The following is a 135,866-nucleotide window of genomic DNA, read 5'->3' as shown; positions in this document are numbered from 1 at the left end:
ATAGAAAAAGATAGAGGGAAAAGGAGAGAAGAAAATGTATCAGTGGATATGGTAGAAAGAGATATCTATGTATAGATATGACGAGGCAGGAAGACATCGCCAGCCATTCCACGACCGTAGGTACAGAGGTATAGCAACATATTTCAGCGCCAGACGGAAACGAAAGCTATGGAAAATGATAAATGATAATGATGCAGAGAAGCCAACATAAACAACGCCAGGCCGTTTCCAAGTTTCCGGGCCGTTCAAGGGACAGATAAAACTGGAGTAAAACAAGTAGAAAGAAGAAGTGAAGAGTCCTGGCCTATATTTTTAGCCTTTGGTCTTTTGTTGGTTGAGTTCCCGGCCCGTTCCGGTTCCAAAAGGGAGAGAAAAAAAAAAAGGACGTCCATAAAGGGTCAAAAAAAAAAAAAAATAATAAAAAAAAGCGATAAGGGGTATTCGCAGACGGGGAATGAACAAGAAAAGGAGGGCGGACTGGAACGGATCGGGAAATGGTCGGTATGTGCAGACTGCGCTTGATGGAGATGCATTTTTTTTCCAATGAATAACTCGTTCATTTGCATTAGTCTGTTTTGCGTAAAGTCCTCGTAATCGTCGTTGTATCGCCATGCATGGTAGCCAGCGCTATGCTAACTCAAGCCCAAAAATTCCCAGTTCATCTGTTCTGGGTATGCTGATCCAAAGAACCTTTGCTGGCCATGCTTCATTTGATCGAATTCCTTCATGTACTGTCCGCCAGCTCCTCCTGCAACAACAGGGAGAACCTGGAAGCCTCCGTCTGCCTGATGCGGGATTGGTACAGGTTGCGGTGCTTGGATCCGCTGCTGCTGGGGCATAGATACCGAAACGGGATGGTTGTATGCGAGGTGATCCATAGATGTTGGTGTGGAGACGGATGCTGAGGTTGTGATTGGGATGTCATAACGGGGGATCTGGGATGGGATCATGCCCGTTGTGACGTAGTGTACCTGTGGGGGAAGGATGGATTGTTCTGCGGAGATAGGGATGGAATGGACAGTTGTTGGTTGGGCTTGGGCGTGGTGGAAGTAGTCCGCCACAGGCACGGCTATTATGGGGGAGTGTTGTTGTTGGTAAGGGGAATGTTGTTGTGGCCGCGGCTGAGATTGTAGATGTTGTGGTTGTGACTGGAGCTGCTGTTCCTGCGGCTGAGGCTGTTGCGATTGCAGTTGGTGCTGCGGTACCTGCGGCGACTGTGACATCATCGACATCGGGTGCTGCGCCTGTTGAGAATAGAGCTCTGATTCGCATGATTGCGCAGATGGCGAAACGGCTTCCGCTTGATGTGAGCGGCTTTGGTGTTTTGTGAGTGTTGTCTTGCGACAGAAGCTATACATCATACAGAGTCAATTTGCGCATTCTTTTCTCAACGGCCATCCTCCCCCCTGGCAGTATAGTAAACGAACCTTCGATCACAAGTTGGTTCCAGACACTTGTACGGCCGTCGACCAGTGTGTATCCTTCTATGTCTAGCAAGACTCGACGACTAGGCAGGACGTTAGATAAATTTGTTTTGTTCCTCCCTCAAAAAGTGAAGAGAGATGTACATCTGAGAATGCTTTGCTGCAGTTTGCAAAGTTGCAGACATGTGGTTTCTCTCCAGTATGTGTGCGAGAGTGGACCGTCAACGCCGAGCGCTGAATGAAGCTTTTGGTACAGTTCGGGAAGTTGCATCGATATGGCCGCTCATTCGTGTGAATCCGGTAGTGTCTGCAGAGATCTGATTTGCGATTGAACACCTGCAGTCCATCAATGTTAGCAGGTGTAAAAAGATGCATCTTCTAGTAGCATCAGAGAGGCATAGAGGCCGAGTCGTTGCATCTGCGGTCAGACATACCTTTTTGCATGAGACCCACGAACACGGGAAGCTACGTGTGCGAGGCATGGTAGCGGTGCGTGCGAAAGGAAGAGATGGGGAGGGAAGAGGAGGAGGCTGTCTGGTTGATTTTCTACGGGAGCATGCACCGCGGCACGGATGAAGGGAGGAGATGGAGACGTCGGAAGGAGGATGCGAATGCGCTGTCGAGTGTTAATGGGCCTTTTGATAGAGGTTATGGGGAGTGATGTGAGAGACTAGGTCGAGGCCGGAGGAGTGCGAGCAGCGATCTTAATATAATATTATAGTGATGAAGCATGAAACAAACGAGGGGAGCAAATGAAATAGCAGCGAGCCCAGCAGCCAGATAGCAACAGTAATCGGCAGCAAGCGATCTCACTGCTCTCCCTGTGAGTTCGTAGCGGCGGCAGGGCAAAAGAGAAGAAAGCAAAGCCAAAGTCAAAAGCAAAAAAAGCTTACAGTTAGAAAGCAAAGAAGAAAAGAAAAGAAAATGAGAAGGGCAAAAAAAAAGAGAAGAGGCAGAAGAAGCAGTGGCAGAGAAGGAGAAGAACGAGGGTGAAACCACAGTGGAAAAAGCAAGGCGGCCTTGTTCGAAGCAGACAGACCCAGCCCTGCGTCTGGCTTGACTTCGATATCCTCTCTTTTATTTTTTTTTTTTCTTGTACGGAGTATCAAAAAAGGAAACACCGCGCAGGAGAAGCACCACCGAGATTCTCGATGTGTATGTTTCTTTTGGAGGAGCCAAGTGGTTGACTAGCCTTCCAGGGCGCCGGTGTTTGCGGCGAGGGATGAGAGAGCAAAGGAAGACGGGGGGGGGAAGGAAAAAGCAAAGCAACAAGACTAAGAGACTAGCAGGTGGATATTCGTTCGTCTGGTGTGTGGGCGGCGGACGTGGAGAAGAGACGGATGGGGGTGGAGAGGAGGAGGAGGCAGAGAGACAGCAGGAGACGAAGAAGAACGAGACAGCGAGGAGGATGGCGAGGGCCTTTTTTTGTTTTTTTTCTTCTAGTGTTATTTTTCTTCTGATGTCCAAGAAGGAGAGAAAAAGAAGGTTAGGTTAGGAGCGAATAAGGTTTAAGTTAAGTGTGGGTCAAGCGTTTTTTAAGGTTAACACTTTTTCGGATGATCTCTTGGCGGAGCTAGACCTAAACGGGTGTATAAAACGAGTAACACTTTACATACCGGTACAGGCGTTACATACTCGTACCGCTGACTCAGCATGACTCCCGGATGGCGCTTGGCTGGACATCAACAATCACGCAGGCGACTCGAACAAGCCAGCGGACAGCGAGCGAGAGGCCGGAGTATAAGGGCGATATGGAGCCATATACTTACATACATTGCCAGCATATAGTGGAATCCTACGCTACCCGGCTCGATCGATCAGATCGATCGATAGACGGCTAACAGGGATACCTCGATTATCAATAATAATTGTCACAGAAACAACAGGACCTGATGGACAGAGACAAGAAGCACACAGCACAGGCAGAGCTTGTACACCTTGGCCTGACAGTTAATGCCGTTGGGATGCTGCATGTCTCCGCGGCCTCTGCCTTTTTGTCTATGCAACGGTGGCGTCGAACCCCATGTGTCTGGTACTACATATCATACACTTACTTAGCCCGTACACGGTCAAGAGACAAGAGACACTGACAGGACCAGCACCGATCCGCTGGTTAAAGGGTGACTTGCCCTGTGCAGACTCGGCTGGACCTTGCGGGCGGCCTGTAGGCTTGTTGGCTTGCTCTCTGGCTTGCTGGCCTGATGCTGGATTCAACGCTGCTTGGTGGAGGGGGTAACCGAAAAGGGAGAAGACGATATGCACGGAGTTCGTACATAGAAATCCTCCCTCAACGGGCAGAAAGCGGCACAGATTGAGGTTGAAGTTGCCTCTTTCTCTCATCGTGTGAGTGCATCAGCCAATCGAGGGATTCAGAATAAACTGATTCAAGAACAGCCAGAACAGGAGACAGGCATATTTTGTTTTTTGTGAGCTCGTTTTTCTTTTCTTTTCTTTTCTCTTCTGCCTTCCTGTGAACATTCGAAAAAAAAAAGGCACAGATGGAGCGGGGGGTTACGAGAGGAGGGAGTACATCGCTCTTTTTCGTCCTCGTCCTTGAACCAACAGGTCAAGTTGGTTTGCCTGACTTTTTGTCTCCGTCCATTATCGATTACATGATTTTGTTCTGTCATCGATTGAGCGAGTTTGTCCCTGGCCCTTGTCCCTGCCCCTGTGCTTCCTTGGCTCGTCGTACGTGCCCTTCACTCTGCTCTCTGTTCTGCCAGAAAGGTACGGGGTACTGTATGAAGATGTGCCCTTCGAGAAAGTACATTTCATCTCGCATACGTTACGGGCTGCGTGCATGGTATAGCTGCAGCCATCTTTGCCTTGCATCTGCATTGCCTCCCACCCAGCAAGCCTGTCTGCTACCTCATTGGCAGTCACCCCCACTGTCCCCAGTCGAGGCGAGAAGCAAAAAAGAATGACAAAAAGGGGGGAGTGGCCATGTGGCAGGCTGAAGCAAGCGGTGGGATGACAGATATGTGAAGCGAGTGAGAAAAAAAAACGCTGAGGGAGTGTACACATCGATATTCCACCAACAAGAACGGCGGTTTGAGGAGGCCGGCGAGCGCCAGGCGGGATATCAAGATCCACTAACGTCGTGGTGTGTGAATGTGTATGGACTCAGCTCAAGCACTTACGAAGTGTGTACATACGTCTGGCTCCAACTGGCTGGGCGTACTAACTACGTCTTATCCACCTGACGAGCCGGCCTGTTGGGAATGCTGTCTCTTGACCATGTCCTCACATCTATCTCGTCAAGGGTGGCCCGTCCATACGACGAATATCACTTACTTCCACCTAGGCTTGCTTTAACGGAGTACAGGCAAGTTTCTCCCACTGTGAGGTACAGTTACTAGCGTACGCCATCAGTGTAAGCTATCTATCGACTGACTATCGTGCCGCTGCGAAGAAGGATACGAGGATGGATGGACGCCTCCCCGCACCCTTCCAAGCAGCCAGACCAGACTGAACAGGGAGCAAGAGGCCGCAAAAAGACGAGGGAAAGAAGAAAAATCAATAAATGATATAGATGAATATCCATCTTCGATCAATAGCGGCCGAGAAATGCGGCGGGAAACGATAGAGAATGCGATGGCAAGGATTGTATTACTTAATGGTAAACTAGGGGAAAGGGGGAAAATGGAGGGAAAAGCAAAGAAATATGCCGTCGAAATGGAAATTATTATCACTGGCAAGGAGTTCTCAGTTCTTCCGTATCTAGGTACTTCTGTCACTGTTGGCCGGTATGTAGATGCATACTTACAAGATCTCAACGTGCAATAACAGAAATCTCCCATATAAAAGTAACCTGATACAGAGTACTAGCTCCCGTCTTCAGTGGGTCGATAGAAAGGGGAAGAGCTCCATCTGTAACTCCATCTTCTCCGCCCTGCCTAAATACTTACTTCTTACTCTTCTCCATCGGCGTCTACAATCTACCAAGAGAGTAATTGGACCATCAAATATATGGGTACAGCGTATACGAAGGTGCATGCATCGACACGCCAGAGCGCCACGACGGTGGCCATCCCAAACGCCCACAATCTACTCCGTACCAGACGATCCCGACAGCCAACTTGACACAGTCAATGTCAGGTCCCTTTTCTCCTGCGGCATAAAATTATATATAATACTTATCATCAACATATTGTTACTCCATTTGGAGTACTAGTGAGTGGATCACTTGTTTGTCTCCATTCCTCTCCATGTGGTTGAACACGCAACGAGGGCGACTTCCGTTGCATTATTGTTATTTATTTTTTTTTTTTCTAACAGCAAACAACAACAACGAGATATTCACAACAAGAAATACTAGGTTGGCTAGCAGATGGAGCTCTAGCTTTTGTCTTGACTGATATCGAGACTATAGAGCTTGCTGCTTGATAATCATCAGCTAAGCACGGCATTTCATTTCGATTCTTGAGACTTTGCTTCGGACCAGAGCTGATGGCGATGGCAATATGACCCGCGAGATGAGATGATACGAAAGGCTGGGCGAGATACCGTCAAAAGCTCGCAGTCAGTTGGAGCGGAAGAGTTGGCCGACGCTATATGGTGCTGTCCGTATAACCCATATCCTTGCTCCCGTTCAAATGCAAGTCATCTATTAAAATATATCATCATCTCAGAGCAATGATATGTAACTCTTCTGGACAGCAGCATCAGCCAAGCCGATACCAGAAACAGTAAGGGAGGGAGACAAAAAGCAAAGGCAAACTGGAAAAAGGAAAGAAAGCTGACCGGCGAATTCAAAGTTACCACTACCACCAAGGTACATGGACTTGCAGCCAGCCCCTGCAATCTCTTCGCGTCTGCTTGGTGGCCAGCGAAGGACGCTGCTTACGCAAGACGTACAGGCATCAAGGGGTCAACTGGTAAGTCGAGGGCAGATACAGAGAGACAAGCATCAGGCATCATGAGTATCAAGCATAAACACTACCCATGGTTGAGGTTGACTTGCAGCTCGAAGGCACGAACCACCCGCTCGCTCGTCCCAGGCACCCACCCGGCCCTGGCTCGACACTAAATTGACTAGCAAGTACTGTGTAGTTGCCATTCTGCGCCAGGCTGCATTTCTACAGCAGTAACAGTAACCGTCGCCTCCGGATCAGAAGACGGGACCAGGAGATGGCGATGCACAAGTCCAGAGCCATCGCTTCCAGGGATACGAACGACCTCCTCGCTCTATGGGATTTGAGAAAAGTTAAAGCCACGCAATTGATAGACGTGACAAATACACCTAATTATGTCCCTTACTCAGCTTGACGCTAGAGATTGATCAGAATCGCAAAAGCATCGTTATCTAGACCGAAGGAGGAGAATAATCGATGTTATGGGACTGCGCAAACACAATAGCGTGGGATCTCCGCGCTCATACCAAGTTCGCACCCTTATCCCGGGTCTAATGAAGATAGGACATGCAGAGCCACAATGATCCTGATTAGGCCAATGTGCGGAACAAGAGCTCGAAGGACTGAAACGGCGAAGAGACGGGAGCTAAAGATGTTTCTGTCTCGGTCCGTCGATATTGAGAAACGGGCGACCTCGGCTAGGAGATATGATAGTTGCGGAAGCTGTTTGGCAGCCTCTATGGCGTATGCCATCAAACAGCTAGATGACGATGGCAGGAGTAACGGCGGTAGGCTGGGTATCGTTCGCCGCTCGGAAAGTTGGGTGGTGTTCAATGGATGTACAGGGTACATAGTCGGAGTCGATACACATCGAACATCAACCTGCACAGTAGAAAGGTAACGAGGAACTATCAAAGATCTATCTTCGATCCCGTCTCCTCGTCTCTCCACAAGTACGTGCCTTATAGTTCTCGTTTCGAACTGCCATCCTCTGTTTCAACGGGCGGCGCAGATCGACATGGCTTGCCACTTGCGTCCACGCAATATTTTATCAACACAAACACAGGGCAAAAATACCAACTTTGCTTGCTTTTATCAGCCTTTGTTTCTTTTTCCCCACATCCTGCTGTCCGTCATTGCTGGCTCATGATTGATTGATATTTATATACTCCGTATCGCTTCCTTCGTCGTACCTACCCACAGGCTGGGGCGTGGGCGATTGATTGTCGGCGCATTTTGAAGAGAACAACAATGTGAATCTTTTGAGGCTCCAGAACCAAGACCTTGTCCGAAAGTGTCGGGACAAATTGTGGATGCAGACCATCGGCTGCCACACGATGTGCGGTTGATGCTCCGTACTCTTCAGACTGGGCTCAAACACTGCACGCGACAGCTCGATATGCACCCCGTACTTCATGACTTCGTCCGTGTATGTAGTCCGTACACTCCCGGAGGAGACACTCCATCTGCCCAAGTTAGGGAGCATTGCCCGGCAACCCGTATAGTTATTTAGACGCATCGTACTCATCTCGGAGCAATCAGCCGGACCCAATCCACAAGCTTCAACAGTGCCTGGTTCAGGTTCTCTCCCAGCCTGGCTTTCGGCTGGTTAACCCCAGATAGGTTGCTGTTCCATCCGAAACGAGCATCGAGAACAGTATCTCGACTCTGTCCCGAGCCATCTCTCCCCGACGATCAACTTCTATTCATAGTATCTTCGCCATCGAATGAGACTCGTCCATCGCCGTCCTCTCCTCACTCCTCAATTCCTCCCTGAGCCTTAGCATTGGCTGTCTATCTCCTGTCTCTCAAACCATACTCCATCGTTGGCGAGAAAACGCAGATTCATCGCCGAACCGAACCACAAGTTCAGGACGGGACAAGAAGAAAGCCAAAAAAAAAAAAAAAAAAAAAAGGAACAAGTCCCAACCCAAACAACGCCCACACTAGTCACAGGCCGTTACCTGGCTTATACGCCTAGTTTCGCAGTGCTCGCTTGTATCAACGGCAGGCGGTACCGTCGTTACCAATACTTACAAGGGCCATTACTAGACTGACCACCTTAAGCGCGACTTTCACATGTTCCTGATAGGAGTATTGCAAAAGCCATTAGAGAAATCGAAAAATTGATAGTGTGCATAAAAAGGGGCCGTCCCGAGCAACGGATTTGGCCCTTCCCATGTTTCCCATCCTCCCTTAGAGCTCCCAGGAGCGAGGCATCACTTAACTGATTCCAGTTTAGTTGCGGCGCTCAGCCTGTATCAGACCACATGCCATGCCATGCCAGCAAACTTCAACCCCAGAACACGGGGTTCGAAGAGGTGGACTAACGGCGACTCCGCCGCTAAAAGGCAACCACAATTCGTTTTTCGGTTCATCTCTTGGAGATAATGTCGGGAGCCCGGCATTCCCCAGTCTTTTTGAGGACTCCATTGCCTGGTACCCGTATGGAGCATAGCACACTTGGCCATCGTTCTCCGCGCGCTGACCGTCCCGAGAACACGGAGTTGAGGCCGCAGCCGTCTTGGTGGCTAGGAATCTAGATAATATAAGCTTGATACCCACATTTGTCAGAGGGAAATTGGAGAGGCCGCGCTATCGAGCGAACTAACACTAACGGACGGAGATGCGGACGGGACTGGGACAGGGGTGTTTCTTTCCCTCTCTGATCACTTTGGATAATATGGAGAATAACAGATCGAAGCCTTACTCCCGTATTGGCCTCAGCAAAACACCATACTTCAGTGTTGGCCGTGATTATAGTCTCATTTTCTTGCCTCTCTTCCTTGCCTTGTCCTTTTCCGCTCTCCCTCCCCTTTTCTCCCCCCTTCCGTTCATGCATGCAAGTTCGCTGTTGGTTTTATGGGAATTTTGTTGGTTGACACCGAGAGAATGGGCTAGCTTTCCCATCTAGCAGATGTGGGAAAAGGAGCTCAATCCAGACCGACCTGCATACCCCTTGTCCACTCTACAATAAGAGAAGGAATTTCCGCCGTCGTTGTTGAGATTGGCTAGCCTTGCTTTCCGCAGCCCTGCCTGCGGTCCACTCCCGCCGCCGTTGACCAGCTGCACAGCATCGATGACAACAAATATTTCCAGCACCATCCTGGAGTTATATCGCTACTCACATATACGTATGGAATCAAGACTCACAACGCACACAAGCATCGAACCTGGCTTCTGCCTCTCGAAAGTGACAAGTAGCGCAACCATAGTGTCTTGGTATCTTGGCTTTTCGGTTATTATCTCCAGTTGTGATGTTTTCTTGCAGGGATTCCGTACAGAATTATACACAGGCATGGAGAGGGGTGACCATGGTGTGTGTATCGTACTTTACCGACGATACTCAAGCTTGTTGACATGAGCTTCGTCGACTCATGTCAACGTCAACAAGTAAGGTCACGTTGGTTGAGTGTTGAAGGGCTGGTTTCTTTTATGTAATATCGTAGGCTGTGTCTGGTAGGCTTGGATCATCTCTCTTCATACTTCTCAATACTCGATCGATCGTTGCATGACATTATTTGACATCGAACTGGGATGATACAGAGACCTTTTCATTTTTGGCTTTTGCATTTGGCTCTGCCGCTGGCATGAGCGTGTCTATCCATCACGAGCAGACGATGTGACCTTAACCCGTTCTACCCCGAGTTTACGGAGTATTTTGCTATCAGGAGTACTCTGTAGCAGAGGTGAGACAAGGCAAAGCCAGGCGTACTGCGACCCCGGATTGACAATGGATTGAATCGAAACCATACTCGTATGGCATTTTAGATCGCCGATATGGGTGTTCTGGGCTTAATTCGACTTGGAAAGATTCCTAAGTCAAAGATATTTGGAACAGAGAAAGTTCATAGCCGACGATCATCGTCTTTGAATGAAGCCGAAGTTCATACAGAGGTTCACCAGTTGGCCAGGATGTGAGTAGTAAAGTGAGTAGATCTTCTCTTGGGTCCAGGATGGTTAATTTGCTCGCTAACACTCCAGGCCGAACAAACTACTTGTTTTCCCCTCCATCGTCCTTTTTACCTTTTGCATCGAGTATAATTTGCATTCTGTTCTTTTCGGCCTCTCCGCATCACTGCACACTTACTGAACAATGCATTGCGTGATCAAATGCTGTTTGTTTCGGAAGCGAGGTTATACCCATTCGGTATAGTCCATGCTGAAACGCAGTATCGCCCAGCCAGCCTGAGAATGTCAAGACGACACTGCCCATGCTCCTTTTCAACCTTTCTTCTCATCGCCACGGTACATCAAGAATATCCTCCTCGGTTTTTATGTTCCTAGCCATTGGATTCTCTGGGCCCTTTGCCACGGGCGCAGAAAAGCCAGATGCAGTCGAAACCTGAAATATCAAATTCAATGAATTGTCGAATTGAAAGGAGACGGGGGAAAGAAACGGAGAAAAAGGAATTTCTAGCGGTGAGAACATGAGAAATGTGTCCATTGCATGCGACATGCAAAGGCAGGGGGTAAAGAGGAGGTGAGAGGAGTAAAATCTTCAATTCCGCATCGTTATGCTGCTTCCACCTTTGAAGGCCATATCATGCTCGTTGAACGCTCGCCCGCATGTCGCCTGTTACACTTGGTCGTTTTACAGCACCCGTCGTTACCCCATTTCCCGTTTCTCGTTTCCGCATCCCGCTCAACCGAGATTAGTGTGCATGGATGAAGATGCCAGACACGACGTCGCACCCACGTGTATTTGCGAACAAGTGACTGTCGTTAATATTATAAGGGAACGGCGAAAAAAAAAGAAAGTAAGAAAGAAAGAAATAATGAAAGAAAGAAAAGAAAAGAAAACAGTCGAACAGTCCCTTAACCAGATAGAGAGAGAAGGGCGTTTAAAGATACCCCTCTCGACACTGTCAAGCCGCTTGCTATTGTTGGGCATTTTGAAAGTTGGGATAGATTGACAGCCCTCCTAATCCTTGGACGGCTGAAGGATGGCACACCCTGCCCCAACTTGCATAGCGCATACTTTTGTACATCACTTGAGCTCGTTGGCAGCTCTATAGATACGGCCGATAAAAGGTGAGAAGCCAAGAACCGTTATACTCAAATATATTGAGAACCTGGCTGAGATGGTGTGGCCATTCAATGTAAGTATATCTCGTTCTCGGCGGTGTGCTTGATAGACGTTGCTCCCGTCTCAACCCCTCGAGTATACGAGGAAAAAGACAACCGGCGAATATACGCATTCTCGCTCCCTAAGGGCAAGCTCACATTGTCACGGAAGCCTCGGTCTTCTGCTGCCTTTGTCCCTTTGGCCACTCTTCGTCTTCATCTTCGTCCTCGTCTTCGCTTGTGGTGATGTTTTTTCTTTGTCGACGTTGAAGTTCGTCAGGTTTGTTTGCGGAAGTTCAAGCGCGATATCTTACATAAGCCAACAATGGAGTCACGTGCCAGGAACATGACAAAGAAAGCTTTCTGTAGCGATAAAAGATGAAGATAAAGACGACGAGGAGGAAGCCGGAGGAGAAGAAGACAGTAAAGGGACAGCAAGGGAGAAAGGCTCTACACTTAAATATGGCAGAAGAAGAGACGTATATCTTAATTACAGGCACGAACAGGTAAGACATGGTGCCCTTCTCGAGAAAACGAGTGCAATGGCTAACGAGTCCGGGAGTTATCAGTGGCCTAGGCTTCTCGACATGCTGCCGATTGATGGATGAATTCCTTGTCTCACGGCCAGATAACCAATCTCTCACCCTGATATTTACCACCCGCAGCGAGAAAAAGAGCAACGAGACCCTTGCGCAACTGAAAAACCACCTGCGAGCTACGGCAAGGAAGCTATGGGGCCTCGAAGGAGCGGCCAAAGCGGAGTCGCGCATAACATTTAAGCCTGAACACGTTGACCTCTGTGATCTTCTCTCCGTTCGCGCCATGGCCAGACGAGTTGTTGCAGAAATACCCAAACTTGATATCCTCATACTCAATGCCGGGATCGCAGGTTTCACAGGGATCAATTGGCCGTTAGCTTTTTGGTGTGTTTTGACAGACACAATATATGCACTTACCTGGCCAGCCCGCTATACCTATAGTAACGTCGGGGTTATGAACAGAAAACAAACTTCTCAGCCTGACGAACCACCAATGGGCAAGATCTTTTGCGCTAATGTATTTGGACATTACATGTTGACGCATTATCTGCTCTCAGTGTTGGGCAAGTCCACGCTCAAGCCTGCACGAGTGATTTGGACTTCTAGTCTTGAATCAACAAGGGAGCTTTTCAGCGTTAATGATATGCAAGGTCTCAAGGTTGCGGAGTCGTACCAGTCTGTCAAGTACTTGACCGATCTCCTGATTCTAACCGAGCCGCTTTCTTCCTCAGCCCCTTGGGCAGATAAGTATCTCACCCCGTCGACATGCAGCGGTATGGATACCAACTCAGCCACCTATACAAGACCTAAGATGTACCTCAGCCATCCCGGAATTTGCTCTACCTCCATTGTTCCCCTTGCACTTCCCCTTGTCTGGAGCATGATGTTTGTAAGCTGGATAGCACGGCTTATGGGGTCACCATGGCATGTTATAGACCCATACTCTGGGGCTAATGCAACAGTCTGGCTGAGTCTTTCCCCTAAATCAACACTAGACGGTGCTGAGGCAGAATATGAGCGTTTAGGTGGGGGGAAACCAAAGTGGGGTTCAGCATGCGACAGACTTGGGAGACAGTGCGTTGCTTCTACAGAGGTTGAGGGCTGGGGATACGCCGGTGTAGTTGGCCCGGCGGTTCTGGAAGCTGATAAACTACGAAGACGGAAGCGTGGCGCTACAGACCTCACGGCGGAAGAAAAAACAGCATTTGTTGATGCCGGACGAGATTGCTGGAAACAGATGGAAACGTTGAGACTTAGGTGGGAGGATCTTCTTTCCAGAGAGGAGGCTAACAATGTTAAATCTTGATATTCAGCAATTTTTTGTCTACTATATTCTCATTTCTTACCGGTGGATATGTGTGTAATCCACGGTGATTCTTGCTACATACAACCTTTAATATTTATGACATATACAAATACTCATTCAAATTATGTTATGATGAGGTCATACGAGCGAAGTGTTGTTTAAAACTGCCGAATCTACGCTACCTTACCATCTCTGTGTATGATAAATTCGCCAACATACATGTTTTTAAGACTTTGGTAACTTAAAGGAAGGATAAACATCATCATCATCGTTATCCTCCTGAGACGAGGATATAGCCTTAGCACTACGAGTATGACTACTTCTATAGCTGTCATATTGTACCATTTGCCATTTAAGAGGCATAGCAACAGCCAGTAGAGAATCCAGGCGTCGCTTTGCAGTGTCGTGTGCCTGCGAGCCAATGTTAGAGAGAACTCCAGACCATAGATTATGGAGAGTGGGCTAGCTCCCATGTATTGTATCTAGGAATTGGCCTCATCCGGAATTTTGGTGATAGCAGTTGGTCTGAGGTACACAAAGATGATAGGACTGTACACTGACCCTAGTCAGTGTAGCAATATGACCCAAGGTCACGGCGGAACAAACGGGCATATCAAGACATATTTTCCATGCCGGATATGATACCCATCCTCCCCTAGAGGGAAAGGAAGTCAGAAGCCTATCATCGTTATCATCTCGTCATCATATTCTTAAGTGTTCAGTAAAGGGTATCACAGGGGCATCTTGTTTCGTATCTTGCTGGGCAGTCTATGCATCGTAGGCCATGGTGAATGGATGGAAGAAAGATGGGTGACGTTGAGACTTAAGCGCGCGGAATAGCCGCGCAAAGTCTAAATAGTTCCCTTGTCCTTGCGATTGTTTATCAAGACATCAAACAAGCATTTGAAGGAAGTAATTAAGCTAGTAACTAGTTAGTTTATCGCAAGTGAGGGTTCTTGCGAGGGACGAGAAGATTGACTCCGTGGTGTGGCATACGAGTGTAAACATACACAAGCAGATAGCCGTGGTTAACCTACATCCTGCATGTAACCCCCGTTAAATGGCAATTAATTATACAGTAATAACGTCATAAATAGAATATACGTCCATATTTAATGGGAATAAATGGTTAATTGATGAGTTCATATTACCTCTTGAAACGTCTGTTATAATTTGCTAAGGAGAAAGCGGATCATAATGAGGCGATTATTGACCCGGGAAAGTAGCTGATCAAGCATATAACCAATTTCTATTATTGACGAAGATGAGATCGAACGGCAACTATAATGCACTGCCCCAGAAATATTATTAAGCTTAAATATCTAGTTAACTAACTAGTGATCCGGTCTTCCTTGAGTCTATTTTTTGTGAATTCACATTTCACCGAATTCGGGTCGTAGACAGGTAAAAAGGGGGCAGGAATATGTCGAAAAAATGGCGTCTTCAAAGTTGGATATCATTCATTCCCAACCCCCTATCCGCATTTCACAAAGCTGAATGACGCAGCTGCAATATTTTCCCCCATTCCTCTACTGGATAAATCGCGCCAGAGCCAATTCGGAGCATTATAAGCTCAACCTTTGGACCGACCGGCCAGGTTTCACAAATATAAGAGCCCGATGCTTTCCTCTTAATAGTTTGGCATTGTTTCCTTATCGGCGTCGTATTCCAAATCGCCGGATCATGCGACGAGATCAAGTCATACGACCTTCCTGGACGCGTAATAATATTCCTGATCTTGCACTGTGAATCGATGAAGGCTGAATAAATATATGCCATTGTGGGATACAAGCTAACTACCATAGCCACCGCACCACACTCGAACGCTGCCTTTCGTGTTTTCCATCATAAAATGCTGCAGTAGGATGATTTTTTTGGGGGGAAGAGAGAATAAAAGGGGGATAAAAGGTGAAAGCATGAGCTTGAAGAAAGACCCTGGCGGTAAAAAGGGGGCGATTAAAAATGCAAGGCAAAGCAAGGTTGCAAAACAGGAATAAAAGGCAACTAAAGGAGTAAAAAAAAGCAGATAATAGAATAAACCCAGCCCAGCAGTGGAGAATGGAAGACGAAAGCGATAATAGATATAGGGGGGGAGTGGAGAGAGGAAAAGGGGTAAAATGTTCGCTATACATAAAGTGAGCAATGGTAAAAGGTGGGCGGAAGAGATGGATGGATGCAACATGCAGAGGATTAAGAGATTAAAAGAGCAAAGAAGGGTAGGTTAGCAAAAGAAGTGAGCCATCAAGGAGCAAGAAGAAAGAAGAAGAAGAAAGCAAGTGGAAGAGAAGACCGGAGGAGGAAGAAAAAGCACCCATCCATCCGATCTATGGTCATGGCCCCTGACTTCGTACCGCCCGAGTTGCAGATTATGGAGAGACGTTGATTTCTTTATTATCATATGTAGGTGCAGGATCAAGCCCGTTCATGTCGTTTGAGTAGGTGTGCATTTACATAATGATTGAAGGAGCTAGACAGGTTAGTTAGACATGTAAACAGAGCTATAAGGGGGTATATATAGAGAGAGAGAGAGCGTGTGTGTGTGTGACTTACAGTCGACGTTCTGCTTGATGCTCTTGTGAGGGAGGATAGAGCCACCGTTGACGTAGACCTCATCACCGATAGTCACGTCATCACCCAGGACCGAGACGTTCTCGAGACGAGCCCAGCGGCCGACGGAGCTGTTCCAGCCGATGATGCTGGACTTGACCCAGGCGTGGTCCTTGACCTTGCTGTTAGCGAGCAGGACGCATCTCTGGAGACGGACGCCATCGCCAATGACGACGTTGGGTCCGATAGTCACGTTGGGACCAATACGGCAGTTCTTGCCAATCTTCGCGGAGGGGTCGACGAGGACGTTTCCGCCGTGGACATAGGGCTCGCTGGGGGAGGCGAGCAGCTTGGAGCCCTGCTTGGTGAGAGAGGTGAGGTAGAGACAGGTTCCACTGAGGAAGTCCTTGGGCTGGCCGACGTCCATCCAGAAACCCTCAAGGTCAAAGGAGTGCAGCTGGCCGTCCTTGCATATGGCAGGGAAGGTCTCTTGTTCAATGGAGGTTGGGCGAAGCTCGATGCGCTTGAGAACGCTGGGGTTGAGGATGTAGATGCCGGCGTTGATGCGGTTGCCGACGAACTCGACTGGCTTCTCGACGAAGCGGTCGATGCGGGAAGGGTGGTTTGGCTTGTGAACTACGACACCGTACTTGGAGGGTTCCTCGACCTTGGTGACGACAATGGTGCCCTCGTCGCCGTGGGCCTTGTGGAAGTCTGCAAGGGCCTGGAAGGGGTATTCGCAGATGACGTCCGAGTTGAGGACGAAGAAGGGCGAGTCATCCTTGCCCAGGATCTTCTCGGCAAGCTTAAGGGGACCGGCGGTGCCTAGGGGCTCAGACTCGACGGAGAACTCGATCTTGACATTGTACATTTCCTCATACTGCGGTTCATGTTAGCCCCTTTTGCATCACCGTCAAGGAGAGAGAGAAATTGAGGGGAAGCTACCTTCTTGAGGGCCGAAACCATGACATCTGGGCGGTAGTTGACCGCGAGGACGATATCAGTGACACCAGCAGCAGCCAAGCTCTCGACCTGGTGGAGGATCATAGGACGGTTGGCAAACTCGACCAATGGCTTGGGGAGAGTGAGAGTCTGTCGTTCCAGGTCAGCTTCTGGTCGTGTTCTTCGCGGGCAATTGGAGGTGGGAGCCCGTTGTCTGTCTCAGTTTTCGATCGAGGGAGGGCCCTCTCTATATGCCACGTACCAATGGTCTGAGACGGGTTCCAAAGCCGCCGACGAGAATTAAAGCTATACAGACGTCAGCAGTGGCCCGAGACGCAGCCGACGAGAGAAGAAGAGGCCCAGCGTACCCTTCATGGTGGGCTGTTGGTGGTGTTCTGATAGCTCTTCTGAGAGGGAGAAGGAGGGCGGTGCAAGGAGCGCGGGACGAGCAGCCGAAACAGCCAGATATTAGATGGTGGTCAGGAGAGGGTCAGGAAGAGGAAACGAGAAGACTGAGATCTGCTCGACGTCGTGCTGCCTTTTCTTTATAGTCGCTGCCGGGGCGTTGGTGCTCAGGGGCTTGGGAGAGACGAAGGGAGTTGTCCTGTACGTGTGATTTGCCTGCTTGGGGGGGGATGTTTGGTGTTTGTTCGCTCGCTCGCTCGCTCTCTCTCTCCCGCCAGAGTGAAGTAAAGTCAGCTGGGCGAGGGCGACGGTGCAATAGGGCAAACCCGCGGCATGGCAAAGCCAAAATTTTCCAGTGCAAGTGGAGATGAAGCGCCCCTGAGGTACATCAGGATACCTGCTGGTGCATATAAAAATGCGCGGGTGGTAATGTACTCGCAGGTATCAGCTCACCCCCCTGGCCACTCCCCAGAGCGTCGCGGCCCTGAAACCGACCCAGGGATCCATACAACTGCTCTATCAATCGAATGAGCCGGCGCCAGGGCGGTCCACCGTATCTCGAGGATTCGCAAGCCTCTCCCCTGGGGCTCTGTCGTTGGTGGCGTGTCCTCACAGGGCAGAGTACGGACGAGCAGCTAATCGACAGGAGAGGCAGACTGGCCGACAGACAGGAGCGAGGAGGATGAATTGAAAGGACACGGTTGTAATAATTCGAACACGGGGTGAAACATGCATCGAGATGATAGGTTGCGTGATGTCCCACTTGATACTACTATTCAGAGATTCAAGATGCTACTAAGTAACTACGTGGGGTTTAACTCTGGGAACTTGGTAGGAATAAAGAGAGGGAATATATGGAGTACAAGAATTAGAGTAGAGAGTATACAAGGAAGGACAAGGTCAAGCTGATCCGTTGGAAAAAAAGCTTTCAATGATTGAGTCGATTATTATTATTCTTGAGTATCTGGAGGGAGCCGGTTAACCTGTTCACGGGCCGGTCCGATAAAGTCGAGCATCCAGGACCTGACTCTGGCGACTTTTGCCATCTGCGGGTCGTGGCTGTCTGTGGCAGGGCCATCTAGACGCCGTGCTGGGTAGGGACCCTCAGAGTCCATCTCATCGACAGGTCTCCGGTGCAGCAGGTCCAGGCTGGTCAAGTTGTTGCGCAGACTCTGCCCGTATACTTGGCCCCGGAAGGTTCCCAGCGCTACTGATCGGAGAAGGACGATGTCACATGGGCGGACTTCCTCCAGGGACTCCCAGCGGGCTCTGCTTTGGCTGCTGCTGCTGCTGCTGGAGCTGATGAAGATCATCTCGCGGCGGAAGCCAGCAGCTAATACGAAATCCTGATTTCGTTTCGTCGCCGACCAGCAGCTCGACCAGGTCCATGGCTCGTCCCCAGCGAGTGCGTACTCGACGACGCTGCTCGACTGAGATAACAGCCACTATCAGGTTGACTGTGACAACCCGTGGAGCCAGCCCATTGACATACACTGCCTTGGGGATGTCCTCAAGGTCGCTCAAATGGGGGCGGACGGTCGATCGAAGTTGGGAGCCCGTTGGCAGCAGGGATGAAGCGTCCCCTTCTGGACTGTCAATCAAGCCAGCAGTGGAGTCGTCGTCACCAAAGGACCTCGTATCATCATTGTCAAAGGAGCCAGATGAGATGCCTTCATGCAGTGCAAAGGACTGCTCATAAAACGCAGACAGGGCCGTCGTCTCGAGCCCGCTGACGGACTCGCCGCTGTATCTCTGCACGGCGCCCGCTGTAAAGAACCATTCGCCCTCGTCGATGGGCCCAGTCAACACCGTAGTCTCCCTGACCTTCTCCAGGCTCCTCCATCGAGCTTCGGCCGCTGCGTGGTGCGTCTTGCTGCCGGCCGTCTCCAGCTCGTCTTCCTCCCAGCACAGAGAGCTAGGCACTGGTGCGCCCGTCAGGACGATGTGTCTCCGGGACATGCTGAGCACGGCATCGCCAGCTTCCTGAGCTCCTCCGTACTGCTCCTCCAGCTATGTAGACGCCATCTCCATCTCCATCTCTATCTTCATCGTTTATCACCGTCGTCGTCGTCTCTTGTTGATGTCGCGATGTCTTCTTTTCGCTTCCTTTGACGTCCCTCGAAATAAATGTGCTCGCTTAGTCAGCATCCGGAAGTGGCAACTCCAACGGTTTTTCTTCAACTTCGAACATCGCGAAAGCCGCAGAAGAAAGAGAGAGAAAAAAAAAGACGAAGACCAGCAAGCAAAACAGCAAAACGAACCCCGAGATCAGCCGGCGACGGGCATGGCTGCTATCATCGCCCTCTACCTAGCCGTGTCTTGCAATCACATCTAGTCCTCTTCTGCCTCTTTTTCTGTGCGAAAATCGAGCGGTTGAGGCATGGCGTTCCACGCGCACCTCGGCCTCCCGGTAAGTCGAACATACGCCAGCTCTCCCAACGACGGACATGCAGGCTAACGATGGCTGTGTGCGGTAGAATATTGCGGCCGTGACCTCTGACCTGTGGCCGTCAGTGTCAAATGTGCTCTCGGCGCCGTGGGGAGGCCGCCAGGCAGCTGTCTCCGGCTCGCGTGCGTATCATGCGTCATCAGTGAGAAGGCCAGGGCAAACGGCACGGAACGACACACCTTGCTCGGTAGGTCTATATACAACTGCCTATATCTGGGATGAACGACGGCTCACACGTTGCGTTAGGCTCCGGTCACGCTGCCTGACGGACTTGGGGTAGATACGCTCAGAGCAGCCGCGGAACTGAACCTTTCCCTACGCCACCAGTCTTCTCCCCCAACAATGTTGCTACAGGGTACGCAGTGCACTTCTATTCGGGCTTAAAAAAAAACAATGTGTGACAACCTGACAATCATTCTAGGTAGCCGTGCAGCTAGCCTCAGCTCGCAGCTCTCTCGATTCGCAACAACACCAAGACGCCACCATTCAACTCTATCCTTTGCCCAACTCAACCGTCCGTCTCCCGTCCCCAAACCAACCGGTCTATCTCCGCTCCAATGTCAAAGGTTTCTCTTCGGAGGATCTTCACAGAATGTCCTCGCGCGTATGGAAAGATCTGCAAACAACAACCCCGGGAGTGCTGCCGCTCAAAACTCTTTCTACAATGCGCTGTTAAAAGCAAACATGCCCGGGATCATAATTGAACGGTACCGCAGCGGGAAATTCGCTAGTAACTCTCTGTCTGAAGCTGTCTACGCAAAGGCACTCCAGAAAGTTGGCAGCGGCAGCGAACAGGCCCTCGGTCAAGGCCAACAGCAGCAGCAACTCAACCCCGCAAATCAGAATTTGAGTGCTGATCAGCTCCAGGCCATCGGCCAGGCAGTGGCTGCTCGTTCATATGGAGGTCAAATCGGCATATCCAACAAGAACAGCGGCACGGGGGCCAAAGATACCCCCCTATATGTCGTTGTTGACGAGTCTCTCGGCAGCTCCATCTTCCGCTGGGTTAGGTTCTTCCTCTTTTTTGGATTCATCACATACTTTTCGCTTCTGCTTGTTACCGTCTTTGTCGAGACCACTGGTATCATGAAGAATGTCAGAGGCTCGCAGGCCAACGAAGCCAAGCCGGAACATCAAACCGTCAGATTCAGTGATGTTCACGGTTGTGACGAGGCAAAGGATGAACTGCAAGAGCTTGTTGAATTCTTGTCTAACCCTGAGCGATTCTCTTCCCTAGGCGGCAAACTCCCCAAAGGTATACTTCTTGTTGGCCCTCCCGGAACCGGTAAAACGCTCCTTGCCAGAGCTGTTGCTGGAGAAGCAGGCGTTCCTTTCTTCTACATGTCCGGCTCCGAGTTTGACGAGATATACGTTGGTGTTGGAGCTAAGCGTGTCCGTGAACTGTTTGCCCAGGCCCGGGCCAAAGCACCAGCTATCATCTTCATCGATGAGCTTGATGCCATTGGCGCCAAGCGAAACGAACGAGATGCAGCCTATGTCAAACAGACTCTCAACCAGCTTCTTACCGAACTCGACGGCTTCTCTCAGACAAGCGGTGTTATCATAATTGCGGCAACCAACTTCCCGGAACTCCTTGACAAAGCTTTAACCCGACCTGGCCGATTCGACAGAAAGGTCGATGTCAATCTTCCCGATGTTCGTGGCCGAGTTGACATTTTGAACCACCACATGAAGAACATTCAAGTCAGCACTGAAGTCGACGCTACTGTCATTGCTCGTGGAACTCCCGGATTCTCTGGTGCTGATCTCGAGAACCTCATCAACCAAGCTGCTATCCGCGCCAGCAGGGACAAGAAAGCCAAGGTTGGCCCCGAGGACTTTGACTACGCCAAGGATAAGATCTTGATGGGTGCAGAGGCCCGCAACCGCATGCTTAGAGACGAAGACAAGCTAAAGACCGCGTATCATGAAGCTGGGCATGCCCTTGTTGCTTATTTCTCGCCTGATGCCATGCCGCTTTACAAGATCACCATTGTCCCTAGAGGAGTGTCGTTGGGAACAACTCATTTCTTGCCGGAGATGGACATTGTTTCAAAGGATTATACAGAGTATATTTCCGACATCGATGTCTCCATGGGCGGCCGGGCGGCTGAAGAACTTATATATGGACCTGACAGAGTTTCCAGCGGTATCTCGGGTGTAAGTTTATTAAAACCTCTGTTTCTTTCGTTAATGTTTTACCGTTTATTAACCTTGTTACAATACAGGACATTCGAAGTGCAACGCAAACTGCTTTTACCTTGGTGACACAATATGGTTACTCTAAAAAGCTAGGCAACGTCGACTTGAACACCGGTTATGACATGCTCTCTGCGTCAACAAAGCAGGACATTGAGGATGAGGTACGCCGTCTAGTTGACGAAGCTAGCGCTCGCGCGTCGGCTATCTTGAAGGAGCATCGCCACGAACTCGAACTCCTAACTCGCGCCCTGCTCGAGTACGAGACCCTAACCAAAGAGGAGATGGAGAGGATAATAAAGGGTGAGAAGCTCGACAAGATATTAATGCCTTCGAAGACACCGATAAAGCTACCGGAAGCTCTGACTTCCGTCCATATAAATCCTGTCACTGGCAGCACCTCTACCTCAAAGTGAGCTACAATGCGCCATGGAGAGACAGACGACCGGCCGTGATTCATCAAAATCAGCGCTCGCATAGTGGAGAGAACTGGAGAGAGATAAATTGTGTTTCTCCAAGCATCAAAGCTATATATTTTGATATGTGTATTATTTCAACTCATGTTGAACTACTACTGCTACTACTAGTATGATTAGCAAGCACTTACTGATACATACTGCTACCTCTGCTGCGTGATCGAATGGCATCTTCTCTTGGATCCGCTTCAAATCGGGACGATCTCCTCTTACCTCCTCTTCAACCTTCTCTCTTCCCAAAAAAAATGAGTCCGGAAATCTTCCTCACAACCTCCATCCCTTTCTTATTTTCTTTTTTCTTTTCTTTTTGACCTCCCTCAAAACTTCAAACTTCCCGCACTCTTCTTTCCCCTCCTCATCTATTCGATATATACCTACGCGAGACGCCACACTCGGACTTCATTTTCGCATGTTTGCCCGAATTATCTGCTCCGTCCCTTTTGTTTTTCCCCATTTTGGCTTCCCCCATATGCAATGTGGGAAAAGGCTTTTCGAAACGACCGTCTGTACTCCGCGTATTCTTACTCTACTCGTGTATAATTGGAATAAATAGAATAAAATGCGAAAAAATCTCCTGCCGAAGCCCATCTCCATTAACGAACAGGCGAACAGCTGCTATAAACGTTGCTCTTGTCTTGCATCATCGCCTCGTGTACCCAGTCAGCTGGTGTTGGGTTGGATATAGTAGTAGGTAAAGGGGGAACTCCACCATCCCTCCGTCCGATAGTTACCTCTACAACAAGCAATATAGCTAAACGTGATTAATGACAGAAGGCAAAAGGAACGGCCCGTCCGACCCGGCCGATTCAACCTTCCTTTCCTCCTCAAGCTCCGGCACTCTCATGGTATCCGTTAAGTTATTGTTTCTTCGGCTTCATTATTGTTCTCAGCTACAGGGAGGGTGTCCCCTGAATCAGGATAAGGCTCAGCTGCGTTGCCCTGCACTACGCAGGATCTTGACCCTCGCTTCCCTGCGGTGTAACTAACAGACGTATGTCATCAGTTTCTCGCCTAACTAGTTGCCTGGTAGATCGATCGATCTGTGCACTGTCGACTTAATTAATATAGCAAGTACAGAGTAGACACCGATCCAGTCCAAGGCCTGCTTTGGAACTACCTGGCTGACGCCCAACCAGCTCACTTCCCCTTATAGAATATGCATACTGGCAGTTTACCTTGCGGTTGCATCAGATAAACATGAAACAGATAAATTATCCTTGACCTTTAAGATGCCCAATCCCGAGAAGCTTTGAGTCACTTGAATATAGAATCAGCCCCCTAGCTAACTACTCCGTTCTTGGCTGTCCGATTCCATTTCTTTTTTCGAAGCACTTGTTCGACCCAACTAACGATGAGCTTTGATCCGAGTGTTTTCTGTCCATATGCACTCGATTTTAAAGGCTGGGTACTCGGACCACTCTGACGTTTGTCTAGGAAACGCATCCCCGGTACGGAGTATACCCACTAGATAGAAACGATGCAAGGCGAATGCATGCTTTCTGTACGTCAGGAGATTAGTACACTAATGACACGTCTGGGACCAATTACTCCTTAGGTCCGGTCGTATTTTGTATTGGTTGACTTACCAGAGCCAAAAGCGCACAGAATGAGCACGGGCTGATATCTTCCATGCTCCCATGGTATACCACAACCACAGTCAGAGACAGTGATTGACACAGGGAACCGTTCCGTACCAGCGCCCTTGGTCCCGAATCCGATGTGGCTTGGAGAAAAAGCCAGATCTCCATTGCATCCATGCATATCCTCACTCTCCCCCTTTTTAAACTTCTGGTCTACAGTACTTAAGTATATGTCCCATTGCTTTTTCCTAGTCCATGTAGGCTAACTTATACTTCAATCTAGCCCGCATCATACAACCATGTACTCTAGAGTACACCTACCCTGCCTTTGCAGGTAGGGGAACTTGCAACAGTTCTTCCTATACGTAGGCGGCACCGGCAAGCAGAGATCTTTATCGGAAGAACCATATGTTCTAATGCAAGAGGCTTAACTGGGCACGTATTCAACGTCCCGTTTAGGTAAAGGGCCACTGGCAGCTGTAGAGACGGACGAACTAGAGATGCAGTGCATAGGCGAAGTCCATCTTAGGGAGGTAGATATACTCCCCGACTGGGTGTATCCATGCTCGGCTGGTGGGGTTGAACTTTCAACGCAAGCCCACGCCATCACGTTGGTAAAAAGGGGCGGCAGGGAGGGAGGGGTTTTTCCTTTTGGAATCAGACCCGGGATAAGGAAATATTTGTAAGAGAAGGGCCCGTTAGGAGGAGATATTGGCGAGTGGATTGACTGCGGGCTGAAGAAGAAGCAGAAGAAGAAGCGTCCTTAGAGGGGTGAGGGGCGGACCGTCTCCGCATTATGCAGATAATAAAGGCAGATTGTTTCGGGGATGTGGTGAAAGCAAGAGAAGAGGTTGATTCAAGGGAAAAAGAAAGGAAGAGAAGAAGAAGAAGCAAAAGGAAAAAGAAATCAAACATGTTTTTGCGGCGCATCTTGACTGGACCAGTCGACGCACGGTGTTTATATCAGGCGCTTCTTTTAAGGCCTGTGCGTGCGAGATGCATCGAGATTGATATATCAACGATATATACTCTTTCTTCTGCGGTACACGATAACGAGGCCGTTGGCTAGTTAGTTAGACGGTCTCATGGTTAACTGCCGTTAGCCCTGGTACGCAAGCTGTCAAAAGAACCGAGACGAATCTGACAAGTTTCAAAGCGGGACAGGCAATATCAAGCCCACACACCCTATAGCGATGGAGAAGCAAAGTCGAACTCTCGTGAATAGGTGTCTATCAACTAGTGGCCCTGAAAGTAGGCTGTCACATCACCCTCGCAGTCCTGGAGATTGAAGTCCATGGAGGCGTGGTTGATAAACATGGGCGAGGATCTCCCATGCCAAGTGGACGGTGTTCTTTTTTATCATGATGGAGACATGACCTGCAGACGTTTTGGTTATTCTTGCCTGATATACGGAGTATGGTAGTTAACTGGTTAGCTCTGTATATCACCTGCATATACTCCGTACAGAGAGGCACCGAGACAACCAAATATCGGGTGTCTGTTTTTATAGCCCAAATACGTGCCAGACCGGAACCCCCTTGAACAGTCAACTAGTTACCGCGTGTCTCAACCATCAGAGAACTATACAGCGCGCCTGTGGCCCTTCTTCTCGTTTCCCCAAGCGGCCTGGACGCAGCTGGCCAACCTTCTTCTCGTGCTCCCCTCTCCTATCGCTCCTTGCAGCAATATGATGTATCTGATGAGACCCACCAGTGGGCGGACAGTAGGGCATGGTATTGGTGACAGGAACCAGCGGGCGCAAACCATGCAAGGGCTGGATGGTGAAGATAGCAACCGCTGACTCTCTGAACGGCTCTTAGAGGGTTTCAAGCAGCGCTTCACGGCGCGGGATGTGTGGGGCGCTGGCGAAAGGTGTAATCCTTCGACAACGCACGTAAACAAGCCCATTTTGAGGGTGGGATGGATGGCATGGCCAAATTTAACGGAGTCGTTGTTATTTCAAGCCCCCCAAACACTGATTGCTAAGGGATGAGCAATTCATTTGGCCAAAGTATCAATTGCTGTGACGTTATGGGTTCACGAGGCACGCAGTATATTCCGCACGTAACTATGTAGCTATGCAGAAAAAGAAAAGAACCTCCAAAGCCAATAACTAGTTATCTCATGAAAAAGAAGGCATGTTTCCTAGACTCTCTCTTGACAAATACATATCGAGCTTGCCTGCGATCGACGGTCCTTTAAAGAAGATATGTTCAGGCTGTGCCTCTTGACCCCAGAGCCCAGACCGTGCAAGGGAGGGAAGAAGAAAAGGTAAAAGTCAATATCACTCGTAAAAATGTATGCTTTTGCCAAACCAGCCAAAGAAGATCAGTGAAGTATGCAAAAATCCAACGCCGAGAAAAGTAAGAGAATGCCCGAGTCGAGGCCGCCCCTCCACCGCACGAGACCACTGTTAACAAATTTGGTTTCATCATCTTCTTCGTCTTCGTTGCTGTTGCGTGACAGTTCTCCCATAGAGACATGAGACATTCGTAGTGAAAACAGAGTTGCAAAATGAAGGGGGAGGGAATAACTATGGTATCGAGGCGCAAGCAGATCCCCCCGAATTTCGCACCGTACGTTAATAGAAACAGGTCCTGCTGAGGGGGAGGAGGATTTGGGCAGGTCAAAGTGGACGCTTGAGTCCGTGGCTCTCTGTTAGGAAGATTGAGAGGCAACGGCAGATTGCTCCTTTTTCCTGCAGTCCCCTGGATTACACAATAAACATGTTAGGTATCAATTGAATATAATATTTTGAAAGATTGGCCGTATAAATAGACTTGGAGGCAGAGGAAAATATCAAAAAGAATCTGTTTGAAAGGAAGGAGGTAATACCGCATTTATCCCCAGGCCGGGTCTCGCTATATCCAGGAGTCGTGTTAGTTGCCTCCTTGTATTGTTATATCCCAAGTTCTGAATACTTGAAACGAGCTCTAGGCGCAAACATACCTTGCAACGACATTTGGAGGACATCGTTTCTGTGTTTTCTGGTACACAACACACCATGCCCTGACCAGCAGTCGGATATGGCTACACTGGTAATTGACTTCAACGTAATCGCACATGTTCGAAATGTATGTATGACATTCAATAACAAAAGAGGTCTTGGAGTGAGATTAAAAATGAACGAAGCTCAGGAGGTAAAAGTGAAGATATAAATAGTCTAGTCCTGTCTAGCCGCAAGTCCACTGTTGGCGGCAAGTATGATAACTAACATATGCATAGGCCAAGCGGGCCTGATGTAGATTCTGGCAGGTAACGCAGTGCGCCGGTAACTAGCAAAGTAACCACCCACCCTTCGTACGCGAGCTGGTAGGGGTGAATTGTTTTTTGTATTCTTTTTTTTTTTTTTTTTTTTCAAGAAGTACGTTTTTTTAGTTAACTATGTCTTTCCAGTTTTTTTTTTTTTTCTGTTTTGTTTTTCGTGCTTTTTTTTTCCCCCTTGTCCATGCGAAGGGGTACAAGGAACTGAATGCACTCATGGTGAAAAAGCAACTGAGCGTTCGTATAAAGGTGCATTCTTAGAATGGTGTAATTGAGATATTGTACGGGAGTACTTGTGCTCCTTAAAGAGGATATGCAGGACCGGTCTGGTCTGTCCCCAGATGCTGTGAAACAGGGAGCAGGAAACCTGGCCTGACATCGGAGGCGAGTGGATTGATTGAGTAATATCCCTAGGATGGCTTGAGGCACAGTATATCCATTTCCGGCCGTGGAGGATTATGGCGAAGGGAGGAATTTTTTTTTACCCTTCCTCTCCCCAGTCGCTTATGCACAACTGCCCAGCTTCCGCGGTGCAAGGAGAAGATCCACCATATCAGTTGGGGAGATCGACGTTCCTGGTTTTGACATCGGATGCCCCCAAAAACTTGAAGGGGGCTGTAATATAACAGCCTTCCCGGGCTTGAGTGCATTCGGTGCTAGCTCGTCCCAGGTAACGTCAACTGTGCAGGAAGGGACCTCAGCTTGCGAGGTAGCGGCCGGCCTTCCCACAATTATTTAGTCCAAAAAAGGTGCAAAGAGGAACAAGGTTTATATTACTCCCACCTATATGCATGTCCCTGCACCCAATGAAGTATCTCTCGGGGCAATGTCGCAAGGCTCGGCACACAATGCCTGTCTGCTGATTTTCGCAAGGCCGGGTTTCGTATTATTATTAACAATTCCACAAAGAGATGCTAGAGTCTCGAAATTGGCAATCCAGACCGCATTGCGCGGGAAGAGCTGTGTTAGATGCGCATACCTGGGCCCGAAGAAAAACGAGATGCGCGATAGAACGAATCGGATACTCCGAGACATTTTCCTCGACGTATTTATGCATATCTGCATCAGCGTCGGAATGATCCTTCCCCAGGCCGGCCGCAAGAGTAAGAGTTGTACTCGGCAACTAGGAACAAGCCAGTTGCCAAGCTTGCGGTAACTAAGGGGGAGTGGAATCTAGCGTCCGAGGTCATTAGCCAGATAGTGATGCTGGAAAGACATCTCGAAATTAGACAGCTCGCATTCACGGGAAGTGGTAAAGAGTGGTTGAACCAATCGATATCGGGAGGCGAACGTTGGGAATAGGAAGAAAGAAGGTTTTTTTTGAGGGACGCAGAAATCTTTCTCAGTCGTGGTTGAATGATGAGTTGCCACAGCATACTCCATACTGTTTATGTTAGTAGCGAACCGTTTTCCACAGCCCACATGAACAAAAGGGGGAACGAAAGCTGGGCAACCGGCTATGTGGAGGAATTAGTTACGGCCAACAGGAAGCGATATCTTTATAAACCAATCTACGCACGCGTTGATGACAAAAAAAGGGGATTCATCCGGGCATTAAAGGGTCAACGAGGAAAGAGAGGGAAACGACGGAAGCGGGGGAAAAAGAAGAAAAGCATTAGGAAAGGATCAATGGACATTAACGTCGTCAAATAGGTGAGACGAAAACGAAGCCAATGGCACTTAGAAGTGCCATGGTGATATATTGATGAGATGCCGTGGGTATCGTGACCAGGAAAAAGGAAATAAAAGATTTTCCAAGCAGATCATGTCAGTCACTGCTGTCCATCCAGCCTCGGGACATCTCGACAGCCTTGGACCACTTTTTATAAATTCGATTGCTTTCTTCTTCAGGGAGCTTTGGTTCGAACACCGTCTTGTCTGATTGTTTGAGGCCGTCCAGGTTTCGGGGGCCTTCCCAGATCTTGATGGCGATCCCAGCGGCAATTGCCGCTCCCAGCGCTGTTACTTCGTGCATTGCTGGGCGTTTTACAGGTATGCGAATGATATCAGCTTGTGACTGCAGCTGTGCGTTAGCTTGTTACGTCACTTAATGGCCCGAGTCAGAATGATACACGTACTTGCATGCAGACGTTGGAAGTACTTAGGCCGCCGTCCACCCTCAGCTCAGCAAGCTTTTGTCCGCTATCACGTTCCATAGCATCCAAGACGGCCTTGGTTTGAAAACACACTGCTTCTAAAGTTGCTCGGGCGATATGACCCTTCTTAGTATGCTGTGTGATACCAACTAGTCGGTATACTGTTAGTATGACAGCTTTTTTTCTTCTTCCACCGTTGTCCATTTTTGTTTCGTTGACTTAGGGGGGCAAAAAGGGAACTTGAACATACATATTGTTCCTTTTGCGGTATCGATCCAATAAGGAGCGAAAAGACCGCTGAATGCAGTAACGAAGACGCAGCCACCATTATCTTGTACACTGGAAGCCTCGTCATCGACCCTCCTGGCATCTCGGAAGAAGCCCAAGTTATTCATAAGAAAGTTGACGCCGCTACCGGCAACGGCTATGCTACCTTCCAAGGCATATACCGGCTTTGAGTTCGCGCCCAACTGATATCCCACGGTTGCGAGAAGCCCATGAGAGGAGATAACTGGCTTTTCACCAACGTTGTAAAGCAAAAAGCAACCGGTTCCGTAAGTATTTTTAGCCATGCCAGGCTCAAAAGCTTCATGACCTACCAATGCAGCAGACTGGTCACCAAGACAACTCATGATTCGAACGCCTTTGAGAACTCCGGTGGCCAGCTGTCCAAACGCCGTGGGATCTGCAGATGGAACTATTTTTGGTAGTCTCAATTTTGACTGATCTAGGCCGAAAAAGTTGAGTAGCTTGTCATCGTATTTGAGGGTATGTAGGTTAGTGAACATGGTCCGCGACGCATTCGATACATCAGTTACGAATACATTTTTCTCCTTGCCACCATTGAGATTATACAACAGCCAAGTGTCGACAGTACCGAATGCCAGGTTACCAGCATCATAAGCCGTCTTCACCTCTGGTACATTTCGGAGTAACCAGACCAACTTGGCAGACGAAGAGTATGTTGATATGGGCAGACCACATATTTCCTGCAGCTGATCGGCCCCTTTCTCCTTGAACTCTCTGACTATGGACTTGGTACGAGTATCTGGCCAGGCTATAGCATTGTATAGCGGCTTACCGGTCTCCCAGTCCCAAACGACAGTGGTTTCTCGTTGGTTGGTAACTCCAAGAACTTCAATCTCACTGATATCGTGACCACTATTGATAAACGTCTTCGTTGCCTGCTCGATGCACTTTTGCGCAGAGGAAACAATCTCTGCTGGATCTTGTTCATGCCACCTATAAGGAATTCGTTAGCAAGACACTTGGACCGATTGAGAAGAAAGATGGAAGACAAACCCAGGCTGGTCATGTACCCGTCCAAGCTCTGTCTGATGGGAGGCAGCAATGCTTCCCTGCAGGTCAAATATGATGAACCGAGTACTGGTAGTGCCTTGGTCAATGGCTCCTATAAACCTGGACGGCCGCTCCTCCCGGCTGGGTAGGATCGCATTGCGAACGGCAAAAGTGTCTAGTCCGTCTTCAAAGGTATCTGCTAGTCCCTTGACGACCTCTATGGCGCTCTCTCGAAGAGCAGCAAGCGAGTTCTTGGTTGACTTCTCCTCGGCCATGACTCGTATACGAGATCTGTCCTGATCTTGTGGGGGTAAAAGAAACCGGGGAAGCCGTTTACACACCACCAGCGCCACAACCAATAGGTCCACCGGCAGCCAACATCTGTAGTATAGCAGCGAGAGGCGAGTAGAGGGATATGCGGTCGCCGTAGACGGAGCGTGAAGAGGGAATGCTTTATACGGCGAAACCCGGGGAGAAGGTGTTTGTGCGAAGAAGTCTCTGCCTGATCACGCAGTCGCGGGGGGTTGTTGTGGTTCCTGTGGTTCCTGTGGATTAAGCGCCGGCGGGGCGAGCACAGCCCAGAAAACAGGTAGTTCGCCGGCTTTCCGATGCACCGCGGCAGATGACACGATGGTACGATGATGCGGCCATGGCCAGGCTAGGTAGCTATAGGGACAAGTATAGGATGAAAGTGGTGTTGATGCTGCTGCTGCTGATATGAAGGCGAAAGACACCGCCAGCAGAGACGTCGTGAGATCAAGCTCTGCGGTGTTACGGTCTCTGGGCTCAACCACAACATGCAGTGAGATCGGATGCGAGATCCGAAGCAGTAGAAGCGGATGAAGAAAGACGAAGAAGACCCTTGACGGGCGCTACGCTGCGAATCACAGTGACGATCTAGCCGCGCTTGCACAGAATCCGGGGAGGCTGCCCTCGATCCCAGCGCCAGGGGAGCTCGCTATGGTGGCTCTCTGATTTGTCGGGCCGGGCGGCACACAGTCGGACTATTGATTCGGCCTAGGCTGGATGGATGGCATGCAGGATCGGGCAGATGATGTGCAGATGCGCTTGTCGGCTGGCCGGATAGTGCCATACGACTTTTGTGCTTGTGTGAGGCAGGCTATAGCGTTGGTTATATGCGTGGCTGAGGAACAAAGGAAAAGGTTGATATCAAGTAAATAGACGTTTTAGCTACAGGTTTGGTCTAAGAAACAAAGGAAAGTCGACCGTTCAGGCTTTTTGTGAGATTAACTTGTTTTTTTTGTTGATGCGTGTGTGGGTTAATTTACAAGGCACAGGTGAACGGGCTTAGTTTCCAACAAGAGGGGCAGATAGGAAAATAAACGGGGATATGGCGGACAGACGGGCAGGAAAAAGCAAGGAAAGCCGGATTTACTCGGCCTCCTCAGCAGCAGCAGCCTCGGCCTTAGCAAGGTCCTTCTCTCGGGCAGCCTGGAGAGCCTTGATTTTCTCGGTGATGCCGTGCTCGGAGGTGAAGTGGGAAGCAAGCTGCTCTCGGCCGACCAAGCTGCAGACGATGGCGGCGCCGACGACGAAGGTAAGGACGAATCGGTACATGCCGTACCAAGCTGGAACCCACCCCTTGACAGCAGCGCGGGTGTCGTTGTAGTACAGGAAGGTGAAGGCGAAGAACTGGGTGATCAAGGCATACTCAACCGGGAGGAGGAGAGTAGGCCAGGCGACAGCTGGGGCAACGACACCGGTGGCATAGCGGCGGAAACCGTGCTTTCCACCGTATCCAGCCCACTCCATACCCCAGTGGACGGCTCCAAGGAAGGAGAGGATCTATATCTAGTCAGATACCTCTATAATTGTAGTCATAGTTTAGAGAGCATAAATAGAACATACCACAGCGCCGTAGCCAACCTGGATAGGCTCAATGAGGTTCATCATAGCCTGAGCAGTCTCAACAGAGATGTACTGGGTAGTTCCGAGAGTGACGGCGTTGTTCATCTCCCAGGAGAGGAAAACAGTCTGGAGCGAGGTCACGACGTAAGGGACAACACCAGCCAGGCCGTAGTACAAAGCCTCCTTGGGGACACCCTCCAAGCTGAAGGTATCCTTGATAATTTTCTAGAGCAATGTTAGTATCAACACTATAGCTGCCGCTAATCGGAGATATAAGCCGAATATTCAACATACCACATCGTTCTTCACACCAGCCATCATATCAACATCGGGCTCTTCGATCAGAGTCTTCTTAGCCTCCTATTTATTTTTTTTTAAAAAAATATCAATTAGTCTATCTATCAACCTCAAAAATCTAGACCGTTCTAATGGAATTGCAGTATACGGTCACTTACAGTGGAAGAATAGCGGACAAGGGCGGTGGTGACGGGCTGGCGGAAAGGCGAAAGCGCCATGGAGGTTGACCGTGGGCCAGCCCATTGCCTGGCGGAGGTGGTCAACTGGGCCTTGAAAGCAGTGTTGGTCCAGGCACTTCGAGCAATCGAAGCGTTTGAGCTCGATACGGCTCTGAGCACAGAGCGCGCGGCAGCTGTTCGATACAACATGGCGAGGGTCAAAGAACTGTGGTAGTTGGAAGTTGGACGGACTGAAGCGGAAGAAGTCGGCGGGCAAGCGCAGGACGCAGAGATAACCGGCCAGGCAGCGGAGGAAAGCTGTCAAAGCACGATGGAGGAGTGGAGATGGGTGTCCCGTGTGTACTGGTCGTACCCGAGCGATGCAGAGGTGCCAATTGAAGCTGAAGATGTCGCTTTTCCAACACACAATTTGCTCGTCGTCGCTTCAAGTTTGATATCGAAGTCGGGATGTTGACGCTTAGTCAGCGGAGTAAAGACGGACCGCAGTAGCTTAGTAAGCATGATCAAAGCCCGGGCCGTGACCGCCGGCCTGCAAAGTCGCAAGTAAAAAGGACGAGGACCAGGACGACGCCGACGCCGACGAGAGAGGAGATCGAGAGACATGATGGAGGGACGGTGAGGAGAGATGGGCTGTCGGAGGAGAGAAGATGGTCACAGAGGTAAGGGAGAGGAGAGGAGGACCAAGGAGAACAGGAAGAGAGGAGAGCTCGTGGTGCTGTACTAAGCACTATGGGCGACGGTGACCTCGATTGCCTCGCATCGACTCGACCCGGGTATTTGGAGATTCGAAATAATACAGTAACTGGCCCAGCCAAGTGAGAATTCGTGGCGTCAAGGAGGATGTCGAGCAATTGCACCCAGCCGAGTCGTCTGCATCGGGCGTAATGGCAGATATTGATAACTGCCAGCAGCTGTGTAAGCTGCCATCACGCGAGATGCACACGACGGGACGACCGAACAGCACCACGACCGAGCAACACTCGACAAAACCTACAAAAACAGAAAATCTACAGGGAGGAGAGTCCCCTCATCCTCCTTATATATACAATTACTGCATTCTCACCTAGAAAGAGGGTCGATTAAAATGGTATCCAGTAGTGGCGCCACCTTTTGACAGTTTGCCTTATGTCCGGCCATCGACCATTCGCAGCCCTTACATTAGACAGAAAACGGTTGGGAGACGAGACCGCTCCGGCGGATCAGCGTACGGAGTACGGAGAAAAATGCAGGAACTCGTTTACTGCTGGAGACATATCCTTGAAGCAGGCCCATACGCGGTTATCCGACGGTGTTGGTATGATGGGCAACCAACAGGAACAAATCTTGACTCAAAAGCCACGCTATAATGGAAGAGTAGAGTTATGAGAGAGTCGATAACGGATACTCGACAGTAGATCGCCCGTAACTGGGAGATCTGCTTCATGAGCGAAGCAGAAAAGACCACCTGTAGATGATCATAGTGAACCGAATAGACAGCCAGTTTTTGGCTTGTTCAACTTCAATATGCAGTAGCCTAAAAGAGTCGCATCGCCAACTGTAGTTACTGCATCTTCATGCAGGCAGTCTGTCCTGGCGAAGTGTCTCGCCTGCAGTCCTGCCATCTTGCTTGGTCCCCTTAGCAAACAACTCGAGAATCTTTCACGACATACAACATACGTCTCTCGCTGCCATACACTACATAAAAGCACCGAATCGTTTGAGACAAAAGTGAATTTGTCTATTCTCCTGGTCTGCAATTGACTGTGCCGACCCTCACTTTGCGTCAGAGGCTGCCCGGTTTTTCTGTGGTTGACGAGGGGTGCATCACTTAATGACGGTTAGAACTCCAACGACCACCAACTATTCAACCTCGCTGCACTGGTTTTACTGACCTCAAGTCTACTGTTAACAGGAATAAAATCGTTAAATATTGTTGAGTCGCCCATGGTCTCCGAAAACCCATCTCAGTACAGAACCTTGTACCGGGTCGAGACTGCTGTGGTCAGCTGCGTGAATCGGCCATAGCCACGACGCCGCCATGTTAGAAGGGATAGTTGCGAACCTGTTGAACAGGTTCCTGGGGATGTATGTGAAGAACTTCGATGCAGGACAGCTTAATGTCGGTATATGGTCCGGTGATGTCAAACTACGAGACCTGGAACTTCGCCGCGAGGCACTTGACCAACTACATCTACCGCTGAACGTCATCGAGGGCCATCTCGGCGAACTCACGCTCTCTATTCCATGGTCTAATCTTCGAGGGAAGCCCGTGAAAGTGCATATTCAAGATGTGTTCCTCCTTGCGGCGCCGAAGGAGGATTCCACTTACGACCCAGAAGAAGAGAGGAAGAGAGAGCATGCGGTTAAGATGGAGAAGCTTGAAAGTGCTGAGCTTATCAAGGAGCAGAATACCGAGGGTATGAGCCAGGAGGAGCAACAGAAGAACCAGAGCTTTACGCAGAGCTTGATCACTGCCATCGTCAACAATCTCCAGGTGGCTATCAAGAACGTTCATTTTCGTTATGAAGATGCTATTGCTGCTCCTGGGCATCCGTTCGCCGCGGGTGTCACGATCAAGGAACTTAGTGCTGTCAGCACGGATTCAAATTGGAAACCTACCTTTATACAGTCGACATCTACCAGCAATTACAAACTTGCTGTCCTGAACTCTCTGGCAGTCTACTGGAACACAGATGCAGAGCTCTTTGCACCAGACCATGGAGCTTCTGCAGAGTCAGGAGAAGCTGGAGATACTGATGCCCCGATATTCAGCCATGCTGATTTGCTAGAGAAATTCCGAGATGCTGTTGCTACGGGTGAGAACAATCAGTATATTCTCAAGCCTGTCAGCGGCAAAGCTGGTCTGGAATTAGATACCTCTCAGAATGTCGATCATCCGCGAGCCAAAGCTAAATTGATATTCGATGAACTCGGCTTTGTGCTCGATGACCATCAATATCGTGATGTTTTGATGCTAGTCGACCTCTTTCATTACTTCATTCAGCATCGAGAGTATCGAAGCTTGATGCCCGCTTGTCGGCCAAAGGAAGACCCCCGTGCCTGGTTCAGGTTTGCTGGTCAAGCCATTCTCAGTAAAATCCACGAACGAAACCGCAAATGGACTTGGGGCTATATAAAAGAACGGAGGGATAATCGTATCCGGTATATCGAGTTGTTCAAGATGAGAAAGAGAGAGGACCCCATGTCACCTGCGGAGACGGAGGAGATGAAAGCTCTTGAAGAGAAATTGTCGTACGAAGATCTGCGGTTTTGGCGGTCCCTTGCTAGAAACCAGCTGAGAAAAGAGAGGATTGAGTGCCCAAAGAAGGTCGTCAGACAGCAGACCTGGTCCGAGTGGATATGGGGAACGAGTCCAAAGGAGGAAGACCAGCCCACGTCCATGACGGACGAACAACGACAGGAACTGTATCAAGCTATAGACTGGGATGAGAAGAAAGCTATAGCTGATGCGGTTGATCTCCCCCGAGACTCCGTCAAGTTCCAGGTAGACTCAAGCCTCCGAGCTGGCAGCTTCACCTTAAAGCGAGATCCTCATGGCAAGGCGGATGAGATATTAAAGCTGGTCTTTGAGAACTTCCAGGCAAAGGCACTACAGCGGCCGGATTCGTTCTTGGTCCAGGTTGATCTCGGTGGGTTACGGCTGTTCGATCATACCACGGACAACACTGCCTTCCCTCAGATTGTCCGTGTTAAAGATAGCTATTCCATGCCAAGCGAGAATGTTGAAGAGATTACTGAAATGGATATACCCGAATCCCCTGACGTTGAAACGATAGACCGTGAGAACGACGATAGCCTGTTCTATCTCCAGTTTGAGTCAAACCCCCTAGATGGGAGCGCGGATTCTGCTCTTCGCATGAAACTCAAAAGTCTTGAAGTTATATATACCCGAAGGTATTAGTTGAGATCGTCAAGTTCTTCCGCCCTCCGGAACGACATATGGAATCCATCGGTGCTCTCCTAGAAACTGCGGGAGCAACCGTTGCCGAAATACGTCAGCAGACAAGGGCTGGGCTGGAGTTTGCCCTTGAAGAGCACAAGACCATTAACGCCCAGCTGGACATCCAGGCTCCACTTATTATTATACCCGAGAGCATCACTACAGGTGATAGTATGTGTCTCATCTTTGATGCCGGTAGAGTTAGTGTGATCAGCAAGCTGGTCGACAAGGAGACTCTGAAGATGGTTCAAAGCAAGCAAGGCACTGAAATCGGCGACGATGACCTCAGCCGACTTGAATCCTTGATGTATGACAAGTTCTTGCTAAAGCTCGATTCAACACAAGTTCTTATTGGGAAAGGCATTGAAGCAACCAAGGCTGAGCTAGATCCAAAAACGGAATCGAAGAACCTGCATATCATGGACCGGATCAATATGGACTTTGTGCTTGAGTTATGCATCGCCCCCAAGTCAACACTCACCAGGACACGGATATCAGGCCATCTTCCAGAATTTCACGCCTCTATGTCGGATACGAAATACAAAAATCTCATGAGATTGATTGACATTGCCATCCCGAGATTCGACACCGATGAGTCGTCCACCAACTCAGCGGAGAAAGTCGCACAACCAGAAACTACGTCAGTTGAAAGCAGAGCCAGGTCGCAGTCAATTCAATTTCCTCGACAAAAAGATGTACCTGTTTTACAGTCGGAAAACGACATCGCAGGCCCCGATGATAAGAAATCAGCAGAATCGAAGACTCCTAAAAACATACATCGACGTATGTTTGAATTCAAGTTTACCGTGGATACCCTGAGGGGCTCATTGTATCGATCTGACCCCAGCGATGAAAGAAAAGATAGACTGCTGGTTGAACTGGTGGCTGAACACTTCCAACTCGACTATAATCTAAGAGAATATGACATGGCTGCTGACATTGTTCTGAAATCTTTGAGTATTGAAGATTATATTGAAGAGCATTCGTCTGCCCCTGAATTCAAGAAAATCGTCACATCCAGGGGCTTCGATGCAAATGAAGAGAAGGACTTGTTCACTCTAAAATTTATCAGAGTTAATCCCAGCTCTCCCGAATTCGTTTCAGTGTATGATGGCGTTGAAATGAACCTCGACCTAGTAGTGTCGACCATTAATCTGATTGTTACCCGGAAGACATTGCTTACCCTATTGGATTTCATTTTAATTACTTTCACCAACCAGAATCCACAGGACCAAGTTCAAAGCTCTCATGAACAAGCCGCCTCCAATGACTTAAAGGAAGCTCCGAAGCCAGCTAATACAGGGAAAATTCGAATCAGCTCAAAGTTAGAGAGGATTTCCCTTATCTTGAATGACGATGGCATTCGTCTAGCCACCCTCAGTCTGAATACTGCGGATGTTGGAATATTCCTTGCCAATGAAACAATGCAGATCAAATCGAGAATGGGCAGTCTGACCTTATTCGATGATATCAATGAAAATGGCAAGTCGTCAACAGTCCGTCGGCTTATGAGTATTGAAGGGGATGATTTCGCGGATTTCCGCTACCAAACTTTCAACCCGAAACTTAAAGACTATCCTGGTTACGATTCAGAGGTAGCTTTGCGATCTGGTTCGATCAAAATAAACTTCATCGACGAGCCGTACCGAAGGGTTATTAATTTCCTAGTTAAGTTTGGGAAGATGCAAAGTATATTCAATGCAGCCCGTCAGGCCGCAGCCAACCAAGCTACACAAATCCAAGAAAGCTCATCACTGATGCATTTTGATATTATGGTCAAGACACCCATCCTGGTGTTTCCCCGAATAACCGACCGAGACGGACCTCGAGATTTCATCACCGCTCATTTGGGAGAGATATATGCTAGCAACGAGTTTTCTCAAGCTGACCATGGTGAAGCAAAATACCTGGTTAACACCATCACCGCTGGAATCCGTCATATCCGCCTCACTTCTACCTTCTACTACTCGGAAGATGTCTGTGAAGAATTGGAGATGATTGAGAAGGTGGATATGGATTTCAATATCAAATATGTTCAAGAACCCATTGACAATTCCATACCTGTTATGCGTGTCGATGGCTCTATGTCACCCACCAATCTTCGGATTTCGCAAATGCAGCTTAAATTCCTCCTTGAGCTATCCCAAACCATCCCTGCTGCGTTTTCACCCGACCAAGAACTTCAAGAAGGACAAGCCCAACAGGCCCTACCCGAACTATCTGCGGGGTTAAGTACAGCCGCTAGTTCAGACAAATCCAACGAGTCCAAGTCACTCACGGACGGACCCGGTAAAAATGCCGCAGAGCCTAAAAAGTCAATTCAACTCGAATTAGGATTCCGCGTGGAAACTATTGGGTTAGAACTGCTCCTTGTGAACGAGGAGGCTCCGGTTCAATCTCTCGATGATGTTAGCTTGTCTAAGTTCTTCTTGAGCAATACCAACGTGAAGCTCCGGATGTTGAACAATGGATCCCTCGAGTCTGAACTGCTTATTCACTCCTTTAATGTACGAGACAGCAGATCAAAGGAGACAAACCGGTTCCGTAAGATTATGTCCCTGGTTAATACCGAAGTTCAGCAGCAGTTTATGGCCAGTCTTTCTATGTCCGGTGGTACCGATCGCCAATTAGTGGTGATGGTAACAATCGATAGCCCGCGTATTATATTCGCTGTCGATTATCTGTTCTCTCTCAAATCATTTGCAGCAGCGGCATTCCCTGCTGAGCCAGATACAGATGCTTCGGAAAGCTCAGATGAAGAGTCCTCGGGCCCGGCTGTGTCGCGTGACAACCTGCCGTCCAAACCAACGACTATTCCTTCAAGCGCTATGACAGCAGAAAACAAATCTTCCCTTACAATGTCCTTCAGATTCAACATGGTTGATTCTCAAGTCATCCTGGTCGCTAACCCAACGATTGCGAACACAGAAGCTATCGTCCTGGGGGCTAAACAAATCGTCTATTCCCAGCAGAATGCGTCAACTCTTCAAATCACCAAGGTCGGCATGTTCCTTTGCCGTATGGATAAATTTGAGACCAGCAGACTGCGTATTCTGGATGACTTTTCGCTAGAATTATCCATGGATACTCAGAGTAAGAGCAAAAGTTTCTCTACCACCAGGATTGACATGCATGTGGAGCCATTGATTCTTCGGTTGTCGCCACGAGATATCCTCCTTGCTCTGCAGATAATGAACAGAGTATCTGAGATGACTTCACCGACACAACCTCAGAATGCAGCAAGCGAGTCGAAAGCCATTGCTGCTAAACCCACACAGGCAGACCTACAGTCGCCAAGTACCCCTGTTCAATCTCGATTGACTGCAGCAGATAGAATTCAACAGTCATCCATAGTGAAGAAGGAAGAAATGTCCATTCAAATGGATGGTATTAGAGTTATACTGATTGGTGATGTACACATACTTCCCTTGCTTGACTGGAGTGTGCAGTCATTCCGAGTCGATGTTAGAGACTGGTCTGCGAATATGAGTGCTGATACCACTTTCGACACCTTCATCAACGTTTACAATTTCTCGAAGTCCACTTGGGAGCCGTTGATTGAACCATGGCAACTTGGATTCCATATGTCGAAAGAACTAAGCCCTGACATATTCTCTATTGATGCCTACTCCCATAAGAACATGGAGTTAACAGTCACATCTGCAACAATTGCTTTGGCGTCTAAAACAATGCAATTCTTGTCTGCGGATGAGGACGTTCTTTCAAAGCCCAGAGGTACAGATACTCCTTATCGAATCCGAAACTATACTGGCTTTGAATTGCGAGTATGGGCAGACACTGGCAACGGAGAGGAAGGGCATGCCTGTACTCTTGAAGACGGTGAAGAATACCCCTGGAGGTTTGAAGACCCAACTACTATGCGAGAGAACCTTACTCCGGAGGGCAACGCTGGTACGGTAGGAATTAAGCTTGAGGGCAGTGGATTCGATAGCATCAGCCGCATCCCCCTCATCCGTGAAGGGGAAACACTTTATAATCTGAAGCCAAAGAAAGATAAAGTGCTACATAAGCTATTGGTGGAAGTCAGCTTGGGGACAGATTATGTCAAGTATATCACCTTCAGATCCCCCCTTGTGGTGGAGAATAAGACACAGATACCCGTTGAGGTTGGGGTATATAGCCCCGAAGAGGGACATCTTCTTAAGATTGAAAAAATACTTCCAGGTGATTCACGTCCAGCACCAGTGGGTGCCGCCTACCTACATTCTCTCGTCGTGCGCCCAGATCAAGGCTTCGGGTACAATTGGTCAAACGAGAGGCTCTTCTGGAAAGATTTGCTGAGACGACCGACCAGAACCCTCAAATGTCAGAGTGAGAATGGACAGCAATCTCCACCATTCTACTTCCAGATGAATGCCACTTTTGACAAGAATGATCCTCTTCTGTCCGTATATCCGTACATGCGGGTCCGTGTCTCTGCTCCCATTGAAATCCAAAACTTACTTCCATATGACTTCAAGTACCGCATATATGACAAAAACTTGAAGAAAGATTGGACGAACTTCCTTAGAAAAGGAGGAGTGAGTCCGGTCCATGTCGTGGAGCTTTCTCATGTACTCCTCCTAAGTATTGACATGCAGGATACCGCATTCAGGCAATGCGAGTTTGCAATAGTCAATGGGAATGTCCAAGAGGATTTCAGGAGAGAGTCTACCCTTACTGTCCAAGATGATCAAGGCCAAGAACTGAAACTAGGCCTTCACTACTTTACCGTTCCCGATAGTGGTGGTGCCTTTAAGGTCTCTGTGTTCAGTCCCTATCTTGTTCTGAACAAAACCGGACTCGATCTCAATATACAAAGCAAAGGCGTCTTCCACGGAGGCAGGTCTGCAGCGGGCCGGGCTATAAAAACAGACGCAATGAATGGAGTCCGTTCTGCAATTCCTTATATGTATTCTTATCCAACAGACGACCGTAAGAACCGGTCCGTCTTGAGGGTCAATGGCTCTTCGTGGAGCAAGCCCCAGAGCTTCGAAGCCATAGGAAGCAGTTTCGAGGTTACTTTACCAGGTTCCAACGGCCGAACCGAGTATCACGCAGGCGTGACGGTAGAAGAGGGGACTGGTAAATACAAAGTCACTAAAATCGTCACAGTGTCCCCTAGATTCATACTCGAGAACAGGTTGGATGAAGAATTGGTTGCTCGTGAGCCAGGTTCTTCCAATGTTATCTCTCTAAAGCCTCGTGAACTTGTTCCGCTGCATTTCCTCAGGCAGGCAGCTGAAAAACAGCTTTGCTTCTGCTTCCCTGGTGTTAATAATCAGTGGTCCTCCTTGTTCAACATTGCTGACCTAGGAATAACTTATGTGAAATTGGCAAAGGCAAACCAGCGCCAGAGATTACTCAAAGTCGAAGTGCTTATGGAAGGTGCTACGATATTCTTACGCATTAGTATGGAGGCGGTGCACTGGCCGTATTCTATGAAGAATGAATCGGATGCAGAATTCATATTCTTCCAAGCGGTATGACGCTAACCCCCGGAACCGTTTATCAATATCAAACTAACCAGTTTTAGAATCCAAACGTTAGCGAGGATGAAGATGATCGTAGCACTACCTGGCGGCCTATCCGTTACCGTCTTCCGCCCCGTAGTATTATGCCCTACGCATGGGATTATCCTGCCGCGAAAAACAAGTCTCTTGTTCTGCTATGTCGAGGAAAGGAAAGGTACATCAAACTCGCTGAGATGGGCAACTTGATACCAATGAAGCTCCCGCCAACCCAGGATTTGCCCCAAAAGATTATTGATATCCGCATTGAAGCGGAAGGTCCTACACAAACTCTTGTCTTATCCAATTTCCGACCATCAAGAAGTGTATATAGGCAGCAAAAGCCTGCCTCTTCTCAAACCAGTGTGTCCACTGGATTCGAGGTCAAGGAAATCAACTCGGACATAACGTTCAAAGCCCAACTTCGATTAAACGGTATCGGGATTTCCTTGGTCAACCAGAACTTGAGGGAGCTCGTGTATATCACTTTCCGCGAGATAGATCTCAAGCTCAGCGAATCTAAGATCTACCAGACGGTCAACACCACTATCAAGTGGATACAAGTTGATAATCAATTATATGGCGGAATATTCCCAATTCTTCTATACCCAAGCGTTGTCCCGAAAACTGGTAGGGAGATGGAGGCGCATCCAATTTTCACAGCTACGGTTACCCGGGTTAAAGATGACTCATACGGAGTCTTGTATGTGAAGTATGCTTCACTGCTTGTTCAGCAGATGACTCTTGAACTCGATGAAGACTTCATTTTTGCCCTCCTCGACTTTGTGAAGGTTCCAGGCGCCTCTTGGTCCGAGGAACGTGAGGACCCCATTTGTGAGGCTGAACTTGGTATTCCGGAACCAAAACACGAAGCACAAGGACAGGACGTGTATTTTGAGGTCCTTCACTTGCATCCTATGCAGCTTGATCTGTCCTTCGTTCGTACAGAACGAGTCAATGTTGAGGATACGACAGAGTCGTCTAACCCATTGATGTTCTTCGTCAACGTCATGACTATGTCAATAGGTAACGTTAATGATGCTCCGGTTAGATTAAACGCACTGCTTCTGGAGAACGCAAGAGTATCTATCCCGATGCTTGTTTCGAATATCACAAACCACTATACTCAGGAATTCCTTCGTCAGGTCCACGTTGTTATCGGCTCTGCGGATTTCCTAGGTAATCCCGTTGGTTTGTTTAACACCGTGAGTTCCGGAGTTGCCGATATATTCTATGAGCCATATCAAGGGTTCGTTATGTCCGACAGACCTCAGGAGCTAGGCCTCGGAATTGCCAAGGGTGCCACTTCATTCGTCAAGAAGTCGGTGTTTGGAATTACGGATAGTCTTACAAAGTTCACGGGAAGTGTCTCCAAAGGTCTCGCTGCCGCAACACTGGATAAAGAGTTTCAGGATCAACGAAGGATGTCTAGAGCCCGAAATAGACCAAAGCATGCTCTTTACGGAGTGACTGCAGGAGGCAGTGCTTTTGCCACCAGCATGGCAAGTGGAATTGGTGGTCTTGCGCGTCATCCACTGGAGGGTGCTGAAAAAGAAGGATTCCAAGGTTTTGTTAAAGGTGTCGGGAAGGGCTTCTTAGGACTTGCAACAAAGCCAGCACTCGGTGCTTTTGATCTAGCTTCCAGTAAGTACTCACTCAGCTCTCTCTCACACTCACTCTCTCTCTCTCTTCTTTTTTTCTCTCTCTCTCTCTATTGAACACACTTATCTAACTTTAACGCAGATCTTGCTGAAGGAGTAAGAAATACGACTACAGTTTTCGATGCCGGGGGCCTTGACCGAGTTCGTTTAACTCGCTTTATTGGTCGAACTGGAATTGTCAAACCGTATTCTCAGCGAGAAGCACTAGGCCAATTCTGGCTCAAAACGACGGACGATGGCAAATACTTCAACGAGGAATATATTGCTCATCTGGAGTTCCCTGGAAAAGATATGCTTGTGTTATTGACATATAATCGAATTATGCTTGTCCGATCAAAGCGTCTCACAACAGAATGGGACATCAAATTGACCGATATTCAAAAGATATCGAAGGAGAGAACGGGAATGACCATAACGCTAAAGGGCGGCACCAACGGACCATTCATACCGGTACAAGATGAGAGTGGAAGAAACTGGTTCTACAAACAAATTGCTATTGGTATGTTTACTTATCATCGTTTCTCCCGGCAAGTTGAGCATATTCAGTAACTAATCCCTGGTTGATAGCTGTCAACGCATTTAATGAGAAGTATAGTGCCAAGGGATAGCGTCTGCCAACTGTTTCTAAGGTACGGAAATGAGAGATGCAAAAAAATAACATGCATGGGGAACCCACTATTCTTATATACATCCAATGTCCTTTCATATTCTTTAGCTACATTCATCTTGTGTATTGGTAATGCTAATTGCTATGATTAATCTTTATGGGGCACTTTTCTCGGTTATGGCAAAAGGTTATTAATATAAATGGCACTTTACGATTCTGTGTACAGTTAACACAATAAAAATTAGACTACCCTAGCTAGACGTTTGATTTTCTGGACTATATATGTTCCGCATTTCCGCAGAGTAGGTGCTCAAGTAATACGGCTTCAGGAGGTCTCAAGACGGGACGTACGACAAGCCTCCTCCACTGCCAAGACCGCGTCCGCCCTGTTGGGTGCGGCAACGTGCCGCTCCCGCCTTCCCGCTCTCACGAGGAGCTTAGGCACTCCATATTTCGACCACTTGCTTTTCCTCTAGCGTTATTTGCCGCCTTCGGATATCCTTGGACACAACTAGGCTGCTGTAGGCTAGCAGGCTTTGATAGACAAAGGACTTGTGTTGATCATGCGCTAGTTATTTATAATTTTTTAAAGTGATTTATACGACCGCCTTGACCATTTAGAGGTATATGCAACTGGGAAGCAGTACTCTAGTACGGAGTGCTCTGTAGTTAGTTGCTCTTCGGCTCACAGTTAAATCTGATCATATATTGTGAAAAGTAGCGTAAACGGTAAACAAATACACTATTACGGAGTACGGAGTACAGAGTACGTGGACGTGTTGCTCCTCATTTCAGTCAACGAATTAAACAAGGTGCAACCCCCCGAGCTTTATTAAAGTCTGCATTCCACATTGAACCTACTTTGAGGCCTTTGACAGCTAATCTTCTAGAGATATGCAATAAAGGCTATATCGTTGGCTATATGATTCAATCGGCAGTCACAATTGCCGGGAAGGCCTGCTGCTGCTTTACAAGGTTGTTCACCTCCTGGCGGTGTAACTGTTTGATATCGTTACCCACACAGGGCAAGCCCATGACCTGCGGGGTTACTTATATGGGCCACAATGCAGGCGTGGGGGGTTGGATCGAATCAAGCAACAAGCTTAGGTATGATTTGCAGAAGAAGGGTCGGGAATGTACTTCGGACAGGCGAGGAGGGCACTTCTGTCAAATATTGACTTGCTCAAATAGGATGGATCTCGCTAGTGCGCAAGCTCCCCCAACTGGCAGGCCTACGGGAGTATATACTTTTGTATATCCCAGCTTAAACTTCGCGTGAAGTAGCTCGACATTCCGAGTATTCTCTGGTCCAATAGCTATGAGGTGGAGTGGATGTCGACTATTACATACATGGAGACCACTGACACCTTGACGGAGAATACGGAGCTGGCTCCCCGTGATACAGGACCATGTCTGACTCACGGGGAATGTTGCTCCGTGATGGGGCTAAAGCCGCTGCAACCAGCGATCTGCCAACAGCTGGTAATTCAACAAGCCAAATATTCACAGCTGTCAGTCCACGAGGCCATGCATTGGAAGTGTAGTCATAAATAGGGCGTCAAGAAAGATACTTGGCTGCTTGTCATCAGCTGCATATTCAGGAGGTCAAATCCAACGTGTCCAGGAAGGTTTTGATATTAAAGGGCGTCCATTGCCGATCAGGTGATCGGCTACGGCATCCATGTAACAATACTTTGGATGTCCACGGCAACGGCTGACCCCGTCATCGCGACAGAGCCGTTTTAACTCTGCAGGCCTCCTTGTCCAGCTGATATATGAGGTTTTAAAAGGCCAATTACTAGGCCAGACGAAGACCAGGGACAAAAAACTCTGCCACGATACAAAACAAGATCGAAGTTTCAAAGCAGAAAAAAACAACGAAAAAACAACAAAAACAAAAAATCGGAGGCACTGCCACTTGGAACAATTAATGGACCAATAAGAAGCTGCAGCAATCCGCAAGGTCCGCCAATAAACATCGGCTAATGTAATCATGCAGAAAGAGAGATCTGTACGGGCGATACTGCGTTACACGCTAGTCCTCTTTGGGCCTGGAGTTGTTGCACCCAGGTCTCATCATGGGCAGGCGATTATTGGCTGGCAGCCGTAATATGTCAGCAGACTGCCCCAGCCCCGGGCGTATCGTACGGTAACCGCCGCCACTGCCCGAGCTAAAGGCGGCATGTAATTAATATCCGGCCCAGTTTCTGCCGGCTTACTTAATCATATTACGGCCCTTTACCCGATCGGGAAGGCTTGCTGTCCTATTTTTCTCTTCGTCTTTTCCGCCGGCTCCAACTTCGACCTCAATCGTCTTTCTCTCGCAACGTCCGTCTTGACTCTGCCTGCTTTTGTCTCGCGATATCCTGCATTCGTGCTTCATTCTCGCCTTGTCTGCGAGCAATTGACTGGTTCTACCCGTATGTATCCTCGTCTGTCTTTCCCCTGCAAGCCAGCCCCCTTTTAGCTGCCCGGAGTAGCTGTGTCGTGTGAGTCTATGGGAGGTTGTATGCAGCTCATGAGCTGATCTATTGATTGTTGCTTTTTCTGCGATGCCGTCCGAGCCTCTTTTGCTCGTTCAGCCCATATTCTCCCCCTAGTACTCGCTGAGATCTGTTCTATTACTTTTTCTTCCCTCTTTCTCTGTTGTTTTCTGAATCTTAACTAACGAAAGAATCCAAAAAGCAGATCCTGAATTATACCTACACCTGTCTCTCTTGAATTAAGGGAGACGTTCTGATGACCTCGAGTTCGTGTGAGGCGGAACGGCAGATATAGTCGATAATTCCAGCCTCTTTCGACATCCATTATATACTCCGATACTTTTGGTGTCCTCTTTGGCTGGTCGTATTTGAACTTCTTTTTGCATCCCTTTGAAACGCGGCTGAAACGTCGATAAAAAAAATTACTAGATCGGGCGGTCCAGAAAATAATATCTTATAGGTATGAAGAAACAAAGCAGAAGAGCCCTTGGTATATTATTATAGACAGATGGGCTAACCGGCACTTCTTCTCATTAGAACGTCTTTTTTTCCTTTTCATTTTCTAATATATTTGTGAATATGTTTCGAACAACAAGAGCTGTGACGCTGAAGGCGTCCGGAGCTTCTTCCCTTCTCCGGCAATCGTATACTCGCTCGATATGTTCTGGAGCAAGGTCAAATCTTCAGCTGACAGCCCGGAAACCTCTGGGTGTTGTCTGTGCCAGAAAAGCCTGGGAGCAGACCAGGGGTTACGCCGTTGCGACTGGCGAGACCAGCAAAGGAGTGGTTCGTACAGGCTTTCTATTGACATTGGAAAAAATTACTTTTTGAACTAATTAGCTTGTGTACATAGGACCCAAATGACTCTTTCCTCCAGGGCAACACCGCCAACTACATCGATGAGATGTACATGGCCTGGAAGGAGGACCCTCAAAGCGTCCACGTTTCATGGCGTACCTACTTCCACAACATGGAAGAGGGTAAGATGCCCATCTCGCAAGCCTTCCAGCCTCCACCCACCATTGTCCCTACTCCTACAGGCGGTGTCCCTCAGCATATGCCTGGAAACGCAGCCGGAACAAACGTCTCCAATCACTTGAAGGTCCAGCTTCTTGTCCGCGCGTATCAGGCTCGTGGACACCATAAGGCAAAGATTGACCCTCTCGGCATTCGCGGGGAGGCTGATTCTTTTGGATACAGCAAGCCAAAGGAACTCGAGCTGTCCCACTATGGCTTCACTGAGAAGGACCTTGACGAGGAATTTGCTCTTGGCCCAGGAATCCTCCCTCGCTTCGAGACTGAGACCCGCAAGAAGATGACTCTTCGTGAGATTATTGATGCCTGCGAAAAGATCTACTGTGGCTCTTTCGGCGTGGAATACATCCACATTCCTGACCGCGTTCCTTGTGACTGGATCCGTGACCGTATTGAAATTCCCCAGCCATACAAGTACTCTGTCGATGAGAAGCGTCGCATTCTGGACCGTCTTATCTGGAGTTCCAGCTTCGAAGCGTTTTTGGCCACCAAATTCCCCAATGACAAGCGCTTCGGTCTGGAAGGCTGTGAGACCCTGGTACCCGGTATGAAGGCATTGATTGACCGAAGTGTCGACTACGGTGTCAAGGATATTGTTATCGGTATGCCTCACCGTGGTCGATTGAACGTCCTCAGCAACGTCGTTCGTAAGCCCAATGAGTCTATCTTCAGTGAGTTCAGCGGTAGCGCCGAACCATCTGATGAGGGCTCAGGTGATGTCAAGTACCATCTTGGTATGAACTTCGAGCGCCCAACTCCCTCTGGAAAGCGTGTTCAGCTTTCACTCGTTGCCAACCCCTCTCATTTGGAAGCCGAAGACCCAGTTGTCCTTGGAAAGACTCGCTCCATCCAGCACTACAACAATGACGAAAAAGAATTCAACACTGCCATGGGTGTTCTTCTTCACGGTGATGCCGCATTCGCTGCCCAGGGTATCGTTTACGAGACCATGGGTTTCCATTCGCTACCTGCCTACTCCACTGGAGGAACCATCCATATTGTCGTTAACAACCAGATCGGCTTCACCACTGACCCCCGTTTTGCCCGATCCACCCCTTACTGCTCTGATATCGCCAAGGCCATCGATGCTCCAGTCTTCCACGTGAACGGTGATGACGTCGAAGCTCTTAACCACGTCTGCCAGTTGGCCGCCGACTGGCGTGCCCAGTTCAAGAGTGATGTTGTCATTGACATCGTTTGCTACCGTAAGCAAGGCCACAACGAAACCGATCAGCCCGCCTTTACTCAGCCTCTTATGTACAAGCGCATTGCCTCCCAACAGAGCCAGATCGATAAGTACGTTGAGAAGCTCCTAAAGGAGAAGACATTCACCAAGGAGGATATTGATGAACACAAGAAATGGGTCTGGGGAATGCTCAACGACAGCTTCGAGCGCAGCAAAGACTACACCCCAACCAGTCGAGAGTGGCTCACTTCCGCCTGGAACGGATTCAAGACCCCCAAGGAGCTTGCCACTGAGGTCCTCGGTCACCCTCCTACTGGCGTTGAAGCAGAGACCCTCCAGATGATTGGTGCTAAGCTTGGAAGCATTCCTGAGAACTTTACTCCACACCGCAACCTAAAGCGTATCTTGGCCAACCGGGAGAAATCCATTAAGGAAGGCCAAAATATCGACTGGTCCACTGCTGAAGCTCTTGCTTTCGGTACCTTGTGTAAGGAGGGCCACCACGTCCGCGTTTCTGGCCAGGATGTTGAGCGTGGCACGTTCTCTCAGCGTCACGCCGTCCTCCACGACCAAGAGAACGAGAGCACATACACTGCTCTCCAGCACATCAGCCCCGACCAAGGATCCTTTGTCATTTCCAACTCCTCCCTCAGTGAATATGGAGCGTAAGTTCCCCTTATTCCGATCTCTGTTGTTATCAGGCTAACTGTTTTTTCCAGTCTCGGCTTCGAATACGGTTACTCGCTAACCTCTCCTAACGCTCTTGTCATGTGGGAAGCTCAGTTCGGTGACTTCGCCAACAACGCCCAATGTATCATTGATCAGTTCATTGCCTCCGGTGAATCGAAATGGGTTCAGCGATCTGGTCTCGTCATGTCTTTGCCCCATGGATATGATGGCCAGGGCCCTGAGCACTCTTCCGGCAGACTGGAACGTTACCTCCAGCTTTGCAACGAGGATCCTCGCGTTTACCCAGCCGCCGACAAGATTGACAGACAACATCAGGACTGCAACATGCAGATTGCCTACATGACCTCCCCCGCCAACTTGTTCCACATCCTCCGTCGACAGATCAACCGTCAATTCCGAAAACGTAAGCTTATTTTTGTCCTGATTATTTTAAATATATTAGGCAAGTACTAACTGTCTTTAATAGCATTGATCATTTTCTTCTCGAAATCCCTTCTCCGTCACCCAAGCTGCCGATCCTCCATCGAGGAGTTCACTGGCGATTCCCATTTCCGCTGGATTATCCCCGATGACCAACATGGCAAACAGATTGATGAGCCTGAGAAAATCGAGCGTGTGATTATGTGCTCCGGTCAAGTTTGGGCTGCCCTCACCAAGCACCGTGAGGCCAACGGTATCAGGAACACTGCCATCACCCGTATCGAACAAATGCACCCCTTCCCCTGGCAACAGCTGAAGGAGAACCTCGACAGCTACCCCAATGCCAAGGACATTGTCTTCTGTCAAGAGGAGCCTCTCAACGCCGGAAGCTGGAGCTACATGCAGCCCCGCATTGAGACCCTTCTCAACGAGACTGTCCACCACAACAGGCGCCATGTCCTGTACGCCGGTCGTAACCCAAGCGCTAGTGTGGCCACTGGCTTGAAGAGCAGTCACATCAAGGAAGAGCAAGATCTATTGCACGACGCTTTCACCGTTCACCAGGAAAAGCTCAAGGGCGAGTAGATCGCACAAGAAATTAAACAGAAAGCAGATGGGAGCTGAAGTGTCTCCCATTGAAGATAGCATTTCTACATGCATGAGTGTGATGGCCTTTCATTTGTCCTTTTCACAACCACCTTTGTTTCCATAGTGTATAAATCCGAATAATTTTCTTTCATCGCATTCATTCCGTCCTTTGTTATCGATGTTCTTCCTTTATTTAAATTCTTATACAAAGCCCGAAGCTAGAGTTCGTGCTGACTAAACATCACTGCTTAGCTAACAATACGTCATCAACAGCAGCGCAAGATACGCTTCAATTTACTATCCCTTCACCATCAGCGGCCACGTTCAATGTTATTTGATAGAAGATTTATGTCATAATGCATAGCACTCATTTCTACATCTAGAAGCTATCCAGTGCAAAATAATTGAAAATGACAATAAGCAGGCTATTTTTAACCACAAACCTTGTTTTAATTATATAAGCACACTTGTATCACGCTAAACCCGAATAGGCTCCACTGCGGAAAGCTTCAAAGTCACGCTTCTTTTTTGCGTCTTCGTCGGCTTCTTCGACTTCACGACTTCACGACTTCATCTTTACAACTTGGCCAGGCAGCAGGGCTTTTGCTGCGCTTTTCCTCCGCTTAGAAAGCTGTTTCGGGGCGTAGCCTTGACCCCAGATTCGTTTCTGCGTCAAGACAGCCCTAGTTATCTACCGTTCCGCTACCGCAAGCGCAGTTTGTTCACACTCTCTCGCAATGGCGTCGAGCAGCATGCCTACCGGCGGCAATGCCAGCAACATACGCCAAACCTCTCGTCAAACCCGAACGAACCCTTCTAGACAGTCCAAGACCGCTGGCCGCACGTCGCTTATCGGTGGACTTACCGGTGGCCCCTCCAGCCTCGGGGGAGGACATGGAGCCGGTGGTTCTGTCCACGGCAACTCGGTACCAGCGGGGATCTATCCGGGAATCACTCACTTTAGCGATGCTATCGATGCACTTCCTAGAGAGTTCCGGAGACATAATTCGTTACTGAACGAGGTTGATGGCAAAGCGTGGGCGCTGGAGGAGCAGCTGTCCAAATTGCTCACTACCGCAACGAAGCTGATCTCCGTAGACTACGATGCTCCCAGACCGAAGCAGGTACGCTTTCAACTCTCCAGTGCCTTCTGTTAACCATTCTGAACACATCTGGCGAGCTCAAGATGGCTTGCTAACTGAATCTCACCTTAGGTCGATGTCACACCAACGAGACAGGTTTTTCAGAGCATCCGTTCTACTCTCGGCGACCTCCTAGGAACCATCGATGAAAAGAATCATGTTGCACGCAACGCAAATGCGACACTCCAACGAGATGTTAGCCGACTTGATGCTATTTACCCGCATGTACAGCGAGAAGTGAGTGATGAGGCTCGGCTTGGGAGTTTAACGCACTGGGCATATATCAACAAACCTACGCCGAAAACAAGTGCTAGTGCTGTCAATGAACGCCCTAGGAGAGATACTGCAGGTGCAAACAGCCATAGAGCCGCCCACGGAGATGCGGATAACGAACCAAAGAAAGAGCCAGTTCGCCGACAGCGTCGAACCCAAGCAGAGATTGAAGCAGATGAGGCTCGAGGCATTACCGTACGAAGAGGCAAGCCAGGGCCGAAAAGTAAAATTGCAGACAACCAATCGAGTGAGCAGGCTTTAACTGCTGGGGGTGCCACCGGGATTGTGACTGCGAAACGCCGAAAGGTAGAGCATACTCAATCTATGGCAGCAACAGCTATGGAGCGATCCGCGAGTAATGCAACAAATGCTGGTGGCCGAGCCGGATCAAAAGAGAGTCCTGCGCCGGATGCTGTGAAAAAGAGAACAAGGGCTCCTAATGCTAATTCGGCCGCACGAAAAAGGTACGTTTATCCTGCCTGGAAATCATCATATTCCTGCACCAATATCTGGGGAAGAGCTAGATGCCTTTGCGTCTACTCCTGCTTCCATAATGCAAAAGGGGCTTACTTCCTTCCAGTCACCAGCATATACCTCTTGTTGAAAGCGCGCCATTACCATGAAGAAATTCGAACTAACATATTATTTTTTAAAGTAGAACGAATACTGTATCATCGAACGCGGGCTCTTCATCCGTTTCCGGTGCATTGAACGTCTCTCAGCTCGGCCACACTTCCAACAGTCCTGCACCAGCATCTTCCCTTCGCGCTCAATCACGACCACAACAGAATCAGACTCCAGCTTCTCGCCAACGGCCGTCTTCGTCTGCTTCAAATCGCAACCCTAGTATGTTTTCTAGAGCTTACAAAGTATTCTCTTCGATGATACATTATCTGACACTATAATGATAGAAAAAGACCTGTTAGATGCCAGACCTCCATCCGCGAAAGGTGCAGCGAGTCCCAGAATTGACACATTAGCAAGCAGATCAAATGGAGATAGCATTAGAAACAGCCCAAAGACAGCTGCCCTTGAGCTCAAACATGAAGACGCTAGCTCCATGGGTCCTGTAGGAACCTCTAGCCACATGCATGATGGTAAAGCGGACTACTCGAACCTCCCAGAACTGAATACCGGTGTTTCCACAAAACGCTCATCCAAGAACTCGACGCCGGTTTCCTCCACATATACCGAGTCACAGCAAAGATCACGCCCGTCTAGGACGGGTGATGGCCCTAAGCGGTCTCATAAGAAAACCGGCAGTATATCAACTGCTCGGCAGATGGCTTTATCCGCGGCTGCCGATGAAACTGCTGATGAACCTCGCGGTGCAGAAGGAGATGATCCAATGGAGCCGCGTTACTGCTACTGTAACGAAGTCAGCTTCGGAGAAATGGTAGCATGCGATAACCCGAACTGCCCCCGGGAATGGTTCCATCTCTCATGTGTTGGATTGACCAAACCACCATCCAAGAGTGGTGAGTATTTATTTTCTTTGATATAACTAGTTATTACGGACATGGCTAATTTTCCACTTTCTTAGTTGTATGGTACTGCAACGAATGCAAGGACGGCGCGAGAAAGCCGAAGTCAGGCAATGGGAAGTAGGATAAGTCTATCTTCTTTAGTTTTTGGAGTTTCTTGGTTATTTCATTGCATTACGACTGGGCATAGTATCAAGGCAGAGGAGGCGGCGGCTCTAGTTTATATCCAGCGTTATAGGCGTACTCGCTTTTGCTAGTTTGACATATTATCAAGCGTGATACTCGACCTATTATTAGCCTTGGACTTTGGTCTCTACTCTATTTTTTTCGCGCTACGGTTTTACTCGGTGGATATATATTATTGAATTATAATTGAATTTTGTACATGCTAGATACTCAGAAGGTCCCCCTAAACCGGTCTAATATCTGTCCAGCCAGTGGCCTTCGCTGCTCTCCTTCCTGCACACCACCAGCCCCGCCGCCAGCACTACCTGTGCTTCTTCTGCCCCCATCCGTGTCTGTGCTAGCAACAGCAACAAAGGCAGCTCTAGATTCACCCTCTAGCCGTCGCCGTAGCCCTTCTAACCGCTCTGGATCTCTGCTTCCTGTCCCAGAAGAGGAAGCATCACCATCACCCCTATTTCTTGGAATTCCACGTCGTCTCTGACGTTCCGGCGAGCCACCATATATCCAACCCGGTATTCTCCATGATGATATCTTGCTTGGAAGCAGCTCAGCACGCCATGCGTAGCCGATCACCCAGCCTATGAATGCCGGTAGTATAGTGTGGGGCAATTGCGATAAGGCCAGCTGGAATGCAAGGAAATATATCGTCGATTTGTCACTGAATGTAATGGCTGGTCCATTACCCGATGAGCCGGTTAACAAACGGTACTTGTATGTCGTGGGGATAGTAGCGTGGTACTGCGCGAGTATGGCGAAGAGAATTGCGGTTGGTCCAGCGGGGAGATGGTTCAGCGTATTTAAAGATAGCGGGCGGACTGTAATCGTGAGGATAAGAGGCGGGAGAAAAGTTGTAAATGGAAGAGTGCTAAGAATAAAGCTCTATAGTATGGTATAGTCAGTAATTGAGTTATTTCATCTATCATCCTTTCAGAGATCCTCACCGCGAACTTCCTCGATCCCCATAGCCGTTCGATGACCCGTAAGCTATAGATAACCATTCCCGCCTGTAGAACCTCCGTGGAATTGGTATAACAGAGCTTGTATGACCGAATTAGTATATTAATTACTCCAATGGCACTTTAGGATGATACGGAAGTCAAGGGTATAATAATAGCGTACCGGCCAGATTAGAAACCGCCATAGCTGATGATACTGCCATATGTGTGGATTCACTTGGATGTAAAACAGGTATTTGGCATCTGCAATGCTCACCAGTATCGATGCAGCAATGATATAGACGAGAGCCAATTTGGTCACCGGCGCATTCGTGAATCCGGAGCTGAGCATCCTGATGCGTTCTTTCGCCTCTTCAGGTTTACCTCGCTGTTTTTTCTCGATCCCGCGGCCTGCAGTCAAACCAGAGATTTAAATTTGCAGTAACATGTTATGCTAGGCGGTAAGAACCCAGCGTGTCGTGTCGTGTTTGCGTTGTTTGAAGTATTGATTGCTTCATTGAGAGCGAAACTTGCCAGATGGGCCGAAGTGGTTGATCCGCACGGACCACCGGGATGTCACTACAATTAGAGAAAGCTTAAAGTTGACGTTTGAGGATGATGTAGATGTTTTGATATTGATATTTGATATTGATATTTGATATTTGATATTGCTCATGATGATATCTAGAATAAATAGCATTGCCTCCAATGTAGAATGCAGCCAGACTCCGAATTCCTCAGAACCCCTTTTTCAGTGTCCAAAGAAATGATGCACCGATGCTAAAATCAAGACTGTCCCTCTGCCGTCTGCTGCGCAAGGGCTTTTTGATACTCAGCTGTGGCCTTTGATAACGCATTAATAGTTGGGCCCATAAGCTGCTTGACAACCTTTTCGCCGCCATCAACCTCGGCGAGACGAATCCTCCTACCCGTAGAAGCCATTACCTCTCTCGCATGTTTCTTGAGCTTGTCAAGTTCGACCTGCCGTTCTGCTTCGGCTGCCTTTGCAACCTCGTTTATTCGATCCATGGCTCTGTTAAGTGATTCCACCATTGATGCAATCTCAGAAGCTCGATCAGGGTTTCCCGACAGAAACGCATTCCAAAATTGAGTTAGAAACTCAGTTGTGGTGGCATGCGTCAGAGCTAGGCGATCAAAGATCGTTTGTGAAAGGCCACAAGTACTCGAAGAGGACTCCGGGTCTGCCTGAGCCTTTCGTTGCCCGATTATTCCAAAGATCTGGGATTTGGCACTTGCTAGACTTGCCTTTGAACCAACCGGTTCTTTCTTGGGTTTTGATTGCTCTTCATCACTGCTATCCCCATCCTCAGGCTCGACAAGGCGGCTTAGCTTAACTTGAGGCGTATCTATGTATGTCCGACTGAAGTCTGACCGCAACATATTCAAGCTGGCTGTTGGATCTTGTTTCGCTACAACTTGCTCTTTCTTGATTTCACCAGCATTTCCTTCAGAAAAGAAGCGGCTTTGATCGCGAATATTCAACATGATACGTTTCTGTTCCTCTTGCTCCCGAAGATCTCGCAATTGCAACTCGTTATAGACTTCTCTGTCCGCATTTTCAGCGTTGGTCAGATGCTGGTCGGCAGGAGCCACATTCCTCATAATCTTTTCACTGAGGGAGTTCAAAGTCCTGATTATAGGAACCTTGTCTACCGGTGTTGGTCTCATATCAAAGGAAGGTCGATTACCTTGTCTTTGAGAGACATTTTCTTCATTTCCTTCTAGATTGATAAGATGGGGCACCCGTTCGAATTCATTAGCAGGCTGTCCCGTATTCTCATCATACTTCAGGTATTTATCAAGTAAGGAGTCCGTTGGGTCAGCGTCCGTTATCCGCTCGCCTCTCAATTTCTTGAAAAGGCGACTCTGGAAAAATTGAGACCAGAATATCTCCTCTGCCACCTTAGGAACGTTCTCATCGTAAACCTTTTTAACTAACGGGTGCTGGCTGAATATCAACTGGATCTGTTCCTTGCTCAAATTAAGCCTTCGCTTATCCTCAACTCGCGGCTTGACAGTTGACAATACGTTATAGGCTCCTTGTTCCTGAGATTTTTCTATAGCATGGGCCCGCAGCAGGTGTATTCGAGAAGACCAAAACTGAGATACAAGCTGCCCGTGTGTAACTGAAGCCGGCTTTGTTCGCAGAGACTCCGCAAAAACACGCTTTAGACCCTCGTTAAAATTCAACAGAGACTGCTGCAGAGCCATGTCGGCTTTGAGGCGATTATCGTCGTACCAGGGCGGCTTCGCAGCTGCAGGCGCTGTGGGTGTGCCATCTCGTGCCGGCGTCTGGGCTAACTTTGTATTTTGAATGATAGTATTCAGAGCTTCCTTGATCGCATCGGCCTCGGCGCGAGCATTAGAGGGCGAGGTGAATGTAAAAACGTATGGAACCGGAGCTGCGCTTTCCTGGCTCTGACCTTGACCTGGTGGTGGCCCTTGGACAAATATTTTCAGCATAACCTTCGGGTTATTAACGGGAGTCTGCTGTAAGTCTGGTCAAGACAATCTTCCATGTTAGCCAACAAAATCATGACTCCCGCTCCCCACGTCTGCTGCTCATAGCACCTGGGCGCAGCTGGCAACATACTGGTGACGGACGCTGTTTGCAACGACAACAAGCTATCTGACCCATTTTTAGGAGTCCACGTTATAGACTGAAGATCGCTCGATATCGCCAGCGTTCCATCCTTCTTCTTGTAAGACGCAGATGCGCTGGGAGAAGTCGGTGCCATGGCTCACGCCTGGTGCAAGCTACTTTGGCAGCTCCCACTGTGCTGTACGGCGTTGATCAGATGGCCTGGACCCATCTGGAGGGCAGAGCTGCAGGTCAGATTAAAACAAATACACGGGCAGAGAGACAATTCGTCTGCAGCGTTGACATTGCTGCCTTTCTTTCGCAGTTGGTCGCTTGGATGGAAGAAAAAGAAGCCCAAAAAAGATGTGTCACGTGAACGGTCAAGTTTGATAACCGGAAGGACGACGAAGGGCGAATCTTCAGATTTGACAACTTCTTGACCAGCTTGCTGTCTTGATACCCACGGAGACGGATTATGGATAGAGACTAATGGGGCTTATGACTGGCTGCCGGCTTATGATACCCGTTGCATCAACCAGTAGGGAGGTGACCATTCACTATGCATTGACAATTCACCAGTTAACCCCTACCTACATAGCTACCAGACATCCCCAAAGTTCTTGAATGCGACGCCAGGATTTACCATTTGGTTACCAACCACAATATGCTCGGAGAGATGCCAGTTCCTGGAGGCTGAAATTTGTTCTCCTGTAGCTACGCGCCCAGCCATGCGGCGCAGCCTCCACACAGGGCCCTCCGACGGGGATTCAGCATCACCTGGACCATTCCAAGAGCACACGATATCCAACCGTTCATCTGCTTCGAGGCGCATGCCAGCACGGCAACTCCGCTGCGGGCTTACTCTTTTGGCTCAGTCACGAAGTGCCTTTGATGATAGGCTACATTTGTGACTCATCTCGATGTTTTCTCATTTCTCTGCGCGGCCCCCAACATCTGCAGGCCCAGGGAACCGGATCGACCTGTCGGATCACTACGTATCTGACCCGTCCTTGTCTCATTCAATGCACTGTCACTCTTTTGACTGAATCGAGTGGTCGTCCTGGTCTGATATATACCAAGTAGTATGCCCACAACCCCTTGCCCTGCATGGAAGGCCTTTACCCGCATTTTCCAGGATCTGTATTCGCAATCTATATTGCTGCCTTCTGAAGGCAGTAAAGTAGATTGTGTACATACAAATGGAGACTCTACGCGCCCGTCATGATATACCCCTGGTGGAAGGAGGGGGAGGTTGGTTTATTTAAACCAGCCTTTCGCCCTCACTCTTGAGGAGATGATTCCATGCAATTACACCCTGCGGATACGATATTACATTATCAAATTTGCCATTCAACCAAAATTACAGGCCCAATCAGCGGCAAAGAGGTTAGTTGTCTTTGACACTACCGAGTCCAAACACCCTCTTTGAGCAGTCATGTCCCCCACACTCAAACCAGAGGAATTCCTCCTCCCCGTCACTGTCATTAGGGTTACCATGCACACAACCGGGTACTTTTTTGAATCGGATACCCGTAGTGGAAATCATGCCTCCATATTTCTTCTCACAGGCAATGACAAGTCGGTGCGACTGAATATGACCAAGGCAGGTCCCACGGATACCATGGGCACATATGACGAAACCCGGTGTGAATATGAATCATCACACAGCTCCCTCCACGATATCGACATTCCAGCAGTTACAGGGCTGACTGTCGGTCATGTTACCCGACTTATCCTAACAAAAGGACGCCGCAACTACAGGCTAGCTCCTAGTGGAGTAGGATGTTTGGGTGTAAGTATCCTAGAAATATGACTACCCTCAGTCCATTAACGTAAGGATAGGAAAACTATTATCGAGGATTTGGAGGGTGCCGGTTACATTCACCCAAATGGCAAAGACGCTATCATGCGAGCCTATAATGACTTGCAGTACAATTACTCTCGAGACAAGTCCCCCGAATTCGAGGCGATAGTTCCTGGAGCTTTCGTGTAGGAACCTAAGGGGTAAAATACAAGGACACATGTATGAACTGCAGGCATTAGAAAGACTTGAGTTTTCCGGGCCGGCGAGGCCCCCCTACCCCTAAATTTACCTATACAATTTTTGAAATGGCTCATCTCAAAGGATTATTGTCTGCATACCGCCTATTCAATTTACCTCACTTGAAAGATTAAATCATTCTTAAGGAAATAAACCTGGCCTCCTACTTATAATATCTCTATGGTAGAGAGTCATATAGAATGTTGTTAAAATCTCGCTGCTGCCTATTTACAGAAGACTATGCTACCTACATTCCTTATGTCTTACCCACTTTATTTCTAGATATACTATTATTCAAGAGTCCGCTAATTCTGCGCTAAACAAGAAGACTGATAGGCCCTAAGATAGGTAGTTAAACGAGTAGAGAGTCGAGAAAGGGTGAAGCGTTGATAGAGAGTGTGAAAAGGTTATTAGTTATATTATATCACACAGCTTGGAAATATGGGTACGAAAGAGCTTTGCCACAAAACCTGAGTTTGACTGCTTCACTATAGCTAGGTACAAAGGGCAGTATTCAGAATTAATTTTAAATGATACTTAAGCCTCATTTGTGCGGTAAAGGTTCCACAGGTGGCAGAGGCGGCAATGGCGGCAACGATTCGATATCAGCAAGAGTCCGAAGATTATTCTCGCGGGGCTCACTACAGAAAGGTTAGTTCTCTATCATATTCCCACTAAGCATATTGACTCACAATATATAGCGCAAACTTGCCGCTCGAGCCCTCAAAATCAGCCAAACACATTTTTCCTCATCTTCAGATAGGTTTGCTTTGCTTTTAACGGCATTAGAAAGACTTCGAATGTAAGCACCATCATCGTTGATACACTGAGCAGCAGCAACTTCATAGAACCGTGGGAAAAATCCGGAATGACCCCAGTCAAGCAAACATAGAGAGTCGTCGTCCAATAGTTTTATGTTCCGACGGCAAAGGTCAAGGTGGCAGAGAACAAGCGGGTATGGCCGTAGGTCTATCTCCTTGTTGAGAAGTTTAAGTCGCCTGTTGAGCCAGTGATTCATATCATCAACGGAATGAAAAACATCTTTTGTGCCATCGTCTCCCCACAAGTATCCTTCAAGTGTCCCACCATTAATTTGTCCTGGTGTAGCACCTCCAGATACTGTTGCAAGCTCGCAGACAACATCAGCGAGACGTTTAGAGATGTCATCATTGTTTAGGTCTACCTCTTCGGGCGTTTTCCCAGGGATATATTCCATAAAAATGTAGCCTATCGGCCATGAAGAGTTAGATTTCACTTGGAAGTAGCGGTAGACCCGTGGAACTCTAACAACCCGTCGATCGAGGTGCTGATAGGCATATTGCTGTGTCGCAGCCTCACCCGGGGCCACTCCATGCCCGCACTTTACAGCAATTTTGTCTGATATTCTTATCACTGGCCTCACATACGGATCGTCGTGGAGATGGGTGGTTTTCTGGGCTTTAGCCTGCTCGTAAAGGAATATAAGCCATGATTCTGGTAGGACAGGAACCAGCCACTCCAGATAATCGAAAGGCATGTCAGGCCAGTAGTGAGGCATCACTCCTCGACATGGCTGACGGTATCTGCTTGAACTCGCGGTGAATTGCAGGCAGACGTTTCAAGATCGACGTCCGCGTTTAACAAAAGGAACAGCCTTGCACGTGACTGGCGACTTGAGCCTCCTCTATGCCAAGCTTTATATTGGGCCAGCCACCCAATCACAACGCAGAATCAGGCGGCAGATTCTGATATGAGCTCGAACTTTCATTCCCACTTCTGGAGCCAGACGAGCTTAAAATATAGAAGCCATAAAGTATACCCAGTCAAGGCTTTATGAGTTTATACAATGTTTGCCAAATGGCTCTCTATCAAAAGAAACCACCCACCTGTTGATGGTTCGGTTTGTGGGATTATCGTTGATCCGGCACAGGGCCGGGTGGATGTTTCACAGGAAGGCTAGACAAATCGTGACTGTTCCTTAATTACTGGCGATAATGGACGTTGTCTTGCATTTCGAAGCACATTATGTTATACTGACTAACGATAATCTTCCTTCATTCACATTACTCATAACTAGCTAGCTCGGTCCTCAACCTGTGACAGATATTCTTGCCTTAAACATGCTTGACTCCAATGATCAGCTTCCCCGAGACTGGCTGTGCTATGAATGTTTCAGTTTGTTCCATGCTATCGTTTCCAACGACAAAGGTAGTATAGTTCGTGTAAAGTGCGGCAATGGCGAGTTTGATGTCTTAAACAGAAAGACGTAGGTCAGCCAAGGGTCCTTGAACACGAGGGGATTGACGATAGCCATATTATTGAAATTTTCAAAATATACATACCCTGAAGAGCAAAGTTGCTTCCCAGACACATCCTTCCGCCGCTCCCAAAGGCCCAGAAGAGTCGTCGCATCTTTTCAAGGTGCGTTTTATCCGCTTCAATCCATCTATGGGGCTTCCAGCTCTCAGGCTCAGGGAATACCTCTGGGTTTCGGTGCAGTGTGTATGCGGAGGACATTACTCGGGTGCCGGCGGGTATCTGGTAGCCTTCCAGTTCTACTGGTTTACCAGCGGGAACAACCCGAGGTAATGGGAGCGGTGCAGCAGGATATACTCGAAGAGTTTCATGCACGATGCCATTAAGCAAGGGGAGTTCATCCAGCGCATGGAATGAAGGGAGTCTGCTGCCCTTTTCCTTTTCGGCGTTGGAAGATTCCAAGGTGCTGTCTTGTTTATAGAATATCGGAGGGGACAAGGTGAGCAGTTCTTCTCGTAGCTTTGCTTGTAGTTCAGGGTTCTGCGACAATTCATAGACGATATAAGTTAGTGTTATTCCGGTTGTTTCGTGGCCGGCAACTATATGGTCCATCATTTCGGAGGCAACTCGGAACCTGGCATCAGCCTTTTCAGCATCACTGTCTGGGTTGATCTGAGAAAATATGCCGTTAAAGAGTTGACCGTATACCACTGGCTTGGTTGAACCGGTCTTGAGCTCGGCCGCCCCCTTCTCCTTGCACGACAATTGGCTCGCAACTTGATCACACATCTTAAGGCAGAGGTTCTCAACCTCTCCAAACGCTCGTTGCTTTGGGAGCTGTGTCTTGAACACGGAATATAGCTTCAGCCAGCGGTCTCGATACTCGGTGTCACGGAGGAAGTCTGTACTAGCATCAATTCCGAAGAGATATGCTGTCATAAAATCCATACCCACAGCCTGGAAAGGAGGGAAGACGTTCAGCGTCTTTTCAGGGCCTAGTTTCAGTCTTTCCTCCTCATGATCAGACGGGAACGACGATGGCAGTGCAATTCTTTCAAACATGGGCAGATATCTCTCCCAGATCAGCTTTTCAGAGGCGACTCTCAGATCCTCCGAGGCTAGGATGAAAGACTTTGAATAGACTCGGGACACCATCCTCTTCTGCTCTGAGTGTGCCTTGAAGGATAGCATGCTGGCCAAGTTAGGGTATCGCTCATAGTTCATGAACAGGTCTTCATAATAGTTGTCCTTGGGGAACCCGCCGAGATATATGGTCTTGAGCCCGTTGGCCGAGTTGACGCTGACTTCGTTCGGGGCCAGCTGAACGATCGGTCCCAGCTTCTTGTGCAAGGCATAGATGGTCGATACTTCACGGCAGCGGTAGTTGCGTATCCACCATAGCCATGTTGGAAGAAACGGAGAAGTGAAGTGCGCTTTGGGGATCCGGGCCAGCGGCGAGAAGTATATGGGGTAGATGATATATCGGTACACGCAGACCGCGAGGACGGGAATGGCGAGCAGGTAAATCATGACGATGGCCTCCCACTTTCCCTTTCTCTAGTAACAGAGATGGCTGACTGGGAATAGCGTGGTGTTGCTGTGCGTTGGATATCTCGCTCTCGTCAAAAAGGGGGCTTGTCTCCAACTCATATATATAGAGGTGCATTCCCATATAAACCCGTCACAACCCCCGCGAAAAACAGGCCCTGCGGAAAGCATAACTAAAATAGCCAAGGTATTCCTTGTACTTTCTTATAAACCAGCCATCTAACCCTTTCTTATAAACCAGCCATCTAACCGGAGATGTAGATAGCGAGCGGCCAGAGCCTGTAAAAGCACGCCGTTGATTCGACGTTGGTACTCTCGCTCGATATCCCGTCCTACCCTCGCATAATATGTATATGTATCACATCCACCCCGACCCAGTGCACAATTACGCCAAAAGTCTTCCATATGGCTGTACAACACCGGCCACGCTCCAGAAACATGAAGCCCCGGCCTGCATCCATGGCAGCTCATGTGGGAATCTGCTATCGTGGCAGCTCCGCCATCCTGCAGAATCCGCGGAAATACTTTCCCCCTTGATCGAAGCTCCAGGCATATCCCCCAACCTGCGCTGGGTCTTACAATGCTGCTCCTTGTGCTAAGAGGAGCAATCCGTATTATTTTAGCCGTAAACTATAATAACTGGAGCCGTTGTATTTCTTTTTGTGATTTTTTGCTTTGTTTTCATTTGATATTCAGCTTAATGAATGGGGGAGCCAACGGGCGAGTTTTATATAGTTCCCGCTCGAACCACAAAACCAAGAGCGCCCGTTTTATATAGGTACAACAAGAAAGGGGTAAAAGAGTCAAAGAGGAAAGAATAAAGTCGCAAAACAAGCCACCTTCGCCGTCCCGAATTGCCGATTTCGGGATACCCAAGTATATATGAATTGGGAATGTTAAGAGAGGAGAAAAAGTGGAAAGGGGGAAAAGAATAGAAATGCAAAACACAGATACCAGCCATCGTGCGACCTCAGGGCTTGAAAGGCCTCCTCACAAGAGAGCTTGGAGGAACATATGTCTTCTTGCCATAAGCGAAGTAGTAGACGGTCGCAAACAAGATGACTGACACGTAGATGACCGAGCTCCAGTTCATCGTCGTGGCGTTTACTTCCTTAGTTAATGGGAAGAAGGAGAATATAAACAGCGGGAGGAGGAACAGCATCGCTGCAGCGTTGATGAACCCTCCATATTTGCCAAGAGACCAGCGCCGGGAAGGGAGTGCTTCACCGCGAATGCGTTTGAGCAAAATGCACCCGATGGAGATCAGATACGCACTCATCAAGGAGGCGACTGTCAGAGAAGTAATGGCATTTAGGGCGGTAGTTGAGCCAACGTTGATTAGTGCCAGTAAGATAGTCACAACCAGCGAGACTATCACGGCGTGAAGAGGAATGTTCCATGATGGATTGACCTGGTTATTAATTGTAGCATGTCAGCAGGGAACAGACAATTAAAAATCTGGGTAGCCATGCAGAACGTTAACGGGGTAATTAGATTTTTTGTTTTACTTACGTGGGACAGAAAATCAGCAAATGGCACCCCCCTATCCCTGGCAAATGACCAAGTCTGTCTGGAAGCAGTTGCCACTTCGGTGATAGTGCTTGCAACGAGTGTAATGACGACGATCGATGTCATGGCATTGGTTGCTGCATGACTGTTGGTAGCGTTGAAGAATATCTGGATAAACGGGAATCCTGTTGGACTTGCAAGGACTGCATCGATATCTCCGGCGGTAAAGCATATGGTGAGAATAACAGCCAGGCCTAGAACGAAATTGACTCCCACAGCACTCATCATGGCTTGGGGAAGTGTTTTCGATGCATCTTTGATTTCCTCGGCTATAGCGTAAAGGGAAGGTATAACATATCAGCAAGTTGTCCGAGGGATAAGGCAGCTATTGCAGGGTTTCTTGCATGAAGAAGTGTACGTACCCATGTGCACTGCACAGTCATAGCCTATCATCGACGCAATGGCTGGGGGCAGCCCAACCATGACCGCGACCCCTGCAGTACTCCATCCTCCGCCGTTATTGAATTTCGTGAAAACAACTTCGGCGCTACTGCGGGGAGCAAGTACCACGAGTGGTACAATGATTGCAATTATACCGATTATGTGAAGCAAGAGAAGAAGAGCCTCTACCAAGGGGAGCTTCTTCGCAAGGAAAGTGTTAAATATGATCGAAAATGCTGAGATGGCAATGACCAACATCGTGCCATGCCAGCGCTGGGGAATGTACTCTGGTAGATTTAATACCAACAGGCCCTGGATAATCGTTCCGGCCAAAAATGCAATTGTAACGATAGCGCACTGCCATCCGGTCGAGCATAACCAGCCTGCGGTCATTTCTTAGGAAAGATAGAACGGAGACATAAGGTGTAAAATGAGGCTCTTACCTGTGATATAGCTAAGATATTTTTGGCAGCTCGGTGGGGCGAACTCGGAAACCCAGTGATACTGACCACCAGCCGTAGGGGACCTGATTGCAGTCAGCATGATGCAAGGGCGTAAAACAGGAGCAACAGAGAGAACTCACATTGAAGCTATCTCTGCAAGACTTGCGAATACCAGTGAGAAGCCGCACGAGACAGCTAGAAACCCCCAAATAAGACCAGCCGTGCCTCCGTCAAGTAAAGCAAATCCGAGAAGACTATTCTTGTCAGTTATTTATCCAAGCTGTAAAATTGAATGAAGAGAGCTCTGAAGAATAGCAAACCGTACCTTAACACCACCTCCCAGGTTGCAATCAGCGTACATGCGAATCCGAGAATAGAAACAAAACGGAAATTTCTCTATAATAAGGATGGCAGATTAATTTTGGTTTCTGGAGAAAACAGTCAATGTATGAATGCAAAGGAGACTTACTCTCAAGACCTGTGTCTTTCCCAGCTGGCACATATCATCTCGATCTCGAGACGTGCCCATATACTTGGCTGGCACATGCTGATGCTGTTCGTCATACGTGAAGGCTTCCTCTGGATGTCCAACGCTCTCCTCAGCGCTCTTCAACCGCTTTGTCGAAATAGAGTCGGAAGACATCTTTGCTTAGGTCTGTCTGGGATGTCCAGATACAGCAAGATATCTCTCCCTGAACTGATTGATATTCACAGCTTCCGGGGCAAAGGGTGGGAGCAGAATAGAGTTTTAGCCGTTGGACCCTCAAAGACGGGGATGGGTAAGGTAACCGTCAGACTGGAAGGACGGAGCAAGGGAGCGAGTGGTTGGGGAACTGGAGGTTGCGAAGGAATGAAATCACAATGATGATGGATGAAAAAGAGGGCGAAGATCGGAAATTTTGAACAACGTGGAAAACCTGCAACATTGACAGGAAAAGAAGAAAAACCTGCCCAATATTAACACCATCGTAAGTTCAATAATGGGGACACAGGCAGCACGGGGCGAAATGACCTCTCTTAAAAATAATGTTACGAGGTATAGCACTATGTTAATATCGTGGGCTGGAATAGTTATTTTCCAAACTAAGGGATGGGGGGGGGGAAGAGAAGGGATGGAAAAAGGAAAGAGGAAGCATAACGACGACGCGGGTATCCCTCGAGGGTCCCAGCCCATGCAAGGAAATAAACTCGTTGCGCATACTAGGGGTGCCTGTGGAATGGCTGATCCCAGAGTCGATTTGTTGCATGGCAAAGACACGAAGCCCGGCTGAAGAGCCAAGTCTCTGTTTCTCACCGGCCCAGGCCAGGAGTTTAGCCACTGGGAGACGAAAATAGCACTCTGCACAGCGCTCGGTACGCCATGAACTATTGACAGCGTTGGCTAAGCGATATCAGAGCTCTCAAAGCGCACGCTCTCAGGCTTTCCACCTGGCGCCCGTCCGCAGGATTCACCGGCCAAACACGAGCTGGACCCGGCGGAAAGAAAATGGGTTTTCGACTATCTTGACCCTTGCCCCCTAATCAGAGTAATTGAGTGAGGCATCATGGCCAACCGGGAGCCGAGCCAAGCGTCGATCAGATCTGATCAGTCCTCTGCCCAAAGGACAGAAGGCGTCCTTGTCAACCGCCACGAAGCCAACTTAAGCCCTTTGCCCCCCCTGATGGCCACCCTGGGCCATCACACACCATAGCGCTGGGAGTCCCGTCCCGTGCGCATAACGGATGTCTGCATCCGCGCTCCTTGCCCCCTTGCTCTTTTTTCTCCATCCCGCGGCTGGGCCAGCTGTGGGACAAAGAATCTTGTTCGGGGGATGCGGTGCGACTGGTCGGATGGCTGTTTATTCGTAGCTATGCGAGAAGTCTTTATTCGAGCCAAATAACCCTGGAAACTCTAACGGCCTTGTGCGATAATAGGAAAACCCTGCACACGTTATCCATACCGATATCATCCTCTCGCATGGTCAAACGGAGCGACGAAATGGCCCCTCCAGGCTGTTCCTCCGTTGCCGTGACATGGTTGGAATGTGGTTGTGTCGTTGATGTTGCTCGCTGAGCCCGTGATAATTACAGAGTGTATGGTATTGATGACTAAGTAATGAATACAGACTTTAGGCCAATAGAAGGTCCGAATAAGATATATACATCGTATATCGCAATACACAATATTACGCTCATCTCATCTCAATCGCCCCAGCATGGAAAGCTTCGTCTTCTCGACTCGAGAACGACGACAGAGGATTGACTGACTCCGCTACGATTCGGTATTCTAGACCTGTTAAAGAAACATGCGAGCTCACAAACATTAAATTGCCTCTCCCAAGAATGTTTCTAGATCCAATCCACGAGGAGAGACAGCGATTTTCAGGGTCGACCCCTCTGGGTCTTGAGCCTCCGAGAGCCAAGGGATGAGAAACTATTGCGGTTGAACCCTTTGTAGGTGACAGATCCCAAGTTCTCCATACAGACTTTGCCTGAGCGTGTTATTCGAATCTATCACCTTTCTCTAGGCGAGATAAGGGTCCCGTGTACGGAGTACCCATCGAGACTCACTCGCAGTCTTAATACCAGGGAATCTACGGAGTATCTGTGAAATAACGGAACACTATGTCTGAACCAGGATTTGAACCAAAAGTACTCTGTTGTACTCCGTACACCGCATGGAGAGGCTAAACCGGTTGTCTGCAGAGAGACTTATGCAGGCGGTGTGCTAAGCTAGCTCAGATACTGGGAATCCCAGAAAAACCTCTTCCCATGACTGGAAGATGGCATGCTGGCTGACACCAATCGATGACCAAGGATTGACAACAAGTCTTTCCACCAGGCAGTATCCAGTCTGGCTTACAGATAACGGCTCGACCAATACTAAATCCCAGCTCAGCATTCAAGGGACTGATGGAAGCCTGAGGCATATTTTTCCTACCTTAAATAACCTTATAAAACTAGCAGGAGACCAAGCATGTGAATGCTTCTTGCTAGGCCGCAAATGGAAGAGGCTCGCAGGCACAGGGTAATAGTAGGAGATAGCCTTGGTTTTTCGACAATAGCAAGTCCATTTCAGAAGCGCAAGGAGGAAAACGCGGCTATGGAATATGACTGCTACTTGAGCAGCCCGCAAGGCACCCCAGGCTGTTTAAGCCGCCCCTTGTTTTCCTGTTCCGGGTTTCTGGGCACACACACAAGCTGCACGTTATATCGTGGTGGAGTGCAGATACATGGCAGGGATTCTCCATGTCTTCGTACTAATATAAAGAACCTCATGGGTGTTTGAGTATGGATGTTTATTTTGCATTTTATATATTATCCAGACGCAACATCGAGTCTGCTTTGTCTACAGAGTACATGGAACGGAACTCTAGCAAAACTAAGGTTTTAATAGTCCGGAGAGAGTTCCCTTCTTGGACCACGACGATAACAAGGGGAATCGCACGTCAGGCGCTGAGGATGTGGGAGGTGGAAGCGCAGAGCTGGCAGACAGAGGAAGAAGCAGGTGAGAGCGGCAAAAATTAATGGCTGCGAGGCACAGGAGATAGACCACAAAGCCCCACGAATGAGAGGCTGGTTACACTGCAGAGCAAAAGCAAAACCCAGGGATCAGGTGAGTCTGGGGCAGGAATCGAACCCATCAGAAATAACGATACGCGGCCATCGACCTGTCGTCCAACTGCCGTCCGGCTCTCGCTTTTCAGCCCCTCTCCCCTTGCTTTTTCCCTTATGCAGCACGTTAATATCCATCTTGATTTTCAAGCGTCAACGATGCAGAGCTGACGGTGTTTAGTTGATGTGCCTACGCGAGAAAAAAGAACGGACGTCGGCTTTAGGTTCAGGGCCCCGATAAAACGACCCAGGGATCAGGATGAGTCATCAAACCTAAGCTCTGTCCATTAGGCCCACCTCCCGCTTTGCCGCCAAGGGATCCACTAGTGACCGCTACAGTTTAGTGCCGCTCCCCCCTGTCGCTATCTTGTTGATAGTCGCTCTCTCGACGGGGAGGTCAAGCAGGATATCACTCTCGTCACCCCCTAAAATAAGACTCTCCTCTTCTCAAAAGAAAATAAAGAGCTCGGAGAAAAAAACAAAAATAGAACTGCCCAAGGACCAGGATCTGCCTCGGCTTGCATACCTCCCGTTAACTGGCTATCGTAACTAGCCCGGAAGACGATCCGGCATTACGGTTTTCGCCTTTTTTTCATTCTTTGTGCAACTCTTACCTGGAGCATGATGACCATACCAAGGGTGTATGGGCTGCATGTGTCGCATGCGCTGGTATACATATATACGGATCACGGAACCTAGCCCTCTAGTTTTCTCCCCTTTCCCTCCCGATTTTCGATTCTCAGATCTATAGTCATACGCTTGCGAGGCACGACCAGACGAGATATGTTTTGTTGCTCGTACCTTTGACGCTTGTTATATTCTCGCTTCCTTCATGCTTCCTTTCCTCGGGATGGATAGCTCGTCTTGATTCTCTCTGATCTTTGTCTTGGAGGGGAATGCGTGTTTCGTTTAAGACATTCAACAAGCGACTTTCCTGCTCGGATATCGTTTGCGACCCCTCCTAGTCGCCAGTGATCCACTATCAGCGACTACGATGGCTCTACTACCCTACCAGTCCCCGCCTCTTCTACCGCTTGACTCTACTCACCGAGGGTCCCTGGTCGTCATTGCTGGTGCGATCGCAGGTGCCGTCACCTTGACCGGTCTACTGATCAGACTGTACATTCATCTCGCCATCAACCCACATTATGGGCGAGATGACTATTTTCTACTAGGTTCAGCAGTAAGTACTTACTCTACGACAATTATTAGTACTGCGATCCTTACTTACATACGGACTTCTAGTTTGTCGCTTTGTGTCAGTCTATATTAATATTCGTCTCCGTATCCAAGGGGTTTGGCACATCCGCCGACCTAATAAGTCACGACAATCTAGTGACCTTGCGACGGGTAAGTAGCTACTCCTGATATAGCCATACGGCCTCTGCGAGAACTCCGGCTTACTCTTTATTAGGCATTTTTCTCCAGCGAGATTCTATATCTCGTTACTCTTTACCTTGCAAAATGTTGTGTTATTTGCATATTTCTCAAATTGACTCCCAAGAAAACACATAACCGTGCTACCTTGGGAACACTTGTTTACTGTACACTATGGATTATTGGCTCAATCATGGCAGTCGGTATTAGGAGTGGTATTCTAGATACGCACACCGTCAGGGCCGTTAGCGTCTCCTATTGCAAACTCAAGGTAAGCTTCCCTCGATTTAGTGTCTAAATATGCATAGTAAAGGCTGACATATCTACTCAAGCTTGTCAAATGGCGATTCATCGTCTCCTTTGATGTTTTGTCGGAAGTGATAATATTTTTTCTTGCTGTCCACCTCATCAGAGAGCTTCAAATGCGATTTCGGACAAAAATCGTGGTCCTCAGCGCCTTTGCTGCCCGATTACCGTGAGTTTCATCTAGAACAGTGCAATTCGAGGATCTGACTAGTTAAAACTAATGCACACCCCCATAGAATAATAGCTCTAGCCATAATACGGCTTCATTACCTTGACATATGCGGTGAACAAACGAATCTCACTCTGGATTTAATCGATTCATCAGTCTGGACCCAAATCAGTCTGAACTACAATGTGATCGCCTGCACCATCTTCGCACTCAAGCCATTCACAGCAGCCGTAAGCACAAACTACGGCACAGCAGGCGACCAATCGCTACAAAACTCCAAAAATAACAGCAACGGAAGTACTGTTGACAACAGCTACTCTCGCGATCTTGAAAGTGGTACATACACATCGAGATCGAAAGAGCAAAGTTTCTCCAGGCCTTACACAGGCACCAGCTCACAACACGGTCTGAAGAAGCAAAAACCACGAAAGACTCAACTTTCTACATCTTTATCCCGATCATTAGCGGGCAAGGAGGCTAAGTCCAGCCAGCACTCTTTTCCTCGATTTTCACTCTTCTCTCCAACGTCACCTACAGCACAACATCAACGTCTGAAATCATCGGACGAACATCATGAAATGACATCCATAAACGGGAATGCACCACCAGTGCCGTCGCTCCCACATAATCAAATACCCAAAAATACCCATACACGCACCTCAAGTCGTGGAGTCCGAGTGCCATTCCTACATAGGGGCGAGAAAGGGGGTTCTGGGTCCATGGATTCTCACGGCTCTGTCCCTGGAGCTGGGATGATACATGGGCCTGGCCCCATGGCGTCAGACACAATTATCGACCCGCCGGCTGCGGCGGCAACAACAATAACTACCGCTATTACTGCGGGGGGAGGAGATAGGACAGAAGCGAATCCCGAGGGGGATTGGAACGATGATAAAACCAAGTTAATTATCAAGAAAAATATAGAATATACTGTTCAGTACGGAGACTGAACGTGTACGCTTCTGTATATTCTTAGATAGTTGAAGTATGTACGTATGATATGATTAGCAATGATACCTGTCTTTTGACACAATTTTTTTTTTCTTTTAATCCGAGGATGGAGGGATATAGACTTAAGTAAATATCCTGATTAATTTGAGATAAGAACGACAAGTAAGAACAAAGGAATAATAAGAAACAGTCAAAGCAAGCGGAGTAGAGATACAGAATAACTATAGGGATATCATGAACTCAAAACCACAATGCCCATGATACACCATTATACACATCTGTCATGCAGAAAAATGATACAATAGGAGCACAGGAAAGAGGGATATTCAGACAAGAGGCAAAAGCATGCATGGGGGAAAAAATAAGAGTAGAGGAGGAAAGAAGAAAGACAAATAACTGACAAACTCCATTTCGCTTGCTCCTGGAACCATAGGTAAACCCAGACACTTTTTTTGATGGTTTGATTCTCATTTTTCTTCCAATATTATGTTATGTTGTTTGTCATGATTTGGATAAGACGGAGTTTGGTTAATCACTTCTTGAACATGTAGTGTCCATAGATGCCGCCGACGTCGCCCACAGAGACAGGGATCTTGCGGGTTCCCCACCAATGTGCGCCCATCTTCCAGCTTCTCTGGCCGTCATCAACAGGCATAGAGGGATCACCGCTGGGTTCGCGAACATACCAGCCTCGCCTACCGAGTTCGCGGACAACCCATCCGCTACGATTGTTGTTGGACTTGCTGCGAGAACGCAGCGGGGCGATGATACGCTCGCTCATCTCGATGACAAGTAGTGGGTAGCTCTGGGGAGTCACCAGCAAACAAGACTTGGAGTTGAAGAGGGCAGCTTGATTCAAGTATGGGTTACGAGTGAGGTCGAGGTAGCGGAGATGAGAGGGCTGCCAGGGAGTCGCGTTGGATGAGCCAGTTGCTGAAGATGGCGGAGGGGCAAAGAAGGAGTTGATGTCGTCGAGAGTGAGGTCTGCAGAGGACAGGCCTAATTCCTCGACATGCTTGGAGAGCCTGAGGAGGTCGGGCATGTGTGCGGAGGTGATACGGGCTCCTCCCAGGTTGAGAGAGCGGAGGGTGGATTTCAGGTGTGGTAGGAGATTTGGTACATCCGCCTCCTCGAGGATACGATGACGAGAAGCGTCGACCATGAGATTGAGGTAGACCAGAGAAGAGGTTACTGCCGGGTGGGTAGAGAGGAACCGGACAACCTCTGGACCGGTGAGTTTGGTGCATCGCGAGATGTTGAGATGGGTGAGCCGAGCAGTGTACGGGATCAGGAATAGGGTACTATTGCTGATCTGGGTATGAGCAACGTCAAGATGAGTGAGATTGATAAGACGGGGAAGAAGAGACTGGAAGGCCTCGTCGGGTAGCCCAGTACATTCGTGAAGGGATATACGACGGAGATTTGGGAGAACACTGGGAAATTCGGGCTCCTGCGTGACAGCACTGAGGAAACCAGAGGAGAATTTGGCAGAAGAGCAGCCACAGAAGTCAATTGCACGGAGAAGAGTCTTGGTGATGAAGATCTTGCGCACAACATCTCCGTCCACGTCGTCCTCGACATGTTCCTGAAGAAGCAGCTCCTTGAGATTTGGCAGTAGGTCAAGGCACTGGAGCAGAGTCTTTGCAGTGAGGTTCTGGATTTCAACGTTCATCTGCTGAGTGCGTCCGAGGCCAACAGAGGTAAAGTGTGAAAAGTCCAGTCGTCTGACAATAGTGCCTAGAGAGGGATACTGGCGGATATGGTTAAGAGCCTTGGAAAAGATGATGGAGTGGGGAATGGTGATGTGTCTGTACAGCACTCCTAGGGTAGCCGAGTGCAGAGTTCGACAGGTCAACAGGCAGGATATCAAATCGACATTTCGGGGGGTATACCCGTTTGGTGGAATATCCAGAGCCAGGTGTGATATAATTTCATCCAGTATCTCAACCGGCAGTCTCTCCAGACAGGCTCTCTTGGTCACCCTGGGAGCAGGACGACGCAATTCCAGCACTTCTTCTTGGTCCTCATTTTGTTGTTGCTGTTGTTGCGCCTTTGGCGGTTCCGGATTAGGGGCTTCTTCTTCCCATGCCCATCCTCTGGCCTGAGTTCCTCCAAGCAGACGAAGGTCGCTGTAGCTTCTGCTCAGCTTTCTCCCACCGAGACGAATCTGTTTCCATCCTCGAAAGGTTCCACAGGGGCAGCAGAAATCGGGGATGGGAGCCTTGAGCTCTTTGGCCTTGCTAGCTGAACAGTCAGCGGCATGCGTCTTGTCACCGGAAGAGTTGCTTTCCTTGGTATCAACAAAGGACTGAGCGATTCCTGCACACGTATCATGATCGAATTAGCGTGGACTCCGCGGATATGTATATGACCAAATTCTTAAACAACGACACAGAAAGGAGATGTACCGGTGTTGTCTTCCTCGATGGAGCCAAACGAGGCACCTCCGATGCTGCTGGAGCGAGAGTGGGAGCGAGCCTGGGAGCTGAAGGAGTCCTGCCTCTTGTGAGCGGCTGCTATCTTGATATCTTCCACATCATCGGCATCGGGAATATCGATATCATTATCCTGGTCAAGGGCAGAGACGGGCAGCGCGGGAGGGTGAGGGCTGGGCTGGTGGGCGAGGTCAGAGGGAGTCATGCTATGGTACGGGAGAGTATACTGGATGGTAATAGTTTTCTATGTGCCGGCCCGGTCTATAGCTCCAGATAATGATGATTAGTACCGCTTCTTCTTGTTTTTCTTGATTTTCTGTTTGATTTCTTTCTTTTCTTTGGCAGGTAGCTTGAGCTGGAGTGGCGGTTGTTGGTGTTGATTGTGGCTTTTTGGCTTGTGTAGTAGAATTTGGCCGCAAAAAGAAGGGCAGAACAAGAGCAGAGAACAGAGATGAAAAAGCAGAACAGCTACTAGGTTTTGTTTCTTGTCTTTTCGTTTTCCTTTTGCTGTCCACTTTCTTCTTGATAGATTGATCTTTTTCTTTGCTTTGCAGTATCAACCTGACAACAGAGAGAAGAGTAATAATAACAGGATAGGAAGAGGCAACAGGAAGGTACAGATACGAGCGAAGAGTCCAGCAGCAGGCAACACAGCACACCAAGTAGGCAGAGATGGACACGGAGACGGAGGACAACTGGAGACTCTCCCAATATATCTGCGAGACTGACGCTCTCTTCTCTCTCTCTCTCTCTCTCTCTTTCTCTTTCTCTCTCTTTTGTTGGTTGGTTGTGGTTCTCTTGGGTTGTCTGGACCGCGTCTTTCTCGAACTGTCTATCTATACACGACCTCCGAGCCAAGCCGGTGCAGTGCCTTATTGCTATCCCACGGACAAACAGGAGACGTATATGCAGAGGTATAGGGGGGCAGAGACAGGGAGGAAGCGGAAGCGGAGGAAGAGGTTGAGGCGAGAGGATCTGATCCTCTGGCAAGGAGGCGACTGACTTGGAAGTACCTGATAAAGTAAGCAGACGTACAGGATATTGTATTAGAACAGACGGTAGAGTAAATAGAAGGCCAGGCAGAAGATGATCAGTAAAAAGACGAAGTGAAAGAAGAGGAAGAAGAAGAAGAAGAAGAAGACGAGGATGCCTGGAGTTGCAGTGGAAGAAGATGAAGTGTCATCTCGCAGGAGGAGAAGAAGAAGAAAAACGGCCAAGGTCGCATAGTGGAGGGAGCTTTTGGGCGTCACCTGACACGCCTGAGGCCGTCCCCGTACCGTCACTCCCATAACGCCGAACTATCTCCAGCGACTACAGCCTGCACCGGCATAGCACAGCGCCAGAGAGAAAGTCACACCGCTCTCGGCACTGCCTGCGCAGACTATTGCCTGTCTGCGCCGTCCTCGTCAAGCTAGCCCTTCTGCCTGGCCCTTTGTCGGCGGCTTATGCTGCAGCGAACCACCACCCCCCAAGAGCCGCCGAGCGCAACGTAACAAAAATTACCGGCTGGTACGGCGGGCGCACTTCTGGTGTAAAACTCTAATTAACCGCAGGGTCACGCTAGTCCTGATCGGGAGGCGGCCCACTCCGCCGGTTTGGATGACATAATACGTATCTCGTCATAGTTGGCGGAAGCAGAGCAGAGAAAGGATCAAGTGGGAGAAGCAGAAGAAGGTGAGAAGACATGCAAGTGGATATGCTGAGGCCGTACGGAGTAGACACCGTGAGACTTGGTTTAGCTGGAAAAAGATAGTACAATAACGAGTGGAAACCTTCTCCATCTTCTTCTCTCGCCTTTGTTTTTGTTTCTGTGGAAATTGACTTTTTTGGGACTGCGGGAGACCAAGCTTTGTCACATGACCCGGTCTAGCCCTAGCTATTTTAATTTTATCTTTTCCATCTTCACGTCTTTGTTGGAAGGAAAAACATCGGGAGAATCTCTTCAGATGTTGATATCAGATACTGCTCGGTACCATATTGAGCCTGCAGTGTTACCAGGGTAAAGGCGAATTTCGATGTCGACCGGCCAAACCCTGCATCTCTGCGCTTACGGAGTACCCTCCTTGTATAGTTACTCCTTGGAACCCCCCGGATCGCTCGACTAGGACCTTGGCTCTCTGCAAGCCAAGATCAATAAAATCGACCTCCTCACTACCACCTGCCTGGCTATTCACTGTCTACGGCTAGTTACATGATAGTGCTTTGGAGCCGGCAGCTGAGCTTGACTGCACCTGTCCCTTTTCCCGTTTGTCTTGTTCCAGATGTATAGCCGGGTACCTGACGGCCTCGTGACAACCTTCAATCCACGATATTGCTATGGTTCGCCGTGATAGGATCGGCTTGTGCCTCCTGCGTCATAGCGTGCAAACTGACGTGTCACCAAGTCAAAGTAGCCATGGCAAGGCGCTGCTTTCTCGAGAAAAACAAAGCACATGGCCACCAGGGATCAGTAATGGGCGTACAGGGTATACGGGGCTGTGTTACCCTCGCTGTCAACGACGTCAGTCTGGAGTACTCCGTTTGATAGAGAGAGAATAGATCTAGAAGAGATAACCTCTTCTAGACAATTGGTTTAAGGAAAAATAGAAGTGATAAAAAGGTATCTGAATTATTAATGTGGTCTCAATGTCTGCAATTTGTCCTGGTATCAAAAAGTTATCAAAAACCCCCATAACTCCTCCCCCTGCCCGAGGGATCAATTAGCTGTCTCTCACGAAAAACGCGCCAATGCTTGATCGTAACACCAAATCAAACCCTGAATCCGAATGCCCTGATGAGAGAATCAAACAAAGAAGCCAAGATGGAATGAATTCGGTATCGCACTGCCCTGCTCAGCCCTCTTTAACTCAAGTTTAATCCTCCCCCCATCAAGATAAAATAGTCCTTTCTTCTTTCTTTTCCCTATTACGGCTCTCGCGACTCCTGGTACGCCGTACGACGCATTGCTATGATTTCGTTTGCTTCCTGAGTAGCACGGTTGGGTAGCCAAGGCCGGATCCTAAGCCAGATCCCGATCCAGATCCGGAAGTCATCGATGCTGATGAGGTTGACGTGGTTGATTTCGTCGGCTTTAGTGAAAGAGTCCGCGGAACCCCCTGGGCCAACGAGAACGTCTTCTTGTGTCGGAGCGGAGTGCCAGGGAACACCCCCGCAGTCTTCATAGACAAGTTGATGCGGGTGACTGGCGGGCTTTCCCCTTCGTTAGGGTGAACGTCAAGGTGTTTTGCGCCCACCAGTTTCCGCATTTTTCTCGGCATGGGAGTGGAGCGGTATGGGGTTGCTGGAGCGGGCATCTTTACGATAGGTGCAAGAAATGGAGCCGGTTGATCACCTTGTTTGTTGTAGCTTTCCGTCGCTTCAGGCGGATGCTCTTCATTTTTGCTCGTATTGTTGTTCCGTCTGCTGGATGAACGAAGGTTCCGCTCGATTGCCTCCGAGTTCTGGTAAACCTCCAAGTCAAACTCGGGGACCTTCTTCTCCCCACAGTACTCGACTAGAGCCGCGTCGTTCCATCTGACTTGTTTCTTTGACAGGTCTCGGTGTTGATGCTGGTCATCTTCTGGATCCGTCCCCAGCGCTGCAATGGCTTTATTGAGAATTGGCAACAATTTGTGTGGGGGTTTGCTGCCCTTGTTCAGTCTCGTGTTCGCCTTGGTCAGAATGGCTGTCTGCTGGTCGTCTGTTCGCTGCATAAAAACGAACTCAGTGCCCTTTCGGCGGCGTGTTGGGATCTGGTCCGGGACCCTGGGCGGATGCCGGGCATGCTCAACCGTTACTTCAACAACAGGAGAGCTGGGTGCAATTGAGCCATCCCAGACGTTTTCGAACGGTGGTTTTTGGTCCGTTGATTTGGACGCAACAATGCGGGGCGACCGTCGGTTAAAACAAAAGTCAGGAAGCTGTAGCTTCTCAGGAGGCAATTGTCGTCTATGCGAACGAGGTGAGTTCCCGTCCACAGCTTCCAGTATGCGTCGTGCAGTGGGAGTTGGTGATTCTGGCAGCCGGTCAACACTAGCATCTTTCTTCACCGGCGTATTGGCAGCTCTCTTAGCCCGTGCCTTGGATAGGAAGTCAGAAATAACCTCTGCATCATCGCCGTCGAGAATAGCTATCTTCCGCACTGGTGAGACCTGGAGCGGGATAGCCCCTTGCTCCGGCACGACGGCCATGGGTTCCGCTACGGCATCAAAGAAGGTCTCTTCTTCGGGTTCTCTGCCATCATCTGGCTGGCATTCTGTGCGGACTGTGTTCGGTTTCTCCTGGTTGACTTCTCCTGGCATTGTTCTGACCTCCTGTGCAGTCTCCTCCGGCTGAGGAATGTCTCTGGGTTCGTTGTAAGAGCTACTACAATGAACCTGCTCTTCATCGGACACCTCAACACCCTCGGTCCCACCCTTCGCTCGAAGTAGGAAGTCGACCGATGCCGTTGTTTGCGCGCTCTCCGCTGGCGCAACGTATTTTCCTACATGACAACAAATCAGTACCCTCCATCATCAAGTCATCCCAGCGAAGATAGTCGCAGCAAGCGCAATGATAATAGGCCACTCACGTCGTCGGTCTTCCGTCTGCGCTTCCCATTTTGTCTCCAAAAACGACCGTCCACGCTCACACTCTGGGGTATGCGCCAGTCGCAACCTCTTCACGCCACGTAGCGCGGCCAGAGTCGCGGCCAAGTTGATCTCTGTAGAAAACGCATCCGTGTCGTGCATGCTGTTCACTTCTAATGACGTAGAATCGGTACACCTCTTCCAGATCTTCTGTGTCTTGGACCGTGGGAGGACAGGCGTTGTTGGCTTGCGGTCCCAGAGGCGGGTTGGTTTCTTCGACGTTGCCTCCGGAGTGAACCTAAAGCGGTCGTGATCGAACAAGCGATTCTTCCTACGGCGTGAATTTAGTTATTATTAGATTTTCACTTGCTGTCGACGTGTCTTTGCATGAGTGAGGGATGGTTGCGAAGGTGAATCTGAGCCTGCGCCTGAGGCAGAGAAGCCCAGTGAATTTTGAAGCTTGTGGAAGCGTTAGGTACCTTCTTGGAGAACGCATTTTGTACTGTTTGCACAATGATGGAAATAGATATAGCCTTCAGAATAGCGATTCGCTATAGTGATAGATATTCGCTGTTAATGGCAATTCCGCAGGTAAAGGGGCTGCTTGTTCTGGTTATCTGTAAACAAGCTGGCTGGCTTTAGGAGTGGTGTAAAGGGAGGATGTGTATAATAACATGTACTCCGTAGTCGATGATGAAAGACCAAGTCCACAGTAATGAATGTGATAGGAAACTGAAGATAGGATGTTTGTTATTCTGAACTAATTCAGTCATCGGCCTGGATGGTTTGGCGCGTTTTCTTTTTTTTTTCTTCCTCCTTTGCTTCTCCATGATGATGTTGTCACCCCCTGCTAGTAGCCCGTTGCCGTGCCAACCAAGGCCCCCCATCACAAGCCACAGTTTCTCATATCGAACTATCTCGACGCCAGCTACGGAGTATTATTCATGCACTTTGCATCTGTTTAACCGCTCCAATGTGCCTCGTGTCATGTCGTAGAAAGTGAAAAAGGGTCATTCATTCGTTGTCATGATGCTGTGCTTATCATTTCGTCTTCCATCGGCCTACACCTCTATCATCAAACGGGTCTCCAAACTCTCCTATTGCCAGAAAACCGTTAGTAAATCTAAACGTCTTCGATGGACCAATTACGGCGGGATACTGAAAGCAAAAAGACATCCGGGTAAACGTACTGAGGCTGAAGTCCTTGTCTACAACGAACTCGAGTGCCCTCTTCGCTTCTTCGTCCGCCTTCTTGTTCATCCACGATGCGCCAGGTTCCTCTCGCAGTACTGCTGGCAAATTACTCGTAGAATCTTCGGTTTCCTCGTCGTTTTTCTCAGAGATGCTGGTTAATGGAGCGGAGTCCTTGAGATTCTCGTTAAAGCCCGTCATGGCTACTTCTCGAGTCGCAGGTCCGTGAGACCCCGGTGGTGACAGCTCTGGCATTGCTGGTATACTGTTCCTGGCTGTCCCATTACCTCCCGCCGGCGTCTGGGGGCTTCCTGGGGTGGGAGACGATGAAGTCGAAGAGAGCATCTCGGAGTCAAAGTCGTCTAGATAAAGGTCAGCTTCTTCCTTAGTAAACCAGGGAATGTGACTTCCCCTACCTGCCATCTTGGATAGTCTATCTTTCGGGGAAAAGTGGCTTCTTCAGTTAATACAAAGCAGTTTCACTTTCTCCAGTCTCCTAGGTAAGCTGTTTGATAGTGACGTCGTCTCTGCGAGCTTTCGTCGTCTCGTCGTTTCGTCGTCATTGAAATCGTTATCGATACACGTATCACGTGACACGTACTTTTTTTAATGGCCGAAAAAGACTTGAAAAGTTGACAAAGTCGAAGACAGCAAACAAACCGCATATTTTGTGACTCTTTCACCAGGCGTTTTGCAAGCGTTAGACTCTTGATTTGCTTTTGAATACTACAATTATCCCTTCTTTTGTGGATAAACCCAGCAACATAGTGCCCTTTACCCCTTCGGCTGTTACGGTGCCCCCCGCTTACGAGAATCTTCAGCAAGGCCTTTGGTCGGATCATACACCGCGATATATAACATATAGAAAGGGATCTTGTGGTGCATAATAACTTTCAGGTTTATTATATACCCTCCAGTTGTACCATGAATCGAACAGATCAAATACCGGATGCGTGGGACGCGGACTGGGAGACCATTGCAGATGTATTGCCCCTACCCATCAGCTTTTTTTTAAACAATAGTATTATTGTATCATTGAACTATCAATACTGACCATTGGTTGCGAAATAGAAACCATCGCAAGCTCCTGAACCAGTACCTGAGAAAAAGCTGTCCGCCAGAGCTGCAAAGGCCCAGCGCCGAGCAGAACATGCCGAATTCAACCGACAGCTATGGGCCGAAGCGTGAGATACCTATCAATCTTTTGAACTATTGCTTGCTCTGGGCCTAATAGAGAATTTTTTTTTGTAGCGAAACACCGCAAACGTTCCACTTCCTCGAGTCTCGGTCTACGGTTCCTTTGAAGTCCGAATACAAAGTACCCATGAAAGTTCTTGCGCGCAAACCCCAGAGTAACCGATCTGGACTTGAATCAGGCATTCAGGGACTGTCAGTACAAGATCAAGGTCAGGGGGATGACGATGACGATGAAGATTTTGAAAGAAAGCCTGGACAATTAACGTACGAAGAACGAGTCGCAAAAGCTCAAAAGGAACGGGAGGAAAAGCAACGCAAGTACGAAGAGGTTCGTGAGAGATTGTTCGGTAGCCCTACTCCAGGCTCAGGTGCATCATCTCCTGGCAACGGCACCCCGCCGCGCCAGGGACAACATCAAGGTGGTGAGGGAAAGAAACGAGGACGAAATAACAGGTCTAATACCGGCGGCAATCGAGAAAACAAAGAACGAAGAGACAGAGATAATGCCAATGCATCTCCCAAAACACAAGGCCGACTGTTCGACCCAAACTACTCCCCAAGAACAAACTCGAACTATGTTCAGAGAAAGGAAAAAGAGCGCGCAGTAGGTGAATTTAGTAGGGAAGCATCCTCACAGCCACAGCTAGATATGCAGTCTCAATCTCCTCAACTGCAAGCACCCATCAGAAGCCCCAGAGGACCAGATTCTAGTGGCAGAGGTGGATTTGGTGGTTTTCCATCACGGGGTGGACGAGGTTGATAAAGGGTGCAGATGATATCCACACGATACAAAGTCTTACCTGCAACAACCCGAGACGAGCCCACTGGTGTATCTCGGGTGTCAGTACTGACGTAGCGTCCAATCCAGCTCCATATTATGGAGAAATACTTATCATGCACCAATACCAGGTCGGGCATTCAAGCTGCTCGTTGGACATATCGGCATGTCGGGCATTTACCAGTCGCCGGGAAGCAAAAATGTCCTGTCTATGCGAAGATACCCTACGGGAATTACCCAAAAAAGGCTATATAAACCGACAGCTCGCATCCTGCAATGATGGGTGAAAAAAGGTACGGGCGGAACATAGGCTGCCGAGATACGTGCGGCCCAAATTTTGGATTGGAGATGGGAGGTACGCGCGAAACCCATGGCGGACACCTCTTCATCCACGAGTTTAAAGAACTGTCACAAATGGGCATTACATTGCGATGCTGAATAAGAGGCGACTTCACGTCTTCTATACAGCGGAATAAAGGCATTACAGCCTATACTAAACCTTGGTTAAAGAATGGTATACATGTTGGGACTAATGATTGGTGATACAAAATGGCGGTCCGTCATATCACACTTCTAAACTCCTCAATTTCTGCATTCATCCCCCTCATGGTAAATCGTGTCCGGCATTAATAGCATTCGCTAGTTGGGATGTGTTTGGACGGTTTTCTGTAAGACAATCAATATACTTTAGTTAACAAGTTGACGAGGCTGAAATGGAAGAATTGTTCCTACTCACCTGCATATCTCTGGTAGCTATCCAAGTATAAATCATCGGCGCTCGTAGTGGCCATAACATGTTCATCTAACTCCACTGCTTCCATCCACGCAGCCCATCTGCTGCCCCTTTCCGGATCAGGCCACGCACGGTAGGGTTTTAATACACGGGTGAGCCTTAGCATCCATGGAGCAAAATGGATATCAACGAACGAGATGCCACGGCCTAGGAAGAACGGCCCATGGACATGTGAGGCGTTGACAAGTTTGCTTATATGGTCCTTTAGTAGTTCAGTGATCGTAATTTGCTTCCCTGGGTCTTGTTCTTGCAGCAGCCGGTAAAAGCAGGGTATTATATGGCGGTTTATCTAAGATGCGACATGGTTAGTTTTAAGATATGGAGAATTAATGACAAAAATGTGTATACGTACATGGTCTGCCCATAGACGGCAATGTGCACGAAGCTGTGGATCTCCTGGAGGTAACAAGGGTTTACCAATATCTAAATCCTCAAGCTAATAGAAGCATGCTGGTTAATACATAGGAATCTCAAGTCAAGAAGGCTAAAAGTGGCTTACATATTCAAGAAGAACACTGCTTTCATAGCATCCCCAGTTTCCATGTCGAATGGCTGGCACCAGGCCACGAGGGTTGACTTCAAGTAGAGAGTCTGGTTGCTTGTATGGGTCGATTTCAATGTACTGATATGGTATTCCCTTGACCTCGAGGGCAATCCATACCCTCTGTACAAAGGGACTAATGGCTAGCCGTTAATTCGCCAGTCTTGCAATCAATGGATACAGGGAAAACATACCAGAAACAGCTGCCATACAGCTTCAAGTCGCTCTCCTTTGCATGTTTTTTCACAGTGGAGTATGCATATCCAGATGCACGGCTATGGTATGATTTTTGCTGAGTCTACACATATTTGTTAACAGCCAAAAACGGAGGATTCGGGGTGATTTCTAAGGAATACATTGACGTACAGTTGACTTCTTCTTGTCCTTCTCCTCCTTTAGTAGGTTCCTCTGCACGCTATTCTTCTTGATCCGGTCACTTTCTTCAAGTGTATGCCGATGTGGGCCTTCGACGGAGTCTGATCTTCCATTCCCCCCATTCCCATTTACACGTTGAATTGTGTAATATCGAGCCCCGGCCACGCCAGGATGGCCTGGTGGCAGGGTTGCACTGGGTGTTAGTACGCCGAAAGGCTGAGACCCGTCTAGATTTGAGTTCGATGAGCCAGGTACTACCAGGAGATCAGACGGTGAAGAAGCCTGGGAAGGTTGTTCGAACCCCGAAGGAATATCCTGGGAGCTATTTATGGCGCCAGGAAAGTATTCCGTGATCTTTATCTTGACGTCGCATAGATTACGCTCTCGAGCGGTTCTCTTTCGCTTCTTCTTATTGGGGTCATGGGTCTTTGGGGTCCCTGGTGGGCGTCCTTTTAGCCGACAGTCCCAGTAATGGGATATAAAGGGTTTGCGCTTGTATCTTTGGGTGGACCGGTGGGAGTAGACATTATCTACATGGGGGAAATATGTTTGGAACCTAGGAGAAGTTAACCACTGGATTCACACAAGGGTGATATAGTACCACATACTCCTCTTCGCTCAAGACAATCGTGTCCTCCACGTTAAACAGCTTCTCCCTCCATTTCTGGAGGTCCGGCGGGTTAGGTATGCATTTCATATTCTTGAAATGGCCTTCGCCGGCGTGACTGCTGCCCCCCTGAGACATGTCTGCCTGACCTGGGGACTGGAAATGGGGTATCATGTTCTGTGGCAGGTGTTGCTGGGTAAACGGTGAGAACTGCATGTCATTGTTCGTCGGCGATACAAATTGATGGCCAGCAACGTCGTCCGGGTGCTGTGAGAGTCTGGCATCATGCGGCGTGCTCAACACCATGCCGTCACTAGGGAAGGCGATGTCAACCTGGTCCATCTGCTCGATCTGCTCCAGGCCATGACCGGCAGATCGTACTGCTGGCGGGAGGTGTCCTTCTGCTGCATTGTTCAAATCCGCGTCGAACGCCCCTCGTGACGATATGCCTCTTCCGGATGTTTGTTGTTGTTGCTGCTGCTGCTGATGCTGATGCTGCTGTAACGAGTCGACAACCGGCGAGGCGAGCGACTGGACGGCATTGAGACTGTGAAGCTGTGACTCGAGCTCTGGATCGGTGGGCGGTGCTGTCGCGTGCTGGTCGCGCAGGTCGTGGGGGCCAGACAGCTTGCTCGGCCCGGTGTCTGCCATGGTGACGATGGAGCTGGCGCTGGCTAAACTGGCGATGGATTCTGCAGCGTTTCAGAGGGTGGACTGCTGCTGGCTGCGGGCAAAGCTGTGCGGCGCAGTTGAAGCGGCGTGACTTTTTTTCTTGCTGGGCTTCTCGTCTTCGCGCGGGTGGGACGCCAAGCCGGGCCAGCTGGTTATGCTTAAAACGTTTATTTTCTTGGGACGGACGACCATATAGACTCCAGAAGGGGGAAGATACGGGCTGGCATGGCTGTGTAGGGGTAGGTTGTATAGTATATGAGTAGTAGATGGACTAACTACAGTGGCAACGGCAGAAGTTGCAGGATAGGAGGCGGAGGCAGAGGACCAGCTAGGATGTGAAGGCAGTTATCGAGAACGAGCAACATTGGCAGCTCTAGCTAGTTAATCAAGCAGACGCTATAGAGATACATCAGAAATCACCTCTTCTTCCTCTTATCCGCCTCTACGTTCTTGAAAGGGAACCCAGACGTCCTTTTGTCAGCACCAGTCCTCTTACTGATCCTGCTCGACCCGGCAAACAGCATGCACCAGAGTCCCATGGCAGCCAAGAATCCTGACGCCAGCATCCCGGCTGCAAAGCCCATCTGTCCTGTGCCAGAATACCATGAGTATGTGTAGCCAGCTACCACTGCATGAAAGCCAGAGCTGATCAGGAGCATCGGGAAAGCATATTCTTTTTTGGGGTCGGACTCGTCTGCAGTGATTGAGTACGAAGAAGCGAGTGGTAATGCACCAGTCAGGACCAGAAATATCAAGGCTAGCGATACCTGGCCTATTCCGCAGCTCCTGGCAAAGTATATCTCGAGTGCTAGGCAGATTCCACCCAGAGTCAGCACATGTTGAGTTTGAAATAGCTAGACAGTGGGGGATAATCAACGGCTTAGTCTTACGTGTAGGCTGCCGGGTCTCGTCAACCAGTGTAGTTATGATGAGCTTCGGAGTAAACAGGAGAGCGGTGCCCTGGAGGGCCAGCCAGGCAAATGTGCCATATGAGTACGGATAGAAGCCCTGGTGTCCAATGTCAGCGGGGGAGGGGCAGTCCAACTTGAAAGTGCAATTTCCAAGAGGCCACTAACATCCATAATCGGGTAAACCGGTATATATACTGCTTAATTGAAGAGATTCGGGGCGTTATGGCTGTGATATGCCGTCGTGTACAGAGGAATTCGTTTCTGTTGTTTTGTTGCTGTTTGTTGCTTCGGCTTTTCTTGCTCTTCATCAGATAAAAAGGTGATGACGTCATGTGGAAGTTAACTAGTTAGTTACAGATTAGTCAGCTCACATCTGCTACATTTTGTTAAAGATCCGTCAAGTTCTATCAAGCTCAAGCAGCATCAAGTTCATCAAATTGACCAATCTTGATCGTTACTGCGTCCTCCAGTCGAGGGTGCGGGAAAGCATGCGTATTTCGAGCACTTGACTACCAAAAAACTGCACAACCTTGCTACAGTACTATCAATATCCAGGCTTTCAGTGCTAGTATTACAATAACCGTTCGAATCACCATCATGAAGGACTAAAGCAACTAGGACGAGTGAAATCTCAGTTTTACTTGGCTTCACACTCTTATACCGACTTTAGGAACTGGCTGATTTCTATCCGGAGGAAGAACCATAGTCGAGGAGCTGGTCTAGGGGAACTGGAGATCTACAAAATCGAAGGTGAGATGAGGGCAGTCTACATACTTCCGCACCAATCCAGTGCGAGGTGTTGAACATTCAATTATGAAACGGCTTAAACAGGTGACTTCATCTATAACATTTTCAAGACTCTGAAGGAGTTCCTCTATCTGACGGGAAGAGAAAGGAGGCAGGCAAAGGGCTTCAGATGGAACCAAGCCCACCGAGCGCAGGAGATTTCCTCTCTATTCCGGTAGACTCAAACCGATCTTCAGTCATTTTTACCGCCTGGCTACCACTTATCCTTGATATAGTATTACGAGAAGCCTAGCTAAAGTTATATGAATAACAATATTCATGTATGTTTAGGTATCCTGTAGAAAAGGGAGAAACGAAATAAACATGCAATCATTACACCATACAAGGTATCTGATGACAAGAAAAAAAAAATACATATTTTCCATCATAACTATCCCAGATTGGATGATTTTAGGTACCGTGCAAAACTGCTATCTTCGCCGGCTTGACCATCTCCTGAATCAGCCAGGGCATTGCTATACCGCTGTGAGAGTCCGGCATCGTCTCGCTGGTTAGGTCGTTCATCCTCATCCTCATCGTCATCATCTTCTGCATCAGAGATGGTCTCAATTTGGTCCGCTTTATCCTTTGACGAAGCTGGGCGGCCAGAAACATTCATGTCCTTCAACAGCTTTCCCAGCTCAACATCCCGTCTCTCCAGCTTCTCTTTCTCCCTCTGTTCCCTCTTCCTCTCAAGCTCGGGCTTATAGTCACGGTCAAACTCTTTGCGCTTTTCCTCTACTGCAGCGAAAAAGTCGTCTACTCCGTCTCCCGTCATGGAGCTGACTCCCACCACACTCAAATGGTGATAAAATTCTTCGAGCATCAGGCTCATACTGTTCAAGAATGAGCCCATATATCCGCTTCCACCTCCAACACCTCCAGAACCACCTTCACCGCCGCCAAAGGCACCATGTTGTTCCTCCTCGGCTAGAGCAGCCTGGAACTTTTCAAAATCGGTCATCCATTCCTTTGCAAAGTCGGCATCTTTCACGTCTGTCTTATTAAAAACTAGAATCATCGGTAGTTTTGTCTTGTATAAAATGCTGCAGGCATAAAGCATATTGCTCATAAACGTGCTCGTCGAGCTTGTCCGTGGGGTATCAATAATATATGCAATCACGGTAGGGAACGACGATGCCAGTGACTCCAGCAGTATACTTCCTGATGCACTCCATACAAACACTTCTATCTGGCCGGGCGTATCCACAAGTATATGCTCCATTCGCTTTGGAGCTGCAGGCTGTTCTGGGGTGACGGCCTGCAATGCGCGCTTTTCCAGGATTCCCATTATCTGATCAATTTTCGTGGCGAACAAGTTTAGAGAAGTCAGGATGCCGCCATTTGGTCCAAGATTGTACTGCTTCATGACCTCCTTGTAGTTTATTGAGTCTCTTATGTCGATGTTGCTCTCGAACGGAACTGAATGTACTGCTGGGTCGAGGTTCATTACGTACGGAGGCTTCTTTTGGCTGTACAGGTAGGAGTTGATTCTCTGCATGAACGTCGTCTTCCCGGATCCTATACAGTAACTCAACCATTAGTTTCCCGTCATAAGCAGCACAACTGCCTTATTTATCAGAAAGAGAGAGCTGGTCTACCTGCCATCCCGACGCAGACAACTGCGACAGGCGGGGCTGCCATGGTTGCAATCTGGTCAATGAAGCGAAATCCAACAGAAGAAGGGTTGTCAAAGGTAATAAAACAGGTCCTGGTATTCCCTAATATGAAGAAAGAGGAAGACACCTGGTGCTATGGCTGTGATCAAGCGCAATAGGAGCTGTTGTTTCGAGGTTGTCAAAATTTTGGCCAAAAAGAAAAAGATTTAGAACAAAATTTGGTTGATCCGCGACGTCATCTCAAAGCTCCAGATTAAATCTTGCGAGCTAGCTATCGAAGCAATCTACAAACTTCAACACATACAACCAATTTCTCCCCAGAACACAATGACGCTGGAAGACTTTGAGCGAGAGCTGGCGGAGAATAACAGAAAAGAGAGAGAAAGAGAAGAGAGAGAGCATGAAAGATCGAGACGAAGACATCGACACCGCAGTGACCGTGACCGCGACGAAGATTCCAAGCACCGCTCCCATCGACACCACCACCGGCATCGCTCTCCGCATGGTAGACATGGCCGCCGAGAGGAGGATGAAGACGACGATGAAAGACGCAGGCATAAGCGATCTCGGCATTCAACGAGCAACGGCGAGGAGAGAGAGCATCGGCACAAACGACGCCATCGAGACCGAGATGGAGACAGAAACCGAAGCAGAAGTGCTGACAGAGATAATACGAAAGAAGAGCCACAAGAACCTGCTGTAGAATCGGAGACGAGAGCTAAGCTTCAGAGGGACTCCTGGATGGAAGGGCCTTCAGCTCAAGATATTGATTATATACACCGGCCAAAGGAGAAGCCACAGGAAACACCAGCAGCTCGGATGCTTCAAGTCGACTTTGGGCAGAAATTGCATGAAAAAGAGCTGAATCGCCATCTTCTTGACGTTGCGGAGGACGCTGATACTACACGGAAAAGTGATCCAGTGGAGGTGGACTACACATTTGGAGACGAGGGATCACAATGGCGAATGACGAAACTCAAAGCGGTCTACCGACAGGCGAATGAAAGTGGGAAAACAGTTGACGAAGTTGCTCTGGAACGATATGGTGATCTACGATTCTTTGACAATGCCAGGGAAGAAGAAATTGAACTCGACCGGAGAGAGAGATACGGAAAGGATTACCTTGGAAAGGAGAAACCCTCCGGGGAACTGTTTAAAGCCCGAAAGTTGGACATGGAGCCAACTAGGAGAAATGATAGCGCAATACCAGCCGCGGAGCTTGAACCCTCTGCACAAGGAGAACCGGTGAAAACAGAATCAGCTCCGCGGGAGACCACAGCGCTAGATGCTAGCGCTCTAAACAAGTTAAAGGCCCAGATGATGAAGGCGAAGCTAAGAGGTGCATCGGATGCAGCTGAGTTAGAAGCCCAGTACAATGCAGCCGTTTCCGGAGCGGCAAACAGAAAAGAAGCGGATATCGTCGTCCTGGGGGTCATGGACAATCGCATGTTGGCTGGGGGCAACCGGGCTGAAGTACGTGCGGTCGAAACCAAACGTGGTAGAGAGAGAGGCCAGGTAGAAGAAAATGAGGATATGACCATCGAAGATATGGTCCGTGAAGAACGCAGAAACCGCGGAGGCGCAGGAGAAGGGCAACGATTTGCCGAAAGAATTGCCAAAGATGCTAAATTTGATGTGAGTTCCCGTAACTCTCTATGTGATATATGGTTTATAAATGCTAATTGGATATAGAACGATCTTGATTATATGGATGAGAATGCTTCCAAGCTTGCGAAACGAGTCCACAAGTCAGAAATTAACCTTAAAAACGCATCAATAAGTGAATTCCAGAAGATGAATCGCATTCTGGATAACTGTCCCTTGTGCCACCACGAGGACACTGGGAAGCCTCCCCTTGCGCCGGTGGTATCGTTGGGAACTCGTGTTTACCTCACCCTTCCAACGGAGCCTGAGCTAAATGAAGGGAGTACATGCATCGTACCCATCCAACACCGGACTAACCTCTTAGAATGTGACGATGATGAGTGGGAGGAGATCCGGAACTTTATGAAATGTCTAACAAGGTTGTATCACGACCAGGGACGAGACGTTATTTTTTACGAGAATGCAGCCCGGCCCGGTCAGAAACGACACGCAGCCATGGAAGCCGTACCATTGCCGTATAGTCTCGGAGAAACTGCCCCAGCGTTCTTCAGGGAAGCAATTCTCTCCGCGGACGAGGAATGGACTCAGCATAAAAAGGTCATTGACACACTTGCCAAAGCCCGACAAGGCGGCGGAAAGCTTGCGTTCCGCAACACACTAGCGAAGGAAATGCCCTATTTCCACGTTTGGTTTGAGCTTGATGGCGGGTTAGGACATGTGGTTGAAGACCCTAACAGATGGCCAAAAGGGGATCTCTTTGCTCGAGAGATTATTGGAGGCATGCTCGACCTGGGCCCTGAGGTGATCAAGCGGCAAGGGAGGTGGCGTAGCGGCACTGACAGAAGGGTTGACGGATTCAAGAAGCGCTGGAAAAAGTTCGACTGGACTAGAGTATTGACTGAGGAGTGATATATGCAATCCCCTTCTCGGGTGGCAATTTTCATGCAGCCATTCAGCTTATATGTGATGATGTGATGATACATGTTTCAATCAATCGAATCATGGGTACTGGGGATCCTTATACTCACGGAGAACGCCGTGTTCAACGTCGGACCCCCTTCCGCCCAAACCCATCCGTGAGATTTGATCTGGCGGGTCCCATCCTCACTAAATGAAGATCTACAGGCCTAAAGTTGCACGGCATGGCAGACGCCTTCATGTCAACAGAGAATAAACGGTCAACATACATTAAGCTACACAATGCAGTTAGTTATTCAGCTTTTCCGGGGTTGTTAAACGCCTCTCGCCAGATCAAATCCAAATTCTTATAATATCAACAACTATCGACCGTTATTTGCCTGATGGGGAGCCCCTTTTTGGCGTGCTTCCGGTGCGCCGAAGAGCGGTACACGCAAATAAGCTCGAATGAGCAGCAAACTACTGGGTTTGCTGCAAGAAATAATAACTATAACTATTCCACATCGACGAAGAATTAGTTACTGACTCGGCCGAATTCTGGAGCAGAGCGAGACGGTTGATACAATCAAGTCTGAACAGCGCTGAGCCAGTCAGGAAATGAGCTGCTGGAGAGATGATTCTTCTTGATTCGATTTGGCCGCGATTATTTAAGTTGATCCACAAATCGTTTTATGGAGCCACCCCACGACAGCCAGATGATATTTATATATATCAACGCTCGAGATCCTGATGCTGGGCTTCCTAACTTGATTAACAACCAGGCCTGTTCTATTGGCAAAGTCTCTTAGACCACGCAGACAGACGCTTCTATAGTTCCCGTCGCCGGCAGAAGTTTTGGCCCAGGGGTTTTATACCGCAATCAGACGACGGAGCGTTGAACCGACGATGACATCAGCTGAGAAGCCGAAAATCCTCCTGCTAGGAGAAATCGATCGGTACGTTGCAGCTTTAATTCCCTCGTTAAAATTCCCTGAATCCGTTATTCCCCTCGGCCATATCTGCTTTTGATATGCGTCAAAGAGCAGGCCTGTCTTCCGTCCCTGCATATGCGTACGTCGTATTATATGTACGGGCTACCTTATATGCACCAACGGCTTCCCGTCCTTATTTACCCCTGGTATTATATGTATGGCGTGCCGATGAAATACATCACGGACACGTATCCGTCAGTTACTATCTTTGTACCTATGCACTAACTTGGATGGCTCCGGGCCCTTCTTCTCCCCATGAGTGGGGGACGGAGTGGCACAGAGCCCGCGAATATAAAGTGCTCATGACACATGGCGAAACCTTTCCAATATCGGAGAGCTTGTAACGCCCAAAGCCACCAATCGAGCTGAGTTCCTTCAGGAATGCCGTGATGGCAAACTCGATGGAGTGCGGGTGGCCTATCGGACTTTCGGGTCTGTCTCGATCACGGGCCTGATTGACCAGGAATTGGTGGAAGCTTTACCAAAGTCCATGGAGTTCCTAGCCCACTGTGGTATGATAACGATGCATCTGGGCTGTATGAACCCCCCTGAAAATACATGGTTATACTGACAGGCTCGACCAGGCTCCGGGTATGACCAAGTAGATGTCGCGGCTTGCAGCGCTCGATCACCACCGCTGCGGGTCTCCAATGTGCCTACAGCTGTAGATGAGTCCACGGCCGATGTTAGCATGTTCTTAATTATCGGGGCTCTTCGCAATTTCAATGCCGGTATGCAGAACCTGCGAGCCGGCAAATGGAAGGGTTCCCCCGAGCCAATTGCCCTTGGACACGATCCGCAGGGGAAAGTACTCGGTATTCTCGGCATGGGAGGCATTGGACGTAACCTCAAGAAGAAGGCTGAAGCCTTTGGAATGAGCGTTATTTACCATAATCGCAACCAACTGAGTGAAGAGTTAGCCGGGGGAGCAAAATATGTATCCTTTGATGAACTTCTTGCCCAAAGCGATGTTTTAAGCTTGAACTTGCCCCTGAACGTACGTTTCATTCCTGATCCTACATCTTTTTTCTATCCCTGGCCTTACATTCCTACTATCACTCAATACCCTGCTCGTAGCATACGGCCACAGTGCAGGGTACTTCGTCTAGCTAACCATGCCCCCCTTGCAGAAAAACACAAGACACATCATCAGTTATGCGGAATTCAACAAGATGAAGAAGGGCATTATTATAGTGAACACTGCTCGCGGGCCGGTTCTTGACGAAGAAGCTCTTGTTATGGCACTCGAAAGCGGAAGGGTAACCTCCGCAGGGCTCGATGTTTTTGAAAACGAGCCAAAAATCCACCCAGGATTGCTCAGGAATCCCAATGTGATCCTTGTTCCACATATGGGCACCTGGAGCGTTGAAGTAAGTTGCCTTTTGTTTGAATGCTAGTAGTTGTTGGGTGGAGGCTAACAAGCTCATAAACAGACTCAAACGGGGATGGAGGAGTGGGCGATTAGCAATGTTAGACAAGCGATAGAGACAGGAAAATTACGATCCCCTGTCCCTGAACAGGCAAGGCTTTAGAGCAGTGGGTTGTTGGTTTTATGGGGCATTGATCAGAGGTACACTCGTTTATCTAGAGAAGTATAGATGGAGACACTTACTAGACTGGGTGAATGGGAGGTGACTCAACAAGCGCATGATGATGTCTGGCAACCAAAGAAAAAGAAAAAAAAAAATAAAGTAGTTTATCTCATAAAATTGATCAGGTCAATGTCTTTCGAATACATCGTGCACTAGTCTAATGGCCAAGTGACTGTAACATTTCTTGGTATAGGGAGAAAGCAGGCCAAAAATATCATACAAAGCTCCAGCCGGTCCCGTGTTATCCTGGATATCCCCCATAAAGCCTTCTCTTAAACGCCGCGAATGAGACACTATAAACAAAAATATGAAACGAAAACGCACATTCAGAACAGCCGTGGGAAGAAACAAATGGTGGGATGAAGTCTCAATATGATAATGGCAAAGGGCCGTGGTTGTATAATTAGACGTTGTAGGGTTCGTCCCAATATCTGACCGTTAGCTGAGAGATACGCCGAGTGACCTGGTTAGTCGCCTTCCCGCGTACTTCATCCTCAAGGAATCGACATGCTACATATAGCTTTGCAGCGGGATCCTTCTCATCTGAGGCAACAGGAAGTTTAAACTTTCGGGGTTGGAATTTAGAAATGTTCCTGACAACGGCAATAGAGTACACGACATCACGGCTTTCAATCATATCAAGGAACGCGCGGGCCGCGAAGAGAGCTTTGTCCCGTTTGTCGCTCGCATCTGGCTCATTGTCCGGAATTGACAGGTAATCGCCCATCGACTCCCAGAATCCCAGTTGGCGGTTCTTGATCTGTGTGTTCAGCCCAGATGTGGTGACAGCAGGGTCATCTTCCGGATAGTTGTGACGAGAAACGGGATTGTTTTCAAGAACAGTTCCTGTAAGTAAGGCTTCAAGAAGAGATAGGCGCTTAACAGCATATATGAGTTGCGGATCTGTCGAGTCTGAAGTGTCGGTTCCATTAGTCGGCTCCTGGGCCCGAGCTGCACGGCATAGGCAAAGACTTTCCCATATGACATTGCTTTCGAACGATTCCATACGAGCAATTACCGGAGCATCGTTTATGTTTGGATCGGTGAAACCGTCGAGAAGAGAAGAGTACAGAGACAGCAGACGAGGGCTTCCAAGTAATTGGGTTAGTCCGTGCGTGTCGTACCAGTTACATTCAAGCAGCCGGTCCATTCCTTGGGCATAGATCCTGTACAGCATCTTTACCTCTTCTAGTTTGGTAGGCGAGAGAGGATTGGTATCAACTTCTGGTAACGCAAATCCACCAATTGCTAGTAGTTCACTCATTTTCGGTTGTCTCGCTATAGCTCATGTTAACATATATGGCGTTCATGTTTGCATGATGAAGTAGGGTTATAACTTACGTTCCATCTTTTCCGAATTAGGCAATGTTGTCGACGCAGCAATTAGTGGGTGGCCTTCAGCAACTCTAGGGGTAACACTTCTCGATTGCGCAGTTGGGGCTGTGACGGGTGCGGCTGGTGCAGCTGGTGCAGTCTGTGCCGGCTGAGCTGCTGCTATGGGAGTAGGCTCCGGTTCAGTGCCAAAGTCGAGCTTGTCCTGGGGGGGTGATGCCGATGAACCTGTATTGATAGATGGAGAAACAGAATGCGCCGTACTGTTGTTAGGAAGATACGCTTGGTTGAGACCGGTAGCCTGATGAGGGTTCTGGGGCGCAACTTGAAGGGAGGGATGTGCTGTCGGCGCCGGCTGTAGCGAAGAGGGGCCTGGCTGGCTTCTAAACACCGGGTCGTACCCCAGACAATCCCGTTTACTCTTCTCGCAATTTCGACACACAGGATGCCGTTCGTCGCACTGTATCAATTCTCAGTATGGATCTATCAAATTTGCGACTCGTAGGTGGGTATAAGTGCGATAACACGGTCGAAATTGACCACGACAAAGGAAAATAAAACGAAGAATGAAAAGTCGGAAGTAAGATATTGTCACAAGCAGCGACCTGGCGCAAAAAAGGACTGGAACATGAACAAGGCTGCTGGTGCTGCTGGTTGCGATGTCAATTTGGGTGTTGAGATGGGGGTTTCTGGGAGTTTTCGTTTTTTTTGATGCTAAGCGAGCTGCAGACGCGGGGACCAGAGGAGCAAAAAAAAAAACCCCCCAGCAAGGCAAAGAAAAGAAAAAAACATTCCCTCCAGCAACAAACCACAGAGGACATCGAGAAACAAACGGATTATGTTCCTTTGAAGGGCGTATCTTCATGCGACAATTGCTTTGGCTAACATGGGATAGCAGATTCTTACCTTTATTCGGCGCTTCCTGCACGTAAGGCAGCCTGTTTTTGTCCTTCGCTTGACATCTCTCTTCATGCGGTTCGCGGCGCTCTCGTCTGTTACCAGTTCGAAGCCATCTGAGAAGCCTCCGGCTGGGATTTCGCCGTAATACTGAGTGATATGAGTTACGGGAGCTGGGGCTGCTGGAGCTGGGGCTGTTGGAGGAACAGAAGCTGGTGCGCCATGAGGGGCTGAGTTAGTATTGGAGTCGAAAGGCCCCTGATCATTGTTGAATTGCTGTAGGGCTTGAAGCTGTACAGCATGGTCAACAGCTCCTGACTGGGAGGCATCCAGCGCCGAGTTTGCGGCCGCCAGCTGATATACGGGATCCGGCGCTTCTGTCTGCGTTACGGATGGCTGTGGCGGAGGGTTTGAGGTCGCGGGAGGCTGGTTCAAGCTGTTATCTACAGCTGATATGTGTTGCGATCCTTCTGAAGTGGTATTTGACTGGCCGTTGGCGTGGGTAGTGGCAGATTGCTCGCCCTGCGTAGGAGTTTGAGCTTCTGCTGAGGCATCTGTGGTCGTCGCTGGGGCTGACGCCGAGCCTGATGGTGTTTCGCCGTCTGTCATGATTATTCTTCGTCCAAATATAACTTATGGCTGGCTCGGGTTTGGGATCAGTGGCTTTATCGAAATGCGATCAATTGTTTAATCTTCCGCATCGTCTGTCTGGTTACAGAGTCATTCGGTAACTCTTCGATAGGATTCGCGATGAGGGCATCGATAAATAGTATTCCACGACGGATAATTAATCTGTACAAGCTGGCAGTTAGCAGCTGACTCCATATTTGTCTCTTGCTTCGCCTTCATCGACTCGAGGATAGAGAGCTGGGTGTTGGAGAAATGCGTATAGTTGAAGCCACATCCCATCCAGCAGAGCAAGCAGTAACCAGACAGTCTCCCGTCAGATATGTAGCCTTGCCAATTATGCAGAGAATAGTGATGTTATTATAAATATCGGAGGCCCTCGCGATGAAAGTGGTTAAAGGTCACAGAGCAGCCATAGCTGGCCAGACCTAGGAACCTTCCGCCACTGCTAGAGCTGCAGACATCATCCATAGGCAGTATGATATAGCACTTAAGCCTTATCACGCAGTTCCACACGGGATTCTGAGCTAGGGAAGGGTCCAGACAAGACCAATTTGGTCATAGAAAGGAAAAGATGTGATTGCAATGTATCCTGGAGATAAAGAAGATAAAGAAGACACCAATGCTTTCTGGGGCGCAGTTGGATACCTTGACTTACCAGGTCAACAAGATCGCTCTGGCTGTGCTCTCAGCTCACTCTGCTCTGATTGTGTCTGCACAAAAGGCTGGTTGCGACTCGAGATGTTTTCAAGCGGCTCAAGTCTTTGATATCAACTAAGAAAAATGAGAGTGGCGATGCCAAGCTTGGCGATGACTATATCTCGACATGAAGATAAACTACTCGGTCAGATTAATATATTGGAAACTAACCGTGGTTTGGCATATTACCTGGGTAGATGGCGTTGTTATAGCTTAATATACATATTCTATAAGGTAAATAGCTAACGCTATGCCTGCTGCCTTCTTTATACACAGCTATCAAATCAGAGTATAGATATCAGTAGCTATAGATAGAATTTGATAAGGACTTGACTGTATAGCTACTCAGATATATAGTCATGCCCTCCAAAAGCCAAGGATTCACTCTGAGATTAGGAAACAAGTGGTGTTATAGACAAGCATATGTTACCGTTTTATATTTTTCGGCTTCCGCTTCTTAAACATGACAGCCGGAGGAGAATTCTCTGCCTCGTCCCTCGCGACTGTCTCTTCCTGTTTGATGTTGAGCGGTATATCCTCATCCTTGACAGGCGCATTAGCTCTGTCATCTTCAGCATCTTCTTCTTTTTTCACAGCAGGTTCCTGTGCATCTCTAGACTCAGGATCCACTTTGGCTTCTGCTTTAACCTTCTTCACGTTCGTCGTCATATTCAAAAGCGCATCAAGGTCAGCCGAGTCATCCTCACTGGCCCGATACTCGCGAATCGCTGACCCCCAGGATTTTCTCACAACTTCCTGCTGCATATCTGCTTCTTCCTGCTCATCCTCTCTCAGTTTTCGTTTTCGAACGCCAATATTTTTAACGGTAGTCTCATCAGTGTGTTCTTCTATCGGCGTCTCCGAGACAACCTTCCAGTCTCCAGCCAATGCCATACTCGGCCTAAATTCCTCAGGAACTGCAACTCCCATTTCTGCCAGTTGTGCCACCTGTTGCATCCGATCTTGTGTCAAGCCTGTAGTATTCGCTCCCGTAGCTGTCGCTTTCCTCCATGGTGGGTCGTTTTGTGCTCGTTTGGCTCCCGTCGACGAACCGGGGTTGGATACTATTCCTCTCAGTCGCTCGATTTCGCTTTTTGCCTTTTGGCTTTCTTTTTCCCCTCGTTCTTGGTCTCTGTGTATATCTCGTAAAAACCGTTTTAGGCTGCCTTGATGCTTTCCTGTAGCTTCATGCTGAGTTCGTTCGTAGGGTGTATCGCGAACGAAGACCTTGCAGTGCTTACACCAGTATTTCGGCTAAAAAGAATAATGTTAGCTACATATTACTATCAGAGCGAAAGAGTAAAACTCACTGTAGATTTCCAGTATTCTGCCATGTTCTGGCCGCGTTATATTATCTCAGATAGACGAGTAGTTTTGGTTCAAGTTGCAGCTTTTGGCAGCGCAAAATGTTTTGAAGTCATCACAAAAGCTTATCTTATCTTATCTAGATCTAACATTATTTACGTACGATGGATGCCCATTCTAGATGTAGACCATTAGAAGGGATATGTTAAAGCAAGGTAATATTTCGTGAGTAACGGGTATCAAGAAGGCTCTACTCTGACGTTTGCTTCCTTGATGTCGCTTGCAAACCAGTGGCTGACTTCCCGAGTAGAATCCGTTAACTCCTCCTCCCGTCTAACAAACTCCCTCTTGTTGGCTTGCCGTACTTGCTTGCCATTGATAGGCTGGGTATCTTCATCTTCATCATCTTCATCCTCACTATCCCACTCATCTTCCTCTGCAGTCCCCTTTTCTACCGGGTCCCATTCGTCGGATTCCCATATCAGTTTAAATCGCAGTGCAGGCAAGGAGAAATGCCGAGCCACGATAGCTTTGATTAGGTAGACGTCGAATGACTTCGGTATCTCTTTCTCAAAAACATGGGTATCCGCTTTCCCTTCTCCCTTGCTAGAGTCAGCCAGGTGGAACCTGAATTTTATCAATTGTGCTGCTAAGGAACGAGGGTCTATATCTCTGGACTCTTCGTCCTTTTCCGTTCTTTGAATCTCTGGCACCTCGTATATCTTGCAGAGTTCTTTATATCGTGGATGTGACGTAATTATTGCCTGCTCCATACTTGGAGGATGCGCAAGGACCTCCTTTCGAATCAGTGAGAGGTAGTATAATTCTCCATTGAGGCGATCAAGGGGTGTGATCTTGCCGTAATTTAGAATCTTTAGATTAGACAGCCGTGAGAGGGTCAGCATGAAAGCTTCATCCACCGTCATCCGAGCCTCAGGTAATCCTGTCACTTTCGTCGGAGCTGGTGGAAGAGCATATAAAGGGTTGTCCGAAATTCGTAAATGTGTCATGCCCGGGAATATTTTCTGTAAAGCATCCAAGAAGTTCCAGGATGAAATTTGGTTGCATGATACATCCACAAATTCAAGGGTTGGGGAAAAGACCAAGTCCGAGGGTGTTGACGCATATATCTTACTGATCTTATTTCTTCGAAGAGAAAGATGGCGAAGCTTGCGTAAATCCATAAGAGGGCTTAAAGAGTCCAGAGATTCGAAATCATTAAAGTCCAGTAAAAGCTCCTGTATCATTGCTGATAGCGGAGCGGATGCAGAAGCTAACTGGTTGTTCTCCAGCGATAGGCTAGTTAGTGAAGGAAATTTGCAGGATACCATGGCAATCTTGGAAAAGTGTCAGCGAATGAAGTATACAGAGATAGATAAGGCAAAGTCATACCTCTTCCCAGTCCATTAAAGTAAAGTCTAAGAATAGACTATTGACTGTGGGGGAAATTGTATCTGAAGGGCAATTCTTGACTTCCTCAAAAAAGTTTCCACTATAAATTGGTCAGTCTGTATCGTAGAACAGTAAAGATGAAGACACAGTGTAGTATACTTTAATTTTAATATTTTCAATTCTGGCAGCTGAGCACAGATATCGACTATCTCGCACCACTTCCGTATAAGATTGCGGTTCAAATTAAGCTCCATAACCTTTGGACAAGTGTGCTTGATCTTCTCAAGCTCCTTTTCTCTATTATCAGATACATCGGGCCCAGCCAGCACCCCATTAATGCGCAGGCCATCGAGAATGAGAATCCGAAGCTCATGCAATGTTGCAAGCTGCTTGCGAATCTCATCAAACCCAACCTCTTCCACGATCTTTCCACTGATTTCAATGGGCTTGGATACATAATCTTCCAAAACACGGTCTCCTTTAGAGGAAGAGTGGAATACTGGCAGCTCAGAAACATATTTCTCGTGAGCTCCTTCTAGGAAGCTTAGGGATTTGTCTGATGGTCTGCTTGGACGGACAAATGAGCCAGCTGTTGGGTGATTATTTCTGCCTATGAAAGTTGTTAACCAGTCAAAGATCGACAACTGTTACATATACATGCAGTGAGCTGATCTTTACATTGAAAATATTTCACGCCATTGTGAGCTCCCGAGTGTTTGCCCCTGTCTGGCTCATCCCATTCCACGCCGAGCCACTCGCCCTTGGTGCCATGAACAGGTCCGATATACCGAACCGTGCAAAGGGCGCCATCAAATGACAATCTTGACCCGATGGTATACTGACCAGTAGTATCCTGGCCTATGTCAGACTTGTTAGCCATGTCTTATATAATATTGTGTGTTTTATCATGCAGTGAATTCGATGTAGTCAACTTTAACTACTTAGTTAAGCCTCAAGATAGACGAATAAGACTTCTTACTCAGACTAGTCCTAATTTGGCGGTTTCCGTCGCCGCTTCAGTTAAGCTAACTTAGTTATAACTTGGCGGTTTTATCTCGGCCAAGACGACGTTTGACCGTGCGAAATCGAAACATGACGTCGAAACGACATACAATTGCTGTTTTTCTCCCCTGTTGTGGCTACGAGAGGATCTACGGGAGTCTATTACGTGCATATTCCACTTGGCAGGCCCTTTATCGCCTCTGGAACCTCCTTGGCTTGTGGACTTGTGCAGGGTTTGACAGATAGCTGACTCTCGCCTGGAAACTGCTGTGAACCATGGGATGCTTAATTGTGTGCTGATTGGTCTTCTCTGTCCTTATTTATGATCTTTACCTTGCGTAGATCATCCCGGACAGGGTTGGGTATACGAGATTGGTTCTCGGCATGCCGTTTTCGTTCCTGAGACGATTCGTCGAAAGGAAATACTGCCTTGCACATGAAATAGCCCCGACGGAACCAGCGACAGCAACAAAATCGAAGATACGGATATCTTTATCGGCATTTTGGTGCAGAATCATCGAGGGTGTCACTGGACGTGGTTTTATGGTGGCCCACGACACGCTATGGTCACGAGAGACTGCAGAGAGGTTCATAGCTTGTGCAGATGCAAGTCTTGAGTCTGGTCCTGGAATGTTCGGGAGATTGTCGATCCCGCCGCTGTTCCCTTCAGCAGTTGACGCCATGATGCCCTTCCAGACATTTCTAGTCGTGATACCTCCGTACACAGCATCTTCAAGCCCTGCGGGTAGATAAATGCTTGGGATATCATTGGAGAATAGTCGGCATTGAGTTCTTGCAAGGCCTTTTCTCTGATTCCTAAAAAAGAAGAAACAATAACAAAAAGAAAAAGAAGCGCATTAACGAGTTATCCGCCCCGAGAAATTGAAATCTGCCTAACTGCTGAAATGCCACCTTTTGAGGGGTCTACTTACCCAAATGCCACCGTATCCACCTGTCTAACTACACAGAGTAAAGTATTCTTCTTAGAGTAAGATTCTCTCTTTTATCTGTGTACTCCGAAGCCACACCTTACCTTATTCTATTTACATACCTCTTATACCTATCTCCTTTTGCTTTACCTTCTTACCCTTTCTTATACGGGATTCTTATACCTTTAGCCACCTGGGCCTTCCTAACCCTTACCATACCATAAGTATAACTAGACAATATAAAAGAATTACAGTATAGATATAGAAGGGTGTGGCTTAGGATATACAGTTAAAATAAAGAATTTTACCCTAAGAAGAATACCTTGCTCTATGCAGTTAGGCAGGTAGGTTAGGCTGTGTTTAGGTAAGCAGATTAACTCGTTAGTTTAACTTTTCAGCAATTGGGCGAATCGAAATCCGACATCTTCTAGTTGATCGCTGCCATGTTTTGGATGGCCGCGTACACTATCTTATAACCTACGGAGTAAATACATAGACAGGTTTTGGTTCTGGAGAGCGCTAGTTAACAAACGTTTCACGAAGCAGTGCTAATTAGCCAGGAATTTTACTACAAACATTCCATTATTCCACGGCGACGAGCGAATGGTTGGCTACTGGTTAATAATGGCCAGGTATGTAGCCCTGTTGCTGCGGCCAGCATGATATTCTAGGCTTTGTGAGCAGATGTCGATCAGAACCACTCCGTATCGGCTGCTTGATTCACCCTTATCTGGAAGGTTGAACCTCGCTGCGCCTCCGCCGGATCCCTGATCATCTCAAGGCTCAAGCCGAGATCTCAAACGCTGAGCTTTGTACGCCGCTGTCAAAAGACGCCGAACCGCCCTACAGGGGACGCGCAGCGCATCCAGACCCTGTTCCACTTGGCCTCTCCCTGCCGCGCACGTTTGGAGAGCGATGGTTACTCCTGGCTGTTTGAAAAAAATAAAAAAATCGGAGCTCTAATCTTCGGATGAACGGGGATGGAGATGCGCGAGGCTTTCTCGCAGGTGGGAACCGATGCATGCACTTGCCGGTAGCTATGGGGCCTGTTGAGCTTGAAAAGTGTCCCTTTGACTCTTTCCATACCAAAAATGGCCCATATGCACTGATTACACTGCATCTTTTGCTGCAACAGTGGCCGATGGTGTAGAAACGTTCCGGCGGCTTTCCAGCAGCACAAGAGGCCCCGTGCTTGAATTAACGTCGATGCTAGGTTTGGGTAGCAGCGGATGTTTCGAAAATGCAAGCGCTCGAGGAAAGAGTTAACTGGGCAGCGTGGTGCGTTTGCCGTGCTATCGAACAGTGTCACCCGGCGAAAAAAGTATACCCATGGGAAATCAGGGAGAAAGCGTTTCGTCGTGGAGAGCCGACGTGTTTACACTCCTTGACCCAGGTCTGCATGGGCAACGTCATCCAAGGATGGCTCAGCCAGTGGTTTATATATAAACTGCCTGTGCACCTTCCCATGGATACTCGATCGTTAGCTAAAGAGAGTGTGTTTCCGTGTGCAACTCTGAGCATTGAGATTTGGGAAACATGGTCTTCGAGCGTCAGGCAGAGGCCGGCAACCTCTCCTCCATCACACTCTTCAATACCAAAAGCGAGGCTCCTTCACCACTATCACCGTCGACTGCTCGCAACTCCTTGGATAAGGCTCCTCACGCATCGGCCTTGACTCTCACGAATCCTAACGGTGACGAGGATGTCGAGCTTGCAGCAAAGAATACCCCCAGCAAGACATCGGCCGAGCCAGCATACCACATCTTTTCCCACCGTCAAAAATGGCAGCTCGTTCTCCTAGTCTCCATTGCAGGAGCATTCTCTCCTCTTTCCTCAAACATATATTTCCCGGCCATAGACACCATATCGTCGCAGCTACATGTTAGTGCCTCGCTTGTAGCTCTGACAATCACCGTGTACCTGATAGTTCAGGGTATCAGCCCGTCAATATGGGGCCCGATGTCAGATACCTCTGGTCGCCGGATTACTTTTGTTATCACCCTCACCATTTATGCCGCCGCTAATCTCGCCCTGGCTTTTACGGCTAACTTTCCAATGCTGGTTGTACTTCGTGGCGTGCAGGCTTTGGGTTCTGCGGCAACTATCAGTATTAGTGTCGGTGTAATTGGGGATATGGCTTGCCCTGAAGAGAGAGGAGGCTTTGTAGGGACTAATGCTGGAATTCGGTACGTTGGAACATAGTCACTCTCCTGGGAAGTAATGCTTTGCTAATCTGCTGGTAGGATGATTGGACAGGCCGTTGGCCCCGTTATTGGTGGCCTGCTTAACAGCAAATGGGGGTTTAGAAGCATTTTCTGGCTCCTCTTTGTCCAGAGCATTATCGTCCTGCTGTTGTTACTGGTGTTCTTACCGGAAACTCAACGGAAGATAGCAGGAAACGGTAGCATTCCTCTCCGTGGATTCCATAAACCGTGGTTGTACTACCTGCAGCCACCTAAGTCATGGGCCAAGACCAAGGGCAGCGAACCTCCCGCATCCAAAATTCCACGCATATCACTCAAAAGTACACTTGTTCCGCTGACGTATGTCTTCCAAAAAGACATCTTCGTCCTCCTTGCCTGGGGTTCTCTTATCTATACACTCTGGAGCATGGTAACATCGTCAACCACTACTGTTCTACTGCACTCATTCCCTAGCCTAACACAATGGCAAATTGGTCTTTGCTTCCTTCCCAACGGAGCCGGATGTGTACTTGGTTCTCTATTTACCGGAAGGCTGTTAGACCGAACTTTCAAGCGAATCCAATCCGAATACAAGATACAGCATGGCCTGCCGGACTCAGTGAACATAAAAAACATACCAGACTTCCCTATTGAACGCACTCGGCTTCAATTTATGCCTTATTTCAGTTTATCTTTCATCATATGTGTCGCTCTCTACGGCCCTAGTTTCGAGCTGAATGACTTGAGGAGATATTTCGCTGCTAACCTGGTGGCCTCTTTGGGTCTCCAATTCATGATTGCTTTCACATCAACCGCGATTTTTAACATCAATTCGACCATGTTGGTGGACTGCTTCCCTAACGGCTCAGCCAGTGCAACAGCAACTAACAACCTTGTTCGATGTCTCGTGGGTGCAGCTGGAGTGAGTGTGATTCAACCCTTGATAGGGGCTGTGAGAGTAAGGAACGCCTTTCTGATATTGACTGGTGTTGTCGTACTGTTTTTACCCCTGGTATGGGTGCAATGGCAGTACTGCGGGAAATGGAGGCAGGAAAGGGTGCGAAAAGAAAGTGAAAAGTCTGGAACAGGTGAAAAATAAGGAGCAACTGGGTTTTATTTTATTATATTTCACGAATGATTATTCTGTTATTATCAGCGGGGTTCCAAAGATATTTGTGTTTTACTAACATAGACGAATTCCTTTTACTTTATAAAAGTTACACAACCAGCTTTTATGTATGCTGGCATACATAGGCACACCTTTTAGGCGAGTTTACATTCAATAAAGCTCTCAATACCACGTCGACCAGTCCATATGTTAACAATTTTCAGCCCTGCTGATTCCAAAATGGCGTACCAATCAGTAGTTGTGCGCTCAATACCTCCCAAGTTGGCCATCATAACAAGGTCCAGGCTGGTACTTTCCCAGTAGGCCTTTGTTTCGGGAATGACATGGTCGTGGATCAAAAGCTTGCTGTATCCAGGATTCATTGCCAGTGTGAGGTTCTCGAGTATCTGTTGGAACATGGACCACAGGACCATGGGACAAAAAGGCCTTATGCCCCATGTCCACAACGGAACATGAGCCATCTGCGAGTTCTACAGACACAAGAGGATGACTAATCCTGACAGTATCCGATGCGAATCTCCGTCACTCCAATTGTGGAAGATGAAGTGCATGAAATATGCTCGAGCCCCTGATTGAAAAGAAGGTCAGCACCTGTTTATACCCAAACGCATGGTGGCACCTTTACCTTTTATTGGCTGCCCTTTGAAGAAGTCATGCTCCATCAGCTCAATTAAAGGATGTAATGCCTTTGTTTTTGCTTGCACGATTACTCCTGGCAGGTCCTGGAGTATCAGGCGGCCGGGGATATCTGGCCACTCACTACGGAATTTAGAAATGTCATCTCCCTGGCCACCGCCCATATCAGCTAATATGACATCGTCATCCCCAATGCTAGCACCATCCGTGAGCCTTGACGCTGGATAGACGCTCGGGTGTGACCAACTAAGCTTTCCCTGGCTATAAGTGCTCATGTTATCATGATTCGGACCCCAAGTGGCATGTCATGCATTAGCTATAACTAGGGACGTAATGAAGCATTGCGAACGATGGATAACATGTAACATCTAGCCAGACAAGGTGCTCGAGGTTCTGAATATGCTACAGAATGTTTGATTTGGACTAGAGCTCACTTCCTCTATAGCAATACGTACTATGTCACCCAAATAAGAAAGATTAAGTTCATTGATGGCTGTTCTTTAGGTTGGTTCCTTCAACTAGTCAAGGTTCAACCTTAACTAACTAGTCAATTAATATTAAACGATGTCTAGACTATAAAAGCCTTTCCCAGATTAGTCTCCCATAATTAGTGGAAAAAAAATGCTTTCCCCGTACGTAGCAATAGAGCCATTAGCCGAATAGATGTAACTATGTAAATGCCGCTCATGGGTGATAGTATGTTGGACTTCACTTTCGCACCACAAATCCTGCATATATTGTACCTAGTTACTAGATATGGAGTTAGATTACTCTAGATACCGGATGCCTTATATTTCAAAATATTCTATAAAGTAAGAACCCTGTAGTTTATATTATTTCTTATTATACACACCGTGGCTACCTTCCGGCTCAAAATATACGGCTATATCTCGGCGGAGGTACTCTTCCTTGTTATTACTCATATACCAATTCCTGTGCCAAAGCAGAGGAAATGATTACTACAAGCTGGTAAGTTAACTTCTTTTGAATCAATATCGTTCACTGTTTCTAGCCTTATAGTATGATACTAGGACTTTTTTAGGCTAACACGGATCTAGGGATATGTACTTTGAAAGGTTGGGATTTTTTGCTTACCTTCTGGAATATGCCTGGCGTACCCTTTACATATTGTCACTGTACTCCCTGCTTTGCTCACCATGATCCATTAGAATACCGCTGGAATCCATTTGCCTTAGCCACTCTTTCTTTTGATTATCTCTTTGTGTACTTGATGCGAGATAGTGTCAACGGTCAAAAGAATTCATTCTGCCCTAAGGCGAAAGGCCAACTTTTTCAACGTAATACCTTTCCTCGAGTGCCGTGACAGACCCTTGAAAACCGTAGGACTATCCCAATGGATAGTTACTAGCAATCAAATACTCGTCAATGGTTGGTTTGCAATCATCCGGAAGCCAGATTATGTCCCTGATATGTTCTTCTCCATAGCATGGGGTTTGATCACTGGTTTTAAGTAAATGCTCTATAGCAGCTCTGCACTGAGATTTAAGCGGCCTGTCATCTTCCAGGAATACCTAGGCTAACTTGCTAGTTAACTAGTTTCTGTTACCCCACGCCAAGTGTGGCATCAGCCATTGAGGCTTAATGGCGGTGCAGCGATCAGCTGTACGACCTTTTGGCCGAATGGTATACGATATATCATCGCTGCAACTACATCCACCATTGAATGGATAGAAAGGTATCATTGAAACGAGACAGTCAATAGAAAACTGGGGTTTATTCCGGAATATCCTCCAGTAGTCATGTTTGATTCACCTACTTTTGATTTCAATAGCTACATCAAGTATCGGCCACCATATTCTGACAAGCTCTATGCGGAGATCTACCAATACCATGAAAGCCATGGGGGCCAGTGGAACCTTGCGCACGACGCTGGGACGGGGGCTGGAATTGTTGCCGAGGAGCTTTCGACGAAGTTCACCACCGTTGCGGCCAGCGATCCAAGTGCCTTTTATCTCGAGCAAGCCAGGCAACGTCTATCCCCTGGAGACAAGTTTCGTTTCGGCTGTTATCCAGGGGAGGATATGTCATGGCTGCCTGATGCTGGGGTCGATATGATCACCATGGCCGAAGCCATCCACTGGGCAGAACCTCAAGATGTGGTCACGGCGGCATCGAAGGCCCTGAAGCCAGGAGGAACTCTGGCAATATGGCATTATGGCGTCATTCCCATCTTTGTTGGTTCAACAGACGCACAGGATGCCTTTAACGAGCTATTCGACCATTGGAGCTCACGGATAATAGCGGGCGCGCCAGAATCTAAGCTTGCAAATCTGGAGAGAGCGGTGCGAGTGACGGTGCTTCGAATGGCCGAAATTGAATTTGACAAGAGTGAATGGAAAGCTGGGGTGCACCGGATATACTGGAACGCATATCATCCTACTGTGGGTAAAACACACCAGGATGCATTTAAGGATGTCCAGGTTCAGGAGAACCCGGACGATGTTGTGGAGAGAAGAATCGACGAGACAATCCTCAGCCAGTATGCAGACATAGACTGGATACGAGGATATATGAACCATCTATACCCAGATGTACCAGCGGATGATACCGAGCAGGGCATGTTTGAGAAGCTGGCGAGAATCATGGAAGGTAGAAAGTTACAGCTTTCTTGGACAGTTACGATGATCCTTGCCACAAAGTCGGATTAACAAATCAAATATTATGGCCCACATCCAATTTAGTTATATGAATTGGAGTTGTTTAAATACTCATCATTCAATATCAACTTGTCCTGATCAATGCATGGTTATTCATCATGTCCAAATAGTTAGATTCCTGCCAACCCACGCATCCACATCTGAAGTCGGTCCTAACATTAATATTGGCATGCCTTTGCCGGTCAGCATTTAAGCAGCATAGGACGCAACTAGACCTCAACTGCCACCATAACAGTATGCTTCCGGGAAGAACCGTTAAGGAAGCGTTAGCTGACACTTTGTAAGGGGGTATATCAATATGGTCTTTCCGTGGAATGTATTGTTCAGGGAGTAGGTATATAATACTCCGTTCATCCCTCTTGTATAGAATTCCCTATAGGGATAATAGTCGTGTGGTAGAGTTGATTACAGAACGATATAGTTATTCAACTCCCTCAAGTTCCGGGGGTAGGGAGGGCTGGTAGATTCGCATAACAGGCACAGGCAACCTCTGTCTGACAAGCATCAAAGGAGATTGCAGCTCTAATGAAAATGGTCATGTCTTTAAACTGCCATAAGACGTCCAAAATATATGCGAAGTCTTCGACCAGGAACAATAATAAGTGCTGCCTCTTGGGCTTGAAGTTGTTGAAATTGATTTGATCCTCCTTAGGGCGTGGTTTGCTCTAGTTGACGAGTTAACTCTATCCACCAATCACAAGCCAAGAAAAAGCTCCATCAAAACTGTTCTATCAAACTCCAAAAAGCTGCAAAGAAACTCGAGATAGCAGCCTTTCGACCAACGCAGCAGCAATGGACTACCAGGTACGCTATACTCTTATACCCGACCAATACAGTCGAACCAGCTACTAACCTCCTAATCTCTACAGAATCGAGCAGGCTCCAAATTCGGCGGCGGCGGAGTCGCGTCGCACTCCGCCACCAACGCAGACAGACGAGAAAGACTCCGCAAGCTCGCACTCGAACACATCGACCTCGCAAAGGACCCCTACTTCTTCAAAAACCATGTCGGAAGCTTCGAGTGTCGACTGTGTCTCACTGTCCACCAAAACGACGGCTCCTACCTCGCTCATACGCAGGGGCGCAAACATCAGACCAACTTAGCCCGTCGCGCAGCACGGGAGCAAAGAGAAGGCCGAGCGCAGGACGGATCCGGCGGTGCTTTGCCTGCGGGCAATATGGGCGTACAGGTGAAGCGCAACACAGTCAAGATCGGACGGCCTGGGTATAAAATCACCAAGATCCGAGATCCGCTTACGAGGCAGCATGGTTTGCTCTTCCAGCTTCAGTATCAGGAGATAACGCCGGGTGTTAAGCCCAGGATACGATTTATGTCTGCCTTTGAGCAGAAAGTGGATGACCCGCCGGATAAGGACTATCAGTATTTGCTGGTTGCTGCGGAACCGTATCAGACGTGCGGGTTTAAGTTGCAGGCGAGAGAGGTTGATAGGAGAGAAGGGAAGCTGTGGACGTGGTTTGACGAGGATAGCAAGGAATTTTGGATTCAGCTGTTGTTCAAGACCGAGCGTGAGGAGAGGTACAGTGGTGTTCCTGGGCTGGCACCTGCTAGTACCCGGCGATGAGATGTGATCTGGAGTTTATTTACAATTTGTTACTGGGACGGCCCTGGGAAATTTGTCGTGGCGTTAATGGGCATGTGTAGTACTATATAGCGGTGTTAATTTTAAGAATGGACATTTTTACGGCACCTGAGATTGATATGAAGTTGATTAAGGACTCGTTAGGTTCATGTTGTCATATGGGTAGAATTGTTAACCTAGCTGAATCTCTATCTTGCTATAGGGTCTCAAACCCATAGTAACGCAACGGTGTAGAGGTATACAATACCACAGTATTAGCCGAGAAATCCATCAACATGGTCAAAAATCCGCAAAGGCCAGGTCATCACACGTATTTTTTTTTCCAACAGTTTGATATTTTTACTGGAGAAAAGAAAAAAGCAAAACCAGAGAAAACGAGGACGGTAAAGCCTCAGAAGTAGAAGGAAACGCCCTGAAAGCACGCATATTTTCCCCGCTTGCAGAAGATCGTGAATGAATTACTGCCCCCTTGCCTTTGCTTTCATGCTCAATTAAGCGTTGGGTATTGCATTTGGTAGAGCGGCATCTAGCTGCTCTGGAATGCGTTGAAGGCCTTGTAAGTGTAACCGATAAAGGGCAGGGACATCTCGGCCTCTTGTTCCTCGGGCATAGCGCGAGCTTGGGCGCGGAGGAGGGCACTGTTGTCTTCCTGGGGAATCTCATCGATGGGGAAGTAGGAGACATCAATGTTGGAAGTGAGTCTAGGCTCGAAGGGGGCACGGATTCGGCGCAGTTGTTCCCATACGACACCACGGAAGAAGGGGTGGTTTTTAATCTGGGTGGCACCGCCGTGTTGTCCTCCTTCTTGACCAATACGGTTTTCTGGATCACAAAGGAAGCTGTTCCAAAGTTAGCATAGAGGAAAGGAGGAAAAGGGAGAAGAGAGGTACAATGCAACATACCTTCTAATAAGATGTTCAGAGTCCCTGGAGAGAACCAGTTCGTCTGGGAAAGCAAGATGCTCACGCCAGTAGACGATCTTTCGGTAAGTATCGGTTGGCTGTTCGGCGCAGAATGGAGGCCATCCGACGAGACATTCAAACATAATAGCTCCAACAGACCACCAATCGCAGAGATAAGTGTATCCCTGGCCGTTGAATATCTCAGGGGCAATGTAATCGGGGGTGCCGACGGTGGAGTATGCCATAGCACGACGTGATCGACGCCAGGTATTGATCTGGCCACGGTTGGAGACCGTCAAATTGATGGCATCTGAGAAGAAGCCAGAGTTTCTATTCTTATCTTTGGATGTCGAGGTATTCTTTAACAAGGCCTGGTAATATGAGTTGTCATGCTGTTTCTTGCCGCCAGTCGACAGGCCAAAGTCAGTTAATTTGATATGACCGCCGCGGTCAAGTAAAATGTTATCAGGTTTAATATCACTATCCTTCATCAGCATATGTATTTTTTTTTTTAGAAAAGTAAGGGGCAACGAGCATACCGATGCAAGAAGCCAAGTTTATGGACGGCCTCGATGGCCATGACCAGCTCGGCCATGTAAAATCTGGTGATATCCTCTGAGAAGATCTCATATTTAATAAGCATGGTCATCAAGTCACCGCCAGGCAAGAACTCCATGAGCAGGTAAAGATACGCCTTATCCTGGAACGATGCGTGGAGCTTAACGAGCCATGGGTTGTCCTTGGAGTCAGCAAGGATATCACGCTCAGCGCGGACGTGTGCAAGCTGGTCCTTCTTGAACATCTCTGTTTTGATAAGTGACTTGAGTGCATAGATCTTGCCGTCAGTCTTGCGCTGCACGAGCTTGACTTCTCCGAAGGCACCCTTGCCAATGATCTTGATCGTCTGGAAGTTCGAGGGAGTCTCTCTCGTTCTGATAAAGCGGAGGAAGTTGGCTTCTTTCTTTGCCATGGCCTCTGCTTCATGTTTCCGCTTTGCATCAGAGATGGTTGCATTCTGGCAGATCTTGTCTAGGTTGGCAGCACTAGATAAAAACCAGTCAGTACGAAATGGTATAGAACTGTAGGAGGTCTCAGTCCATTTATAGCATACCGCATATTTCTATCACGAGCTCTCTCGATATTCTCACGGAAGAAGACATTGACGAGCTCCTTTGCCGCCTTCCCACGCTTATGGGCGTTCTCAGAGTATCTCTCCGGGCATCTCACGAGCTCCTCGTCCTCTGGGTTGGCACCACGAGCCGGCATGGGAGGGGTCAAGTGGGCTGCTGCCTGCTGGTGATGTCCTGCAGCAGAGCCAGCAGTGCGAGGACGCTGCTGGCCTCCTTGCGGGGCGGCGCGAGCAGGTCGCGGGGAAGCAGACAGGTCCTGGTTCGAGAACTGCTGTATCAGGCCCGAGGTCTCGTCGTTCCCCTGGAGCCCGCCTCTCTGCTGCTGGTATCCGGTCGGAGGGGCACTGCCGTGCGGTGCTGGGGCGTACTGCTGCTGCTGTTGCTGCTGCAGCGTCTGGCCCGCGGGAGCCATATAGGGATTGTTCACGAAGTATCCCTGGTTATAGACGTTCTGCTGGGCGTCCACGAACTCCTGGTTGCCTTGGCCAGCGTACATAGGCTGCGGGAAAGTCGACGGCGTCGTGGGATAGGCCCGACTGCTCTGGGGGTTGTTGCTGTACGGCTGCTGCTGGTCGTAGCCAAAGTTTAGGTGAAGCCGGCCGTTGGCACCGCCGTTGGGAGGGCCGCCGCTCGGATTATTTCTGTCCATCGCTCGCAGGGAATCTTGCCGCAGAGGTCTATGACTTCACGTCCCAGTTTTCTTGTCGTCACTGGTGGTGTGGTGGTGGCCGGACGAGAGGGAAAAGGGGCTTGGGTTCGCGTGGTGGGAAGAAGTTGTTGGAGGTCGAAGAGCCAGAAGAGCCGCGACGGCGGACGGGCGAGATTCTGAAACGAGACTCGAGCAGGGCATGCGACATCCAAAACAACCGCAGCACCTCCTGTTATATATATGTTTATTGCTTTCTGCTGGGCTGTACAGAGTAGCTGGCCAGGCCTAGGATGAAGTTTTACAAGTTGAGATGAGAAAAGATTAGGGAGTCGTTACTTTTGCCGTGCCCTTTTGGGCGTTTTTCACGGCGACCTATTCTACAGCAACACCAGGAATAACACTTTCTTCTCCACTACTTCACGCGTAGAAAGATGTTGTGTTGAATATCAGAGACATGTTATAGACACCAGATATCAGTCTACCCCTGCTTATATGTATAGAATAGCTGAAGCTTGCTGTCCTTTGGCCGTCTTTAGCTCAGGTCACCATGGGTGGATGGATGGCTCTACTAAGAACATGGGCCGGAGAAGGGAGAAAAGAAAGTCCGCTAGATTTTTCTGCATCCAAAGAGCTTCTTCACTGGGATTGCAATGAGATGAATGAAAAGAACAGAAAGGAAGACGCTGACAGTCTGTTATTTAACTGACTAGAGCTGGCAGATAGGTTGGCTTCCAGTCACAGTGACAGTCATGGAGACTCCAGCTTCGGGTCCAGCTTCAGAGGCTGCGGCTGTTGCTCAAAAGCCAGCTCCAAAGCCGCAGAATCCTGCCCTGCGCATGCTAGGTACGAGAGACAGACAGTTCGAGGCATAGACATGGATGCTAACAGGTCGATAGGGCTTCCAAATATCAAGCTGAAGCTTCCGTCAAGGAATTGGATGATATTCCTGACCGTGACCGGCTCGTTCATCGGTGCTCTGGTATACGACCGCCGTGAAAAGAAGAAGATACAAGAGAAATGGGCGAACATGGTAGCTCACCTTGCCGATGAACCGCTACGGACCACCGAGGCGCGAAGGAAGGTTACGGTGTTTCTATCCGCTCCCCCGGGAGACAGCATGCGCAACGCAAGGGACCATTTCCGCGACTACGTGAAGCCTATCCTCGTCTCTGGAGCATTAGACTACGAGGTCGTCGAGGGAAGACGAGAGGGAGATCTCAGAGCCGCGGTTGCTAGCAGAATTCGCAGGAAAAGAGAGCTGGCTGGCGAGTCGGGTCCATTGCCTGAACCTGATCTCCAAACGGCCGACTTTGAAACCAAACTTCGACATATAAGAGCGGCCACGGGTGTCCACGACGAACCGGAGACGAAAGGGGATTTAGTTCTTGGTCGACATGCATGGAAAGAATATATTAGAGGCATTCACGAGGGTTGGCTGGGACCTTTGATAGACCCTGCTTCTCTCCAACCAACGGTGGTAGAAGACAGCACACCCAAGGAACCACTACTATCAGATACACCAAACCAAACATCGACAGAAGAGCCGCCAAAGGACGAAAAGAAAGAGGCGGAGAAACCAGTGGAGAAGCCAAAGCCCAGTGGTCCTCCAGCCTCGTACCTCCTCCCTTCCGCATATAACTCTCACCAAATCTCCCCCATTGCTCCCACCGAGTTCGACGGCTCGGCCCCCGTTGCATTCCCTCATATACTTGGCTTCCTCAACACTCCCATCCGCATGTACCGATTCCTCAACCGTCGCCATCTAGCTGATAAAGTCGGAGAGCAAGTTGCTGCTGCCGTACTCGCTTCATCCATAAGACCTTACGCCGACAGCACACATAGCTCTGAGTCCGACTTCTCCTCTATAACCCAGAGCCAACCTCAAAATTCCACATCTGATGGATCTAGCCCCTCGTCAGATGCAAGCACAGGCGAGCAGCAGTTTGTTCTTCTAGAGGAGGAAAAGGACTGGCACAAGTCAGCGTATAAACAGCCCACTGACCCGGCTGAGATCAGAGAGGAACGTGAATGGACCGATCCCATGACCCTTGATCCACGAATTTCCTCCAGGATGCGCAGGTTTGTCCTCTCTCCTGATGAACTCGCTCGATCCCAGCGTATTGCTGAAGGTAAGGAGTGGGTTATTGGTAAGGAGAAGCCAGTTCATGTTCCCGTTTGGAAATCTCTCTGGGCTACATATGGCTGGGGAGAGGAAGAGAATGCAAGGAGCAAAGTCATTATTGGGAATTTAGACGGCGAGGATGGTGAGTAGATGCTTTTTCCTCCTCTCATGTATGAACGATCATTATCTTGGTGGCATTATTGCCCTCTATGTATTTTTATACTTTCCTGCTCGATTCCTGTGTATGATATCTCATGTGTATGGAGAGGAATTCGGAGCATAGACGGTGTATTCAATTAATATAGCAATGCTTATTGACCTAGATCAAATGAAAGTGGACGTGATTAATACCATTTCTCATATTTTCTGCTCTAAGGATTTTTGTTATAGTCGAATATAATAAGGCTGCAGAAATGCTTAAGACAGAATAGTTACACACATTTCACGAACGTGAAGAATGGAAACACCCCTTCTTCCTGATTCTATCCACGTAGAGTTTTTTTCCATCACTGAGGAAAAACAGATGCCTCAGCCCACCTGCGGCGAGCACTAGTAGAATATGAAGCCTTTGTCTCCGCTGTGCTGCCCCATTCATCGAGTAAGCTAAGACCAGCCAATGCCTGCTCTAATGAGGTGGTTTCGAGGTCAATGGACGAGATGAGATCCTTCTCGGCCTGGGATTTTGAATCTGGTTTAAGCATTTGGCGGACTGTTAGTGCTGCCTGGACATGAGGGGCGCTCTTTGCGTGCGCAGATAGGAACTCTTCATTCCACTTGGTTAGATCAGTAGATCTAGGTAGCAGGAGGTCGAATTCAGCGTTGATAAGTTCGATGATGTCTGGTGGAGTGAGCTCCCCTGCAGCACCGGCGTCGAACTGTTGGCGGAATTTGACTAATTGAACATGTAGAGTTGGGTTGCTTGGGTCAATGGCATGAGCAGCGAGCAGGCATTTGATTGCCAGTAGGTATTTCTCTGTTAATGTCCAGTTAGTAAGATGGTTATGTCACGAAAGTCAAGGTAAATGCTTACTTCTTCGAATATACACCTCAAAGCCAATGGTCTGGGCGTCGATGTTACCTGGGCAGGCCTCGAGCAAGGGTCCCAAGAATTTCATCGCTTCCTTCAGTGGATCAGAAGTATGGACCAGGTTCAAGCCCAGAGGATCGGTGTCTTCCTTCTTTGCGTCACCGCCGCCGCCCGTTCCTGAAGCTTTCTTGAGTCTCTGCTTTTCAGCCTCAGCCTCCTTTAGCCGCTGCTGCTCCTTCTTAGCTTTCTTCACGGCCTTCTTGCGCTCTACACTGTCCGCGCCGCCATCAGCTCCGTTAATTGGAATTGGTCCGTGGGCAAGATCCGGCTCATCGTGTAACAGTAGGTAGGATTTTATTCCTCCAATAGCAGCCCTGATATAGTATGGATGATCTCGCAATTGGTTCTCCCATCGAATCATATCGATATATGCCCGAATCATGCCCTTGCGTAATGAGAAGTTGTGGAAATCAAATTGGTCTTCGTGCCATATATCGAAGATATTGCTAATGGCATGGAAACGTTTCAGGGCAAGACCTAGCTTTCGTTGGCGCAAGTATGACTCTCCATCCTCGGTCAAAAACCAGACACATTGCATCTCATGCAAGTCACCAAGTGCACCTCCAACCGTTTCGTTTCGAGTGAATTTACTCATATTGTCAAGACCCTTTTCGTTCTCGTCATGGCGAAGCTGATACTTGACTGCCTTTGAGTTGATGTATCGGTCCTTGTCATCAAGTAATCGAGCAGCTTCCATGATTTCTGCGGCTTTGGTGAGGTTCCCATAGTGTTTCCATATTCTGGCCTTGGTCATCCAGTATTCCACGGACTTGGGCGAGAGTTCAATGGCTTTCTCCACGTATGACATTGCCTTTTCGAGATCACGGCTAAGATGGTAGTTGTAATGTTGAGCGAGGAAGTAGAGGACTGATTCCTTGAACCGAGAGTCATCGCCGTTTGCTTCAGATCCGTTAGATTGGTCATCGATCTTTCCGGCAGCGTAGCCTTCTACTAGCTCCTGCACGACAGCTAGTTTGGCAGGGTTGGCGTAAAGTGTCTTAATGTTTGCAAATGTAGATGGTATACCCTTGCGTAGCATCCGCTGAAGATATGCATCAACAGCCTCTTTGAAGTCATCTCCTTCGAGGAATTCCAGAGGAATGCGTCGAGGTGCGTCACCGCGCGGGTTTTTCTCAACCCAATAATCATAAACAGCTTTCAATGCTTTGTGATCCTTCTTGGATATTCCCTTCGCCTCAATCAGACGGTCATAGTACTGCGAGTTTTCCGGGTTCCTCTCTAGTAGAGCTTCATAGGCAGTAGCAGCTTCTGCAGTTCGGCCAAGTCGTTGAAGGTAGTCCGCGCGCATTTCCATAACAGCAAGTATATCAAAGCACTGCTTGCCCACAGACTCAAGATGCTTAAGAGCCCTTTCTAAGTTGCCTGATTCCGCAATAATCATATTCTTATATAAAATAGCTTCGGAGTGCTCCATATCCGTTCGTGGAGGTGGCGTCTTTAGAGTCTCTTCAAAAGTCGTAAGCACGTTTTCTGCCTCCGAAAGGTTGCCAGCAAGGTGGTAAGCAATTGCAAGCGCAGTCCAGTTCTGACGGACACCGGGTCGTTGCTGAAGCATCGTAGCTCTGCTCTGGATGTATCCTTGGAAATCTCGAATCTGAGCTTGTAGGTAGGCCAGGTCTCTTTGTATGGGTTGGGACTCGGGCTCGAGCTTCAAGGCAAACCTGTAAGCCTTAATAGCTTCATCGTAGTTCTTCTCGGCACGGTAGAGCAGGCCGTAGACGTGCCAGCAGATATGCGACTTCATATCATTCTTGAGAGCCATCTTAGCCAGTGCAAATGCTTCCTCTGCTTGACCTTGATAGCTCAGCATGAGGCCCTTCATCGCCTGTGTGTCGCCATGGTTGGGGTTCTTTTTAAGAATCTGCTCCGCCGCCTTGAGTCCTAGATGCCCAAATAGGACTTGTCAGAGCCACAGATAACAGAACAATAAGGGGAAGGTTCAATAGCATTTCCGTCCTGAATAGCAGGCAAGCCCGCACCTTTTTTATATTGTTTATTCTCGCAATTCCGGACTACTTGGCGGAACAATGCGCCGTCCTTGGAGCTCAATGGCTGAGGCATGATGGACGCCCTATTCTACAGTTCGGGGCGCCCTGCCTGGTCTATCACACAGAGGAAAATAGGATATCTCGATCAATCAAGGGCCAACAGGAGGTTCGTGAATTTGGTGGTGGGCTGGCTAGGTGACTGGCGGGACAGACACCAAGTATGAACGAACAATAGGCAAGGGACCCTTCAACCCGGCACCGGCACTAGGGACAATAGTAAATGAAAACCCTGTTGGTCGCAGCAAAGGACCCCTTCGTATCTTCGTCGACGGCCGTCCGTAACTCGTCACCAATTCGCTGTTCGTTGGGTTCAATTCCGTATCTTATTTCTATCTTCAACTTGTTTGTGCAAGTCGAAAAAAAGAAAGTAAAAAAGAAAAAAAAATGCTTAGTTATCCGGGAAGGGTCATGTGACCCAGTTTTCCCCCCAAGGCTGGCGTTTCTTTCAAAGCAAAGATATCAATAGAGACAAGCAAGAACAATAAGACGAGGCGGGTTGAAGAATAGGATGCTAGCGTAGAGGTTGATAAGAAGTCTATAGCTTCGTTTGAGGCTTCGTATTCAGGTTGAATGGGGTATTCGAGAGTATATATACATGAGTCGCTTCAATATCGTACAGGCACGCCTTTTTATGCAAATGATAATAGTTAACCAGACAAGTATTAGTTTTCTCCAGCATCCTGCACTTAGATCAGATAAAGTCTCTAGCCGGTACGCCGTTTGGAAATTATACAGTGTTTTTTTTTTTAAAGCTCCACTCAAGGCGTAATGCAGGCCGTCAATGGTTCAAGAGCAGATAAAAGCAGGCGAGTGATGGCAAAGTCCAGGGTCAGCGAGACTGCTCACGCGTTGCCCGCCAGTGGTTGAGAGCATCCTCCCAGCTCTCGAACGAGTTCCCGCAGCGTTCTCCGACTATATCCCAAGAACGAGATCTCACGATCCTCTCCACACCACGCTCGTTCCGTATTAGCATGGCAAGAGACTCTGTCCGCGGCTCTCTGGGGAAGAACCTGGCAGAGTAAGGGTCCAATCGCTCGTCAACCACTCTCTCCCGAGCTCTCGCTGATTCTTCCTGTCGGAGCAGCAGGTCCGGGTCGTCAGGGTCAGGGCTCGTGGCAACTCCGGCGCAGTATGTCAAAACGTCCGATCTAGCTTGCCAGGAGGGAAACAGGACTTCTCTTTGAAAGTCTGACATCTGCCTCCTTCGACCTGGCCGTGACGAGGTAGTTCTGTCTGTCTGGCGGTGGTTGAGGACGGGTCAAAGCCCTGCCGGGAGGGAGTCACCAGTGCATTCAAACTCTGCGATATCGAGTCGTCTACCGTCGACCGAGATATTCGAAGGAAGTCTATCCGTACATCATCAGCATGGCTCTTCTCTTACGTCAGAAGTGACAAAGGTGATGTGTCTCTCACCTCTCAATGCCCGTTCATTGAAACAAAACTGTGGTGATAGCTTCGGCTGTGTCGAGGTCTTTGACATCTTGCTTTCACCCGGTCCAGAGCCAACCGACGTCCCGGTTGACTGTCGAGCCCAGAGCAAATCCAGCCTGCTTAACTGTCGGGTAAGTAATTTAAAAGTAGATATCCAAGATCTAGAGCTCTATGGCTTGCAGGTCCCTTCAGCTCTCGGTTTGTAATTGTTCTCTTCTTGCTGGTTGATGGACTGAGATATCGGATCAAAAAGCGTCACATGACTCGCGGCTCTTTTTCAGCCCTTTTTTTCAGCTTTTCAACGTCGAGACGAGGACGAGTGGAAAGACGAGCAAACTAATATTGATATCTGGCGCAGCTTTTGGCCTGCTTGAATTCTTCTTCGGCCTTCCTGCTACGCAACCCTCGGTTCTTCCAGAGTCATGTTCAAGGACAGACCCTAGACGGGCGGGCGCCAAGGTGGCAGGGAATCGAGCTCGCTGGTTGGTGATATCCACGCGAAGGAAACACGAAGCTAGCTACGAGGCGCTCAAAGACCGTCCTCTTCCTTTTTGTATTTACTACGTTCTTTGATATGAAATGAATTGAGTATCTCGTCTAGAGAAGTCTTAAATTGGTCATTTATTGGTATTTTCGTTTATTGCTTGGTATGAGTATTCCGCTACTGTATTAATCTCCGGCGACAACCCTTGAACTGCACCGCTCATCTCTCACCAGGAACACCAGTCGAGTTCTCAATCACAACGAAAGTGTACCTCCAGCTGCTCCTTTTGCGATATAACGGCCCGTTAGAGTAACGACCATTTACTCGAAGGCGCAGCCAAGTCAACCAATTCATACAGCTTCAGCTTCCATTCAAAATTCTGTGCATTAGAGCTTTTCTTGTCGTCACCAAGAGCTCAACTCATCAACCCAGCAACAATGCCTGAGCTTGCAGAAGTTGCACGGATAGTGAACTATATCAAAAAGCATCTGGTAGGACACACAATTGCCAAAGTTGTAGCCAACCATGACGACCTTCTGTTCGGCAAGGTTGGCACCAGTGCCGACGAGTTCAAGAAACATATGCATGGGAAAACCGTCATAGGAGCTGGGCAGCAGGGCAAATATTTCTGGATGATCATGTCTTCGCCTCCGCACCCTGTCATGCATTTTGGAATGACGGGTTGGCTGAAGATAAGGAGTGAAAACACTTACTACCGCAGCAACGGTAAAGACGAGAACTTTGAGGCAGACGTTTGGCCTCCAAAGTTTTGGAAGTTCTTGCTTGAGACGGATAACGAGCCTAAGACTGAGGCTGCGTTTGTGGATGCAAGGAGATTGGGCCGTGTTAGGCTTGTAGATTGCCCCGGGGACGAGATACGGAAGTATACGCCTCTAAAGGAGAATGGGCCTGATCCGGTCATTGACAAGGCCATCTTGACGGAAGACTGGTTGAAGGCTCTAGTGCGGCGGAAGAAGGTTCCTATAAAGGCTCTGTTGTTGGATCAGGCCAATATTAGTGGACTGGGGAATTGGATGGGGTATGTCTTACATCTTTTCTTTTAATATATTTTCCAACTACAAAAGAGGCTAACGCTGGAAGCAGAGATGAGATCTTATATCATGCCCGGATTCATCCTGAGCAATACAGTGATACACTCCGGGACAGTCAGATCAAGGAGTTACACTCATCTATCAACTACGTGTGTTCTGTATCTGTTGATCTGAAAGGAGAATCTTCTGACTTCCCTACGGACTGGCTATTCCATCATCGATGGAATAAGGGAAAGAAAGGTGCAGCGGGCAAACTTCCCAGTGGCGAGCCCATTGTCTTCGTCACCGTTGGTGGCCGAACAAGTGCTGTTGTCCCATCGGTGCAGAAGAAGGGCGGTGAAGATGATGAGGAAGAAACAGATACCAAGCCTAAGAAGGCCGCAGGCAAGGCAAAGGCGACTCCAAAAGTGAAAGCCGAGGAAAAAGATGGCGCCGATGCATCCACACCAGCAACTCCGAGCAAGAAGCGTAAGCAACCTGCTGCAAAAGCTGTCAAGGAAGAAGATAGTGCGGCAACTACGCCGGCATCGAAGAAATCCAGGGCTACCAAAGCCAAAGCCGAACCTGAGGCGCCAAAGGTACCGTTAAGAAGGGGTCGATCCGCAGCGAAGAACTAAACTCTTTGCCTCTTGTCGGTTGCTTTTGCCTATGGAATACTTTTATTTTGCGATTGTCTACTGCGTTTATTTGTCGGCGATGTAGGAGTTTGCGGGCGGTAGTATAGGCCAATTCCCGGTTCTTGATCGGAAACGAAACGGCCTTGAGATACCAATTTCTTTGTTATGTTTTCTTTCTCTCTTTTCTCTTGGGCTTGTAAACAAGTCTTGTGCTAGATTTTTTACTATCGCTAGATAACCAGACAGAGTACGTGTAGGCTTGCTCATATATATCATCATTATGCTCGCTCATTCAATCATACCATCATGCCATGAAGCTTTCTATAAAGTACACCGTAGTTCCCATCCCCATCCTTCCCTTCTTCCAAATCATCCATGACAGCAAATATAATGCTCTCCCACCACCCACCGTCGAATTCACTCTCACTGAACACCTCAGCAAAACAATCCGCAACATCTTCACGCGGGTTCAAAAACGCCCCGCAGCCTAAGGCACCCAACACCAGCCTTCGATGGCCGTTATACGCCGCTGTGCGTAGAATCATACGTATCTTATCCTTGGTCAGGTCTCGGTCGGCAACTTTCCGGAAAACCTCCTTGATATGCACATCAGATGAGTTAGGAACGGGTATCTTCTTAGCCGCTAATTTGGGCTCGCATAGCGCCGCTATGCTAATGACGCTTACGACGGGCAGCTCTTCGGGTTTGTTGAGCGGTAATAGGCCATGACCGTCGTCCATACTCTTGCGTATGACGAGGACTGTGGGCGAGTATATAGCCTGTAGGTCCTCTAGAGGATAGTATCGTAGCTTAAGAGTGAAGCTGAGGCTGCTTCGATAGCAGAGTGTTTCTTCTTGCGCCAGGGCTCCGTTCTTCCAACCTCCTCCGGCGTGGAATGCGTTTGCCATGTTCAGCACACATACCGGCTTCTTGTCTCGCACAGTAACAAATTTTGAACAGTTTGCTAGGGCGATAGCAGTGTCCAGAGAGTCTGCGTTGTGTACCCGGATAGACGTCTTGGGGAAATGGGGACAGTACTTTGCATTTAGCCGTGAGATTTTGCTTGGAGAGTATAGATATCCGTTCGGTGGTGCCCAGGGAGCCATCTCTAGTATACCGGGCAAGAATGTACTCGTCTCTCCAGCGATGCAACGGAGGATCTTCCGTCTTTTCATGGCATCCTGAGCTGGTGATAGTACTGTCTGTGTTGCTTCTGATGCCGTTTGGGAAGGTGGCCAGTCGGTTGAGGCTATACTAGTCTGGCTATCGAGCCTGCTACTCTCGTCGTTATCCATCTCATAGTCCATGCCACTATCCGGGAGCAGGGTATCTCCAAGGCTGCTGGCCTCGTCAGGGTCCCTTCTTATGATCTGGGGGGTATCCTTTTTCAGTGAGCGGGAAGAGCCAAAGTTGAGCACTGTCTGGACCATCTTTGGCTTGGGCGAGGTCATCATGTTGTCCCTTCTACCGCTCTGCTTCTTCTCGTTGTCTTTTTCTACCTGCAGCCTTCCATGGTTATTGTTGTTGTGCCGCTTTCTAGATGCCTAGGCGCTGGCAGGCTGAAGCCTTGCCTGACTCCACAGCCACTTAAGAGTGCATTCGCGAGATCGACATTCACACAAGAAAGGCCGAATGGTGTAGTTGGTTATCACGTGTCGTTAACACCGACAAGGTCCTGAGATCGAGCCTCAGTTTGGTCACTTTCAATTTCTTTTTTTTATTTCTTTTTTTTTTCCCTGCTCTTAATTACTGAAGTCTCATCCCCTGTCATTTCTGTCAAATCCTTCCCGCGATTCAGTTTTTGTGCTACATAAGCGATATTAAGTTTAGCCGCATTCTGATTGGACAAAGCTTATTTAAACCTTTTGCTCTTTTCGCTCCGATAACGCATCTGATAAGAGATGCTTGCATAACTATTACAAAGCTCGTTTATGGCCTGATTTCACTTTACGTTCATATCGCAGTCCTGCACAGCTCCTTTCCTCTTCGTTTCTATATGAAACCACTATATTATACGCCTTTTATTGGAATATTTCTACGGGTCGAGAGTTCGGCGGGCTGAATAATTACCGGTGGCGGTTGTTCGGCCACCGCAAATGAGTCAAGATGAGCGCGATTCTGTCTGCGGATGATTTGAATGACTTCATATCGCCAGGAGTTGCTTGTATAAAGCCAGTTGAGACACTGCCGAAGAAGCAGGAAGAGGTGAGTCATCTGCAGTACACTTTCCAAGGTACACCCGGCTAACTTGAATATTCCCTGTAGAACCCATATGAAGTGACGACGGAAGATAAGCTGGAGGAGCAGAACCCCCCGCCAGCTCAGATATCTCTTACGGATTGTCTGGCATGTTCAGGCTGTGTCACATCAGCTGAAGCAGTGCTGGTGTCGTTACAGTCGCATGCGGAAGTGTTAAACACCCTTGACGCAAACCCCGAAATACGGCTCGATGGTGGGGGTAGAATAGAAGCCGGAGATGGGAAGATTTTCGTTGCCAGCGTGAGCCCGCAGGTCCGGGCCAGCTTGGCTGCTACCTATGGTATATCGGAAACGAATGCAGGATATATGATCGAACAATTTCTTAGTGGACCAAACGGCCTGCGGGCAGGCGGACAACATGGTAGTGGCTTTTCATGGGTTGTCGACACTAATATCATGCGCCAGGCTGTGTTGGAGCTCAGTACAGCTGAAGTCACCGAATCACTAAATGATGCCGCACCAACAACCTCACATGATGAATCCGACAAATTCTCTCTGCCTAACAGACCTATTCTCGCCTCATCTTGTCCAGGATGGATATGCTATGCGGAGAAAACTCATCCGCACGTTCTACCTCATCTATCACGCTTGAAGTCTCCTCAGGCCTTGACGGGAACTTTCCTCAAGACCATTATAAGCAAGAAGCTCAATATATCACCGTCTCAAGTATGGCATCTTGCGATAATGCCATGTTTCGACAAGAAGCTCGAGGCAAGCCGACAGGAATTAACGGATGTTTCTTGGAGAGGGGAGGCATTAGACACGGCCAGTTCCCCTGTCAGAGACGTCGACTGTGTCATTACCTCCAAGGAATTGCTTATGCTTGCTTCATCCCGAAACATCTCTCTTCCATCTTTACCCCTTGAACCACTACCAACACACCTCTCGACCCCGTTTCCCGACCAAACCATCGCCAAATTCCTTTCTACCAATAATACTCTACATTCCACACAACCTGCAGCTGCAGGACCATCAGGAGGATACCTCCATCATCTCCTTACAACCTACCAATCCAAACATGCCGATAGCATTATTCAATCCCAGAGAGGCCGCAACGCAGATGTAGTTGAATATACCCTCGTCTCAGCAACCGGCGAACCAATCATCAAAGCAGCGCGGTACTACGGGTTCAGAAACATCCAGAATCTAGTTCGCAAGTTGAAGCCGGCTAGAGCCTCGAGACTACCTGGCTCAAGAGTCAATGGTTCTGGAACCAGGGCACGACCTGCACCGGTATCTAATGGAAAGCCAGGTGCTCCTATACCCCCGACCGAGTTTGCTTATGTTGAAGTTATGGCTTGTCCGGGTGGATGTACGAATGGTGGAGGTCAGATTCGACTTGAAGATGCCAGACAGGCGAATTCTTCACTGGCTTTGCCTGAAGGCAGTGCTTTGGAGCCGACTTCAAAACCAACACCTCATGATCAACGGGCGTGGCTTGCTCGAGTTGACGAGGCGTATTATTCTGATTCCTCGGAGGACGGCGGCCAAGTGGATAAACCACATCGTATGTCTTCTGCTGAAGAGATACATTCCATACTGAGGTATTGGTCTGATATGATTGGCGTTCCTCTCGAGGATCTGGTATATACCACCTACCGTAAGGTGGAGAGTGATGTAGGGAAACAAAAAGGTCTTGCAGGAAGCATAGATACAGCTCGTGTTGCGGAGTTGGCTGGCAAGGCCGGTGGCGGTTGGTAAATGCATGCATACTATAATGAGTACGATCTAGCATATGGACAGTGTCATTTAAGCGCTGCGTCTGGTGATATCATACTTAGGCATTGGGTGGTTCAGGAGTTCTGATTAGACTGCATACCGCATGGTTTACCTCGAAAAAAATAGAATCGTTGCCTTAATTATTGGTCTATCTCTATTGTTGTTGGGCTAGAATCTTGAAAGAAAGGCGACTCCACCGTAAAACCAAACAAAGTGTATAAGGGAAAGTGACTTAAGAATAGTAGAAACAGGGGAGATAGGCTGGAAAGAAAGACAGGGTGCGCTTCTGCTTTTTATTCTTTTCTCTCGGGACTAGATACCTCGTAATTGCCTCCTCATGTAGGTATCAGACACTGCGAAGAAGATCATGGAGATCTCGGGCTGCTATCCCAGGATTCGTAGGAAAGGTCACTTGGACGGGCATAGTTATGGTAATAATGCGATGCCAACTCTGAAGGCACGCATCGACCCAGGGTCCGGGATTCATCCAAAGAAGAAGATTGAGGGCTCGACATCTCGAACGAGGGCCTGGATGAGTATCGATTGGAAGGGGTTAGAAGAGTTTGGACATGTCTTACGCTGTCGGTGGAACTATGTGGGCTTCCTGGAGATGGATGCTTCGGGAGCTGCAAGACAAGAGTAAGTATTCAATTATGTACTCTACCTCTTAAGCAATATTATAATACTCACGAAATCGAATTCAACCTGTTTTCCCGAAGGACTGCCACCTGGAGATGGGGCTCGTTGGCAAAGGCCTGTGCCATAATGGCGCTGCCAGGTACGGCGGTTATCAGCGTCCGTAGACTCATATCTTCCTTTTCTAGGGGGTCGTTCAAAGCGGTTCTTCCGCTCGCCAGAATCTTCGGACAAATCCGAGTCTTCAGAGCTAGAGAGATGATGGAGAGTGCCGATGGCATTGATAAGAGACTTTTCCTGCTGATCTTTGGGGTAGCTAGCACCATCTGCTATAGATGTGTAAGTATCGGGTTATACACTAGTAAGGGGCTACTCGGTGACATACCGAGAGATCTTGCATCTACTGAAGTTGGCACGGTAGATTTACTCTCGCAATCCGAGTTGGACCTTGAATCGGAAGCTGACTCGACGCCTTCTATCATGTGGCCCCTGAAATTATTCTTACTTCCATGCGGAGGGTCAGGACTTTCACCACCTCCATTTGCAACATGTGGACCAGGGCTTAGCATTCCATCATTCTCATCAGTGGACTCTTGCACGTTGTCAGAGCGAGAGCTGCTAGCTGGGTGGCTATTCAATTCCTCTTGCTTTTGTTTCAAGAATTCAAAGAGGAGTTGTTGCAGCTCGGCTGACTGCTTTGTATTCTGCTGTATCAGATGGGCTAGAGTAGAAAGTTCAGACTCCCCTGGACTGAATGTATTACTCTCATATCCAAATCGGCTGCTTCCACCAGAAGAAGAAGAAGAGTTAGGCTTCTTGTAGGTCTCTGCTGGAGCTGTGATTTGAGAAGAGGCAGCTCGTTTCCCCTGCTGTTGCTTCTGATATCCAAAGGGATTTGACTGCTGTAATAATCTGTCTGATGCAGGAGTGGTATCAATGTCCGCCATCGTCTTCCCCGGGAATAGGGGGGGTTTCTTCAAGTCAAACGCTCCATTCACGATCTCACTAAACGCGTTCTCCGGCGAAGCATCTGGAACCACCCGTGGAACCCGTCCCGGAGAGGCTGAAACGCTGTACCTATCGGCGGAGCGGTCGTGGAGCGATGCAGGCAATAATGCTGGCGTAGGCGGCGGATATTGGCTTTGCCCCCAGCCCGTCCACGTCTCGTTCTGCCGACGATTACGATACCTCGGAATGGCTCTAGGGTAAGACAGAACAGGCCGCATGAATACCTGTGGATTATTATACCGACGATAGCGAGGAAATGGGCCGTTCCAACCTGTCCGTGGCGTGCCATTCCTGTTTCTTGGATAATATGGGGGATATGCATATCCTGGACTGAAGTAGGGACCAGTCTGGTTCCTTGCGGGTGCACCATAAGGAGTGCCGGCCTGTCCGTAACTCATCGTGCTATGCTCTGCAGGTATATATCAGAAGGAATGACGGCGTTGAGAGAGTAAAAGATATAGAGAAAGTGACAGTGTGACGGCGCCCTAACAGATAGAGATAATACGCCCCGTCTTGCCTGAATATCCAGCGGCAGAGTCAGCAATGGAGAGACGGGCCTGGGACGCCGCAGTTATACTCGACGCTCTGCAGGCAAAGAGCAAGTCGAGCCCGCGGCCACAGTCTGGCATGGCGGGAGGAAGGGGCTGCCCGGGGGATATCTGAATGCTGCTGCAGGTCCGATGCATCCAGTCCATGACTTGCAGAGGGAGGCGAGCGGGACATGAGCTTAAGGCTCTGGATTTCTAGGATATGGCTTCACGGTTCCAAAAATGCAGCTCTGAAGCAAGGGCAAGAAATAAGAGCAAATTGACAAGCTAGAATTCAGGTGGCCACAGGAAAAACTAGCGAGTTAGTTATCCTAGGTAACTATGAGGCTGAAAAATCGCAGATAAAACTAGCGAGTTAACCAACATATCTTCTTCTCATCATACGCACCAGAAGCTCAAGCTCGACTGCCTAACGCAAAGGACTATGCTATTCCTTCATGCCGCAATCATATACTCCACCACTTTAGCTTGGGAATAACCGGAGAGCCACCACTCGGTTCAGCATCTCCATCTAGCTTCACGGATGCTGATCAATCCAGATCTACTTCTCCATCGTCTTGCCTTTCGCAGCAAAGATACCACCGTTAAGTTCAGCAATCATACCGAGCATCGTCTTCTAAATATTGTTGAGCGCTTGCTAGATGCTGAAAGCTCGTTAATCAAACAATCCGAGCCAATCACTTTGACCCCATAACCAGATGTAGCAGACACTTAATCACCGCTTCCTCTCGGGTTTTTAGTGGAGTAAAATTATTGAATAATGTGCTATTGTTGGCCTGCGTTATATTAGCGGGCATATTATTAAAACTATCAGTATAATAATTACTTACTTTGAAGCTAAGAAGGTTTGGAGATTTAAAAAAAATTTCCACTATCCCTTGTAGCCAGATAAAATTTCTCCCTCAGTTCCAGAGAGGAGATTACAGGCCATGGAATCAACGATTATGCCGTCTGGGTATAACGATGCTCGATGATACAATCTGAGATCATAGAATAAAAAATCATGTCCAATGTAACACTCCGAGCAAAAACTCGACCATAAAAGGAGAAGTATATACCGACGTAGCCCAGGAGTTTCGATAGACGGAGTTCGGCTGATCTATGATTCCTGCTTGGAGGGACGAATCCATGTATGAGCATATATGGACAGGAAGAGCAGATGTATATAAAAACAGGAGCCAAACAGGGCATGGGACTGGGAGCAGATAAGAGATGGGTTATAGTACCTATGATAAAAGGAGCGGTTGGGTATGATAGAAGGAATGACCACTAAGGTAAATGAGTGGGATGGGATATAGCAGTGTCTGAGCTGGAACCGAGGGTTGGAAGCGGTTTCCCTTGCTCAAATGCAATGTCTGAGGAGTCATCATACGGCATCGAAGGGCCTTTATAACCTATAAAAAATAAAATATATATATATATATATATTAGTTAGAATCCTTAAAGGCAATAAGAGATAACTCACAAGGTATGCTTAACATTCTGCAAAATTCTTCTCTTTCTTTCTCCGACATAGCTTTGACATAAGCAGTTAACGACTGAGAATCTAGCGTTTTTAAATACTCGTAGTCTATCTTTGAGTCAGGTTTCGAACTGGTTATATTGGTCGTGTTGGAAGTTGTAGTCGTGTCAGAGGAGCTCCTGGGAGGCGATACTACGTTCTGATCGCCGCCGACTCTGCTGATATAGAAGGGCTGGTTTGAGGCATAGCTGGGTATAATAAACGCGCTTCGAAGGGTACAGTAAGTTAGTGATATAGGAGTTGTGTGTTGAAGTGAGGGAGATGATGATCTGCCTAACACCAGTCAACTGACCACCGGCTATGGAAAAGGAGAAGAGAAGAGAATAACAAAGTCAGAAGAAGAAGGGAAGAAGCCAGACCATAGCGGATGTTTTAGTTAAACCCGATAGTTAGTTATTGAGTTAGTGATTATCTTCATGGACCCGGGCTTTTGCCACTATCTGACGTACACGTAACTAACTAGTTACCTAACGACAATCAGCTTGCCTTTGGTTTTTCAAGGAAGCACGTCAATAACCTGTTTGTTAGCCTGCCCTGTGATAAGAGCAGTGCATAGCGTTATACATCCCAACCTATATGTCCGACCTCCCAATTCAGCAGACAAACGTACCTTTGGTTGGCGATCAAGATGCTGAAAATTCATCGACAGCAGGGGACAAGGGCCTCAAGCTGATTGTCGTGGGCGACTCTATGACCCAGGGCCACGAAGGGGACTGGACCTGGCGATATCGCATTTGGCAGTGGTTTCGTGAACAGAATGTCACTATCACCTTTGTCGGACCCTACACTGGCACCGTCCAGCCAGACAGGCCCAAGCCGCCATCGCCTCCTCCCCTCTATGGCTCCCCTAAGCCTAGACAGGGTGTCAAGGTAGATGGGGGCTATGCGCGTGGTGTATCGGCGGATTTTGACAGCCATCACTTCGCCGTCTGGGGGCGAACCGCTGCGCTGGATAAAGATTTGATAGAGGATGTTTTGATGGCCCATCCGGCAGATTTGATGCTTTTGATGCTGGGATTCAATGACCTGGGATGGCTTCAAAGTGATGCCCTTGGAACGCTTAGAAGCATTAAAACATTGGTTGATAACGCTCGCAGGGTTAATCCCTTTCTCAAGCTTGCTATTGCCAATGTTCCTCAACGGCTGATGATCGGTGGGCGAGAAGATTTGCCCTGTTCCACTCGAGAATATAACAACCTGCTTCGCTGTGCTATACCACAGTGGAGTACGGCTGACTCTCCGATTCATCTTGTTGAGGTCTGTGAGGATTATGGCTGTGGCCCTGATGGATGTCCTGCAGGCTACGATGGCCTTCATCCAAATGCGACTGGAGAATATGAAATTGCACGCGCATTCTCACTCACCCTGGTTAGAGATTTCAATATTGGTTCAGCCCCGCTGGTAATACCCAAAAATGTACCGAAGCGGTCCTTGCCTCGCCCAAAGAATTTCAGAGTAGTCTCTAGCCCTGGGGGAGTCACCGCCTCCTGGGATGCAAGTACGTATCAGTCTCCTTTTTTTTCAGTATGGACTCACGGATGAACACCCCAATTAACTAGTTTTAGTATACGGTGCGATGAGCTACGATGTCCGGTCCAGGATCTCAGGAATCACAGAGTTTCACACCAGCAGTGTATCTTCGAATCGATGGGACTCTCAGTGGACACAGGAAGGATGGGTCTATGAGGTTCAAGTACGTGCAAGTGCAGGCAATGCACTAAAAGGCCGCTGGACGGCTATTAAATCGGCCAAATCAACACCCAAAACACCTCCTGGCCCCGATAATGTGATAGTTAATGCTACCACTACTGGATTCGATATCTCATGGGACTCTTGTCCTAGCGGCTTTAATGTCACGGAATATGAAATTCTGTACTGGGATAAAGATAAAAAACATACTTTCATCACTAGTGCAGGCTTCAAGGAATCTCCAGCTCATGTTGATGACCTTATCCCGGGGCATCATTATCAACTTGCCATCGTTTCCTGGAACGGTGCTGGCGGAGGATTTCCCAAGGGAGTCCGAAGTGTCACCGTCGGCCGAGGCACTCCGCCAATACCTACTGACTTGAAAATTACAGCTAAAGATGCAACCTCTGCTCACCTTACCTGGACTGGTTCTCCTGCTGCTGCTGGTTATCAGCTATGGTTCCGCAATGTGAATGAGCCGGATAGCGAGCTCTGCAGGGTCAATGGCACAGAGAGCAAACCCTCCAGTGACCAATATTTTCTGGTACCAGGTGTTTGGAACTTTGAGTGGTGTGTTAGTGCTTTCAATGGAAGTGCTGAATCTGACAGATGCGAATCTGTGCTTGCTCCACGGCCATCTGATGCTAGTATATCATCTAGCGACTGCTCCGAGGAGGATACCAACTCGCGTCATGAATCGGCCAAGGACAAAGATATCAATGGGAGTTTAACCCCTGAACATAAACATATGCCTTGTACCCCTACCACTCAGTGCGAAACGCCTCTCCAGGAAGAAGATCAGGGCTGGGGAGTTCTATGTGGCACTTGCGGCCATACTGAGCAAGATGACATTGACTGTCTCGGCTCTGGGGGTAGTAAACAACTCCATGGCGATAGGTGCTACAGAGATGAGTGTAAACACGCTGACTGTACTAATCCAGAGTGCTGGATATACGTCTGTGATAATTCTCACGCCGAAAAGGATGACACTGTAACTAAGTGCGATGAGTAAATATTATTAAAAAGATAGTAATGTACGAACCAGGTATATATGAATAGACATAGAAGAAGAGAGTACGGCTTTAAGAATAGTTTCTTCGTTGTTTCATGCTTGACTTGATAAGCCCTGCGAGAATGGCATCAGGGGGTGTGTATTTATCCACCCCTGTGCCTTTTTCCTAATTAGGAAGTATGGGGGGATACTTATCACGTGATTTATCTACTTGCTTATATAATCATCACCCTCTACTCTTTTTTCTTAGCAATAAAAAAAACGTCCTAACCAAACCAGCAAGCAAGCAGACAGGCAACTACAAGAACAGACATAACCGGAGATAGAACTCCTGACAAAACACATAGACGAACGACCTTTAGCACCTTAATAACCTACAAAATGTCCAGAGAAGCCTATCAGGTTCCCTCGCTCACGCAGCAGGGCCCAACATCCACAAGCACCGCCAGCGCAGCCACCGGCAGTGAGGTCCTATCAGTCGTCTACATCTGCGGAGATTGCAGCTCGCGCGTCTCGATGAAACGAAACGATCAAATCAGATGCAAGGAGTGTGGTCATCGAGTACTATACAAGGAGAGAACTAAGAGGTGAGCTGTTTGCGGTTTCGCAATTTTCTATATATAAGGGCTGTGGCTAACGTTGTTACTCTGGCAGAATGGTACAATTCCAAGCTCGATAGATTGTGTTTTACGGCGATTACTACGATTACTCTCCTTTATCAGTTTTGGCGCGCGGGGATATAGGTGTCATGGCCGGCATTAGCTGTGTGTTTTATTCTCATCTTCTTTGCATAAAATATGACAACATTACTTGGGAAAAGTCGACGGAATCTTCCTTGGACAACCACAGAGCCTTTCCCGCTGAAATGCTAAAATAATATTTTATGAAAGTTCTTGGCTTTTCATTTCTCTATTTTCATTGTTGTTCTAACCCGTGACTGACATTGTAGGTGAATTGGCTACCAAAGTGGTAGGACATTGCTCTATTCCTAGATGATATTTGAACCAAAGTACCTGGAGATATTCCAAGGTAGAAAAATATTAAAAATGAAGGACATATCCGAGAACATCAAGTGCAAGATTTAAATCCCAAAAGAAACAAAAAAATGGCAACAGCGGCTACCTGCCTTGTCTATGACAATGTTACCCTTCCCCTAGCTCAAAATGTGTTGGACACTTTGATAAACTGTTCGAAACATTTATATGCTTCGCCGCTCTCGATGGCCCAACGAGCACGTCTCAGGCCTTCTTTCCATCTGAGCCCACCTGGCCCACGTTCAGTGATCACTTTACCATCATCCCCAGGGCCCATGTTACTAGTGTCGGCTTCACAGACTCCCGAGATGGCCAGAAGTCCAGCAACATTCATCAATACAAAATGCAAGATGGGGTCGTCACGAGGTAACTCGTTTCGCAGGATGCTTATCAACTTGAGTGCATTCTCCTGAGGCCCTTTACCACCGCCGACTTCAGACAACGGGTGAGGAGGTAGCCCGAAGTCCGCGGCTTCGATGGAGAATTTCTCAATCTTGGTTGGCTTCAACACTTTCTCGTTGCCTTCTGCGTCGTATGCCTGCGTCGGGGTGACCGGAGTAGCCTCTGAGGGGTCACATTCAACAATTCTCCAGACATTGGTCTTGCCGGCACAACTGATCTCGTCTAGGTCTTCTTCTCCGCATACGACCATTGCCTTTGTCACGCCGCTTAGACGCAGAGCATCTGCGAATACGGGCCCGAGAGCCTGGTACGCTACGCCAACGACTCGAGCTTCAATGGCCCAGTCTACAGGGTTGGCCAGGGGTCCCATGAGGTTGAAAATTGTTCTCAAGCCAAGGCCTCTTCTGACGGGGTTTGCGTACATCATGCCCGGATGGAAGATAGGAGCAAACAGGAAGGCATAGTTTGTTTGTTCGAGGACTTTGGCTAGGTTTCCTGCGTTGACGGCTTCGATCTTCGGTGCAGTAGGGGTAACGTGCATAAGGACATCTGCGGACCCGGAGAAGGATGTCTGCGCCCTGTTGCCGTGCTTAGCTGTCATCAGGAAAGGCGATGCAACGATTGATGAGGTTGTGGAGATATTGAACGTCGAGTGGTGGTCGCCGCCAGTTCCAACAATATCGCACTATATTGACAGGTAAAAACCGTCAGCAACCAACCCATGAGCCGTCATTGATTGCTGGGTGTCTCAACTACGTACCAATCCGCCATTGTAGGAGCCTTCCTTTCGGCCTCGCTTCTCGAGTACTGCAAGCAACGGGCCCTTCTCCGTTGGTGTGGCAGCTTCTCTCATACGTTGAGAGCATTGGGCAATGACATCAGGGTCCTTATCTAGCCCCGTCGAGTGCAGTAGTGTGAGCAGTGCCGCAGTCTGTATCGCAGACAGCCTGTCCTCGAAGATGAGGGCAAAAGCAGCAGCTATCTCGCCAGCAGGCGCCTTGATGTGTTTGGCATCAGGATATGCCAAGCTCTTGAGCAACGGCGAGATTGAGACCTTCTCAGGCTCTGAACTGTGTGGTGCAGCCATAGCTCAAAAACCCGTCTCTGTGTCCGTCTGACTCTTTGTCAGTGATGCCTGGCGGTGTTGTTAGTAGAAGAGGAGGCAGATGCAGGACCAGCGACGCATCTTTCAGTCCAGCTGTCCTTGTCTCTATAAATAACTAGGCTCGCCAGCCATACAAGCTCCTCACTCCTCAACGTCTCTCCTCGTCTCGCTCGCTTTTCTCAATATTTAGTCCGCTCCCGCCAGAGGCTACAGCTCAGCTGACCCCTTCGCTTAGCTCGGTCGACCCAAACTCTAAGTTTTTACGTAATATCTTATATAATCATATAAAGGTAAGCTAACCTTGCTAAATAAAGCCACGCCAAGCTAATCAAAGTTATAAAAAACAACTTTGAAATAGTACCTTACTCCCCCCCCCCCCTAGCCTGTAGGTAAGAATATTACTTAAATAGCTACTAACTACTCTGTAATTACTTTCTAACTACTTTTTATAGCTTTTTCTTATTTACTTATCCCCTTATTTTAATAAAAATAGCTAAGAACTTTAGTAAGAATATAAGTCTTTTTAACTAATCCTTAACTAGTTATAAACTAGTTACTAACTAGTCTTAAAAATATTATAAGTATTACCTTACTAAAGAATCTAAATTACCTATATACGAAGTGGTATATAACTAGCTATAAATTAGTTATTAACTATTTTTAAATATAAAGATGGATAAATTGAATCAAATTTGATGGGTTAGAAATTTACTTATTATAGATATAGGTAAATTTATCTAGATAATGGATAAACTGAAAGTAATATAGATTTTATTTACTTATTTATATAAACTCTATTAAGAACTTTATTTAGGCTAAAAAAGAATAAATAATAAATGCTCTTAAATATAAAATTTACTTATATTACTGAGTACTTACTAAGTATTTACTAATTACTTATTAAATTTATATTACTAAATATAAAGACTAAATAATATATAATATTAAATTCTATTATATTTATAATTATTATTATTTATTAAAACTTTTATATAAAGGAGTATTTATATTATTAATTTAGTTTAATATATATTATTTAATAGTAGATATTTTTTAAATAAAACTTTATTATAAAGAAATATAGTAATATTTAAATAATTATAAAAATAAAAATATAATAAAATAGTAACTTATTAAATAATTGTTTATTATTATTATAATAATAGCTTCTAAAGTATTTAAAAATAATATATACTTCATTATTTTTAAACTATAAAATGTTAAAAAATATTTAATATATTTAATATTTTATTTATTATAACTTCTAATAAATAACTAAATAATAAAAGTATAC

At 48.2% G+C, this 135,866-nt stretch overlaps 41 protein-coding genes and 1 non-coding gene across 42 annotated transcripts; 18 read left to right on the top strand and 24 right to left on the bottom strand.

Moving 5' to 3' along the window:
• Window positions 1-632: 632 nt before the first annotated feature.
• Window positions 633-1,358, bottom strand: TRV_04670 (uncharacterized protein; the record flags this gene model as incomplete). The annotated part of the gene is made up of 1 exon (XM_003021192.1): window positions 633-1,358. One exon carries the CDS (start codon window positions 1,356-1,358, stop codon window positions 633-635), a length of 726 nt encoding a protein of 241 aa, XP_003021238.1.
• A 1,288-nt stretch (window positions 1,359-2,646) lies between these two features.
• On the top strand, window positions 2,647-2,919 carry TRV_04669 (uncharacterized protein; the record flags this gene model as incomplete). The annotated part of the gene is made up of 1 exon (XM_003021191.1): window positions 2,647-2,919. The coding sequence occupies one exon, from the start codon at window positions 2,647-2,649 to the stop codon at window positions 2,917-2,919; it is 273 nt and encodes a 90-aa protein (XP_003021237.1).
• An 8,803-nt stretch (window positions 2,920-11,722) lies between these two features.
• Window positions 11,723-13,189, top strand: TRV_04668 (uncharacterized protein; the record flags this gene model as incomplete). Its single annotated transcript, XM_003021190.1, has 2 exons — window positions 11,723-11,850; window positions 11,914-13,189. 2 exons carry the CDS (start codon window positions 11,723-11,725, stop codon window positions 13,187-13,189), a joined length of 1,404 nt encoding a protein of 467 aa, XP_003021236.1.
• Window positions 13,190-15,387: 2,198 nt separating this feature from the next.
• On the bottom strand, window positions 15,388-17,053 carry TRV_04667 (uncharacterized protein; the record flags this gene model as incomplete). The annotated part of the gene is made up of 5 exons (XM_003021189.1): window positions 15,388-15,513; window positions 15,641-15,687; window positions 15,740-16,561; window positions 16,618-16,848; window positions 17,047-17,053. 5 exons carry the CDS (start codon window positions 17,051-17,053, stop codon window positions 15,388-15,390), a joined length of 1,233 nt encoding a protein of 410 aa, XP_003021235.1.
• A 1,260-nt stretch (window positions 17,054-18,313) lies between these two features.
• TRV_04666 (uncharacterized protein) lies at window positions 18,314-19,042 on the bottom strand (the record flags this gene model as incomplete). The annotated part of the gene is made up of 1 exon (XM_003021188.1): window positions 18,314-19,042. One exon carries the CDS (start codon window positions 19,040-19,042, stop codon window positions 18,314-18,316), a length of 729 nt encoding a protein of 242 aa, XP_003021234.1.
• Window positions 19,043-19,925: 883 nt separating this feature from the next.
• Window positions 19,926-22,147, top strand: TRV_04665 (uncharacterized protein; the record flags this gene model as incomplete). The annotated part of the gene is made up of 2 exons (XM_003021187.1): window positions 19,926-21,692; window positions 21,761-22,147. 2 exons carry the CDS (start codon window positions 19,926-19,928, stop codon window positions 22,145-22,147), a joined length of 2,154 nt encoding a protein of 717 aa, XP_003021233.1.
• Window positions 22,148-28,819: 6,672 nt separating this feature from the next.
• On the bottom strand, window positions 28,820-30,721 carry TRV_04664 (uncharacterized protein; the record flags this gene model as incomplete). Its single annotated transcript, XM_003021186.1, has 4 exons — window positions 28,820-29,074; window positions 29,130-29,365; window positions 29,398-30,389; window positions 30,450-30,721. The coding sequence occupies 4 exons, from the start codon at window positions 30,719-30,721 to the stop codon at window positions 28,820-28,822; spliced, it is 1,755 nt and encodes a 584-aa protein (XP_003021232.1).
• A 1,117-nt stretch (window positions 30,722-31,838) lies between these two features.
• On the bottom strand, window positions 31,839-32,980 carry TRV_04663 (uncharacterized protein; the record flags this gene model as incomplete). The annotated part of the gene is made up of 4 exons (XM_003021185.1): window positions 31,839-32,252; window positions 32,316-32,540; window positions 32,610-32,675; window positions 32,771-32,980. The coding sequence occupies 4 exons, from the start codon at window positions 32,978-32,980 to the stop codon at window positions 31,839-31,841; spliced, it is 915 nt and encodes a 304-aa protein (XP_003021231.1).
• A 1,873-nt stretch (window positions 32,981-34,853) lies between these two features.
• TRV_04662 (uncharacterized protein) lies at window positions 34,854-44,451 on the top strand (the record flags this gene model as incomplete). Its single annotated transcript, XM_003021184.1, has 4 exons — window positions 34,854-36,570; window positions 36,693-42,214; window positions 42,268-43,885; window positions 44,018-44,451. The coding sequence occupies 4 exons, from the start codon at window positions 34,854-34,856 to the stop codon at window positions 44,449-44,451; spliced, it is 9,291 nt and encodes a 3,096-aa protein (XP_003021230.1).
• A 3,120-nt stretch (window positions 44,452-47,571) lies between these two features.
• Window positions 47,572-50,908, top strand: TRV_04661 (uncharacterized protein; the record flags this gene model as incomplete). The annotated part of the gene is made up of 4 exons (XM_003021183.1): window positions 47,572-47,778; window positions 47,846-49,878; window positions 49,933-50,306; window positions 50,370-50,908. The coding sequence occupies 4 exons, from the start codon at window positions 47,572-47,574 to the stop codon at window positions 50,906-50,908; spliced, it is 3,153 nt and encodes a 1,050-aa protein (XP_003021229.1).
• Window positions 50,909-51,663: 755 nt separating this feature from the next.
• Window positions 51,664-53,830, top strand: TRV_04660 (PHD finger domain protein (Ing1), putative; the record flags this gene model as incomplete). Its single annotated transcript, XM_003021182.1, has 4 exons — window positions 51,664-52,035; window positions 52,159-52,790; window positions 52,985-53,172; window positions 53,238-53,830. The coding sequence occupies 4 exons, from the start codon at window positions 51,664-51,666 to the stop codon at window positions 53,828-53,830; spliced, it is 1,785 nt and encodes a 594-aa protein (XP_003021228.1).
• A 376-nt stretch (window positions 53,831-54,206) lies between these two features.
• On the bottom strand, window positions 54,207-55,631 carry TRV_04659 (uncharacterized protein; the record flags this gene model as incomplete). Its single annotated transcript, XM_003021181.1, has 4 exons — window positions 54,207-54,875; window positions 54,945-54,980; window positions 55,116-55,342; window positions 55,466-55,631. 4 exons carry the CDS (start codon window positions 55,629-55,631, stop codon window positions 54,207-54,209), a joined length of 1,098 nt encoding a protein of 365 aa, XP_003021227.1.
• An 86-nt stretch (window positions 55,632-55,717) lies between these two features.
• On the bottom strand, window positions 55,718-57,690 carry TRV_04658 (uncharacterized protein; the record flags this gene model as incomplete). The annotated part of the gene is made up of 2 exons (XM_003021180.1): window positions 55,718-57,450; window positions 57,546-57,690. The coding sequence occupies 2 exons, from the start codon at window positions 57,688-57,690 to the stop codon at window positions 55,718-55,720; spliced, it is 1,878 nt and encodes a 625-aa protein (XP_003021226.1).
• Window positions 57,691-60,262: 2,572 nt separating this feature from the next.
• On the bottom strand, window positions 60,263-61,090 carry TRV_04657 (uncharacterized protein; the record flags this gene model as incomplete). Its single annotated transcript, XM_003021179.1, has 1 exon — window positions 60,263-61,090. The coding sequence occupies one exon, from the start codon at window positions 61,088-61,090 to the stop codon at window positions 60,263-60,265; it is 828 nt and encodes a 275-aa protein (XP_003021225.1).
• Window positions 61,091-61,667: 577 nt separating this feature from the next.
• On the bottom strand, window positions 61,668-63,339 carry TRV_04656 (cytochrome P450 monooxygenase, putative; the record flags this gene model as incomplete). Its single annotated transcript, XM_003021178.1, has 2 exons — window positions 61,668-61,804; window positions 61,896-63,339. 2 exons carry the CDS (start codon window positions 63,337-63,339, stop codon window positions 61,668-61,670), a joined length of 1,581 nt encoding a protein of 526 aa, XP_003021224.1.
• A 988-nt stretch (window positions 63,340-64,327) lies between these two features.
• Window positions 64,328-65,700, bottom strand: TRV_04655 (uncharacterized protein; the record flags this gene model as incomplete). The annotated part of the gene is made up of 3 exons (XM_003021177.1): window positions 64,328-64,768; window positions 64,870-65,195; window positions 65,289-65,700. 3 exons carry the CDS (start codon window positions 65,698-65,700, stop codon window positions 64,328-64,330), a joined length of 1,179 nt encoding a protein of 392 aa, XP_003021223.1.
• Window positions 65,701-66,165: 465 nt separating this feature from the next.
• TRV_04654 (uncharacterized protein) lies at window positions 66,166-66,393 on the bottom strand (the record flags this gene model as incomplete). Its single annotated transcript, XM_003021176.1, has 1 exon — window positions 66,166-66,393. One exon carries the CDS (start codon window positions 66,391-66,393, stop codon window positions 66,166-66,168), a length of 228 nt encoding a protein of 75 aa, XP_003021222.1.
• A 3,945-nt stretch (window positions 66,394-70,338) lies between these two features.
• On the top strand, window positions 70,339-72,146 carry TRV_04653 (uncharacterized protein; the record flags this gene model as incomplete). The annotated part of the gene is made up of 5 exons (XM_003021175.1): window positions 70,339-70,527; window positions 70,590-70,694; window positions 70,759-70,992; window positions 71,054-71,196; window positions 71,264-72,146. 5 exons carry the CDS (start codon window positions 70,339-70,341, stop codon window positions 72,144-72,146), a joined length of 1,554 nt encoding a protein of 517 aa, XP_003021221.1.
• Window positions 72,147-72,679: 533 nt separating this feature from the next.
• TRV_04652 (uncharacterized protein) lies at window positions 72,680-75,871 on the bottom strand (the record flags this gene model as incomplete). Its single annotated transcript, XM_003021174.1, has 5 exons — window positions 72,680-74,466; window positions 74,556-74,826; window positions 74,873-75,418; window positions 75,478-75,557; window positions 75,640-75,871. 5 exons carry the CDS (start codon window positions 75,869-75,871, stop codon window positions 72,680-72,682), a joined length of 2,916 nt encoding a protein of 971 aa, XP_003021220.1.
• Window positions 75,872-77,527: 1,656 nt separating this feature from the next.
• Window positions 77,528-80,743, bottom strand: TRV_04651 (uncharacterized protein; the record flags this gene model as incomplete). The annotated part of the gene is made up of 6 exons (XM_003021173.1): window positions 77,528-79,044; window positions 79,132-79,427; window positions 79,496-79,680; window positions 79,810-80,057; window positions 80,197-80,226; window positions 80,320-80,743. The coding sequence occupies 6 exons, from the start codon at window positions 80,741-80,743 to the stop codon at window positions 77,528-77,530; spliced, it is 2,700 nt and encodes an 899-aa protein (XP_003021219.1).
• A 501-nt stretch (window positions 80,744-81,244) lies between these two features.
• On the top strand, window positions 81,245-82,277 carry TRV_04650 (uncharacterized protein; the record flags this gene model as incomplete). Its single annotated transcript, XM_003021172.1, has 3 exons — window positions 81,245-81,304; window positions 81,392-81,504; window positions 81,572-82,277. 3 exons carry the CDS (start codon window positions 81,245-81,247, stop codon window positions 82,275-82,277), a joined length of 879 nt encoding a protein of 292 aa, XP_003021218.1.
• A 746-nt stretch (window positions 82,278-83,023) lies between these two features.
• On the bottom strand, window positions 83,024-85,262 carry TRV_04649 (uncharacterized protein; the record flags this gene model as incomplete). Its single annotated transcript, XM_003021171.1, has 6 exons — window positions 83,024-83,377; window positions 83,441-83,524; window positions 83,588-83,765; window positions 83,824-83,927; window positions 83,996-84,560; window positions 84,613-85,262. The coding sequence occupies 6 exons, from the start codon at window positions 85,260-85,262 to the stop codon at window positions 83,024-83,026; spliced, it is 1,935 nt and encodes a 644-aa protein (XP_003021217.1).
• A 2,109-nt stretch (window positions 85,263-87,371) lies between these two features.
• Window positions 87,372-88,624, bottom strand: TRV_04648 (uncharacterized protein; the record flags this gene model as incomplete). The annotated part of the gene is made up of 2 exons (XM_003021170.1): window positions 87,372-88,501; window positions 88,582-88,624. The coding sequence occupies 2 exons, from the start codon at window positions 88,622-88,624 to the stop codon at window positions 87,372-87,374; spliced, it is 1,173 nt and encodes a 390-aa protein (XP_003021216.1).
• A 302-nt stretch (window positions 88,625-88,926) lies between these two features.
• TRV_04647 (uncharacterized protein) lies at window positions 88,927-91,113 on the top strand (the record flags this gene model as incomplete). Its single annotated transcript, XM_003021169.1, has 2 exons — window positions 88,927-90,234; window positions 90,292-91,113. 2 exons carry the CDS (start codon window positions 88,927-88,929, stop codon window positions 91,111-91,113), a joined length of 2,130 nt encoding a protein of 709 aa, XP_003021215.1.
• Window positions 91,114-92,784: 1,671 nt separating this feature from the next.
• Window positions 92,785-93,490, top strand: TRV_04646 (uncharacterized protein; the record flags this gene model as incomplete). The annotated part of the gene is made up of 2 exons (XM_003021168.1): window positions 92,785-93,090; window positions 93,203-93,490. The coding sequence occupies 2 exons, from the start codon at window positions 92,785-92,787 to the stop codon at window positions 93,488-93,490; spliced, it is 594 nt and encodes a 197-aa protein (XP_003021214.1).
• Window positions 93,491-94,088: 598 nt separating this feature from the next.
• TRV_04645 (C6 finger domain protein, putative) lies at window positions 94,089-96,523 on the bottom strand (the record flags this gene model as incomplete). The annotated part of the gene is made up of 4 exons (XM_003021167.1): window positions 94,089-94,963; window positions 95,027-95,359; window positions 95,558-95,861; window positions 95,924-96,523. 4 exons carry the CDS (start codon window positions 96,521-96,523, stop codon window positions 94,089-94,091), a joined length of 2,112 nt encoding a protein of 703 aa, XP_003021213.1.
• Window positions 96,524-97,666: 1,143 nt separating this feature from the next.
• TRV_04644 (formin binding protein, putative) lies at window positions 97,667-98,574 on the bottom strand (the record flags this gene model as incomplete). Its single annotated transcript, XM_003021166.1, has 2 exons — window positions 97,667-98,494; window positions 98,551-98,574. 2 exons carry the CDS (start codon window positions 98,572-98,574, stop codon window positions 97,667-97,669), a joined length of 852 nt encoding a protein of 283 aa, XP_003021212.1.
• Window positions 98,575-98,784: 210 nt separating this feature from the next.
• Window positions 98,785-100,817, bottom strand: TRV_04643 (tubulin-specific chaperone, putative; the record flags this gene model as incomplete). The annotated part of the gene is made up of 4 exons (XM_003021165.1): window positions 98,785-99,783; window positions 99,938-100,037; window positions 100,097-100,547; window positions 100,595-100,817. 4 exons carry the CDS (start codon window positions 100,815-100,817, stop codon window positions 98,785-98,787), a joined length of 1,773 nt encoding a protein of 590 aa, XP_003021211.1.
• Window positions 100,818-103,404: 2,587 nt separating this feature from the next.
• On the top strand, window positions 103,405-105,150 carry TRV_04642 (MFS multidrug transporter, putative; the record flags this gene model as incomplete). The annotated part of the gene is made up of 2 exons (XM_003021164.1): window positions 103,405-104,054; window positions 104,112-105,150. 2 exons carry the CDS (start codon window positions 103,405-103,407, stop codon window positions 105,148-105,150), a joined length of 1,689 nt encoding a protein of 562 aa, XP_003021210.1.
• Window positions 105,151-105,314: 164 nt separating this feature from the next.
• Window positions 105,315-105,578, bottom strand: TRV_04641 (O-methyltransferase, putative; the record flags this gene model as incomplete). The annotated part of the gene is made up of 1 exon (XM_003021163.1): window positions 105,315-105,578. One exon carries the CDS (start codon window positions 105,576-105,578, stop codon window positions 105,315-105,317), a length of 264 nt encoding a protein of 87 aa, XP_003021209.1.
• Window positions 105,579-107,576: 1,998 nt separating this feature from the next.
• On the top strand, window positions 107,577-108,485 carry TRV_04640 (uncharacterized protein; the record flags this gene model as incomplete). The annotated part of the gene is made up of 1 exon (XM_003021162.1): window positions 107,577-108,485. One exon carries the CDS (start codon window positions 107,577-107,579, stop codon window positions 108,483-108,485), a length of 909 nt encoding a protein of 302 aa, XP_003021208.1.
• Window positions 108,486-109,286: 801 nt separating this feature from the next.
• Window positions 109,287-110,077, top strand: TRV_04639 (uncharacterized protein; the record flags this gene model as incomplete). The annotated part of the gene is made up of 2 exons (XM_003021161.1): window positions 109,287-109,298; window positions 109,364-110,077. 2 exons carry the CDS (start codon window positions 109,287-109,289, stop codon window positions 110,075-110,077), a joined length of 726 nt encoding a protein of 241 aa, XP_003021207.1.
• A 544-nt stretch (window positions 110,078-110,621) lies between these two features.
• TRV_04638 (uncharacterized protein) lies at window positions 110,622-112,776 on the bottom strand (the record flags this gene model as incomplete). Its single annotated transcript, XM_003021160.1, has 4 exons — window positions 110,622-110,934; window positions 110,998-111,477; window positions 111,537-112,040; window positions 112,109-112,776. 4 exons carry the CDS (start codon window positions 112,774-112,776, stop codon window positions 110,622-110,624), a joined length of 1,965 nt encoding a protein of 654 aa, XP_003021206.1.
• A 547-nt stretch (window positions 112,777-113,323) lies between these two features.
• On the top strand, window positions 113,324-115,048 carry TRV_04637 (uncharacterized protein; the record flags this gene model as incomplete). The annotated part of the gene is made up of 3 exons (XM_003021159.1): window positions 113,324-113,465; window positions 113,512-113,619; window positions 113,649-115,048. 3 exons carry the CDS (start codon window positions 113,324-113,326, stop codon window positions 115,046-115,048), a joined length of 1,650 nt encoding a protein of 549 aa, XP_003021205.1.
• A 356-nt stretch (window positions 115,049-115,404) lies between these two features.
• On the bottom strand, window positions 115,405-117,828 carry TRV_04636 (uncharacterized protein; the record flags this gene model as incomplete). The annotated part of the gene is made up of 2 exons (XM_003021158.1): window positions 115,405-115,871; window positions 115,929-117,828. 2 exons carry the CDS (start codon window positions 117,826-117,828, stop codon window positions 115,405-115,407), a joined length of 2,367 nt encoding a protein of 788 aa, XP_003021204.1.
• Window positions 117,829-120,406: 2,578 nt separating this feature from the next.
• On the top strand, window positions 120,407-121,638 carry TRV_04635 (uncharacterized protein; the record flags this gene model as incomplete). Its single annotated transcript, XM_003021157.1, has 2 exons — window positions 120,407-121,008; window positions 121,119-121,638. 2 exons carry the CDS (start codon window positions 120,407-120,409, stop codon window positions 121,636-121,638), a joined length of 1,122 nt encoding a protein of 373 aa, XP_003021203.1.
• A 296-nt stretch (window positions 121,639-121,934) lies between these two features.
• TRV_04634 (uncharacterized protein) lies at window positions 121,935-123,092 on the bottom strand (the record flags this gene model as incomplete). The annotated part of the gene is made up of 1 exon (XM_003021156.1): window positions 121,935-123,092. The coding sequence occupies one exon, from the start codon at window positions 123,090-123,092 to the stop codon at window positions 121,935-121,937; it is 1,158 nt and encodes a 385-aa protein (XP_003021202.1).
• A 172-nt stretch (window positions 123,093-123,264) lies between these two features.
• Window positions 123,265-123,338, top strand: TRV_04633. Its single transcript has one exon. It is a non-coding gene; the product is annotated as a tRNA-Val (tRNA).
• A 406-nt stretch (window positions 123,339-123,744) lies between these two features.
• On the top strand, window positions 123,745-125,598 carry TRV_04632 (uncharacterized protein; the record flags this gene model as incomplete). The annotated part of the gene is made up of 2 exons (XM_003021155.1): window positions 123,745-123,843; window positions 123,904-125,598. The coding sequence occupies 2 exons, from the start codon at window positions 123,745-123,747 to the stop codon at window positions 125,596-125,598; spliced, it is 1,794 nt and encodes a 597-aa protein (XP_003021201.1).
• A 501-nt stretch (window positions 125,599-126,099) lies between these two features.
• On the bottom strand, window positions 126,100-127,199 carry TRV_04631 (uncharacterized protein; the record flags this gene model as incomplete). The annotated part of the gene is made up of 3 exons (XM_003021154.1): window positions 126,100-126,207; window positions 126,307-126,581; window positions 126,638-127,199. The coding sequence occupies 3 exons, from the start codon at window positions 127,197-127,199 to the stop codon at window positions 126,100-126,102; spliced, it is 945 nt and encodes a 314-aa protein (XP_003021200.1).
• A 2,707-nt stretch (window positions 127,200-129,906) lies between these two features.
• TRV_04630 (uncharacterized protein) lies at window positions 129,907-132,031 on the top strand (the record flags this gene model as incomplete). The annotated part of the gene is made up of 2 exons (XM_003021153.1): window positions 129,907-130,828; window positions 130,896-132,031. 2 exons carry the CDS (start codon window positions 129,907-129,909, stop codon window positions 132,029-132,031), a joined length of 2,058 nt encoding a protein of 685 aa, XP_003021199.1.
• Window positions 132,032-133,189: 1,158 nt separating this feature from the next.
• TRV_04629 (uncharacterized protein) lies at window positions 133,190-134,554 on the bottom strand (the record flags this gene model as incomplete). The annotated part of the gene is made up of 2 exons (XM_003021152.1): window positions 133,190-134,152; window positions 134,228-134,554. 2 exons carry the CDS (start codon window positions 134,552-134,554, stop codon window positions 133,190-133,192), a joined length of 1,290 nt encoding a protein of 429 aa, XP_003021198.1.
• Window positions 134,555-135,866: the final 1,312 nt, after the last annotated feature.

Source organism: Trichophyton verrucosum, assembly GCF_000151505.1.
Source record: "Trichophyton verrucosum HKI 0517 chromosome Unknown contig00360_1.f1.exp, whole genome shotgun sequence".
Classification (NCBI taxonomy): Eukaryota; Fungi; Ascomycota; class Eurotiomycetes; order Onygenales; family Arthrodermataceae; genus Trichophyton; species Trichophyton verrucosum.
The sequence above is the reverse complement of the archived record's forward strand: the minus strand, read 5'-3'. Positions and strand labels throughout refer to the sequence as shown.